The sequence below is a fragment of the Arvicanthis niloticus genome, chromosome 23 (assembly GCF_011762505.2).
Source record: "Arvicanthis niloticus isolate mArvNil1 chromosome 23, mArvNil1.pat.X, whole genome shotgun sequence".
Classification (NCBI taxonomy): Eukaryota; Metazoa; Chordata; class Mammalia; order Rodentia; family Muridae; genus Arvicanthis; species Arvicanthis niloticus.
The window spans coordinates 14,796,332-14,898,512 of NC_133430.1; the positions used below are offsets into that span (position 1 = coordinate 14,796,332).

The following is a 102,181-nucleotide window of genomic DNA, read 5'->3' on the forward strand; positions in this document are numbered from 1 at the left end:
TTCCTAATGAAGCTGTGGGTGTGGTGAGATTTGTGGGGGAGAGGTGAGAGCTGCCAGCCAGCTGCTGAGGCCTGCTGGCTTATAAGGATGAGCTGGAGGACAGGACCCCATCAAGGGGAGGAGGAAAAGGAGGAGGAGCACAGGTTTGAACAAAATCCAGCTGCCTAAGGGCTGAGTGGAACAGGAGCTGAGGTCGCTTTCATTGTCCTACAGGGAAGGCAGGTGAGGTGAACACTCAGACACATTCAATAGCTGTACAACATCTGGGTCTGGTTTCTGTGGTTAGAAGTCAGACAATAAGCTAAAAATGATGACGGTTCAGGGTTAGGGACACTTGTGGATGGACAAGGTGACAGCATAATGAATGAAAGGAGGGAGGTGGTTTTGATTGTGGGTTCGTTCTTATGGCTACTCTCGAGCTTGCTTAAAGCCAATATCCAGGCTGGTGGGGGAGAGAGAGTTTTGAGAACAGAAGATGGAATTGGAGGTTCCAGGATTGTGACAAGGGGGTGGAGAGAAAGCTTCCTCTCCCATAGGAGACTGAAAACAGTCATTGGCTGAGGGTTTATCTATGATGTGAGGTGGGAAGAAAGGCTGGCTGAGGGTAATCACATATGTGTGTGTATGTGTGTGTGTGCGCGTGTGCGTGCGTGCGCGTATGCGAGTAATGGGTAATGGCTGTATGTGTCCTATGTCTGAGTGCAGGTCTATTAAAGAGATGCCTTTCTACAGTCAGTAGGAAAGGGATGACCAGATGACCAGTCAGTTGACCCTGGATGGAGGCAACATCCCCAGGTATGCTGGACAAAGAGGAGGCACATGAATGGGCTCTACCAGGCTGACAGCCCCCAGGCTGGAGCATCTTACACAAGCTGGGTCATCTGGTGGGGAAGGGTCTGGTTGGACGGAATGTTCTGTACCCAAGCAGGGTCAGGAGCTACCTGAGGCTGGGAATTGTGATAGGAGAACAGAGTATCTGGACACCTGCAGGTGAGTGGGCACAGTGGGAAAAGATCTTATATGGCGGGAACTTGGCTGTCGCTCCTGTGCTCCGAGGGGCCTCTGAGGAACTAGGAGTGACATGGCAGCTCTGCATGAGGAAGCTGCCCTGTCAGTAGTGTGACGAGTGACAGGGGAGCAGGCATTTGGGTAATAGCCCTGAGAGACAATAGAGGGAGGGGTAAAAGCCAGGCTAATGGGAGGGATGGGCCCCCACGGGGCAAACCCAGGAAAGACAGGGTCCCTGTCACCCCAACAGGTGGAGCCCACTGGCAGGGTGTGGTGTCCATACACAGCTGTGCTACAACAGGGCAGCGGGGAGGGCTTGGCAGGCTTAGGAGAGAGACAAGAGTTGGGACTGCCCTGGGATGCTGGAGCTGTCCTCTGGATGAGTGAAGAGGAAGTGGGGCTAGATTTGAAAGCTGACAAAATGAGCCTTGGCGGGAGATGTTTTCAGAGACTATGATGCTCCGGGGTCTTGGGGAAATGCCAGGCTTTTCAGGAAGGGCCTCTGACTTCCTTCCTTTGAGCTCCTATACCATGCAGCAGCTTGCCTAAGGGCAGGGGCAGGACAGCCTCGTCCCATGTATACAGTCAATACTCTCTGGTTTTTTTTTTTTTTTTTTAGCTTCATCCCCTCTCCAATGGTTACTAATAGTGAGGGACAGTTGGCACCTTCTTTGTTGCCTCCAAGTACAAAAGCAAGAAGAAGCTACTTCAAGTGCCTGGACCTTACATATCATTGAGTGCTATGCAGACATTATCTCACTTTTCATCAGAGCCACCCTCTGTGTCAGATGGGGGACAGAGGGGTGATGGTGAGGTGAATTGGTATTGCTGGGCAAGGGAATGGCAAGAGGCTAGTGAGAGGTAACTCACAGTAGATGGTGATTACTGTCAAGTTCGGACAAACAGACGGACAGTGCTGAGCATCAGGGTTGAAGGTAGAGGGCAAGGTCAACCATTGGATGGTGTTTGCCTACACTGCCAAGAGGCTCTGAATGCAGCGATGGTCAGGATTCTGGGGATTGTTCCATTGAAGGGCACACAGTCAGAGAGAGAGAGAGAGAGAGACGGAGAGAGAGAGAGAGAGACAGAGAGAGACAGAGAGAGACAGAGAGAGAGTCGGAGAAGGAGGGAGAGAGAGAGAGGGAGAGAGGGAGAAAGAAAGGAAGTCTTCAGGAAAACGCAGGAGAGAACAAGGAGAAGAGAGAAAAGAGTGGACACCGGAGCTCAGTTTTCGGCTTGGCTGGCATCCTGTAGTGTGGTCTCTGGGATGGGAGAGACAAAGCTCTCAGGGCCGTCCTAAGCTCAGCACAGAGCAGACTGATAAGAAAGAAGCCAGGAAGTGAGGCTTAGAGACATCCCAAGTTCCAGAAAGGCCTATGCAAGGCTGCAAAGCCAAATTAGAAGTTTGTAAAAAGAATTCTCCATGTAGGCCTTGTAAGTTTCATCACACCAGATGCTGTGGAAACTGGCTGGCTGTCCCACGAGGCCAGGTATGGCACAGACAAAGGAACTATGAGGATATCTTTGTAACTCTGAGCACAGGGTCCCCTATCGTTTCCCTTCCCCGTTTCTGATGAAACAATTGTTCCACTTGTTGGCTAAATACTTGTTTCATGAGTGAAGTCTTTCCTTGTCAGTCAGAAGTGAAATGTAAAATTGTCCTCATGACAAGAATACGTGGCAGTTGTTCACACTCTAAGTGACCAGAGAGCCAAGCTTGACAGAGAGTGAGAGGTTTGTAGAGGGGTGGCGGAGGGAAGTTATCTAGAGCATAGAAAAGACGTTATGAAATAAGAAGAATGTTCTAGAGAAGTTTTCAAAGCTCATGACTTTCTGGGACACATGCTGTTTTCTTTTTCCTTTTTCCTTGGTCCTGGTCCCTTTCATCCCACTATCTTCACCCTTCACAGAATCTCAGAGTCAGGACACAGAGCCAAAGCACCTCTAGAAAAGTACGTTAAAACAGAAATCTTGCAGATGGTGTAGGGGTGATTTGGGAACTGGACAGGGTTGGGAAGCCTAGAAAAATGGCTGCACAAAACTGTCCTATATCAAATTGTTTATGTCAATTAAAGCAGTAGCAGCAGTGGAAGCCGTGTATTGAGCACCTACTGGACCACTCTCAATTGGTCAACTGTGTAAGCTGGACTCCTGTTTACAAAAACAAAGCTGAGAACTGAGTCCTTGAGGAACAGGTTCCTTGCTCATGATGATTGCCAGAGCTGATGTAGACCCAGCCATGTTCTACTGGAGTTTCCTACTACCGTTCAGCCATGTAGTCTTGTTGAAAGAGAAGATGGCAGCAGATCAAGTTGTTTTTCATATCTCACGTGTGTGTGTGTTTGTGTATGTGCGTGTGTGTGCATGTGCACATGTGTGTGCATGCGAGTATGCATGTGAGCGTGTGCGTGTTTGTGTGTGTGCATGTGTGTGAGTGTGTGTGAGTGTGAGCACATGTGTGCATGTGAGTGTGTGTGTGCACGTGTGTGTGCACATGTGAGTGTCCGTGTGAGTGTCCGTGTGAGTGTGTGTGAGAGTGTGCATGTGTATACATTTGTTTATGTTTGTGTGAGCATGTGAGTGTGCGTGTGAGCGTGTGCGTGTTTGTGTGTGCATGTGTGTGTGTGAGTGTGTGCATGAGTGTGAGCATGTGTGTGCATGTGAGTGTGTGTGCACATATGTGTGCACGTGTGAGTGTGTGTGTGCAAGAGTGTGCATGTGTGTTTGTGTATGTGTGTGTGTTCGTTTATGTTTATGTTTGTGTGTTTATGTGTGTACTTGTGTGTGTGCGTGTGCATGTGTGTGCATGTGTATGTGTATGTTTATGTATGTGTGTGTGTGTATGTGAGCATGTGAGTGTGCATGTGCGTGCGTGCGTGTGTGTGTGTGTGTGTGTGTGTGTGTGTGTGTGTGTTCCCATGCATGGGAAGGTCAGAGGACAATCCTTAATGTCACCACGTGAGTAGTACCATCTACGTTACTTTTGAAACAGTGTCTCTTGCTGGTACTGAGTCCATCAAGAAGGGGAGACTAGCTGACGAGCACATCCCAGGATAGGTCACATGAACATGTCAGGCTTTTTAAGCCTAGGCTCTGGGGATTGAACTCAGCTCCTCCCGTTTGCAAGACAAACAATTTACTGACCAAGCCATAGGTTTGCAGGTCTTTACCTGCTTTATTTATTGTATTGTTTACTTTCTCAGTCTCCCTATGTAGCCAGCCAGGCATGAACTCATGATCCTTAGCACCTCCACCCCACCCCAGTTCTGGGGTACAGGCCCACCCTATCACACGTGCCTGTTCCTTTTTCAGACAGAGTCTAACTATATAGCTTTGGCTGGCCTGGAACTTGATGTGTAGACCAGGTGGTCCTCAACTTCAGAGATTCACTTGCTGCTGCCCAGCTCCTGAGTGCTGAAACTATAAGCTGGCCTTCTGTCTTTTGGGGAAAACCAAGGTGTCATGTAGCCTAGGCTGGATTTGAAACCTTATGAAGTAGAGGATAACCTTGACTTTCTGAGCTTCCTACTACTACCTTCCAGCAATGCTTGGATTGCAGGTATTTGCCCACCACACCCAGCTTAAGTGGTTCTGGGATGGAACCCTAAGGCTTAGTGCAGGCTAGGTAAACATTCCTCGAACTGAACTGCAGCCCCACGCCCTGGTTTCCATGTTTTCAGAGGCATGTATACAATAGAAATGCATGTAACTGGGCATAGATGGGTAGATCTGTGCCATCCCCACGGAAGGTAAAGGAATATTTAGAGTCACCTCTGAAGGGCTGGAAGTCACTTTTGACTTTGAGGATGAGAATTCTGGTCCTCATGATGGCAAGGCAGCACACTTTCACTTTCTCCATAGTTTAAAGCATAAATGGAGGAGATCAGAAATCATAAAATGCCTGGGGGTCAGGACAGAACCCTGACTGGCATCCCAGTTAGCATACAGCCTCACCTGTGACCTGTGCCAAGTTATACAACCACACCCTCGTGAGGGCTTATTGTTCATTGTAGGATCAGAACCTACGCATTATCGACTTTGCAAAGTTTCTGTGAGGCTCAAGGGAGACTCCATAGAAGAATGGGAGATCCCACCTGAGCCCTGAGCTTAACTCCTCACAATGGATCCCTTCTGTTTTACAGACTCCCTTCCTTCCAAATGGGCTCATCCTTTTACCGAGTTCTCCTATTGGTTGGTTTCTGTGCTCCAATGTTCTGCATGTCATCATCCAATCCCTACAACCGTGAGTCCCCCCACCCTCCCTCCATGAAGAGCAACCCAGCCTCCCAGGTGTCTCCTAGCAACACCAAGTTCGCCTTCCTCCTGTACCAGAGGCTGGCTCAGGAAAGCCCAGGTCAGAATATCCTCTTTTCTCCTGTGAGTATCTCCACTTCCCTGGCCATGCTATCCCTGGGGGCCCGCTCAGCCACCAAGACACAGATCCTCCGGAGTCTTGGCTTCAACCTCACGATCATGCGGGAGCCCACCATCCACCTGGGCTTCGAGCACCTGGTCCGCTCGCTGAACGAGTGCCACAAAGGCCGGGAATTGCGGATGGGCAGTGTCCTCTTCATCAAGAAGGAGCTGCAGCTGCAGGCCAAGTTTCTGGACAGAGTCAAGAAGCTTTATGGGACAAAAGTCTTTTCTGAAGACTTCTCAAATGCTGTCGCTGCCCAGGCCCAGATCAACAGTTATGTGGAGAGGGAGACCAAAGGCAAGGTGGTCGGTGTAATCCAAGACCTTGACTCTCAGACAGCCATGGTGCTGGTGAACCACATCTTCTTTAAAGGTGAGGCCGATTTACTCTTTTCTTTTTCTTCATTTCTTTTTTCCTTTCCTTCCCTTTTTATGGACTTGGACGTACGTTTGTTTGTTTGTTTGTTTGTTTGTTTGTTTGTTTGTTGAGTTGGGTCTTATGCATTTCAAGATGGCCTCCATCAAGCTATGTAGCTGAGGATGACCTTGAGCTTCTGATTCTCCTGCCTCCATCTCCTTAGAGCTGGGATTATAAGTGTCTTTACCAAACCCCATTGATGCAGTAGGAACTGAACCCAGGGCTTTGTGCCACACACCTCTACCACCAACAGAGACACGACCCCAGCCCACCCCTGATATACACTTCTTTTCCTTTTGGTGTTGTGTAGTCAAGGAAACACGTGTGTACAACAAGGTCTAGACAGCAAGGTGTGTCTGAGTCTTCATCAGCTTTGCAGGTAGCTACCTGTGCATTCTGTCTTCTGTTCCCTCTCTCTAGCTGCCATTCATTCATTAACATGGGGCCTCGTTTATGTCTGTGTTAGCATGAAATAAGAGGCTGTCCTAAAGAAGCTGTGCTCAGCAACGAGGGCCCCAAAACGTCCTCTGGAACTGTTGAGGGAAAAAGAGCTTGTGTTTTGGCACCAACGACAGTCATAGTACTCCCTGGACACCTCATAGCAGTGACACACTGGTCCCTGTCTGGGGCCAGTTTAAAAACCCAGTGGTGAGAAGAGTTTCAAAGGTTTGGACGTGAAGACAAGCTGGTCTGTCACTCTAGAGCGTCATTGCTTACCAAGCCACTGTCATGAATGACACTGCCCTGAAGCTGAGTGAGCATCAGTTCTGAAGGCACATGACCCTGGGTCTGGGTTCTCCCTCTGTCCCTCTCTTGTTCCACAGTCCTAAGTGTGATTCTGAAAAATATCTGCCGAGGGCTAAGTGCCCACTCTGTACCAGTCTCTGCCTCTTGGCTGGGCGATCACTAAGCACACACAGCCTCACAGGACCATGGCTCAAGTTGAGTGCCTGGGCTTCAGAGCTGTGTGTGCCACTGTGCCATGGTCCCTTCCTTTCCCCCATCCTCTCATTTACCCAACCTCCATTTCCTATTAAGCAATTCAGTCCAGCCATTTGTCTAGCCATCCACCCACGCATCCCCCAAACACAAAAAGAGGGCAAAAAAAAAAAACAAAAAAAACCCTAGCCTGCTTTCCTTCATTGGTGTGATTCCTTCATTTACTATATATTATCTTATTTGATCTGTTTCTAATGAAAGGTCATGTGCACAGTATATGGCCATTTTAAAGTGTCTAAGTCAGGGATTCAGTTGCTGGCATCTTCACCAAGGCTGTGCTGCACTGGAAATATAGACAAGCTGGTGACTGTTACTCATGTCTGTCTAGAGCAGAAGTTCTTAACCTCTGGGTCACTACCTCTTTGGGGGGGGCCAAACGACCCTTTCACGGGAGTTGCGTTTTACATATCCTGTGCATCAGATATCTACACTACACTTCATAACAGTAGCAAAATTGTAGTTATGAAGGAGCAGTGAAATAATTTTATGGTCAGGGATCACCACAACTGAAGAATGGCATTACAGGGTAGCAGAATTAGGAAGGTTGAGAACCACTGGGCTAACCCTTTGCTGTTTACGAGGACAGTGTGTTGAAGGACACTGTTCTGAAGTCGACCGGGCATCCACTTTGAAGACAGATTTCAGTGGCTTTCTGTAATTTCCATAGCTCATTTTCCTCCTCAGAAGGAAGATCCCGTCTCCTCAAGAAAATGAGCTGCCTCCCCCAACTCCTGCTCTTCCCCACTGGAGACCAGTAATCTACTCTGTGCCTCTGCAACCTGCCTATTTTAGACACCTCACATGTCTAAATGACATTTGAAATAGGACTCCAGGCCACGACACCCCCAGCTTTTGTGTGTAGCTGAGGTTCATCCACACTGTCTAACATTTAACAGAAGTCAGTCTTTTTCTAGCCAGTTTCTCTTCCCTGTACTTTCCCTTTCTTTACTATTCTTTGTTCTCTTGGTTGACTGCTAGTTTGACACTGTGAACAGAAGCCGGACATTGCTCCTGCAAGGCTTGGATCCAAACACGTGAGCTAGCTCCCAGCTCTCACTCATAATAGCTGAAAAAATACTGTCATCTGGACTGGCAGCGTTGTCCTGTGTGTCAGATGCTGGGTACGCAGGCAGATCCTATTTCAGGCTACTGTGAATACCTTACTGTGACATTAGTGAACACTCACTCTGTGTGGTGCTGTTTTGAGCCTTTCAAGTGTGCATCCAGGAGAGAGTCCACTTGGTCGTATGGTAGTTCCATTCTCAACTTTAAGAAGCTGGGAACTGTGTCTGCAGAGCCTACACTAACAGTTTCTCAGGGATCCGGTCTTTTTCATAGCCTTGCTACTCTTTGCTCTCTTTTCTAAATTTTAGTTTATTTATTTAGTATGTGCGTGTGCATAAGTGCACATACATGCACCTCACTCGGTGTCTACAATAAGTGCACATACATGCATCTCAGTCGGTGTCTCCAAAGAGCCATCTTTTCTGTTGAAATATTTTTCGAGTTTGCATTTTCCCAGCTTTCAATTCATTTTTCTTTCATTCTCACTTTGCTTTCCTAGGGTTGACCTGGGGAATGCAATTGGCATGTAATTATAATGTAGTCTGTGTTTATAACAATCACCATTCCAACAGTTATAAACATTTTTTTTCTCAGTGCTTATTTTTCCTCCATCCCTTTGATGTCATCTTAAATCCTACTGCTACACATGTGTGCCCACCAATATAGATTTATTATGATCAATTTACTTTGTTTTAAAAGGAATTTGTTTTATGTTATGTGAATAAGTGTCTCTGCATGTGTGCGCACCATATGTGTGTCGTGCCTGCGGAAGACAGAAGGGGGTGCAAGATCCCCCAGAACTGGAGTTATATTCAGTCGTGAGCTGTCATGTAGGTGCTGAAAATGGAACCTGAGTCCTTTGCAAGAGCAATCAGTGTTCTCAACAGCTGAGCCATCTCTCCAGCCTGGTCATCACTTTATGAGCTGCCTTTCTAGAGAGGACAACATAACAGGAAAACCTATGTCTCCTGTTTGTCTAGATTTTTTTTTTCTTTATTTAGGGTCAGCATCTCACTCTATAGTCAAGAATTTGCCTTCTCCATCAAGATGGACTTGAGCTTATAGCAAGCTCTCTGCCTCTGCCCACAAACGCTTGAATTCTAGGTGTGTACCACTACACCCACCTCCAAAGCACTCACACCATCTCCCATGTTTCAGCATAACCTCCTTTGCTGGAGTGGATGCATATCACTGTTCCACCCCAACCGCAGAGGCCTCTAGCACTGACAAAAGCTCGCTTGCTTTTATTCTCTCCTAAAATTGTTCGAGCTTCGTATTTTCTGATAAACCATCTGCTCGAGTTGTTGAGGTCGCCCTGAATGTGGGGTCTCTTCTTTGCCTGCTGACCGACTACAATACATCTCATTAACTGTGTTGGAAGATTTCTATAAACCAAGTTTTGGGAGCTTCTGAATGTTATTTCTTTCCCGTAACCACCCTCTCCCTTTCCTATCTCTCTCCTCCTTTTGGGAGTCCCGTGATGTGTGTATTCCTCTGCTTGAGGGTGTATCCCAGCTTTCTATTTTCCTTTATCTTTACCTCGGTACTCCTCACACTACAGACTGATTGACACATTTTCTAGCTCAGTGTTTACTGTCTCCTGTTAGCTGTCATTTGCTGTAGAGTCTCTCTAGTGAAGCTTTCATTTCCGTCACCGCATCTTTCAACTCTACGCGATGACATCGAATCCTTTTTCTAGTTACAAGCAGATGCTTATTAAATACAGTTTTATAAAAAGCTCTTTGAGCACGTTCAAAATAGCTGCTTTGACACATTTGGTTAATAATAAACATACCTGGTTTCCCTTATGAATGCATGCTCCCCACCTCCTAAAGTTTGGGGCTTATTTCCTTGTTTCTTTTTATATCTCATTTTTTTAAACATCTAAATATTTATTTTAGTTGTGTGTATCCACATGTGTGTCATGTGACGAGTATTTAGACACACGTGTGGTTGCCTACAGAGTCCAGACGAGGACATCAGATCCCCTGGAACTGGAGATACAGGTGGTTGTAATCTGGGAGCTGATGTGGGTCCTCTGTAAGATCAGCGAGCATTCCTAACCTCAGAGCCATCTCTAGCCTCTTTGTATGTTTTCAGCCCAGCAGTGTTAATAATGTAAATCAATTCTAAACATGAACTACTTCCCATCCAGAGGGTTAGTCGTTGTTGTTCATTGTAGCAACCTGTAGCTTCCTGTTTCTTCCGAATGGAGTCTTTAAAGTCACAGCTGTCTTCTTGGCTGGAAGATTTCCCAATCTTTTGGAGGATCACTGTGTGCATACTGCGACTTGATGTGCACACTCGGCTTGGCAGTCTGTAATTCTGACTCACCCTTTATTTTCTGTCTGTGCCTCCCAGGCCCGCTGACAGTGAGAGCTCTGAATCACCCAGATAGTTTCCAAGCTGCCTACAGCTTTACTCATGTCTGGGGCCTCTTCGAGTTTGAGATAGGCAGGAGGTTTCCAAATCTCCTGTAAACACTTGATTCTTTAGACATGTATTTGTTTATCTCTCTGTTCGTCTTATCTCTTATCCATCCTCCAGACAGCCAGGAAGTGAGGACGCTTATCTGTAATTGAATATGAAATGCACTCCCACACCTCTAGGGAGAAGGCAATTAGGCACCGAGGGTGCCTCCATTATTGGTTGTGTGAGTGGAGGCTCCCCACAGCGATTTGGCAATTTGCCTTGAATGACCCCTTCTGGGGTCACCATGGCTGACTGAGACCATGCTTAGGGAAGGGTGGACATGCAGAAGGACTTGCTTTGTCATTTTTGCTGACAGGACCTCCCTCCTCTCTTCTCAGTTTGTCCTCCTAAGCTTTGCGGTTAGTGACTTATTTATCTTGACTGTTATGTATTGCTGGAGATGTTTCAGAGTTCCGCCTGCCACCATCTTGGCAAATGTCCTCGGGGAGATGATACTTGCCTTGGCTGAACTCCAAGTCAGATTAAATACGGGTGGCTTTTATCAGTCATTCTTTTGGTATTGCAGGAGGCAGGTCAGATAAAGACAATTCTTAGACAATGAGTCTAGGGCTGTTTATGTTTTGAGATATGTTTTCTCTGTGTAGTCTGAGATAGCCTCAAACTCACAGTCTTCCAGCCTTGGTCTCCTATGTTCAAGGGTTTGCAAGCGTAAGCCACTATGTACAACTTGAGAATGCGTCTTGAGAGTATTCCAGCCCCATTTTGATTTCACTGTAAATGTGGGCTGTTATTTTTCAAGACCACACAGAATGAAGGATGGGGTGTGGTACTAGAGCCTGTTAGAATGCCACAAACGTTACCACTTCCAACACAACACAGTTTTTTCTCTTTAATATTTTGTTTCTCAGCTATAAGCATCTGAAGATTTTTCAGAGTTCTAAGAAACTGACTTTGATCACTGTTGTAGTATCAGATACTCTGTGTGTGTGTGTGTGTGTGTGTGTGTGTGCTGTAATATTAAATAAGTGGAGTGTATTTATGTGTATGCAGTGTAGTGTATGGTGTGTGTGCATATATGGTGTAATATTGTAGATGTGCAAGTGTATATTGTCTGTGGAGTGTACATAGTGTATGTTATGTGTGTGAAAGTGCATGTAGGAGTGGGTATATATGGCATGTGTGGTATATTTGGGTGGGTATGCAAGTGTATATATGGTATGTGGGGTGTATTTATGTGTTTGTGTGTGCAGGTGGTCTATGTGTGTGGTATGTGTATAATATGTGTGTTGTGTAAATGTGGGGAGTGAATGTGTAGTATATATGATGTACGTGTTTGTCTCTCTATGTGTAGTGTATTGTATGATGTATGAACATGCCTTATGTATACATTTATACATATATACATGTGTGTATTTGTGTATGTGTGTGTGTGTGTCTGTGGTATAGGGTGTGTGTATGGTATGGTGTGTGTGAAGGGTATGTGTGTGGTGTATGTGTATTATATGTATGTGTGTATGTGAGATATATATTGTGTATATAAGTATGTGTTGTGTGGTGTGTGTGTATGGTATGGTATGTGTGGTAAGTGTATGTGTATACATGTGTGTGTTTGGGGTTAAAGTCTGGGCCTTGCAATGCTAGTTATGTTTGTTTTTATTGAAAATTGAGTTTTTAGAGGTCCTCGTCTGCCTGTTTTTACCTGGCAGGTTTCAGGACATAAAGCCTCCTCTTCTTCGCATTGACCTAAGCTCTCCCTTCTTTTGCACTGATGTAAGCCCTCTCTCCTTTTGCACTGATGTGAGCCCTCCCTTCTTTTGCACTGATGTAAGCACTCCCTTCTTTTTCACTGATGTGAGCTCTCTCTCCTTTTGCACTGATGTAAGCGCTCCCTTCTTTTGCACTAATGTAAGCACTCCCTTCTTTTGCACTGATGTGAGCCCTCTCTCCTTTTGCACTGATGTGAGCCCTCTCTCCTTTTGCACTAATGTAAGCGCTCCCTTCTTTTGCACTGATGTGAAGCCCTCTCTCCTTTTGCACTGATGTAAGCCCTCTCTTCTTTTGCACTGATGTGAAGCCCTCTCTCCTTTTGCACTGATGTAAACCCTCTCTTCTTTCACACTGATGTGAGCCCTCTCTTTTTTCTCCACGCTAGCCAACTGGACCCAGCCCTTTAGTGCTGCGAACACAAACAAGAGCTTCCCATTCCTTCTGAGCAAGGGCACCACTGTGCACGTTCCCATGATGCACCAGACCGAGCTGTTTGCTTTTGGAGTGGACAGGGAGCTGGGCTGCTCTGTTCTGCAGATGGACTACAGGGGAGATGCCGTAGCCTTCTTTGTCCTCCCTGGCAAGGGCAAGATGCGGCAGCTAGAGAAGAGTCTGTCCGCAGGGAGGCTGAGAAAGTGGAGCCGCTCACTCCAGAAAAGGTGAGCATGACTGCCAGCTTGTAGGGAGCTGTTCATGGAGAACGTGGTGGTAGCTATCCAGTGATAACTCCTGTGTACCAGGCCTCCTAGGCCTGCCAGACAGTGATGTTGGTACTGTATCCACACAGTACCACATGAACACCACTGTCGCCTGGTACATAAACATTTCCTCATCCTCTCCTTCCATCTTCCCAGATGGAAACAGACTCCTAAGTGGATGTACTGGTTACTTTTCTGTCACTGGAACAAAGCACCATGACCAAAGGCAACTTAAGGAGGAAAAAATTTACTTTGACTTACACATTCAGAGGATGAGAGTCCATCCTGGTGTGGAGTGTAGGATCAAAGTGGTAGGCCATGGTGACAGAAACAAAAAGGGTGCAGTGATGACACCAGGCACAAGCATAGACATAGGAGATGGCTAGAGTCTGAGCTGGGTGTTTCCAGACTCTTGGATTCCTTTTCCAATGGAATACAAGATGACACAGATTTCAAGACATCAAGGAAACTCCCTTCAAAGCAAAATGATAACGCAGGTCAAAGAGAAACGGGGTGGCAAGATTACTAGTGGACCATCAAAGTGAGGCTTCTCAAAGGGCCCAATTATTGTTTGGGGCTCCCTGTGGTGGTAGCACTTCCGATAGAGGCACAGCACTGGCAGAGGCTGAAGGTGAAGAATCAAGAGGCGCTGCAGGCTTGTCAAGTTTCTTCTCTTCACCTGCTGCACTGCTGCTGGGTGGTGGAGAAAGACAAAGCCTCCAGGAGGCCACAGGAAGGTAGAATGCAGAGGGAGCCAGAGAATCCAGAGGGGCCCAGGCCAGCAGAAGGAGTTGTCCATGGTACTAAATGTCAGGGAGGTTTGTCAGATGAGGTATCTCTCCAAGGTCTTGTGCTTTTCTTTCTATAAACAACTAAGCACATAAACATAGGCAAAGCACTGCATTTGAACCTGACCATCTTCTAAAATAAGAGAAATGTTATTGACTGTGCCCAGGAGAGCAGCTTGTGGTAAATGCTCAATGGATGAGTATTGTTTGCTCTGGGCTAGGGCAGAAGAAGAAAACATGCCAAGCTGTAGGTGTGTGCTGTCCAATATGGTAGCCTCTGGCCACAAGTGGTCTCCCATGTTTGAATTTAGTAAAATGGAATAAAATTAAGGATGATGAAATGGCTTAGGGTGTACACATTCTGGCTTCCAAGCCAGACAGCTGAGTTTGAACCCCAGGATCCACAAGTTAGAAGGAAAGGACTGACTTCCAAAGGTTGTCCACATCACACACATATGCATGCACACACACTACACCACACCACACACACTACACACACATACCACACACTACACACACTACACACACACAAACACACACACTATACATACATACATTATACCACACACTACACACACACACACTACACCACACACACACTACACCACACACACACTACACCACACACTACACACACACACACCATTGCACACATGTGACACCAGCCCCATCAATCAATCAATATAACCAATGAATTAATTAAAGTAAGAGTTTAGTTCATTGTTTGCTATAGGCATTCATCAAATTGTTCAGTAGCCACATGTGCCCAGTGGCAAGCATATGGACAGGGCAGGTGTAGGTATATTCCCAGCAGGGTACAACTCTTTGTGGGATTTTGTCACCCTGGGAGATTATCAGGGTGTGCTTGTCTCAGGGAGTCCTGCTGGGCAGGGCAGGTGATGTGGCTGGTACCTAGGCTACCATCACTTCCTGATGTCCCCACTGGTGTCTGCTGTGGTATTTATGCTGACCCACCATCTCACCTCAGGTCCTCACTTGATTATAGGATCCGTATGTTTTATTCTGATCCCCAGAGATGAGTTTGTTCATCGGGAGGCTCAGAGACAGAGCAACCTGGTACTTTGGGACTGGGGTGAGTGGACTTCTCTGGCACTCAGTAACAGCGCTGGAGAGATGGGGATATCCTAACCTCGTCTCTTTCCTTTTTACTCTCCACAGATGGATCAAGGTGTTCATCCCCAAAATTTCCATCTCTGCGTCCTACAACCTGGAAACCATCCTCCCTCAGATGGGAATCCGAGACGCCTTTAATTCAAACGCTGACTTCTCCGGAATTACAAAGACACATTTCCTGCAGGTTTCTAAGGTAAGTTGATGGAAATATGTCCAAGAAAGTCCATGCCAGAAGGGACAGCTAAGAAAGGACCCCCCTCTTACTGTGAAGATCACAGGCTGGAGAGGGCGAGGTGTATATTGGCCAAAGGAAAGGCCAAGTCTTGTGGCTGCCAGGCCTGGGCCTCCATGGCCACACCATAACCTGACTCACAGGTACACATAATCCCTCTTCAAGAAAACAATCTGTGCTTCTTTGAAAATCAGGTCTGTTCCTAGCAAGCAACATGGTTTCCACCTCCCTGCAGTGAAGAACAGATAGGCATCTAGCATTTCTTCCTTTCCCGACTTCACTGAGTTCCCAAGCAGATGTTATGGCAGCTGCTGTCCAGGTGCCCTTTTTACCTGTAGATGTGCCGTTTGTCCTAAAGGGAGAGGGATGGATCTAAAAGGCCAGATTTTTTGGGTCCTCTTGTGAGAAGTTATTGATTTCAATTCGCAAGTGATATAGCAAATGTTGCATCCGAGATCTCTTAGCCTGGCAGTACAATCGGGTGACCCATGTCCTCGTGCCCCACAGAAAATCTCTTCATTTATTAGGTTGTCTGTTTAGTCTCTGTCCACATCCAAGTTGATATTTGTCAGGTTTTTGATCTGGTTAATTCATATCTTTATTTATATGTTAATATGATAATGGATTATATGATAGTCAGATATTGTTCTGAGTTCATTTTTGTCATTGTTCCCCTGGGGGAAAAAAGACTGAGAGGTGCCCCATGGGGCATGATGAGCCCAATAGAGCTTTACCTGAGGGGAACACTCATACGCACCTGAAAAGTGTCCTCACGGGCAGTTCCCAGCCCATGATGTTATCTCGGTCGTTGGTCACAGGTTGAGAACCTCCTCCCTGGAAGAGAAAGAAGCACCAGCCTTTGGTAGCGGGAGGCTCAGGTCACAGCTTCTGTTGGGAACCACTGACACCTGTTCTCCCATTTCCAGGCTGCTCACAAGGCTGTGCTGGATGTCAGCGAGGAGGGGACAGAAGCCGCGGCAACTACCACCACCAAACTTATAGTCCGCTCAAGGGACACCCCGTCTTCCATCATCGCCTTCAATCAGCCCTTCCTCATTCTACTTATAGATAAAATCACAGAATCCATCCTCTTTCTAGGGAAAGTTGAAAATCCCAGGAAGATGTAGGTTGGAGGTGAACTGTTGGCTGGTCTCACACTGGTGATGAGCAAGAAATAGGTGTGTGTGGGAGGACACTTGCGGGGTGATGTCAAGACGCTTCCATGCTTGAGGCCAGCTTGACTCCAACAGTAGCATTATGACCTCAGGAATAGCATGCTGGGGCCCAATCATAGAAGAGACAACAGGGCCTGGTCACCCTGCCGGTGGCCCCTCCCACCTGTTCTTCTACAAATCTTTTTCCTGGAATGTGGCAGAGCAGGCAGGGTTCCATTCCTCCTCAGAGCTCTTGGAAATGATGACACACAGGACTCAGCACCCTTGCTTTTATGGCTGGCTTCCAGCACTGCATTCAATAAACCTGAAATGTTGGCAACAAACCCTCATCTCCCCCATCACCAGGGCCCTAATCTGAAAAGGAGGGATTGCCCACTGCTGAGTGGCTGGATTGCCACTGGTGGCATTGCGGTGGCTGCGTGGATTCATTCTCTCAGTTGAGTTCTTCAATGGCTCCTGACATGCTGGGTCTAAATGGGGGAGACAGAGAGAGAAAGAGAGAGAGAGAGAGAGAGAGAGAGAGAGAGAGAGAGAGAGAGAGAGAGAGAGAGAAGAGAGAAGAGAGAGAGAGCATTCAGTAGCAATGAAAAGAATCTGTGGACAAAGAGGTTGTGACAAATTAGGGTAAGTGTCACAGAGGGTGGGAACACTCACAGGAGAGGCATGAGAGGGGCAGTGGGGAGGCCCTGTGGCTAGAGCATTGTGTGTCATAGGCATGCAGGTAAATGGAGAGGAACACACACACTGCCTGGGAGGGTGACCCAGGCCAGGTAAGGGATGGGAACAGAAAGCTCACTGGGTTTCTTAAGCAGGAACCTGACAAGTGTCAGGGCAGTATGTGTTGTAAAGATCTCTCCAATGTGGCCACCTTTCTGGCCCCAAGACACCCTGACTGTGGCTGTTTATAGTGACAACAGCCTTGTGTATCCTGAAAGCCACACTGAATGCCCTGGGCTTTCTGCCCCACCCCCACTGCCAGGTGTCCTGTGTGGGCTCCTGGCCACTTCATTTCTCAGCACTAGCATGTCCCCTGTAATTTTCAGCACAGCTCAGGTTCTTTTTCTGAAGGCACAGGTGCCCCACCATCCCAAATGCTGGCTTTCCCAGGCTGTTACATAGAAAAAAAATCAGAGAGACTTATGCAGGCTTTCAAAGGAAAGCCAGATGGGGTGCCCTCTGCTGGTCAGCAAGCAAAGTGCAGGTTGGAAGGCTTGAATGTTGAGTATGAGGTGTGTCTAGGAAAACCTTGTCCCCATGGGCTGATCCATGACTCCAAAATCATCAGCAACAGAATGTCAAGAATGACTTAAGCTTGGCATGACTGTCCTACCCAAGATGACCAACAGTATTCTAAAGGCAGATAGAGCTAATAAAAACCAGGGCGACAACATCTCCAAAGGGCATCTAAACAAACAGTCAAACTGTAGATTCCCAGTACTGAACCCAGAGTACCAGGCTCTGGGCTGCTCATATAGTTCCAGAGGTACCTGTACAATGTTTCTAGCTGTGATGCTCAGGATTGACTGTCAGCTCAACAGAGAGAAGCTTCTGGGCATGTCCATGGGGGGTCATGTAGGTGTGGTTCATTGAGATAGGAAGGCTTGATTGTTGAGGGGTAACATTCCTTGGGCTGGATCTCAGACTAAATACAAAGGAGAAATCCAGATGTAAGCATTCATTGCTCTCTTCTTTCTGTCTACGGATGCCGTACGACCAGCTGCCTCAAGCTCCGGCCACAAGACTTCTCTGCACAGTACCCTTGATCCATGAGGCAGAACAAACCTTCCTTTCTTAAGCTGACTTCACCAGGTTGTTTATTGGTCACAACAACAAGACTAATAACTATCACTCTGGCCAAGCTCTGTGTCCTACACATCAGGTGTCTCCTTGATGGGACGTCTTTCTCTGTTTGTTTACACCACTTGCTGTTCTCACTCACTGTGTATTCTGCTTGTGCAGGGTGTGCCGATCATGGGCTCTCCAGTGCTAACCAGCCTTCAGGGTGGATAGCTGAGCTGGATCCATGGCAGCTACCAAAGCACCTTAGGATGGAAATAAAAGCAATGGCTTCCCGTTCCTGTCTGTGCAGGAATGTTTTAAATATTGTAAGCCATGCAGGCATCCAGGCTAGGGCACTGGGCATTTGGAATTTCTAAGTGGCTATCCGTTCTTCATCCCCCAACTCAGTGTATCAGTCTGCAGGCATTGAACTGAACTAAGCACCTACTATTCGGCAGAAGTAGTGCTGAGACCAGGGTGTGGTAAAGAATCACTCCCACATTGTGGAGTTTACAGTGAGGTAGGGGGAGGAGAGGAAGGGTTAACACTTGCTGAGATGGAGGATGTTCACATGGGCTGAAAGTACCAGTATTGGGAAGACCACAGAGGGCACCATTGTTGCCTCAACTTGTGTCTCTGTCCAGCAGGGCACAGATGCAGGTGAGAGCTGCTTCTAGGGTCTAACGTTGGGGACCTCACAACCAAGACAGGCACCCAGCATGCAGGCAAGAGGCAGAAGGGACCAAGCTCAGGAAGGAGGACTACAGAGGAGCTTCAGTTGGGGCTCCTCAACTCAGACAGAATGTAAAGGCAGCCCTGCCCCCAAACCCACTGTGCACCCTTTAGGACTTTGTTTAATCTCCATGTGCTTTGTCCTCGCTCTTAAGAGTCCATGGCCCCCATGTCATCAGGTGGTTCAATAAGCAAGCACACTGAGAGTGCTGAGGAGGACTCATCCCAGATCACCGGAGCTCAGGGAGCACTAGCCATGCACTGGTGCTCCTACAGAGGCAGATATCCAGAAGACGGGGAACAAGGATGGTTCTGATAAGCTGGGAGCTGTGGAGAAAGGTGGGCATTTATGCAGAATGTCTTCTGCCAGCCATCCCACTTCCCCATCCATCCTCAGAGGCATCCATGACACCTGACACCCAGCATCTGCCATCCTTCCTGGAGTTAAGAATCAGCTGTGGAAGAGCCCGCTCCATGGTGCAAGCTTGCCTCTGGGCAATCACACATCTCTTCTCCACAGCCCAAAGGAGCCGACATATAGTGAGTCTGGAGGACAGCGGCAACATCACTTGCTTTGTGAGTTGTGGAGATTAGTGTGATAACACAGACACAGGACCTAATGTGTGGTACAGGCTCTGCTCAGCACAGGGGTGGCCACTGTTCAAAATCATAAGCCATTTGTTCAGAACTGGCCTGTACATCACATATGCCTCTTCACTGTCATGGGTAGTCCATGCCATACTGATGGAGAATGGGAGTCTCTTTTATTATTAATAAAGTTTGTTCTTAGACAACAGTATGCATGTATGCAATTCATTCTGTTTACTCTCTCCTACCGTCTCTCAGCCCCTTTCTTCCTTACAAGTATTTCCCCTTACCTATGAGTTTTTGTTTTGTTTCATGTCCCACAGAGTTGAACTAAGGCCATCTGTGTGACCCTGAGTTTGGAACAAACTCACTACCAGAGCCTGGTACCCTCAACAGTGGGTACTCAGCTGGATCACATGCCACTCCCTCTTCCAGAATCTGTTAGGTGCCAGTTGGTCATCAACGTGATGAAGTGACTTTCTGTGCAACAGACGTGTGCATCTGCAAGCACACACCTGTGCCTTCCCTGTGCCAACACAACAGACACGAGCACCAATTATGTACGGGGTTATTTTCACAAAGATTCCACAGACCAAAGGAAAGTGGAGCATTCTGCAAATTAGCATGAGAAGAGTGTGGTGACACACTGTGTTACAAGCATGCCCAGAAGAAGTGACACAGCCCAGGCAGGGACAGAGGGGGTGGCTTTCTGAGGGAGAGAGCTGAGCTGAGTCCTAAGAATGGCGACAGAATGAGTGGGTGTTGGTGTCTGTCTGAGAAGCAGAAGGCACAAGATCAGCATTCTAAGTAGGAAAGAGGGTGTGCACAAAAGAAACAGGGTTCCTTTGCTTATCAGCGGTGGTTTGGGGTGGAGCAAGAGCAGAGTTTCAAGGGTGGGAGGTGAGGTATGAACTTGTCGAGACAGTGATAGCCTGTGAGCATCTGAGAGAAATGGGCTTTCTGGAGACTGCCTAAGGGGGAAACAAACACATTTCAGAATGGAGACCAGGTGGGCACTGCAGGGCCTGCAGTGAGGAGGCAGAGAAACCACAGGCAACGTAAGAGGGAGACGAGGTTAGTGCAGCCAGGGCTGGGATCCAGCACTCTGGTGCAGGCTTTGTCGAAAGCAGGGATGCGTGATCATCAATGAAAACCCAGGGCTATGCTGGTTCAGCCAGTGTGAGGTGCCTGTGTTGGGGATAGGCCCCACAAGAGTGTAGTGTAGAGAACCAGGCAGCAAAGCAGGACTCAAAGCAGCCGTTGTGAAGGTTGGGAGTTCATACATAGACGTTGGTTCTAGGAAGCGGTTGGTGAGTGGAGGGGAGATTCCTGGAAAACAGAGCAGAGAGGCTCATAGGTGGGCACAGCCAATTCTTCTATCATATCAGCTGCCAGGAGACTTAGAAAGTCAAGCTACCAGGAGGTCACATGCGTTGGGCACCTCTGGCACCCATGTGTCATCTCTACTCACTCTGAGGGCAACTTGCAAATCAAAGGTATTAGGCCCTTACAGAACAGGAAGCTGGGCCTCAAAAAGAGCAAGTGGCCTTTTGAGTTGTCCCATGGCGGTTTAGTCAGGAGCAATGCTTTACTCTCAGAGCATACAGTGCCTGGGCTTGGCTGAAGAAAACAGTACCACAGTCCTCATAAGGAGCTCCGGTGTGGGAACACCAGAGCCTGGTCCCAGATGAGAGAACATGGGCATGTGGCCTCTCCTCCCTGACTCAGGCCTGACTCCATCTCTCCCACGCCGTGTCTCATGCCTTGCATACAGCCACGGTGTGAACAACACAGAGAGCAAGTTTCTAGTCTCAGTTTCCCTGTTCAAATGCAGGTGGCCAGGCTTGGTACAAGCACCTTCACCCACTCAGATGTTTGCAGGTTCTGCATGGCAGGAACTTGAGAGCGTCTCCAGCTCTCTCCCTGAGAGAAAGGCCCTGAAGGGATATTCAAGATGAGGAGAGGAGCCGAAAGTTACCATCTGTCTCCAAATGCTGCTCCAGGGAGAAGCTGTGTCAAGTGGATCGGGGAGAGTGTATGAAAAATGCAGGCTCCCCCTTTCCACCAAGAGCAAGCTCCTGGAATACTTTATGTGTTTGATATGCTCCTTGCTGGTTATATTTGCTTGTAGAATTAAAGACTTCTACTTTTTACTGTTAAGATGGTATTAGTTTTATTGAGATCAAGACACCTGCTTTCAAAGCTTTCAAAGGGGCTTGAGGGGGTAGCCGAGTTGGTCAAGTGTAGTCTTCTAAGCATGAGGTTAGCTTTGCAACATGCATGTACATTGCTAGATGTGGTGTGTGTGCTTGCAATGAATGTCACTGGGGAGGCAGAGATCCCTGGGGTTTTCTGGGCAGCCAGCATAGTCCAATCAGTGAACCCTAAGGCCCAATGTGAGACCCTGCCTCATAAAACAAGGTAGATGACTTCTGAGGAATAACAGCCTCTGGGTATGACCTCTTCTGTCTTCCACGTGAACACAGTGCACGCACACACACACTTACAAACAATACAAAGTCACCTCTGTCCTATCAGGGAGCGACTGTCTCTTAAACAAAATAAATCTCAGCATCAGGTGTGTGTGTGTGTGTGTGTGTGTGTGTGTGTGTGTGTGTGTGTGTGTGTGTGTACGTGAGTACAGGTCCTTTGAGAGTCCAGAGAAGGCTGTCAGATCTCCTGGAGCTGGAGTTACAGGCAATTGTGAACCACCTGATGTGGGTGCTGGGAACCGAAACTCAGTTCCTTTGAAAAAGCAGTACGTGTTTTCTGCCTGTGAGACACAGTTCCAGTGCCCACTACCTAGTCTTTCAACACATACTAACCTCCTCTCCAGCATCTTCTGCACTCCGCACAGATTATGCTTAAAGTGCCCAGAAAATGATGCTTGGTATGATGGCAACGGCTCAGAGTGACTTGTGAGCAAGCCACTTGGTGTCATGCTTCTCTCTGTGAAGTAGGGGTGGCCACACTTCCTCGGGGTCTCGAAGTTAGCATTGCTGGGCCCTACAAAGCTCCCGTACACATGTCAGCATCTCCAACACTCCCCGACCCTCATCACCACTGATGGCACAACACCCTCAGACAGAATGGGGCTCAGAAGCATGAGTCACTTGCTTGTCTGTGGGACCAGCAGCCAGGACATGCACCTTGACAAAATATCCCCCTTTGTCCTATTTACCTTCCTGTCAATTCCAGGAATCGACCTGACCAATATCGACCAGGCTGTTATGGTCTTTCAACACTATTGCTCTGTGGGCAGGAGGCCGTACGGGACTGTGGAGCTGGGCCCACCTGGGTGACTTCTCTGTGAGTATGCCCTGTACCCAAAATGAAGGTGGGCTATCTATCTATCATCTATCTATCTATCTATCTATCTATCTATCTATCTATCTATCTATCTATCTATCTTATCATTGACTTTAGAGGCAGACACAGGGTGATGAGTCCTGCCTCTGAATCTCAAAGCTTCAGGTTTTCAGGCATCTTCTCTGGAAAATTCAGCCATAAGGAATCTTGACACATGAACTGCCGCTACTCCTGGCAGACCATCATAAAATCACCTGGACGCTAAGTGGCAACTTTACTAGGAGCTTGGCTATGGCGACAGGCCTGCGCACAGAAGCCCAGGTCTGGAACCGAGTCTCGCCAATTCTAAGCGGCAGTCTCCCTGGGTACACAGCCGGGTTAAGAGTCTCTGAAACTTGAGGTTCTCAGGAGCACTAGTTTAAACAAAAGACAGCAAACTGTCCCGGCATTTGAGGAAGACTGTGACTCTTGGAGTTTCATTAGCTTCCAGGTGTTTGAGTCACAGGTGGGAAGCTGGGGTAATATAATCATTGATTACCCAGGATGCTCCGCCCATCTATGCCCTCCCCCACGCGTTTGTAAATACCTCCGTCTACAGAGCAGTGATGAAATGTGCCCGATGTACCCGGCAGTTAAACAAACACTTAGAAACCAGAAGGTAATAACTCAGGAACAGAGTTCTACATTTTCTCCGAGAATCTGCACTGGGAGTTAAGTGCACTAGATTTCCAGTGCACCCAGCCTCGATAGAAATGGGACAAAATCTCCTGTGATGTATTTCCCGAGCGCTGGTGCTTTGCAAGTTAGACTTCATAAATCACGAGAGAGGGGTGGCATTGCCATTTGGATTTTGCAAAAGGAGGCCCTGAATTGCAGAGAGAGTATCACTCAGCGAGTAACTGCAGAGCACTAGTTCAAGCCCAGACCCCTTGGCTACAGTTCAGTCTTCCTTGGAAAGCACATCCTTCTGAGTCGCCTTGGGGTGTGGTGTAAGAGGGTCAGGAAGGTGCTGAGAGCAATGGCCACGAGTGTCTCCCTCACATTTTCTGCCCTTACTTTACCAGGGCGGACCAATTATTCAACATCATTATTAAACCAATTATTACACATCTTCCTCTGGTTTTTCCATCTAAGGAAAGTCCCAAGCACACAAAACTGTCCTTAAGCCTCTTACATGGAGCTGGTGCTCAAGGGAGGACATGACTTTGGGAGAAGCCAGCCTAACTTCAGCCAGCTCATAGCACTCACGTTCTAAAAGCAGGTGTCACTTATAATCTGGTTGGGCACCAGGGAGCAGTGTTCCATCTGCCTCTCCCCTTGTTTAGCTCCAGCAGGTGACACTGGGTCAAGAGCACCAGATGACACTGGGACAAAGGCACAGTGTCAAAACACTAGGAAAAATGCACAAGTGTTGATCATGGTGTGGATGCTTTCAGGACAAACTAGAAACAAAAATCATCCCGTAAAAGGTAGAAGGGATGGTTTGAAGGGATGCAGGAAAGTATCAGGGTCCAGAAGACTCTGGGATGAGGGGGGGTGGGGGGGCAGGGGCAAAAGAAAAGAAGGAATTGTAGCAAAGTGGGCTGAGCCTTGCTTTGTCCGCACTGCAAGCTCCACCCCCCACCTCTTCTTGCTCCTACCTCTCCATGAACCCTGTCAAGGTGACCAAAGGTTATTCTGATGCATCTCATAACTTAAATTAGAACATAAGACACTTGGCATTTGCATGAAGGAAGCTGCCTCTGCGCGCAGGAGCAGGGGTTTAATCAGATGGTCTTTGCCTTGAACTTTTGGAAACTGGAAGTCCAAGATTACAATCAAGGTGATGTCTGGGTCCTTCTGAGACTGTGCAGACGAACCTGATCCAGGCCCCTCCCTGACACCTGGTTGCTATAACCTTCAGAATTTTGTGGTTTTCAGTAGGTTCTCATTTCCACCTGCATCTTCCCTAGGATCCTCCCAGATACTTCTCAGAAACCAAAGTCCCTTCTTTCAGGGACACTAGTCAGACGGGTTAAGGCCCACTTTAATGGGCGATTTTATTTACTTATATCTGTAATGTCTTCATTTATAAGCAAGGCAGCATTACGAGATTTGATGTGCTGGGAGCTAGGCATATGAATTTGTAGTAGGTAAAACTCAGTAACAGATGTCTTCAAAGCCCCTGCATCCTTATATGTGGATGTTTCTGTCACTGCACACAGTGTAGGTGGCACCCCTGAATCCTTACACACATGTGTTTCTGTCTCTGCACACAGTAGGTGGTTTTCAGCAGTGGAGCTGTGGAGACAGACAAAGCCCACCCCTCTTTCAGCTCTCCTTCCAGGAACCATCAGTTCTGTTTCTTCCTCCTCTTTCCGAGGTTGCCCTCATCTCTGTGGGCTTGATTGTTGATCTAAGCTAATGTAAGTCTCAGGGTGCTGGACCTTTCCCCCTTGGGGCCAGAATGAGGCATTGTGCACCACCTTCTTTCTTGCAGCAGACCACACTATTCCATAGCCACACTCAAGGGGTTCAACATCATTCAGGATTGTATAAAACATTTGCTCCCTGGCACGCCTCTTAGCTTACAGTCCCATAAGCTCTGCCTACACAAACACTGGATGTTGCCCCAACCATGCCCTAAACCAGTGGTTCTCATTCTATGGGCTACAACCACAGGTTGGGGGGGTCACATATCAGATATCCTGAATACCAAACATGTACAGTACAATTTATAACAGTAGCAAAATTACAGTTATGATGTAGCAATGAAATAATTGTGTGGTTGGGGGTGTTACCACAACATGAACTGTATTAAGGTCACAGCATCAGAAAGGTTGAGAACCACTGCCCTGAACTCTGAGAATCTTGGGATTGTGTTGATTTCTTTTTTTTTTTCTTTTTTAAAAAAATTTTATTGAATATTTTATTTATTTACAATACAGATGTCATCCCCTTTCCCTTTCCCCATTTCCCCTCCCTAGAACCCCCTATCCCATCCCCAGTCCTCCTTTATGCTTTTATACCATTTTAATTACATGCATGTATTAAGGTCAGTTCTAGGTTGAGGGTCTAGCAATACAATAGATGCAAATAGTCAAGGAACACTCAGTGTCTGGCACACCTTTAGACCCAATGGAGCCTTGGATATTACATGTGATTGCAAAAATCAATCCAGAGGTACAGAAGAATGCAGAAAAATAAAAATAAGATGGAAAGAAAGGGGGAGAGAAGAAAGAATGAATGAAAGATGGAGCAAGAGAAGAGAATGACATGGGAAAAGAGAGAGAGGAGAACAGGATAGAGTGGGGGGGAATAAAAGAAAAGAAAGGAAGGGGGATGAAGGGGAAGCAGGGAGGGGAAGGAAAGAGGAGGAAGGGAAGGAGGAGGTAGGAGAAAGAAGGGAGGAAGGCTGGACTGCAGGAGCTATTTTTTCCAGCTGGAACTCCAGTTGCACCCCCTACACACACACACACACACACATACACACACACACACACACACACACACACACTTTCCCTTGTTCTCTGCAGTGAGGGATTAGGTATGGATGGTGGCTGTAATGTAAGATCTGGGGGGTGACGTTGTCATCTACCCAGAAAACAAATGTGTTCCTCATCTTCTTTTCAGACGATGGTGCTGGTGTGGCTGTGGCTGCTGGTAGCCGAGGCCCTGCTACCTGTCCATTGTCAGCCATTTTCTGCCCATGGAGATAAGAGTCTGGGGGCACCTGGACCAGCCAGCCAGCAGCCCCTAGAGCCAGCACCCGCCCACCACAGGGTCACACCCACCATTACTAACTTTGCTTTGCGTCTCTACAAGCAACTAGCAGAGGAAGTCCCAGGGAACATCCTCTTCTCCCCGGTCAGCCTCTCCAGCACTGTGGCTCTGCTCTCCCTTGGGGCACATGTTGACACCCAGGCTCAAATTCTGGAGAGTCTGGGCTTCAACCTCACAGAGACCCCAGCAGCCGACATCCACCGGGGCTTCCAGAGCCTTTTGCACACACTTGACCTGCCTAGCCCCAAACTGGAACTGAAACTGGGACATTCCCTGTTCCTAGACAGACAGCTGAAGCCTCAGCAGCGCTTCCTGGACAGTGCCAAGGAGCTGTATGGAGCTCTGCCCTTTTCTGCCAACTTCACGGAAGCAGCTGCCACAGGGCAGCAGATCAATGACCTAGTGAGGAAGCAGACCTATGGGCAGGTGGCGGGCTGTCTCCCAGAGTTCGGCCATGGCACTCTTATGGTTCTCTTGAACTACATCTTCTTCAAAGGTGAGACATCTCAGAAAGAAATATGCCCATCTCTCTCAGTAAAGGGCCTGCCACATGTGGATAAGACAATTCCCCTACCCTTGTGTAGCTCATGTCCCCTGTGGAAGTAGCAAAAGAGAAAAGACAGTTCAGAGGGATGTAGGTCACAGAACTCTCAACAGAGACCCTGGCCAGAGTGTAAAGGTCAACCTCCCAGAAAGGGGGTGTCTAGTTCAGTGTGGATATGTATCCCTCCACTTCTAGCATTCTGGAGGTTGAGGCAGGAACATTACAAGTTGATATCAGTCTGGATTACATAGAGAGATCCAGACTTGAATGAGTGAATGAATGAATGAATGAATGAAGGCTGAGGAGGCGGCTTCTCTTGCTTCTGCTTCCTGAGTGCTGACATTACAGGTGTGGGCCACATACCAGCTTCAAGCTCTTTGCAGACACGGAGGCATCTGGTCAGAGAGGGTTGGTGTCACATTCCCCTGTAACCTGAGCTATGCCTTCAGAATCAGGCTGCCAGTCCCAGCTCACACTCTTTATGGCTGTGGAAATCGGGGGTGCTTCAATCAATTCGTGCCTACTACCTTACTAAGAATGCATGCTTCTTATTCATTCCTGATGACTTAAGAGACAGTGCTTTGGCGTAGTGGTTAGAACCACTGGTTGCTCTTCCAGAGGACCTGGATTCAATTTGTGACAACTGTGTGTAACTCCATTTCCAAGGGAACTGGTGCCCTCTTCTGGCCTCCATGGGTATTGCACCTACATGGTGCGTAGACTTAACAGGTAAGCAAACATTCATACGTATAAAATAAAAATAAAATTATCTTTAAAAAAATAGAAATCATGCCTTGTACAAGGAAGGCAGGACCACCCTGTGTATGCTTTGTAGATAAATTCTCTCAGTTCAGCAGAACCATAGGTCACTTACCCCCAGAGACTTGCTCTCCTGCCTCCTGGCTCGAGCCCTGCTACCAGAGGACGTCACCATTCTGCGTGATCTTGTGGATGTCTTCCAGAGTTGCTTTCTTGCCCATGTGCTCAAGGTTCTGTGGATTTTGTACCCTCAGCCAAGTGGAAGCATCCCTTTGATCGCTACCAGACTCGAAAGCAGGAGAGCTTCTTCCTGGACCGGAGGACACCGCTCCGCATTCCCATGATGCGGCAGAAGGAAATGCACAGGTTCCTGTATGACCAGGAGTCATCGTGCACTGTCCTTCAGATCGAATACAGCGGCACTGCCTTGCTGCTGTTGGTTCTCCCTGACCCTGGGAAGATGCAGCAAGTAGAAGCTGCCCTCCAGCCAGAAACACTGAGAAGGTGGGGCCAGCGGTTCCTGCCCAGGTAGGTACCCCAAGGTGCTGCCTGTCTTTGTTCAAGAGCTGGGGCAGGTCTCTTCAGCTCTAGCCCCAACATCCCATCTGCTGGGTTTGTACACTATCTCACCTTTGACTTCACAGACGTCTTCCTCATGTCTTTGGACCACAGATTTCTTCAACTGTTAAAGCAAGGATATGTTACCTACAACATGGGGCTGTGGGGGCCGAACAGAGCCAGAACTTAAAGTCCTTAGACGGGTACTAAAATATAAGTGCTTTCTAAAGTGTCTTTGTATCCCTTCTTGGGGTCCTTCCCTCTTACTTCCTTCTTTTTCATATTAATTTAACACTTTGAGGTAGCTAAGTCTGTCAAAAGAAAATAAGACAAAAACAATTATTATAGATGTCCAAGTTTCCTGGAATCTGGAGGCAGGAGCAGACGAAGAGGCCATGGATGGGTGCTGCTTCCTGGGCTTGCTTCCTGTGGCTTGCTCAGTCTCTTTTCTTATAGAACCCAGGACCACCAGCCCAGGGATGGCATCACCAGCAGTAGGCTGGCCATGATAAGCATGATATGAACTGAATGTTCTACAAGTGCGCTGTTCCCCAGAGCGTTGGTTATTAACAGAGCCCTGACAATTAGCAAATAAATAAGGGGAAAACATAGTAATCTCAGTAAAAAGGGTAGATTTACTCTGAGTTAAAAGAAATCTCTGCATTCATAGCAGGGAGCATGACAGTCTGATCGTGAGGATGGGGGAGTCAGGCTTTGGGTTCAGATGCCACAGCTCTCTCTCTGGGTCACTGGTTCTCAACCTTCCTAACACTGCCGCCTTTTGATACAGTTTCTCATGCTGTGGTGATCCCCAACCATAACATTATTTTTGTTGCTACTTCATAACTGTAATTCTGCTACTGTTATGAATTGCAATGTACATATTTAAAGAGATAGAGGTTTGTCAAAGGGATTGCGACCCACAGGTTAATAATCTCGGTTCTAGTTGCTTGCAACAGCAATAAGGTGTGGACATCTCTCTGGGGCATCTCTCTGCCATTTTCCAGAAAAGCTCAGGCAGGTGGAACAGGGTGATGGTGGCTTGCACTGAGACAGTGTCAATGAATGGATTTAAAATACGGTTGGGAAGCTGAACCTGAAGCACCTGCAGATGAATCAGATGTGGAGATGGGATACACAAATGATATTTACTCAACCTGGCATTAGGTGCTTCTGATCAGTGGTGCCTTGCGAAACTCTGGCTAGTGTCTGGCACCTAGAAAGCTCTACACAAACACAGGAAAGATAACGAAGACAGTCTTGTCTGCCAGGAAACCTCTCAGATCCAGCCATGAGTCACTGTCAGGTCTATGTGGAGGGAGATTTGGGTGGGCGTAGGTAGTAGAATATTCGACCATAGCAAATCACGTCACAGGAAGAGTGATCATCCCCCAGGCTGGGATACCCTGCTATCACTCACAGCTCAGGCTGCCGGCCGCCAGGGCACCGGCAACACCCAATGGAGCAACTTCTTTTTCTCTGATTCTCTGTCTAGCCTGTTGGATTTGCACCTGCCAAGGTTTTCAATTTCTGCAACCTACAACCTGGAGAAGATCCTGCCCCTCATTGGTCTCAGCAACTTGTTTGACATGGAAGCTGACCTAGCAGGAATTATGGGGCAACTCAACAAAACTGTCTCCAGGGTAAGGCAGGGGATGTGAACTTGGGGGAGGAGGGGTGTTTTTCTTCCAACGTGAAGTGCACTGCAAAACCAAGGTCTCCAGTCCTTTTCCTAGACTGACTTTTCAACATGCAGTCTTTACAGAGCTTATTCATGGACATCCATCCATCTCCCCTTCCCTAGATCCACATCACTCAGGGCAGGAATGTAGGATTCTGTAGAACACTTGAGGTCATTCACAGAGCCAGAATTATATCAGGTGAGGGCTAGCGGTCTTTTATTCCAAATAATTCCCCCTTCAGGCATCAGGAGCTCTGTCTGTCTTTGTATAGCTATAGAAAATAATAAAGCATGAACAGGCAGGGTAGCTGTCAGTGTTGCTACGGTAACAAACCTCCTCTTCATCCCAGTACATTAGCATGACAGAGAGGCTTATTGTGAGAGTCCCTTCCCAGAAGAGATGGAAATCATGTCTACCTATTCTCCATTAGGTCCTACAGCAAACCAAAGTAAAATTTCATCCGGGGATCCACTGAGTTCTTTAGGCAGGGGTGAAGGGTTACTGACAGGAGACTAGGTGACCCCCAAATCAGCTTACATGGAAAACCTTTATTCAGCATAGATAGAGCTTTTCTTCAGTCAACTCTCTCAGCTATATACTCTTCCAGAGCGCCTGACCCATGTGTAAATAGAGCAGAATTGTGTACAAATGGCTGAGAGGAGCTGCTGGAGTCTCTGATGAAAGGCTTGACGGCTCTCTTCCTCCCTCCATCTGTGAGGGAGTGTCAGCAATCAGCAAACCCAATCCTGACTGACACGTGTAGGCACAAACAAGAGGTCCGATAAAGATGGCTGCAGCTTTGCTCACTGGCTACAGATCTGTTCCTTGTGAATTCTCCCAGGATGGAAGTTAAAGGAAAAGTCCCTCTCTCAGGAGAGAAGAAGAAGACAGGAGAAATGTACAGTGGCTCTTAGCTGTTCCATCCCCCGCAGGTCTACATAATGGCTGCTCTCAGCCACTGCCTAAAAGCAGGTCTCCTGTTCAGGCAATGGGAAGAAGCTGTGTTCGCTCTTGATGGGGGGCAGCACAACTCACGTGGAATGGGCAAGCATTTGTAGCCCTCTAACAGGAATGATAGTCTTTCCCCGGAGGGAAAGTGGTCCAGGCCCTCCCTAGAGCTTAGCTTGACTCTTCTGTTTAGGTTGGAGATGTCCATTGCCATTGGAGTCTTTGTTAGGACCTTATAAAGAAGAGGCTCTGTCTTGTGTTTGGCTCTTAACGCTCCAGCAGAAAGCTAAGTGCACACCCAAGGTAGCAGGGATGTGGACTTGTGTCTGAGCATGAGTGTATAAGATATACCTGTGTGTGCATGGGAGTGTGTATATGGATGAGTGTGAGCCTGTGAGCCTGTGTGGTGCGGGATGATGGATAAGAAGAAAATGACAGATTTCAAAGAACTTTCCCGTGATCTTGCCTGCCTGCCCCTCTTTCATAGACCTTTGTGGATGTAAAAGAACACATCAAGACCATTCTCCTTTTAAAGTCGCAGAGTCCTTTCTTACTAAGCAGCTGTGAAACGAGACCTTTAATATTCTATCCTTAGGGCAACATGGGGCTCAATTCTACCCCATGCATTAGGGGCTGCTTTTGGCCACAAGCCATTTTTAAGATGAGAAGGCAGGGGGGGGGGGGGGTTAGAAAGAGTAGGTGAAGCTCAAAGAAGCCTGTGCCCTGTGTTCCTATGTGCCAAGAAATGCTCCTGGAGGTAGCTTCTGGGTTTGAATCTGCATGGCACTTAGCTCCTCAGTGGGGCTGAGGCCACCTCGTGTCAGAGGACTCAGCTTAGGGAGCTGATATATATATATCAGTATATATATATATATATATATATATATATATATATATATATATGTATGTTGGGGTTGTTTCATAGGCAGGCTGGACCCGAGGGGCCTGAACAGGCTCTGGGACATCGTCCAAGTGTTGGGGAAGATGGCCTCTGCCCTCAGAACCACGAATGAGTGCTGACTCTGTTGTCTTCTCTCCTAGGTGTCACACAAGGCCGTAGTGGACATGAATGAGAAGGGAACTGAGGCTGCCGCTGCCTCTGGCCTCCTCTCCCAGCCCCCAGCCCTGAACACGACATTAGCCCCACACGCCCACTTCAACAGGCCCTTCCTCCTTCTTCTCTGGGAGGTGACCACCCAGAGTCTGCTCTTCTTGGGGAAAGTGGTCAACCCAGCTGCTGGGTAATCGTGGTGGGAGACCACAGGAATGCTAGCCCAACCTGCATGGCAGGACCCCTGTGCTGCAGTTCTAATAAATCTGAATTTAGCTGTGCAAAGTCCCGGGAGCCACACTCGCAGGAGGGCGGGGCGATGTCCAGGGCAGCCTCTAGTCATCTGCTTCACAAGCTTCTCAACCCTGCCTGTTCCATTGCAGACATCTATGGAGTGGCCTTAGGGAAAGGGACATGGGAAACGGCACCAAGGACACACAGGAATGAGCAAGCCAAGGGATGGCCTCCTGCAGTGTCACCTTGAGGGGGCAGGGGGGGGGCTGGATCTGGGACCGGCTGGGGCTTCAAACCATGTGCCATGAAGCAAAAGGGTCTGAGGAGGGACAGATTTCATCATCTATCTAACCAAATAAGATGCCGAATTTGAGAGTCAGAAAAAGAGCCTCAGAAGCAAGGGGTGCTCCAAGGCTGAATAAGGCCAGGAGGATGGGGATGGGATGGATGGGGGGGTGTATTTATGCATACATATATACATACATACATACATACATACATACATACATACATACATACATATGCATATGTGTAGCTTCAAATCTAGGCCTTATGAGTAAGGGAAACATGTGGCGTTTGTCTTTTAGTCTAGATAGTTCTCTCAGTACAACAGTTAATTCCAGTTCCATGTTTTGTTTTTTTTTTTCTGCAAATGCCATGATTTTGTGTTTCTCTACAGCTGCATAGAACTCCATTGAGATATGCTCCATCTTTCGTCCGTCCATCTGTTGATGGGCAGGTGCAGAGCTGCTGGCTCTGCCTCCCAGATGTTGCTTATAGAATAATGATAAACTCAGAGGCACTTACACCTTAGTCTGTGGGTCTGCACCCTCAGACTAACATCCTAAAGTCAAGTTCTCAATCCAGCTCTGGACAGCCAGAGTGGATATCAACAAAAGGCTTGGGTTACTGGGTGTTATGTGATATCTGAGCCACTTGGGCTGGAAGGTGTCTTGACTTCAAATTATCTGCAGTTAGATTAGTGGGCAATATTGTTGGTTCACTTTATATTTAAGGGGAAATGTGTTTCTCATAGTAATTGAAATTTGGTCAGATAAAAAGAATTCCCAAATACCTCTCAGTGCACAGCTTTCATGTCGAGAGAGGCATTGAGAGATCTCAATCTCACACCTACTTGCCCATCAGCAAAGTCTGATACTGCCCCCTGCTGGTTATAGGGGGTCATTGACACAAGCCAGAATGACTATTTAGCTGGTACTCCAACCCCCCAGGTTAGTTGAACAGAGGAATCCTTGTAAGAGGGTAGAGTTGCCAAATATGATACAGATTGCCTTGGTAAATCTGAAATTTAGGCAAGCCAAATAAATATGTTATGTAATTAGTCCCTGTCACATACTGGGCCATATTTATACCCAAAACATTTATTCTTCTTGGGCGCTATTCAAATTAGTAAGATGCCTTGAGTTTGTATGGAGGCATAGAGAATCCTGTGTGGTCAAAACTCTTCAGTGCATCAGGATGAAATTTACACAGGGATGAAGGGCAGGCTGGCCCCCTCATTGGGGCAGAAAAGGAAGTCAATAGCAAAGCAAGTAAACAGCTCCAGTGAGGAAGTTGGGGCATTTCCTAGACACCACTGTCCTCCCTGAGAAATAAATACCCAGAATGCCAAGAAACACTTGCAGCCTCGGCAGAGAACATCTTGGGTTTTCTTGTCAGTAAATTATATTTTCCTTCCCGGCTTCCAAAGTTGGTTGAGACTGTTTTCAACATGAAAGGGCAGGCAGTGCAGGTCACTGCAGGGCAGGGAGGCTCCGAAGCCACCATGCAGGCTGGAGAGTCTCCGAGCTCTGTGGGCAGTTGAAGGTGGTTTGATTGAGTTCGATCCTGCCAATCTTTCAGGAATAATGATGTTTGGGCATTTCAGGACTTGTCCTGATGTTTGTACAGAACGATTATCAATGTGGTAAATCAGAAGATCAGGGCAAACGCCCAAGGTGTGAGGTGGATCTTCGCATGCTTCATCCCAGGCTTGCCCATGTCCACTGCTCCCGCCTTGACAAAATGACTTCCACAGCAGCGGGAGTCATTTCTTCCATGGTGACATAGTTAGCGCACCCACGTGTGTCTGGACCTCTGCGTGTCCGTCAGAGTCTTCCCAGGGACAAACTTCCCCGGATCCTGATGAGGATAAAATCTGGACTCTGCCCTAAAAACGGGAGTCTACAGTGAAGGAGGAGAGGAGGAGGGGGCTCTCATGACAGAGGAGGGTCGTGGCCCTAGGAAAACAAGGCACAGAGAGACATGGGTATCACCCTGATGGTGACAGGGGAGAAGACAGAAAAGAAAAGTGTGAGCTCATGGAAGACCTCCCTTACAGCAACAGTCATATGTGCCACTCCATGTGTAATTCCATTTTATTTCTTGGCATTTTGATGATTTTTTTTCTAGATGCTTTCTTTCACTGACGTAAGTCACATGCATGGCGAATTTCATATAGAAGTATTTTTAGGTGCATCAATTATGTTGATCATCTTCGTTCCCACCCTTTCTCTGTGGCCTTCCTCCACCTACTCCCTCACTAGTCTCCTCTCTCTAACCTCCTTCTGCTTTTGTTACATGTTTGATTTAAACTGAAGGAGCAAAGCCCGGAAGACATTGTGTTAATGATTCCTGAGGAGGAGGTGATCTTAAAGAGAGACTGCACAGTCAAACCTGGACAGATCCCAGGCTGATGGATACAGGGAAGTTGAGAAGAGCAAAAGGAAAGAATGATAGATAGATAGATAGATAGATAGATAGATAGATAGATAGATAGATAGATGTATATATAAAACCTGAAAAATCTAGGGCCCATAAATAAGATATATTTGTCTTTCTGAGTCTGTTTTTTTTCCACTTAAAATATTAATCTCCAGCTGCACCACTTTTCCAGCAAATGACACAATCTCACTGTTCTTTAAAGCTGAATAAAACTCCATCCTCTGTTCAGCACAATGTCCAGTTATCTGTTGACGGGCACCTGGGCTGACCCTATTGCGTGGCTACTGTAAATAGTAAACACAGAGGCACATGCGTCTTGTGGTATGGTGACATTGAGGTTTCAAAGCCACCGTTCAGGATTCTTTTCGCTGGTTTGCTGTATTGTATCCATTATCAGCTTGTGAGTTTCGGAGCGCCTGTGTAGACTTTTGTCTTATTAAAAAGAATGTCTCTGCTGGGCTTACAGGATGCAGTCCGCACCCGCTGAACTCTGTGTGTGTGAGAACACTGTGTGCTTCCTCAGCACTTACTGCAGCGGTGTGTGCTGCTGTGTGTGCTGCGATTGGTGGCTTTTCATATCTGAGCCTTCCGGCTCCTTCTGGGTAGGAAAGACATCCGTATAACTAATTTCTGCCACCCCAGCAGCTAAGATATAGTGGGCACCCGGAGTGACTACAAGGGAAAGAAATGCCTCAAGGTGTGATGAGTTACAAAGTCATTGCAGCTGTGGGTGACAGAAGTCAGGCATGTTTTCACCTTGCACGGAGAAGTTCCTAGCAGGCTGTGCATCTGAGCTTGTCCTGGTTTTGCTACGTAACTACAACTGTTGCAGTAGCAATCAGGGACTAGGCCTGGACGAGCCCAAACCAATGGAAGGAGAAGGAAGCAAAGAGGCAGGAAAGCTGAAGGAGGAAGACCCAGAAGACATTGCGTTAATGATTCCTGGGGGGGGGGGGTGATCTTTTATTTTTATTATTATTACTAATTATTTTTTTTTACACTCTAGATTTTACTCCCACCCACCCCACCCTCATCTACCCTTCAACTGTTCCACATCCCGTACCTCCTCCCCAACCCTTGTCTCCACAAGGATGTCCCCACCCTCCACCCCTCACCCTACCTGACCTTTGAACTCCCTGGGGCCTCCAGTCTCTTGAGGGTTAGGTGCATCATCTCTGATTGAACCCAGACCCTGCAGTCCTCTGCTATATATGCTTTGAGGGTCTCATATCAGCTAGTGTATGCTGCCTGGTTGGCGGTCCAGTGTTTGAGAGATCTCCGTGGTCCAGGTTAATTGAGACTGCTGGTCCTCCTACAGGGTCGCCCTCCTCAGCTTCTTTCTGCCTTTCTCTAATTCAACCACAGGGGTCAGCAGCTTCTGTCCATTGCTTGGGTGCAAATATCAGCATCCGACTCTGTCAGCTGCTTGTTGGGTCTTTCAGAGGACAGTCATGATCGGTCCCTTTTTGTGAGCGCTCCATAGCCTCAGTAATAGTGTCAGGCCATGGGACGTCCCCTTGAGCTTGATCCCACTTTGGGCCTGTCACTGGACCTTCTTTTCCTCAGGCTCCTCTCCACTTCCATCCCTGCAGTTTTTTCAGATAGGAACAACTGTGGGTCAGAGTTTTGACTTTGGGATGGCCACCCAGAGGCGGTGATTTTAAAGAGAGACTGCGCAGTCCAAATCCGGACAGACCCCAGGCAGATGGATACAGGGAAGTTGGGAAGATCCAAGAGGAAGAATGAAATTGCCTGTGGCTGACTAGTTCACAAGTTTCAACAAGTAGCAGATTTGTAGCTGCTGGGACCAAGCATGTGGGGTGAAAACACTCTCTGAAGAGCACTGAAGCTTGTAGCTCCTCTGGAAGAGCACCGAGGCTCCACCAAGCTGCCCCCAGCACTGGAGAGGAAGGCCTGCCGAGAGCCTCTGGCTGCACGGGACTGATGCTGGAGTGTGCGCTCTAGCAACGGGATCTAACAGGGTCCTGCCAGGATGCTGATGGGGACCGGGGATTCACAGTCTAGGGTCTCATGAAGAAAACTCAAATCTGACAGATCAGGATGATGTTTCCTTGGTTCCTGCTGTCAGGTGAATATTTATACCCAGCCAGCAAAGCAAAATGTCCCTAGCATGGTGGCATTAGGAGGTGGGGCTTTGGGAAGTAAGTTGATCAGGAGACTGGAGTTCAGTGTCCATAGACTAAGAGACACAAGAATCTGCTCACTGTATCTACTCTCACTGTGTTGAGGATGCCAGGGTGGGGCACGTCTAGTACCAGATCTACAGGCACCTTTGTCACCAGTTATCTGGCTGGGGTCATTTGGCCCTGCCCCTGAGAGATAGACATTATGGGTAAGCAGCTTTTATTTCCTGCCAGCTTTTCAGGCAACAGTCGCCAGGCAGAGACAGCAGATAATGGCGCCCTCTAGTGTTACAGTCTGCACTAGCCTTGGGGATCAGCGCCCTCAGCTCCAGGCAGAAGGCATGTTTCAGTACTCAACCAACCTTGGGTATGAGATGTTTGCCTGTGAAATCTCAGCAGCTGTATGGATTTCTTCCGGTGACTGTGACCTGCTGAGTGTCTTCATAGCTCTTCATGGCCTTTGTCCTCCGATTCAGTGTCGGTTGGCTCACTCCTGTCATCTGTCTCTAGTTCAGCAATAAAGGAGTGTCACCCGGAATGCTCATAAGTTAGCCCAAGCAGCCTGTGTGTATAGCAGGATGAGCTGTTTGGAGCAGTCAACGCCTTGGCTCTTACAAGAAGTCACAATTGCTGAGAAGTTGTGTCCCAATCCAATCAAAACCCTAAACCCTGAATGCCAGCCATAGTCATCAGAAAATTGATGTTTGGACGGATGGTGATCTTACCTCCTATTACCAGTCACAGAAATCCCAGTGAGGATGGCACAAGCTCTCTGGCTAAGGCAAAAAAAAAATGGTTACAAGAAGAGAGAGAGAGAGAGAGAGAGAGAGAGAGAGAGAGAGAGAGAGAGAACTGTATTTTCAACCAGCCCTAGCTGGCTGGAGCTACATTTTCACAAGTCAAGGAAGTCCGCTTTCTTCTGTATTGGTGGAGCCTTCTCAAGGACTGTCTGGAATGTTCAAGAATGTCAGTACATTTGTCTGGCTAGCTATCAGACTGCCAGTCTTTTGCTCAAGGCAAAGAGGGTGACAAGGAACAGCTCAACAGCTGCCAATTAGGAAACCAGGTTTCCTCATCCCAAAGATGTCTGCTTGTGTCCAGGAGAACGGACATCAAAAGCTTTGCTGACACTGTGCCACCAGAGAACTTGTCATTAGCACTAAGAGTGGTTTTCACAGATTTTAACAGTGCCCAGTGCCCTGGGGAGAAGTGAGCCACTCACCCACTCACTGCCCAACCCCAGAACTCTGAGCAATAAACTGTGGTGTGTCAGCTCAGCCATGAAACCAATCATCCACTAAGGCAGCCTGTCTCTGTCCTATCAGGATTTGAAAACCAATGCCTGTGATTGGCTGTTTCCTAAAACACAGAGACCACTCATAATTCTAAGGTCCAGATTTGGTGACTTGTGAGGTCCCATACCACACAGTGGTCACCTTCTGTGTGTCATCTCATCATTTGAGAGGCAAAGAAAAAGCCACCTTGGTCCTCTTTTGCACAGGTTATAATTCCATCCTGAGGATTTCAGACTTGTGGCTGGTCACTTCTCAATACCATCTCACTGGGATTGGGGTATTAGTGTGATACTGAGCCCACAGCATAGGGTGATTAAGACGTCCCTCCTCGCCGTTTCTCTGCACAAAGACAAGGCTTCTCTATAGACAGACAGACAGACAGACAATATACCTGTCAGAAGATCACTTAGCTTATGATCCACAGTGAATGCCTAAGCCTCATTCGACCTTGAGCTAAGCAGGGCATCAGTTTATTCTACAGTGACTCATTAAAAGCACAGCATTGTGTCAAACACTTGTTTATTATGAAGCAAAAGGCAAAAATTGCCAAATTTTCAAAGAAATCTGCACTGCTCTAGTTCCTGGGAAATGGAACCTGTTGCAGGGGGATTGAATGGAATCAGAACTACATTAGCCCTGAGCGCTCTGAATGGGTGGAAGAGGAGGTCAGAGACTGGTCGAAGATCTTCCTTGAATACCAGGGTCCAGCCTCAACACAGGATCTGGGTTCTCAACTGAAAGTAGGGATATCTGGAAGATGCATAAGAAAGCATGCAGACAACTTTTCGAGAACAAGCTGACAGGCAATTTTCAAGGCTTGAGCTCTCTCCCCTCTCTTTCTTTCTCTTCCTCCTCCTCCCCCCTCCCCCTCCCCTCCCCTCCCCCTTTTCCCCCTTTCGCTCCCCCTCCCCCTCCCCCTCCCCCTCCCCTCCCCCTCCTCCTCCTCCTTCTTCTTCTTTTCCTCTTGCCTTTTTCTTGCTCCAGTCTTTTATTATTACTCTAAAAGCAGGTAGAAAAAAAACATTGTATAATCATTACCAAATGAAATTCAAAAGAATGACCACATCTTACAAAGAATTAAGAACTACGATTTTTCCCCAAAGTTTCAAGCTTCCTCTATTCCCAAGCCTGTGGCCAAAATAATAACAGTTACAAATTTATTATTATTTAAGCTTTAACTTTTGACTTATACTTCAGAGCTCAGAGCTCAGAGCTCCGAGGTCAGCTACTGACATTTTCCTGTGAAGCTCTAATGATAAATGACATTGGCAAAGCTGCCAGGCAGTGGCCAGGAAAAGTCAAGCTAACCCTTACCTCAGCAGTTCCACTAGCTTTCTGCTTCTGCACATTGCACACAATGACTCTCATAAGAGTCCCAGTGTTTTGACTTAGTTTTAGTAATATATAATTTCATGCATTCAATACTTCCTTATCCATCCATATCCAAAGGAGACCAGGAACCACTCTCAAGTGTTGTGCAAAACTCATTTCATAAGTTCAATAGCTTTTTCCTTCTGAATTAAAGTATCCCATGTTTGTGTTCCTCTATTCCATGATTGTGTCTCTTGTACTAATGGTTTTTCATAATTCCAGTAAATTCCTTCACTTTCTGGTATTGGACCCTGTATGACTCTAGCAGTACATGGTTCTGTTTCATTTTCTAATATTTCTAAACATGGTTTCTTTAGACTTTCTTTGAAAGCCAAACACTGCTCTCTTGCTCTCTCTTGCTCTTTCTTGCTCTTGCCTACTTTCTCCTGCTCTGTCCTCTTGCGGTCCCCTCTCTCATGTGCTCATGGCCAGCCTCTCCTCCTCCTCCTCCTCCTCCTCCTCCTCCTCCTCCTCCTCCTCCTCCTCCTCTTCTTCCTCCTCCTCTTCTTCCTCCTTCTCCTTCTCCTCCCCCCCTGCCTTTCTCTGTTTCTACTACCCTCTTAAATCCCCTCCCCATGCCCTAAATAAACTTTATCCTATACTAAAAAACATAATAAAAAGAAAGCCAAACAGTAACCTGGAACTACCATTGTGCAGTATTGCATTGTTTCCAAGATGGGAGCACATGCATGCACCTGGGCCATTAGGACTGTGCTGTGCTGTGCCCTGTGCCTCTGTTTTTTGGTTGTTTAAAGAATCATTGCACCAAGGAAAATCTAGTTTCACAGAATTCACCAGAGCAGAAGGAGAAGGAAATAGGAAAAACATAATAGACATAATAGAATAATTATGCACACCAAGGCCATCTGAAAAGCAGTCACGCACAAATGAAATCTATACAGCCATTGTTTGTCCAGGGCTAAGGTTAAGAGAAACAGTAGCAACTTTTTTACAAATGAGCTCTGCTGGTGGGCTCCTGAGATGACTCTATTCAGGCCTGCTGAGGGTAGTTCCTTATTTCTAAAGGCGGGTTCCCTGGATCGTCTCCTGCGTCTCGGGGTCCCAGGCAGCATCCATGTCATGGTTTGCTGTCCCACGTTATATTTCCACATCATCCACAGATGATAGTGCTCCTGAAACCGTCCACAGCAATTCTGCCTTCTAAGTGTGTGGTGGCCCCTTGCCCGTCCCCGCTTTGTGATGGCTCTCACAAGGCACTAGGCTATAGATGTCAGTGTGTCGGTAGACAAGATCTCTGGCCATTCCACATTCCTCTTGAGTAATTAGGTACTTCATGTTTGACGCGTTCATACATGTAAACCGTGTGCTTTGATCAGACTCAGCCTCTGTTTCCATCTCGTATCCCCTTCCCACTTCCTATGTAACCTTTCTTCCCAATACATCTCCCCCTGCTTTCATACTTTCTCCTGTATGCCCCCACTGGGTTTAGCTGCCTTCGTGAATAAGCACTCTTGGGTGTGGAGCTAGTTACTGGAATGTGAGCAAGTAAACATAGCTACATCCCTGAAGAAAAATGATTCCCCTCCCCCAACTGCCCTCAATTGCCAAAATCTCCTCAGCTAGGGGTGGGGCCTCATGTGCCCCACCCCATCCACTCTAGGGTGATTGACAGCTCAATCTGATACAGATCAGCACAGCATTTCCAGAGAACCCAGGTTTGATTGCCAGTACCTGGTGATTCCAGATCATCTGTAACTCCAGTTCCAGGGAATCTGACGTGCATGGCCTCCTATGGCATCGGGCACACACACATAGAGCACATGGTGGCATACAAGCAGGCAAAACACATATACACATAATTTTGTTTTTAAATTTTAGGGAGAAACATACCACCACCACCACCACCACCACCACCACCACCACCACCCACACTTGCTGGCTGAGTTTTGGTCAAAGACAAGAAAGAAAGACAGCTTTGGTCTTTGGCCAGGTACTTTGATGGGGACTGACTAATGTAAAGTTCTTACTCCTGCCTGGGCAGGGCCAGAAGCCCAGGGGCAAGGCCAGCATTCACTAATGAAAAGACAGCTAGTCAAATAAATAGCAACCTCTAATTGCTGGCCAGGTTATTTGTTTGAACCAACCAGGAAGACTAGAGTTTGAAAAAAAAATCTCAAAATTAATTCTGAAGTCAAAAGCAGAAACCAGATATGTGTGTGTGCTTCAGGGGTGGGGTGAGGGGTGAGGTGGGGGGTTGGGGGGCAGGGAGGGCAGATTTTTCAGCCTTAGTAGCACAGGATCTACCACATAATCAGATCCGGATCAGAGAGGAGGCCTTCTCAGGTGAGAGGACAAGAATCCAGGTGGCCTGCAAGAGGTGTGGTTCACACAAAAGGATGGGATTTGAGAGATCCTTCTCCAGAGCATCCGAGTTCAGTGGCGGGTGACTGGGATGGATGTGTGGTTTCTGTATTTCCTTTGGCTTGTGGAAATCCAGATAGCTTTGTCCTTACTCAGCCAAGCTCTGTCACCGAGTGATTATTCCTGTTCCCGCAGCGCCCCAACTAGGGACACTTGTTCCTATTGGTGTAGACGTGGAGACCAACCGAGGACACAAGCACTTGTAATAAAGTAGAACATGAACCTGGCCTTCCTACTGAAGCTGACTAGTGCTGTCAACTTCACAAGCTCCAGAGTCATCTAGCAGAGAAGCCTCGGAGCATATGCAGTTTCTAGACTAAGCAAGTAGAAAGGCTTATTTTAAACATGGGAGCGATTGCCTTGTTTCAAATTGGGTGTTTTGGTTTGGTTGGTTGGTTTGGGGGGGGGAGATTCTATTTTATTTATATGGATATTTGCCTACAAGTATGTTTGTGTACCAGAGACATATATACATTGTGTGTGTGTGTGTGTGTGTGTGTGTGTGTGTGTGTGTGTGTGTGTGTATGTGTACACATGCAAGTGCTTGCAGAGGCCAGAAGAGGTATCAGATCCCTTGGATCTGGAGTAACAGATGGTTACAAATAGCCATGTGGGCTTTGGGAATTGAACCAGGGACCTCTGGAAAAGCAATGCTTTTAACCATCTCCCCAGCACCATCTGCCTGTTTCCATGAGTATGGAGTATAGCAGGCTGCCTAAGGCGAGAATAAATAGAATATTTATTTACTCTATAGAATAAAAGGTTTATTGAGCTCATAGTTTTGGAGGTCCAAAGTCCTTTGGACAGACGGCATCAGAATAGTGGGGTTACAAGTAAAGTGGGGGGAATCCCATTGCCAGGAAGAAACCCAGAGAAGCCAGAGCTGCCGGCTTGTTCACCTCTACAGAGCTAACTCGGGTCTACCAGAAGAACCCTAATCTTGTCCATGAGCAGGCTCCAGTGACCTGAACGCCTCTCATTAGGCCCTTCCTCTAAGGGTTCCACTAATTCAACAATGACACTCTGAAGACTCAAGACGTCAGACTCGTGAGCCTGGGAGCATGTAATAGCCCTTGCAAGGGTGAGGGTGGCAGAGACCAGAGCGATGGGGAAAGATCATGACGTTCTGCACTTATCCTGCAAGTGAGGCCACTAAGATGTCCTATTGGGACTGAACCAGGGAAGAGGACCTGATATTTTATCTTGAGCAACTGAAGAACCAAGCTGCAGTTATACAGAAGGCCAATTTATAGTCTCCGGGTTCCGTCATTATCACTCGCCCTGAGAAAACAGATCTGAAACCTTCACGTAATTTTTTTTTCTTTTTTGCCATCTAGCTTAATCCCAGATCTGTAACCAAAGAGACCCCAAGAGACATATGGCACCATGGCAGGGGATTTAACTTTCTCAAACTCAGTGAGCTTTCTAATGACAGACTCCTGCAGGTCACCCAGCTTCTCTGCCTGCAGATAGACCGATGGCTGCCACAGTAGGTCCAGCCTGCTGTGTACAGTGGGCATCTAGACCCAATGGCCAGCTGGCTCCCTTAGTCACCCACTTGACCCTAATCTAGCTGCACATACATTACAGCCACTTACACTTGATTTCTTTCTAGAACATAAAAATGCCTCTGTTGGGGCTGGAGAGATGGCTCCGCAGTTCAGAATGCTTGCTCAAGGCTTTCGGTGGTGGGACTGGGGCACCAACCCAGCCACAAAAAAAAAAAACCTTTGATCTATAACCTGCCCTGCCTGCTGGGATGTGCAGGGTCAATGGTGACTCAGATCTTGTGTGAGTGGCCAATCAATGTCTGGTCTACTTGAGGCCTACGCCATGAGAGGGAGCCTATCCTGATACTACCAGGATAGCTAGGAACCAGAAGCTGGATACCCCAGAGACTTAGGATAAAACACACGCGCACACACACACACACACACACACACACACACACACACACACACAACCGGCAAACAAAAAATCAATGAAATTATTCCTAATGATATTCTGCTATGCTCATAGATCAGTGCCTAGACCAGTTGTCACCAGGCCTCCCCCAGCAGTTGTTGGAAACGGATACAGAGACCCAAATCCAAACAGAAACGATTGGAGAACCCTGAGGAAGAGGGGGAGGACTGTAGGCAGGAGAACACAGCCCACAGAATCTACTCAGCAACGTTCACAGGGGCTCACAGAGCCTGAACAGCAACCAGAAAGCCTGCATGGGTCTGTGCCATGTCCTCTGCACACTGGGTTGTTTAGCTTGAGTTTATTGTAGGACTCCTAACTGGGGAAGTAGAGGGTGTCCCTGACTCTTTTGTCTGCCATTTGGACCCCTTTCCTCCTACTGGGTTGCTTCATTGAGCCTTGATATGAGGGTTTCTACCTAGTCTTATTGAATCTTGCTATACAGTGTTCAGCAGATATCCCTGGGATGGCTGTTGTTTTCTGAGGGGCAGTGGACCTGGCAGGGAGGAGAGGTCGGGGCACTGGGAGGAGCAGAGGGAGGGGAGACTGCTGCCAAGATATATAGTATGAGAGAAGAATATTCTTTTTAAAAAGTGCTTGGTGCTCTTGCTGAATGTGGGCCTGGTTCCCAGAACCCAAGCCTGGTGGCTCAGAACCACCTCCAGGGGTGATCGGATGCCTCTGGTCTCTGTGGGCACCTGCACTCACATGCACACACACACACCCAGAGACGCATAATTAAAAATAAAATAAAAAGTGTTACTGTTCTGTCATGTCCCCCGAGACATGATCATTACAGACAGCAAGACAGTTGTCTCCTCCCTTCACATAAAAACCACTGATAAAACCATTTTATGAGGCCCTGACCTGACTCTTCGGTGCATGAGGCCTATATCACCTCTACAGTTTCAACTGAGTCGTTAAGGGTCAGGTTAATGTCGATACCTGTGGAGACAGGCTTTCCGACCATTCCTACTGCATAGGAACTTTACTCTCTGTCTTCTTGTGTTCAAGAGAGTGGATTTTTATCTTCTTGAAACTGCATACCTGATATGGGTGCTATAAAAATACCTTGGAGTGGTGGGGAGGAATACAAGACGAGGCCCACTAGTTCTTGCTTGAGTCACCATCTGATAAACACAGCACCTCCATGATGGTTCAAGAATCACCTAGCACCGCCACGGGACAGACATTGCTTGAAGTCAAAGGCAGGCAGAAAATTAAACCAAATGGATCATTGACTAGTAGAACTGAGTTTAGAGACATCACCATTTTCTCATGTAAGAGCTACAGTAATAGCAATAGTAACACATGGGCTGAATTTTAAAACAGGGGCATGGGCTTGACTAAACTTCTTAAAGTTTTTCATCATAATTTGAAGATACGATAATGACTAAGAGAAGACGTGAGAGGAGACAGAGGTGGGCCTTGGTGGTGGTCATGGCTAACATAGCCAGACATATATGGAGGTCGGGTAGATCCTGGAGATAAACAGGAAAATTTCCTTAGGTGCCCACTATGGGTGGAAGATAAAATCTCCCTGAATTAAGGGCCTGACATCACTAAGGATAGCCTTGGGAAGGGGTGGTGATTGGGGAGCAGGCATGACATCCACTCCGAGGCAAGCTTGTCACATTCTCTGCCACCTCCCCAGTGCAGAAGACTGAGCTCTTACTAGGTTTTCTTTTAAGTCTAAAGAGTCCATACGGCACCTGTGAGGTAAGTAGTGATATTTTGACTTCATTCTATCTAACAAAATCTCCTAATGTTTTCCCACGTGTTTTTTCCCCCCTAGCTACAAGAATCTCCCTTTAGTTCCTGGGGAGATCTCTTCCCTGCCTCAGGGCCTTTATATATGATGTCACCCCTCTACCTGGCATGTTTTCCATTCCAGTGTGAACCTTGGCTCACCCCCTCAGGAATCATTTCCCTAATCATCCTGCCTGGACTGGCTTCCCGGTACTTTCTACCTCAGCTTTTTCTCGAATTCCCCCGTCGCAGACCTTAACCCTTGTGTTATCTGCTTACTGTCCTGGAGGACTTCTCGACTGCTTACTGTTACACTTTACAACATACCTCCTTCCTCAGGATGCCTGTAATTTCCACAGTCACACAAGGAGATCTTTCTAGTCCCTGCCCCTCCCCCTCTGACATTTCTGGAACTTTCCTGCCGACAGGAACTTCTGGGGTTATGCTTCCATTTTTACCCAAGGACCTATCATCAGAATCACTCAACCAAAGACACCTTTCTCTTTTTACCACAAGGGCACAACCGAGCCCTAATTAAGCCCTCTCCCTATATGCTGTCCTCTGTGGGCTCACCACATACCCACAGGAGATGGGCAGCAACAGGGCTCTCATGATTGGTCCCTCTGTCACTTCACAATTACTGAAATCTCAGGAGCAACCTCCGCAGTTCTGGGCCATCATTCCTCACTTCTCTAATCTGTCCCTTTCTCTAGCCTTCTAAGTAACCATTTCTTATGATCTTCTGTTTCCTCCACCAAAGCTGTCTTCTTCCCCCACCCCTGCCCATTCTTATTCTCAGCCTATGTTGTTATTTCTTGCTACACTGTAACCAGAAGGGCACTTCTAAAAGCTCCTTCTCTGTTCTTTGCTACATTCCAACAAAGAAGCCTTGAGCTCTTCCCTCTCTATTTGCAGAGGATGAAGTATCTCTGCCACCAACCACTGCCAATACAAGCAACGGCTCTTGACCACACAGAGACAACGGTGGCAAGTCCCCTCTCCCAATCCCAGCCTCACCACAACTTCTCTCTCCACCTGAACATTTTTTTTCTCTGCTAACAAATACTTTTCCCCTGAAGGGGTTGGTATCAGGTGTCATGGGATGCACAGAGGTTAGCAGAAGAGGCAAAAGTTGCAGCAATGTGTGGAGACTGTCAATCTATAAAGATTAAGGTTTTATAATCCCAGGACGCTGAGGGACCCAGCCCTATAGAGTCCCAGGGCCTCCTAGGCATGTGGGTGCACCACATGCCCAAGTACAGGAAGATGGGCAAACAGTGTCTTTGCTGCTTCATGCATGCATGGCAGTGCGGGACTTATACTCTAATCCCCAGTGACTTTTCTCATTCCTGTAACCGAATAGCTTGTGAAAACAATGGCATGATGTTACAAGTACAGGGCCCCCGCACGTGGCATGGTGCAGCCAGCAGTCAGGCTGGGGATTTCCAGCTATACTAAGCCAATTTAGAAACTCCTCACAGACATGCTCAGAGCTTCAACTACTAGGTAATTCCAGAACCCATCAAACTGACAGGCAATGACAACCATCATAATCTGGGGTCATAATTTGGAGAAACACATCAGGATACTGTTTCAGAACTGTCCTAAGAGAGGGAGGTTTGCAATCCTCAAAGAGACAAGTCACAATATACAAAATGTCCTGCCTTGGGTGTCCTCCTCCAGGTGGCCAATGACCCAAATGCTTAACAGGGAAACAAAGCTTCCAAGCATGGATCTCCAGGCATTGCCTTTGCATCTAAAACATGACTTTAGACATAAAAATACTGCATTCTCCAAGGTCTCTCCACAAGAAGATGGCTAACAGGTTAATTTCCAAAAGCCAAGCCAAGCCGACTCCCAGGCCATGCTGAATGTCCTGGAGATGTTCCTGGTGGGAGCTGCCAGAAGATAAGCAAATTATCCCAAGTTCTCAGACTGGGAAACACCTACACACGATCTAAGCCCAGTGCCAGCAGAGTCTGCTGGGCAGCAGTCCGCTTCCTCGGGCCCAGGTAGGAGTTAGGAGGACCGACCACGGAAAGGCACCATCTGAAAAAAAAAAAAGGCCTTTCTTACAGAGGCATGTTGTTCTTGTGGAAACATAAGCATAAGCAATGCACGAGAAGATAAAGAACAAAGTCTAAGCGGCCCTCTCTGGTAAGTCTGCATTCTGGGATAATCACCCCTTGTCTCCTTATAGAATCTTCTACACACACACACACACACACACACACACACACACACACACACACGTGCACGTATCTATACTTTTACTGTTCACAATGTTAAGAATTTCTGGTTTTTTTCTCATTTTTTTGGTGGTTGATGCTTGAGACAGGGTCTCAATATAGAGACCAGGCTAGCCTAGAATTCAGTATATAGGTCAAGCTGGCTTCAGTTTCGTTCAGATCCATCTGTCTTTGTTTCCTCGGTGTTAAGATGACAGGCATGTGTCACCACACCCATCCTGTTCTTTCATGTCTCCATGTTCAAAGCAAAAGCCCAGAAGCAATGAGAGAGATGTGGAAAGAGAGGCACACTGTAGATACCCCTCCACCTTAGGCAGTCTCTCCCAAGTCCCCCAGTGACTTATATTCACTCATGCTTCTTAAAGACAAACCTTAAAACCTTCTAACTACCATCTTATTCACATATAAATACAACAGAACCACAAAGGGTTAACCAACGTATCCACAGTGAACTGAATTCTGAAGTTTCTGGCTTTGACTGGTCCCCAAAGTCTATATTTTCCAACCTTCGTGGCGTGTCTCCAATGGCCTCATTGTCCCAGAGTATGTGGAGGGAGATGCCAGCGCAAGCACGCAGAGAGTTTGCAGTGGCCTCCTGAGGGAGCCACAGTAGAAAGAGAACTTCTTTCCTGTGTTCTTGGCTGCCTGCATATTGACCCCATAACTTCCATCAGCTGAGTCTGAGTTGCTCAGCAGACCCTCCCCACAACTGCTTTCCAGTGCTAAGACCTGAGGATGGCGGAGATGGTAGGAGGGCACAGATACCGGAAGCACATCTTCTAAATGTTTGCTCTGTACAGACCTTAGTGGCAGCGATAGAGTGACCGACAGTGTTTGCCTCACTTGCCCAATACTCAGTAATTCCAAGCTCCCAGAACAGGTTTACCTTCCCCATCCCAGCAGACAAAAGAGGTTGATTTCCTGGGTCCAGTGTTCAGGGCAGATTTGAACTATATTGTGTCTGTCTGACCATCTCCACTGTCTTCTCAAAAGCCTCATAAGCTTCAGGGGAATAGGGAAGGACAGTTAGACAGTAATGATGCTTAAAAATTGGTGTGCACTATCTCATAGATGGCCATGTCCACACAAAGACTTACACTATATGTAAATACTCTGTGTAGCTACACTTTAAAAACCCCAAATGTGGTGGCATCCACCTGCTATCCCAGCACTTGGGAGGCAGAGGCGGGAGGCCCATTGTAGGCTAGTCATGTTACCGAAAGAGTCAGCAAGAACAGAGGGTAGATGTTACAACTGATGAATCTCTTCATCTTGATGCTAAACTCTAGAAGCCGGATGCAAAACCTCCTAGATGGTATCAAAGTCATACGCTGTTCTAGAAGAGCCAAGTCCAGTCTTCAGAGAGGTGCATAAAAGCAGACTTTACCATCAGGGAGATTGACAGAGGGACGCAAGGGACTCTCTGGATGGATGGATTTCTTTTGTGTTTTGTTCGGAGGAGCAGTTATGTAGTTGTCTGCCGATGTAAAAATCTACTAAAGACTGGACTCGGTGTTTACTGCCCTTCTGCATGTTAAGAATGCCTCAGCAAAGAATACAGCCCTCAGATGTAAAGGCAGGAGAGAGAGAGCATGGCACAGGTCAGCATGCAGCAGTTGAGGGCCTCTCTGAACATCCCCAACAATGCAGGTAAGACAAGCTCCTCTTATAGAGAGAGCCCTTTGGGGGGCGGGGGGAAAGAGCTTCTACATACAAATTGGCTAAGAGGCTAGCCATCAGCCAGAAGTCAGTCAGGGAATAGGACGATTTGCTGGAAATATTCCAGTCAGCTCACCAGCCAGGAGGTCAAGGTGAAAGCCAGGCTGGCTGGCAGAGAGGGATACCCACTCAATGATGCAATCGCCTTTCCTGGCAGTGGCTTCCTTCCTTGTGGCCCAGCTCTCCCTCTGCTCCTCTACCAGGACCTGTTTCCTTTAGAGAAAAGACAACATGGGAAGCAGGTTTGGCTACCTTGTCTGCCACCTCTTTTGCTCTAGTCGTGCCTCGCAGCTCAAAGAACAAGGCATATAGGATTTTGTTTAAATATTACTTTAAAAAACCTTTAATGAAACAAGTTCTTTCTATGTCTCCCTGGCTATCTTAGAGTAACCAAGAGTGTGCTCTGTATCGACATCTAACGTCCCCCACACAAACCAAGACATCAGAGAACATGATCCCCTAACTCTGGCAGCTTATAGTCTAGGGACGCAGCCAAGTGACTCATGCCACCATCTTTCAGTCAAATAAATATCATGTTACACTAGTTTTCTTTTTTTTTCTGTCCCTTACCAGCCTTGTCATAAAGCTACATGCTGGACTCCAGTGAGCCTTTCCTGCCTCGTCTACAAGGTAAAAATCAGAAAGAATAGACCTGAGGGCTCGGTGTGAGGACCAGCATCCATGTGGTACTCAGAAGGACACCTGTCCTGTGCTACATTCTCAGTAGTTGTCAGTCACCATGATTATGCTGTAACAGATATGGACAAAGGCTATGGGCACAGACAAGAGGGAGAAAAAGAAGAAGGGTAGGCATGCACTGGCAGCTGTGTCCACATTTGTCCTGAAGGATATACCATTAAAAAAAAATGGCCACAGAATGGTCAGCCAGTCAGCCAGCCGTTACAGTATGTTCTGGATGTCAGAACAGACAGAGTTGTGAAGACAGAGACATAGCAGTGAGGGTGGATTGCTTCATTCCCTTGACTTACCCTCCCCAACAGGGTTCTGCCCAGCTGCAGAATGGCAAGGCCTCTTGCCATTCTGACTCTACCAGAAGGAACAATTTTCTAAAACTATACCTTGCAAGGTCTGAGAAATACTAGTTTGGCCAGTAAGCCTCGACATCCGGACACTCAATCAGACTGTTCCTGCCCTGTTTACTTATGACCAGCAAGCCCAGCTTGCTGGACTTCCTGCTTCCTGCTTTCCCTGATGAACTCAATTTTCTCTTAGAAAACTGTCCTTTCTTCTTGACCCCAGGGAACAGCAAGCCAGCTTCCACACCCAGCCTGTGACCTCTAACGTGTTCATCTATCCAGCACCCATATGAAACCGTCTGTGTCTTGTTTCGACTGCATTTCTGATTTTTGCTCCTCAAGAGCTAGGAACAGTGTCCACTGCCTGGGACCAAGCCAGTTAACAAGTTTTAGGACAAGGCCTGACGCACAGTGCTCCATAAGTGACAATCATGACTCAATAAGCAATGCCTCATCTTGGAGTCCGTTTGAGGATCTGTGTAGAAAAAGGACAACAGGAAGGGACCTGGTGAAATAGAACAAACAGAAACGTTCAACATCAACACCAGAAAGTCAACAGGGTCAATCAATGGGACCTTTTCAAGCCAAGGACTGAGTTGGGCAAGTTCTAAGAATTGAGGCCTGTGTTGTTTGATCCACCCCCGCAAGGCTTGTGTAGATGCAGAACAAGCTCCAGACACCCACTGGCTGTTCCTTGGCCTCTCTAGAGCAAGTCCTGCATGCCCAGTTCTAGAAGAGGTTTCCCCAAAGATCTCGCTCACACATCGTATTGTTGATACCACAGGGGTATCATCATGCCATGTCTGGAGAAAATGCACATGGGGTTTAAGCCAGTGTCATTGCCATAGTACATGGCATCCAGAATGTAAGCTGGGGTCAAAAAGAACACACACACACCACCTAAAGAGTTTCTACTGGGCAAAACATGACAAATTAACTGCTAAGAAGGAAGCTGGGATAGGCTTGGTCTCTTAAAAACTGTAATCATGTTTTTTAATGTGTTTGAGTATTTTGCCTGCATGTTTGTTTTGAACTGCTTGTATGCCTGCTGCCTTCAGAGGTCAAAAGACGGTGTGGGAATTCTCTGGAACAGACAGTTTTGAGCTGTCACTTGGGTGCTGGGAATTGAACCCGGGCCCTCTGAAAGATCATCCAGTACTCTTAGCAGCTGAGCCATCTCTCCAGTCCTTGAACCAGAACTTCAGATGAACAAAACTGAAGTATGAAAAGGGCTTGCTATAAAAACTAAGCAACACATGATGCCATAAATTTCACCAATTTAAAAAGGAATTGAAGTTTCCGGAGTGTCATCCTCCACTCCCGGGGTTAATGATATCATTATTTATGGTGCAGAGACTGACCTTTCCTTTCCTACTTGAGGAAAAAATGAGAAATAAAATCAGGAAGCTGTGAGTGGCCCACAGATAGTTCCAGAAACAGAGTAACTATCCCTTCATAGGAAGCTTCCAGACTTAACAAAACCAAAACCTAAACAGGGGAAGCTGGGGATTAAGATGTTGGAAGATACCAAGTGGAGGTAGAGACTGAGCTGACTCAGTTTCTCATCAGAAGATAAACCTGGACCACCCAGTTTGCTAAGTCAGATACCGCACGCACTCCGCCAATAGAGTGGCCTCTGTGTGAAATACGTGCTAACACTGCCCCATTCAAGCGTCATGACAACTAAAATGAAAACCTCATCTCACTGAGGCTCCAAGATTATAAGAAGCCCTCCACACAACCATGTCTGCCTGGCTTTAGTCATCCAAATGCTCTGCCCATCACACATGGTTAGAAGACAGATAAGCACAGGGAGCCCTGAGCCTTCAGGGAGAAAGATGGGCACCCGCTGCTCCCTCAGGCCTGGCTCCAAGGCCTGCTGGGTACCTTGAAGCTTGACTGTGAGTTGAATCTGAGAAAAAAGGACTGTCCTCTCAGCTAGGGGCCACACTCAGCAGGTGTTCTGCTCAGACTCCGCAGACCCTGCAACTTGCTCAAAGGCCAAAGGGACATTCTTAGCTCTGCCTCACAGAGGAGGAAACTGAGCCATAAGGCACTTAAGTGGATTTGTCTAAAGTCTGGCAAAAAGGGTGGTGAAGGCAAGGTCAGAGCCCAGTGCTCTGTAGCAAGCACCTAGGAGAGTGTGTGTGTGTGTGTGTGTGTGTGTGTGTGTACACCTATGTGTGTATGCATGTGCACTTGTGCCTGTACAAGTGTCTGTGTGTGAGCTCATATGTTTGTGTGCATGTGTTTGTCTCTGTGTGTTTGTGTGTCTCTGTGTGTATGTCTCTCTGTGTGGGGGGGGGTCAGTGTGTGTCTTTGTCTGTCTCTGTGTGTCTATATGTGTTTGTATTTGTCTGTCTATCTGTCTCTCTGTGTGTATGTGTGTACCTATGTGTGTATGCATACGTTCTTGTACCTGTGCATGTGACTGTGTGTGAGCTCAGTGTCTGTGTCCATGTGTTTGTGTATGTGTGACTGTGTGGGTCAGTCTCTCTCTCTCTGTCTCTCTCTGTCTCTGTCTCTCTCTGTCTCTGTCTCTGTCTCTGTCTCTGTCTCTCTCTCTCTCTCTCTCTCTCTCTCTCTCTCTGTGTGTGTGTGTGTGTGTGTGTGTGTATGTGTCTGTGGCAGGCCATGCTCCTCCCAAAATGCTATTCCCAAGTCTGCTAGCCCTTTCCCTTACATCCTTGATACAATTGACCGGCCTTCCCCCAGCCCAGCCTTCCTCCCCTTTTGCTGCAAACACCAAGCTCAGTGCTCAGCTACTGTCAGCATGTACTCAAGCCCACACATCTAGGCAGAACCGTGTGTAGGGTTACCCTAGCATTATCTTAAGAGCACTTTACTGTGGGGCTGTGTACTGGAGGCTTCCACAGAGATCTCTGACCCAGCCAGGTGTGAGGATTCAGGCCAAGGGGAGAGAGTGCGAGCAGGGAAGGAGAATTGCCTCCACTGGTGCCTCTGCTGCAGCTGCCTCCATCTCTGTCTCCACCACTCCAAGATGCTGCACCCTTCGCTCTGTGCTGAGTCAGGTTTGGCTGAGCTGAGAGGCAGACTAGCCATCTAGCCATCGAGGAGTGCGTGCGCGGGGGTGTTCTGGTGGCATTTCTGGAGAGCAGATCTCTTCCCAAGTGGCAGTTACAGCTCTTATGACAGAAGCTCTCAGACAATGGAGTAGGTCTCGCATACCTCTATTCCTTCTGGAAAGGATTCTTCTATACAATTTAGGGGTGGGTCAGGGTCTGGCAGCAGGTACTTCCTATTGGCTTGGTCTGAGAGCTTGGAGAGACCTTATCTACATGTGGGAGGGCTTAGGGCACTGCTCCTACGTGACTGATGGCCACAGACCTCTCTGCGCTGGGGCTGGGGTGCTATAGTTACGTGGTGAGAGGAGCCAGGTGCCCAGGAGCATGGCAAAACACTGTCTGTCCCTCAGGGTCACTGGGGTTTCAAGCCTGTGCTTGATCAGGAAGCAGGCTGCCTCTCACAGCCCACCAACCCACACTTTACCTCCAAATTAGCTTAGATGTAGCCATAGCCAGTTCTAGAAATAACCAGTGGACAAGACTTTCCCAACTGTAGCCTGGGCTCCCCCGCACCCCCAGGAATTCTGCCCTCCTTTCTATACTGGTCCTGAAGAGAAGCGGGGACTGGGCATAGGGTTCTTGACCAAAATTGGTAGGTTCTCCACCCGAAGCCCCCGCTTGCCTCAAAGGCTTCCATTTTAGCCTTCTTTGTTTCTTTTTCAGATGGCCTGGGCCACCTACTGTCCCTTCTGACTCAGGATATGAACATACACCCGCATCATGCAGCATGCTCACATGCATACATGCTCACACATGCAGCCTGCACACACATACATGCACACACACAGCACAAATATATGCACACATGCATACATGTCATATACATAACATGAACAAACACACACATGCATACATGCACATACTTAATGCATACATACACAGCACACACAATACATGCACACAGACAACATGAACACACACATGCATACATACACACACAACAAACACACACACAGACACATACACACATACATGCACACATACACAGCACGAACACACAGACACACACACAGACACATACACGCACATACATGCACACCTCTGCCCCAACCTCGGGGGCTCAGCTGGGCACAGAAGTGTGTTGCAGCCCCTTGTTACTGCAGTCTGAGGAAACCCAGAAAGATGTTGGGCCTGGGCTCTATGCCAGGAGAGTGAAATCCTTAAGCCAGGGCCATTGTTCCTCTTAGAGAGGGGACCAGTCCTTTTACAAGCCAGTGTGGATGAGCCCATGCTGGGTCATACTTCATGGACACAGCCAGTACAGTAGGTGGCACCCAGTATTGCTTGGGCCAGGAAGGGCTAGTCTATTGTGCTCCTGGCACAGGGCGAGGCCCCTTCCTGCCCAGCTTCCGCCCCTCCCAGATCTACTGCTGCCACCCAAAGCTGCTCTCCTCCCTGGCAGACAGACACTGGAAACACTTGGCCGACTGGCTCTCTGACACCTTGGGAGCCAAGAATCTGAACCTGAGGAAGAGTGGGAAACAGCAGCCACCAGAGGTGCAAGAGGGGTGGCTGCCTGAAATCTGGCCAAGATTCTCAGGTAGAGTGCTGGGACCTCCCACTTGCCTGCAGGCTGCTACCTGCCTGAGGGGGCAGTGTTTGGGGGAAGGGGTGCAGTAAAGATCAACTTCACCAGGTGCAGTTCATCTAGTGAGACAGCTGTGAGGGATAGCTGGGTCACAAGAATGGCCATTGTACAGATGGGGAAACAGAGGCTCAGAGATGGGAACATATGCTCTGCTCGTGCAGATAGCATTGCACCACAACCACAGTCTGGTTCTCTAAACTCTGGGTAAATGTAAAATAGATATACACACACACAAGGGACCAGAAGAAAGGCAGGTGCTGGGGGAAGGGAACAAGGGGTGTATGTATACAGGAGGGAGAGCTGAGCTGTTTCCTGCGAGAGGTATACCAGCACTGGCTCCCCAGATCTGGAGAGTGTACTAAATGACATAATGCCTGGAGGGAAGCCCACAGAATGCAACTCACCCTATACCTCCACCCCCACCCAGTGACACCAAGGAGACCCACTGACGAGGACATCATCCCAAACAGTTGTCCAGATACCTTGAGCACTAGGCTCAGAGTTTCTCTTGAACTACTGTATGTAGTTCTTGCAGCAGCTTCATGTCATCATGGTCCCCATCTTAAAGAGATGAGGCACGGGAGGTGAAAGAATTTGTCTGATGGGTTGAGGTCTGAACTCAGGTGCTGTAGAATCCTGTGGAACACCCGTTAGGCAGAGTTCTAAGGTAGATCACAGGGCAGCCATCGAGTGGCAGTAGGTGGGAACGTGACCATCATTTATCCACCTGAAACCTGCTGTGCCCGGCCAAGAGACAGGAGAGCTGGGACCACGGGGACGGGGTGGGGCGGTGAGCCCACCACCCATGCCCATCACAGAGCTGATGGGATATGATTGAGGCTTTGAAAAAGATCAGAGTACAGAGTCCATTAGCCTCAACTCTGACCTCGTCCAAACCAGACAGACATTCAAGAGCTGCGACCATCTTCTCCTTGCCCCAAAGCAGAGACTGCTCCTTCATAGTCTCCTCATCCCTAAGGAAAGTCTCCATCCCTAAGAAAAGTCCCCATCTAGAAGGAAAGTCCCCATACTAGCATCTTGGAATCACCGTGGAAACAGGCACAGCTCAGAGGAGGGGAGGGTGGGGGACGGGAAGGCTGGAAAGGATTCTTAGACTTGGACAAAGGGCTTGCTTGCTATGTGCACTCTTTACTCAAGCTTCGTGTACCCTAGGCAACCATGCTGGCATCCAATCTGCCATTCTGGAAATGCCTCTGGTTTGGAGAGGTAAATTAACCTGTCTGGTGGCAGCACAGGTCTTCCTTATAGAGCTATTCTCTGTCTCCTAGCCTGTGCCCTGGGCACTGAACTCCAGCTTGTCAGGAGTGTCCAGTCAATCACAGCCCATTTTCCCACAAAGGAAACAAAGAGTTTATATCTACACTTGGAAAGAGCAATCTCTCTGCTCTGGGCCCATGTCTCCATTTGTCAGGTGGGCACATAACCTACTCTGAGCCCCGGGCGGAGGCAGTGAATCTTCAGCCCCAGGCATCAGGAAGCAGATGACTCAGTAAATATTGATTTTGCTTGCATGGAAGCAATCCAAGAATTCCCCAGACGAGTCCAGGACCAGCCATGTGATGTCTTCCTGGAGGCTGTGTGACTCAGGACACCAGACGCACCTTGGACACGGGATGTTGTGTTTGTGAGAGATGGATGTTCTAACTGCTTTGCTTAGGGCTCCTTTGATTTAGGAGCAGAGAGAGATGAGCTCTTTCCCGAACAGTGTGGGTGGTACCTCAGTGCCCAATCAATGGACTTAGCCCCTCTCTGTTTGCTCCGCCGATAACTGTGGTGACATTGGTTAATAATCACTAGCAAGATCCCACCACCCCCCTTGGCACCCACTGTTTAAATTCAGGCTAGAACAGAGCTCTGTCTCGCCAGCCTCAGTCACCACCCAGCTCTGGGACAACGAATTGTGAGTATATTTTTCCCTGGGGAAATATTGGAGGGGCTCCTGAGTCCCTGCCTCTCCCAAGCAGGCAGCAGATCTGGGACCAGGGCAATACAGGGAAGATAATGTTAATCACACCTGTGGCACCTGGGCCTCCTGTTCCCATAGCAACATCAGTCCCTAGGGTCCCTTCTTGAACCATGCTGCCCAGTAGATAGCTAGTATCTTCAGATGAGAGGAGACAAAGACGTGGAGGGGCCAAGGTGCAGACACGGCCATTTCCATGCAGACAGTGCCTGTCCTTCGCTGGCCTTTCCTGTGTGACCTTTCCCAGCCCCTCCCCCCTCATTGTGGATAAGCAAGGTAAGGCTAGAAGGACAGTGGGAGCTACGGCTCTCCACCTGGCCTCTCCAGGTACACCCAAGATGCACATACCGGGGCCTCAGCCTATAAGTCGGGGTGGTTGTCCCAAGCATAGAGGCCTGAGAGCGCTCTCTCTCTCTCTCTCTCTCTCTCTCTCTCTCTCTCTCTCTCTCTGTGTGTGTGTGTGTGTGTGTGTGTGTGTGTGTGTGTGTGTGCATGCACATGCATGCTCAAGCACATCACTGCCTTTGGTGGCTTGAGCCAACTTCTTGAGTGAGCATGTGAAGGTGTCCCATCTCTAAACAAAGCACTCGTGTAACTCATTTCAGCCCCACAGCCCCTCATGGAGGAGGCTATTGTGTTTATCCCCATTTTACTCATAAGAAAACAGGGAACAGAGAGGGTAATAGTTTGTCCCAATCATATGTAGCCTACCATTCAAACTGAGGCAGCTGCTCCAAACTCCAGGCTCCTGACCTTGCTGATTGAGACATCTTCCCCTCTAGGCTGCATGTAAGCTTGGATAGCTGCTAACCTCTCTGCTGTTAGCCAAGCTCCGCCCCTCCCCCAGCCAGCCTTACTCTATGGAGAGTTGGGGTTGGGGGGTGGGGGAGGTTGGTTTATCATCATGGTGTTTTGTAATGTAAGCAAGAGCGAGGTGGCCAGATTCCCAGGATACCACTGGAAAAGCCAGAGTAGGCTAATAAGGGGTGCTTCTGGGAGCTCTGTACACACATTTGCACACTGGTTCTCTGAACCAATCCTCTGGTAACTGATGTTCCAAAAGTAAGTGGTGTAAGGTCACATAGACAGCAGCAATCGGGCCTCAAACCTGCTGTTTTAGCATTAATGATTTTGTCATTTAAACAAGCAGCCCTCTGATGTCTATTTCAAGTCTTCTGGCTTCAATTTTGTACATAGAAAAGGGCTCTAACCTAGAACTAAACTGTATGGAATTGAATACCAGCTCTTTTCCCCAGCTGGTTCTGTGGGGTTGAGAATGTGGCTTAGCCTGCCTGGACCTCAGTTTTTCTCCCCATAAAATAGAACTAATGTTAAGGGAAATTTAGATGAGCTGGGTATAAAACACATTTTGTGAGCATGTCCAAAAGGACTGCAGTTAATACTTCTGTTTGCGTAGTGCATGGCTGCTAATAGACAGTGCACTTGGGTGTGATGGGACATGCACTTGACCCAGGGCTAGCATGACCTAGCAGGAGCCCTTCTGTCTGTGCTATTTAATCGTGACTTTGTTCCTGCCATACCCCATTCTTCAGAAGACTCTTCTGTGCAAACAGGATGCTTAAAGAGATGAGGTCATTTGCTCCAGGCCACTGGCAGTAAATGGCAGAGCTGGGCTCCCACAGACTGTGGCCTGCTATGGTTGATTTTCTGGATCTGCTTGGGCTACTCTTAGTGGATTGTTCATTTTCTGCTCCTAGCTGTGATGGTACAGAATGAAGCAAGGGGAGGCATCACCTCTCTCTTGCCTCCCAGAGGCCATGCCCACCAGCCTCTGAAGTCAGAATGTCACCATGTATGACTTCCAGCTTTTTGGCTTCTGTCCCTACACCACAAGATCTTAAGCTTCTTCCTCCTCTTCAGTTGTCTGTCTTCCCTGGCTCAGAGACCTGGAGGTTGGTAAGGGGGTCAGCAGGGAGAAAGCATGGCTCAGGACCCCAATGTTTGAAGAAACAGGGTGGGATGCAAAACATACCTGACTGGAGACTTGAGACCAGAGTCAGGGCCTGTGACAGTGTACATCCATTACCATAGTGATCATATTAAGAAATGCCTAGGGCAGTAGCCGAACACTAAAGGCCTTTCCAAAGAAGATTAACTGAGAGTGTAAACCTGTCCCAAATGTGGGTGCTCCATCCCATGGGTGGGAGTCCCAGACCAAATGAAAAGGAGACAGTGAGCTGAGCTCTGACCTTCCCTACCCTGTTTCTTCACCCTCCGAGGTGAGAGCCAGCAGCCACGTTTGGCTGCTGCCACCAGCACACCTTTTCCCCATGAAGCACCGTATCCCCTCAAACTGTGCCCAAAACAAACCTCTACCCACTTAAGTTATTTCTTCTCAACTATTTGGCCCAGTCCTGGTCTGAAACCCAAGCATATTGCTGTGTCAGCCAGGGATAGGGAGGAGGGTATCTCTCCAGGCCTCAGTCCCTTCACCATCAAAGAAGGAAAAGGGAAAGATGGAAGAGTGTGATCACCCTAGCAGGGCCCGTCTCCTTCCCCATGCTGGCCTTCCCTCCTCAAAGCTTAGCAGGCCCCAAACAGAACACGTCATCTCATCCCCTGCTAAACAGAGACCCTTGGAACTAAGTCCAATGTCTGGGATGAGGAGATAGTTCAATCAGTACAATGCTTACCACACAATTATGAGAACCAGAGTTTGCTCCTTAGAATCCAAGTAACAAGCCCAGTGAGGAGCCATGCGTTTGTACCCAATCCCAGCCCTGGGGTGATGGACACAGGCAGATCTCAGCCTTGCAGACCAGCTAGCCTGAGATCAACCTCCACACCAATGAGACACTTTTTCATAAGAAAAGTTGGATGGCACCTAAGGAGCCACACCTGAGGAAAACCTCTGGCCTCTACATGTATGTGCACACGTGTGTATCAGCACCGGCACAAACATGTGCAGGGCACATCCTCCTTTTAGTTCACCCAGACCCATTCCGTATAACTGAGGCCCCACTCCATATAACTGAGGCTGCACAATCTAGGCGGTGCTTCCCAAATACTGTTGCATGCCTAGTGAATAGTGATGGTCATGTCAGGAGTTGAATTGTCAGCCTCTGGCCTGAGGTCACTTGGAATGTTTTCTTGCCACCCTGTGAAGGCCCAGTCTCTTCATGAAGGTGGGGAATTTCCACAGGGTTCGCCAAAATCCAAACAAGAAGTAACAAAAACACCACACCGGGAATGGAAATATACAGAACTAAATTCAGTGTGGTCTCCAGCCCTAACACAGCAGCCTGTTTAAGAAAACATCAACATGTACTATGTAACCCATGTTCAGCTCTCCAGATTATTTACAGTGAAGGGCAGAAAGCCTGGTGGTAACTAGAGACGTCTGTGCTTCGTTGTGTTATATAGTTGGAAAGATACTTTTTACAGGTCAAGGGCAGGCAAAATTCAATATTTCTTGTCTTCAACTTTCTCCCTTCAGGTTTGCAGATCCCAAACTTGAGGGTTTCATTATATTAAGATGATAACTCTAGCTGTGGGTCTAGGGAGCATGACTCTCTCGGTAGAGTGTTCACATAGCACACATGAAGCCCAGAGCTACATAAAGAGGTCATGGTGGTACACACCTGTCATCCCAGCATTGTAGAAGTAGAAGTAGGAGGATCAGGTGTTCCGGGCTGTCCTCAGCTAGATAGTGAATTTAAGGCTAGCCTGGGACACATGAGATTATCTCAAAAGCATACAATAAAAAGGATGGCGTTTTCATTATTGAATTAATAGCTAACTATGTGGTATGGCTGCCTGACCATTCTTCATAGATGTGGCCTCAGTTTCTCCAACTATGAAGAGAGCATGGGGTTGCAGACTGGTAGCCTGTGGCACATAGAGTAGAGAGAATTCTGTAGAGCCAGGGAGGTGGGGGACTGGGGGTGTGATCTTGACTTTGGCTGTCTCCAGTCAGAGTTTGCCCTCTCTGGTGCAACCCAAGCCTTGCTTCACTTCAGCTATGCAACACATTGCCCTCCCCTGCCCTCTTTCCAGCCTTTGAGCTTGCAGCATCTGTCACCCTTTCGTCCCCAAGACTGCCCTTTGAGAGCTTGTCCATGGAAGGTCTGATGCGGAGATTTGGTTCCCTGAGTTCTCCCAGCCCCACCTTGTAGGAGAGGCAGAACAAGGTGAAATGATTTGTCCTGGCTCACAGCACTGGGGAGTGACAGAGCCTGGGTTAGAACTTGGAGCTGTCATGGATAGATCACCCCACCACACACATATCCCATATTAAAGCAAAAACACTAACTTCTGCTCTTCCAGAACTGAGAAAGGAGTAGTGGCAAGATGGCAGATGGGCTACCAGAGATGAGGCCAGCCCAGCCTGGAGCTGGGGTTACAGAGAAGAGCAGAGACAGTCCCTCTTTCAGAGTAAGCCACTGGGGTCTGAGGTGCATTGTGGAGACTGAGTGTGAACAACCTCTGCATTCCTCCTCCATCTCCTCTATGCATTTATGGATGCGCATGCACACATGTGTGTGTGGTGCATGTGTGTGTGCATGTGTGTGTGTGCCTGTGTATAGTGCCCGAGGAGGCCAGAGGAAGGCTGTAGATGCCCTGAAACTAGTTCCAGGTGGTTGTAACCTGTCATCGGAGGTCCTGGGACTCAACTGCAAGCCCTCTTCTAGAGCACCAAGTGTTCCTACCTGCTGAGCCATCTCTCCAGCCCACCTGGTTATTTCATTACAAACCTTAGACTTCCCTGTGTGCCCAGGTCACCAACATTCATCTCCTCTCCTATAAGGATCACCACAGCATCAACATGCTCTCCCTGGGGATCAGAGGTAGCACCCACATGTGGATTCTTGAATGCGCCCATGGATTTTTCTAGCATCAAATGATCATTAGTTCAGACCACAGTGTTCCTCTTGTAATTACTGACAAGGCCACTTCTCGCTCTGTGCCTTGATTTCTTCCCTACAAAATGTGGTGGGTACCTGTGGCTCAAGGTCACTTCAGATGGAAACCTAACTGTTGAGTGTATTGGTGAGGAACCGGACCACTCATCGGTGCAGCATCCATCTGCCGTGCTGTCACTTGTTAACTCTGAGTGCATAACTTAACATCTCCCTTCCCAGCATGCTGAAGGCAGGAATGGCTTCCCTGCCAGGACCCTGGGAGTTCACACGTGAGGGCTCAGGACAGCATTGGGCAGATGGAGAGCATCCTATCTGATCTTGTTTACTTTAGTTTTCACACATGCTTGTGTGTGAAGTGTGAACATGCATGTGGAGACATACCTGTGCATGTGTGTATGGAGGCCTCAGGTTGATGTTGGATAGTTTCCTCGGCCACTTTCCCCCCCTCATTCATCAAAGTGGTGTCTTTCATTGAACTTCTCACAGAGCTTCTCTGAGATTCTGGCTAGCAAAGCCAACCAGCTTGCTTTATGGATGCCCTGTCCCCCCACAGATCCCCACCCACCCCTGTGCTGGGTATTGTATCTGTATTTTGTGTTGGTTCTCGACAGCTAAACTCCTGTTCTCATACTTGCCTTTGATAAGTGCTTTATCCACAGAACTGCCTTTATTTTCTTCAAAGATAGCCATTCAGAACAGTGCTTAATCTAGGCTGGGCACGGCGCCTGTTACAGACCATGGTTACTTTTATATTGTGTCAAATGGTCGCAGATGGGAGTCATCACAGCCCTGACCTTGCATCTCTTTCTGTGTCTTGCAGGAAAATGACACCTTCCATCTCATGGGGGCTCCTGCTTCTGGCAGGCCTGTGTTGCCTGGTCCCCAGCTTCCTGGCTGAGGATGCCCCGGAGACAGACACCTCCCAGCCAGAAGAAAACCCAGCCTCCCATATGATCGCTCCAAACCTGGCAGACTTTGCCTTCAGCCTATACCGGGAGCTGGTCCATCAGTCCAATACTTCCAACATCTTCTTCTCTCCCGTGGGCATTGCCACAGCCTTTGCTATGCTCTCCCTGGGGAGCAAGGGTGACACTCACTCGCAGATTCTAGAGGGCCTGGAGTTCAACCTCACACAAATATCCGAGGCTGCCATCCACAAGGCCTTCCACCACCTCCTCCAAACCCTCAACAGGCCAGACAATGAGCTGCAGCTCAACACAGGCAATGGCCTCTTCGTCGACAGCAATCTGAAGCTGGTGGAGAAGTTTCTGGAAGAGGTCAAGAACCATTACCACTCAGAAGCCTTCTCCGTCAACTTTGCAGACTCAGAAGAGGCCAAGAAAGTGATTAACGATTTTGTGGAGAAGGGAACCCAAGGAAAGATAGCTGATTTGGTGAAAGACCTGGACAAAGACACAGTTTTCGCCCTGGTGAATTACATTTTCTTTAGAGGTAAGATGGCATAATCAGCTTGAGCTGGTGTCCATGGAGACACCCATACATATTCTCAAGGACCAGTTTCTGAGCTCTCACTCCTGGCTGTGGCACTGTCACATCACCATTCTCTACTCTCTGATGGATAACACTGACATCTTTCAAATCATCAGTTAAGTTTAGAAATTAGCTTCAAGCAATGAAATCCACTGACTTCTTTGAAGGACTGATCAGAGACTTTTTTGTCCTAACACTCACCTCCCCTACAAAGGAGAGTCATAGAATGTACAATCCTTCCTCAGCTTCAGAACCAACCATCTTGGTTGTGATGGTCTGAAGAGAGTGCGACTCCATGGAGTGTACTTGGGCAGCTCTTCTTCTGTTGGATACCAGTAGTGTCCGGCCACTACTGTCTGTTAGCTTTGATAGTGGACAAGCCATTTTACCTGTTTGGGGTGTGACTATCCATATTACCAGGGACAAAGCTAGCTGACTGCTGTGTGGAGATGAGAGAATTAGTGAGGTTACCTAAGTTCCCGATCAACTAACATCTTAAGCATGGCCTCCAGTCTGGAAGTAGTTAGGTCAAGACTCTCCAGAGAAATCACCTGAGTGGGGTCTTGGAGTCAAAACCAGGAGCTGCTCTGGCCTTCATGACTCCCTTGTACCCCAGCAGAGTGCTGTGGAACAGAATATCAGGCCAGCATAGTTTAAGTCCCAGTACTTTTGTGACAAGGGCAGGTGTCAACTTCTTCCCAACTCCTTCACCTCTTCCTATCCAAAAGAAAGGTGACACTTGGGTTCCTGATGCCCTTCTCATGCTGACAGCCTTGGTCTTGGGTCCCTGAGATCCTCAGCCCACTCTGACAGCTTCAGTGATGGGTCCCTGAAGGTCTTGCCCACTCCAGTGGCCTTGTTGATGTGTCTCTCAGACTCTGACCCATTCTGAGGGGTTCATGTTGGTGGTTCCTCCAAGTCCCCACCCATCCCAGTAATCTTGATGATAGAGGACTTATGCTGCAGACAGACATCTGCACTGAACCCTTGGATGTAGAAAGGGACTTGAGGTGACCAAAACATTTGTCCTGAGAGATAACTGAACACCTAGTTGCCAATGGCCGTGCCATTCCTGATAAAAAGCTATCATATAGAATTGTCAGGAGTTCCATTTATAACCCCAAGTCACCTTTATATAACAATTATGTAAGATATTTTCACAAGGAGGATGGTAGCTGTCAGCTTCTGTAATCTGGAAGGTCTGAGTTCTCGAGTCTTGAATTACCCTTACCAAACTTCCTGGGCAGTCTAGAAGGCTAGTAGTGACACCTCTGTGCACATGAAAAGCCATGGGCATGTGTCACCACCTCACTGGCTAAGGTCTCCTCTCATTCTCCCCTCTGCAGGCAAGTGGGAGAAGCCATTTGATCCAAAGCACACTACAGAAGCTGACTTCCATGTAGACGAGTCCACCACAGTGAAGGTGCCTATGATGAACCGCCTGGGCATGTTTGACGTGCATCACTGCAGCACGCTCTCCAGCTGGGTGCTGTTGATGGATTACCTGGGCAACGCCACTGCCATCTTCCTCCTGCCTGATGAGGGCAAGATGCAGCATCTGGAGCAAACTCTCACCCTGGAGCACATCTGTCAGATCCTGCTAAACAGGCACACAAGGTGACGACTCCCTTAGGACATCAGCAACCTTCCCTGAGTGTCCCAAAGGACAGAAAGTGCTTGCAGAGGGTGGACTCTAACCCAAGGCCACAGTTAAGTGTATAGGCCAGAAATAAAGATCTCTGGGCAAGTTTGCAGAGCAATGTTCTGTTCCTGTCAGACCTCAATGGGGCTGACAGGTCTCTAGGACCCAGTGGTCCTAGAGCGTGCTCCATAGGTCAGAGGACCTGTGCACTCTGAGTCCAGGCTCTGCTGTCTTTGAGAAACCATGAGCTACACGGAACTTCTGGCAGCCCTGAGGTTAAGTGTGGGCAAAGGTTGTGTCCTTGCTTCTTGGCTAGGTCTCTGCTTAGGTCTAATACCCCAAAAGTGCAGAGAACCAGATAAGGCTGAAGCCAGAAGGGGTAAGAGGTCCTGAGGGCCAGTAAGACCCTATTGAGCCCTTTTCTTGCCCTGTAAAACCTGAGAGTTTAGCCTTCAGCTCTGTGAGAGTGAGGGGAATGTCACTCAGCTGCATTGACCCTCACTCCCCTGAGAATCAGAGAGGAGGGATTGACCAAACGCAGCAGGGCATAGTGAGGCATGGCTCCCTGTAAACACCCTGAATCTGCCTGAAGGGCTTCTCAGAGGAAGGTGGCATTTCAGGGGCTTCCAGGAGCTTGAACTTTGAAATCCCACTGGTTCCAACTTCTCTGCTAGAAGGGGGCCATGTAAAAGGGAAGTGCATGAAGGTGAAGGCACTCTTATGTCCTGCTGGGAGTAGTAGCATGTTCAGTGTGAGAACCAGCAGGAAACAATTCCAAAACTGGGCAGGTCTCAGCAGAACCCAGAAAGTCCCATGAAACTCCTATAACTTTAACTCTTACCTGCCTACCAGGTCAGCCAGTCTCCACTTTCCCAAACTGTCCATCTCTGGAACCTATAACTTGAAGACACTCTTGGGCCCACTGGGCATCACCCAGGTCTTCAACAATGGGGCTGACCTCTCCGGAATCACAGAAGATGCTCCCTTGAAGCTCGGCAAGGTAAAGTTACCCAACCACAGTGATGTCCTGATGTCCCCGGTGTCTGTAGGGCAATGCAGGGTGTGGGGGTAGCTCAGAAGAGGAAAGGGAAACAGACAGAGTTCAGGCTGAGATTTTTCTGAGGACTGTCAGGACACACTTAGACAGGGTGTGGTCAGATGTCAGCTGGGAGGGTCTTCTTATGCAGATTGAATTATGGACCCTTCCCTGAGGTGCTGCCCCAATCCTTTCTTTCATCATTGTCTGAGGAATTTGACTATTGCACTCAGTTTATATATATTCACACAAAGGCTTAGGCTTGGCGACCTCAGAGAGTGCTCTGGAATCATCCATCACTGATATTTAAAGCTATTAGTGAAACATCCGTTTGAAAGTACGAATTCAACCAAGCTGGTTCAGAGGAATTAAAGGCAGTTCAGAATGGGTAGAATATTGAAGAGTCTGGACTTCAGAGGTCATTTTCATAACCCTTGTCACAATGTGCTCACAACTACACACTGGACAGGGACACTCGTGTAGAGGGCATGAATTTCCTCTTCCCGGAGCTATGAGCTACATCCAAGGCCATGAGAGATGGAATCAGGAAGGGAGGGCGGAGGGAGTGGACCAAGGCAGTCGAAGAGTGGGAGAGGAGGAGAGGCCTCTTAGGTGGTCACATGAAAGGGGGTGGGGGAGGAGCAAGAAGAGACAGAGGGAGACACAATCCCTAGTGAAGTCCTCCCTGGGTGGACTTCATGTGAGATCTAGCTCCAGCCAGGAATGGCAATCGCCCCACCTCCAACTGGCCTCTGCTTCTCTCTCCACAGGCTGTGCATAAGGCTGTGCTGACCATCGATGAGAGAGGAACAGAAGCTGCAGGAGCCACAGTCTTGGAAGCCATCCCCATGTCTGTGCCCCCTGACGTGAACTTCAACAAACCTTTCGTTATCATAATATTTGACACGATCACTCAGAGCCCCCTCTTTGTGGGAAAAGTGATGAATCCCACACACTAATTACCATTCTCAGAAGTCATCCTCCCTTCTGGGTTGGGTCCCCTTCCCAGTGACATTAAATGCAGGCTGGCCTGGCCCATGCCTGATGCTACTGCAAGTCCTCGACTCTGTGGGGTATTTGTGTGTGTGTGTGTGTGTGTGTGTGTGTGTGTGTCTTTATGCCCTGAGTTCATGTTGTGGACTTGAGGTCGGCGTGTGTCTTCATGTCTCCTCCGTCCATGCAAACAGGTTGTGGGCAGAGGACTGTGGCTGAGACCACAGACTCTGGTCCTGGAACCATCTGCTCTAAAAAAGTTTCTATCATAGCTGGAAAATGGAGGGGACCAAGAGGTTCATGTTCAAAGACCCAGGGTCCAGCAAGTGTCCATATCCTCTAGTGACTTCTCATCCTCTGTCCTCTGCCCCAGGCTGTAGTCCCTCCCTCTGCCAGTGGGGCCACAGCCCATGGTGACCCCCACAGGCTCCTAGAGCTGCCAGTTCAGGGGCCAGCTTTGTCATCTCCATATTCCATCAAGGCAGGATCATGTCCTATTCCAGCTTGTCACCTCACCACGGCTGGCCCCTCCATCTTACCTGCGATTTCCTGAGAATGGTTAAGGGGAGGTTATTGGTGAAGGCTGCCGTACAACTTTTCCCACGGAGGTATGAACAAATGTCTATTCGCCCCAGACAGGGTACCAACAGTATCACTGCACTCAAGTCTAGTTTGGTGAACCAGTGAATTTATTTACAGAGTCTAGATGGCTCAAGTGCAGCTGCATCACTGAAAAGCCCACCCCTGGTGTGAGTGACAGGTCATGATAGCTGCATCCCGGGAGCACCCTTGGAGGCAACCCTACAGAAGACGTTTCTTTTCTTATCTATCGCTTATTGCTTTCATATGATCAGGGAGGGGCTTGGAGGTCAGGGAGGAGCTTATACATCTCATACCTTTCATAGGCTTCCTGAGCCTTCTTCTCTGTTGTCCTATATAAGCCTCCCAATCCTCCAGAGGTAAATGTTTCAGGACAAAGCAAGTAGCTATACAACTTAGCCCTTCCTCCATGGAGTGGGAGCAGGACCCCAACCTGCTTCTTCTTGGTTTTGTCCTGTCCAGGTGTTTAAGAGAGGGGCTCACACATCTCCTAGAAGCAGCCCCTCTCCCAGTGAGCAGGGTGGGTATCTCTGGGTCTCAAGTGCACAGGCATAGCAGGCCTGATTCTATTTATTCCATGTCCCTCAACTTCATCTTCAGTTACAGGACTGTAGTCTGTGCATGGCTCCCAATGATCATCGTGGGGGCTCCTAGGCTGTGGGACAGAACATCCTTCTTATGGAACCGGGGGTTTCTCCATGGTCACTTCTATCTGACTCTCAATGGTGTCCATGCTCCAGTTCTTCCCTCCTCTGTCCTCCTCAGTGCCTCCCAGGGATAGTCACATCTCCAGAGCTGCAGCAAGAGGCTGTCTTGAAAGCACCCTGGTCACCAGGCTAGACAGCCCCAATGACTGCAACATCCACAAGTCCATTGGATGAAGCAAATGGACCTGCTGCCCGACTCTCCCAGGATGCCTACTCCTATTATGGGAGTATCCTGCCCACCCTAAGCTGATCTAGGGATCCTGTCAGCTACTCTCAGATCAAGAATAGACAGAAAAGCACAAGACTGAGTCTCAGAGCTTCCTGTGAGTGTGAGAGGTCACATCTGTGTAGTTTCGTATGGTTTAGCCTATTGCTGGGTCCTGACTGTTGTCTGAGCAAATGGCATACTCACCTCCAGGGCTCCAACCTCCTTAGTTGCTTCTGATGACACAAACTCAATCCATCTCCAGGAAGGATTTAAACCCTGAGGGTCTGGTGATCTTTATTCTGCTGGTCCCCTGCTGTGTGTCCTGACTGAAGTTGGCAAATGTCTCTGAACCCTGTGCTTCATCACTGACAACCAGAATTTGAACTGACAAGAGGCTTTGGTTCAGAAACTACTCTCCTAAAACCATGAGATGAGGCTGGGGGTTGGGGGGATTGGCTTTGATGCTCACCTTTCTGAGCTACTGCAAATCAGGCTGACACCCCAGCTTTTTTGGCATGTAGTCCTATGGCCACACCACAATGCTGGCTGCAAATGGGATGTGCTCCCATTCGCCCAATCTGCAGATGAGAAAAGTGAGGTTCTAGGAGGCTGTTTCCCTCCTCCTAAGTCATGTAGCTAGTAAGGAGCAAAACCAGTTTCCTGGGAGGCACTGGTTCCTAGAAACCTCAACACCTCTGTCCACTGCTGGCTGCCCATGGATCTAGTCCCACCGCACCCTTAGAGCCATGCCAGGGCGTCTTCCTGCAATCCCCACCCCAACCTCCAGTGGAAACAGCCCAGCTCCTACCTCCTATCAAGCTATTCTGAACCTCAGTGTAGCAGGTTAACTGAGCTGCTCTGTGTAGCCCAGGATACAAGTCTTCTAGTCCCAGGTCTGGCTGCCCACTGTCCTTATACCCCATTCACCCAGCATCAGACCTACCAAGTGCATGTCAGTCCAACTACCTCAATTTCTCTGGTCCAATTGAAGTACCAGCAAGGTTATTGAGGGGACTAGGTACTCCAGGCTTGTTCCTCCACAGGCAGCGACACCCTCGACTCTGGGACAGGTGAGAAGGAAGTATAGAAGCAGACTCAGTGTGTGGTGACACAGTAATGGCCTTACATGCTCTACCTCGGTGTGGTTGGTGTAGCTCTGTCTGTCAGGCTGCTTCAGGATATCTTGAGGTCAGGGGGGAGGGGAACATTGTTCCTAACTAAACCAGAGGGCATGTCTTACCATCCTGATCCAGATGAACTGGAATTTCTAGTTTTCAGGAGAAACTAGTGGGCTTTGAAAACCCTCCCATGGGTTTAGTTTTACCCAGATTATTTTATTTATGGTAACCAATGTTATTTTGGTCTGCTCCCCTGTGCCAGAGTTTATTGTAGGAGCTCAGGCCAAACCTATAATTTTTCATTAATAATGTACAAAACCAGTGGTAGACATTTCCCAAAAATAAGCAGAGACATATGATCCATCCTGGGGTCAGGAGACTGAGGATCAGCTTGTTAGTATTCTGTCTAAGCTCCACCTCCACAGGTATGCTCCTCCCCACAGTTACCTGGCAACAGCCAGGTAGGCCTGGCCCACTATAAAAGGGGCTGCTGCCCCCTCCTCTCTCTCTCTCTTACTCTCCTAATCTCTTTGCTCTCTTCCCTCTAGCTTCTCTGTCCCCTCGCCCCTCCCCCTTCCCTTCTGTCTCTCTCCAGGTGGTCATGGCCAGCGTCTACTTCTCTCTCTCTCTCTCTCTCTCTCTCTCTCTCTCTCTCTCTCTGCCTCTACTACCCTCCTGGCCCCCCTCCCCATGCCTTGAATAAACTCTATTCTATACTATACCGGTGTGTGGCTGGTTCCTCAGGGGGAAGAGATGCCTTTGCATGGACCGGCTGAGACATCCCCTTTCCCTTCCCTCATACCTCTCCACACACCCACAGAACATACTCTCTTTATCTCTTTGTCTGTTTATAAACACTTCACAGCTCACCCTAAAGGATGCCGTGCTATGGCCGTGGTGTCAGTCAGTACAGAACCTGGCATGGAATCTGCATGCAACTCACACTCCTTTGAGAGCCCCGAGAAATAAGCCACAGCAAACACCCACCACCAACACTCGGGTGCACCCTGCAGGCATTGCTGTTCTTGTCTGGTTTACCAGAAGTGCAGTAAACACCTCCTTGCCAACAGCTCCTGTTAGTAATAGCTACATCTTGGAGGCCACTTGGTACAGGACTCAGGGAAAGGTCCTGTCTCCAGGGCAAGCTACCTCACCACCAAGGACACTGAAACAGCCAGGTTATAAGACACACTATAACATTAGGATGCTTGTGTTACCCGGGGCAGGCTTCTCATCTTCTCTGTTGATGTGTTTATAAAAAGAGAAAAAGTATGTTCTGTGGAGATGTGTGCTGAGGTATGGAGGAAGGTGATGTCGGGTATACTGAGGCATCTCTTTTCCCTGAGGGACCAGCCACATGAGATGGTATAATATAGAATAGAGTTTACTCAGGACATGGGAAGGGGGATTAAGAGGGTAGTAGAGGCAGACAGAGAGAGAGAGTAGAGACTGGCCATGAGCATGTGGAGAGAGGGGAAGGGGGAGGGGGAGAGATGGGGAAGGGGTGAGAGGACAGAGTGGTAGAAAGAAGGCAAGAGCAAGAGAGAGCAGAGGGGCAAGCAGCCCCTTTTATAGTGAGTCAGGTATACTTGGCCATTACCAGGTAACTGTGGGGCAGAGCTTAGACAAAATGCTAACAATATTAATATCTACTCTTTGGTGCTTCCATGAGGCTCAGAATCTCTCTGGATTCTGGTGCAGCGGGGAGGTGGTCTTGTCTCACCCGAAGTGAGTGCATGCCATAGCTCAGCCAGCCTGGGTCTAGAAGCTCCACTTTTTGCAGGTGTAAACTAGTCGTTCTAATGTCAGTTAGATTACAAACGAGACTCAGTGGTACCCGTTTTATACTTTGTCTCTAGTGACTGGTACTGGCCAAGGCCAAGAGACACCAGAAGCAGAGAAGGTCCTTGGAGAGGCACTGTTGGTATTACATGTCACTGATAGTATGTCACACTGTCACCTGAAGAGCCATTAGCCGAACTGCCTGGAGATATTCTAAGGCAGGAGTGGAGGGAAAGGAGACCTCCCTCTGCCCATCTCTATGTCACCAGGATGGCATAGCACTTTGGCCCCTCCTACATGGGGCAAGTAAAGTAATAAAGAATTCGGCCTCAGCTGGATTTAATCACAGAGGTCCAGGCTTCTCGTGGCTGAAACACAATCCAGCCCATGATGACTGTGCCACCAGGTTTCATTAGAGCGACTCAAGGGCATCTACACCTACTAACCAAACCCCAAGTGATGACAGGGATCTGAGAATGATGCTGAGAGGGACCAGGAAGACAGTGAGACACTCTGCATAAGATGGTGAGGGCCTGAGCTTCCAGCACCAGTCAGTATACAAGCTGGGTGTGGTATAATCCCAGCACTATGGAAGTAGACATATCCCTGGGGCTTGCTGGCCAGCCAGCCTGGTTTAATTAGTGAGCTTCGGGTTCAGGGAGAGACCATCTCAACAAAATAAGACAGACAGGAATAGAGGACAACACTTAATAGTGGCCTCTGTGCTCAAGCATACTCACATAAACAAGGGCAGGTGAGGACAGCCTATCATAAGGGTTTTCTTAGAACAGCCTGGCAGTGCAGAGTTCCAGGCAGGGACCACAGAGTTTACACTGAGGGAGGGCAGGTGTCCTGATCCCTAGCTACCCATATGTCTTTGCTAGGAGCAGTCAAAGGCACTCTACCAGAGCCAATGTGCTGATTGCAGATTATCTGAGAACAGAAGGGTCTGAACTCGTGAAACATTTAGAGATGAGATCTAAATTCCATCATGCTACTTACAAGGAGAGCACACAGAACAAACAAAATTAGACATCCAATAAGGAAAACCACTTTGCCTCTTCCCTCAGCTAGGACACTCAGAATAAGTGCTAGGATTTAGTAATATAGTTGCATTTGTTTCTGTTGTGTGACAGGTTTATTTTGTCGACTTGACAGGATCTAGAGTCACCTTGGAGTGATCCTGAGCCTGTCAATCAGGGAGATCCTAGATTAGGTTAGCTGAGATTCAAAGTCCTACCTAAAAGGGTGAAGGTGGTCGCCTAGGAGACTGCAGAGCTCAGTCCCCGCAGTGAAAACGGAATTGAACCACTAGGGAAGACAGAAGACCAAGCCACAGAGAAAGGGAAACAACAGCCATGAATATATTTGGGGTGGGAGAAACCTAAGCCAGGAGGTCCACTAAACAGACATTGGTTTGGGGACTTCATAGTGCCCCTGGGTCCTCCCTTCCCCTCTACTGCTCCTGATTAGATTTTTGCTCCCGTATCTCCTTCCAGTTCTCCTCAAAATATTTTTTGACAAGAGGCAGCCATCTTAGGAAGTTCACCTTTCCTTTCCTTGTCTATGTATGTCTCTCTAACTCTCCTTTAACTCTGTGGGACCCTGGACTGTGTAAAAGGAGAGAGTAACCCCAGTACCAGTAGACATAGCTCTCTGCATCCTAATTATGTATGCAATGTGACCAGGCACCTCAGGGTCCTGCAGTCAGACTATCCACACCAAGTTGGGATGCATCTCCTTAAACTGAGCCAAAGTAAAGGCCTGTCACCCTCCTTTCCTCCCCCCCCTCTCTCTCTCCCACTTCCCTTCCTCCATCCCTACCTTGCTCTCTCCTTCGAGTATCTTTTGTCAGATTTTTTTTCAACAACAAAGGAGAAACTGATACGTAAGGGAACTTCCTGTATCAATCTTCCTGTATCAATCGACAGCATGAACACAAGAGACGTGTAAGAACACAGGATCTCAACAAATGTGCCTCCCGCTCAGCCACCAAGTTCATAGACACTTGGGACAGTCACCTGAATCCACTGAGGTAGGATCTGAAGCAATGGCTCCATTTCTAGGTGTCAGTCTAGAGTGACGTGTGATTGTCACATCTCCCTTGGACTTAGTTCCATCACTGGCAAAATGAGAAGACTAACCCTGGGCTGCCCCATACCCCAAGAAGAATGCATAATCTTGCCAGCCCTTACCCCACCCCCAAGTTGGCACTTTGGCTACACAGCGCACCCATAGTCAATGCTAAGATGGCCAGTGGACTTAGACTGCACTTCTTAATCACAACCCTACTAAGCAGAGGGTCAGGCAGTCTAGGTTCTGTGACCCACTTGACCATAGCATGGACCCCTCCTACAGTCTTGGTGTCCTCACTGGCAAATGTCAGCACAAAGGTCTCTGATGTCATGGTATTCTGTGGGATGGCACTGTGTTGGGGTGGTCTGGACCACCTTTGTTTTCACTGTGCACACTGGGTTGAATCCAGGGATGCACAGGACAATTACTCACCAAGCTGGATCAACACACGGAGATGGTGGTAGAAATGGGGCCATGCTGAGGGCCCTGCCCCAGAGCCCTTGGGCTACTGTCCCAGATGACACAAACTTGGTGGCTTTGAATGGAAACTTACTCTGCCATAGTTCTCAAGACACATACCAGAAATTATTATTGGGTCCAAGTCAAAATATATAATGACTCTGGCCCTCAGAGTCATTAAGGAACAGAGTCATTCCGTCCACTGTCATCTTCAGGCAGGTGCCATCATTTTCTTCCTGGTGGCCCTGTCACTCTCTGTGGGTCCACAGTTTCCTCTTGATCTATGAAACATCTGGTCACCAGTTCAGCAACCTTCCCATGGTAAGACTCAAACAGTTAATCTTTTCTTTTCAAAGGCCTTTTCCCCACACACAGAGGCATTGTGTCTTCAAGGAAGGAAGACACAGACCACTGGGGCTCTTGTTTGAAAGTGACAGAGCTCTTCTTTACCTCTGAGGAAATGACGCCAAGGCTGGGAGTGAAGCAGTGAATTGGTGTTTAAAAAAATAATAAAAAAATAAAAATAAAAAGGGATGAAGAGTCAGAGAGGCCCCTCCAACAAAAGCAAGTCCAGAAGATCAAGAAGGAAAACAGGAGACAACTCCCCTGCCATCCACCCCAGAGCCATATTCAGAAACCAGACCAAAATGCGAAGCTGATGAAGTCATCTGCATGGGGGAGGGGGAGGTCAGGGCCTGAGCCTGGGGCTCAAGTTCATTCTCTTGGGAAGTGCAGACTCCTGATGTAACTGTGTCCTTAGAGGTCTGCCAGAGTCCTACATAGTCAGAGGCGGATGCTCACAGCTAACCACTGATCTGATCAAGGGGTTCCCAATGGAGGAGTTAGAGAGAAGACTGAAGGAGCTTAAAGGGTTTGTCGCCCCATGAGGAGAGCAACAATACCAACCAACCAGAGCTCCCCAGGGTCTAAACCACCAGCCTGGGAGCACATAGGGAGGGACCCAAGACTCCATCTGTACATGCAGGGGAGGATGGCCTTGTCGGGCATAGGTGGGAGAGGAGATCCTTGGTCCCATGGAGGCTGAACACCAAGTGGGGGGGGGGAATTCAACGGTGGGGAGGGGTGGGAGGTATGTGGGAGCACATCCTCATAGAAGCATGAGGAGGGGGGATGGGATAGGAGGTTCCTGGGTGGAGGAAGGAATGGGGTAAGGGGATAAACTCTGAAATGTAAATATAATATCCAATAAAAAAAAATACAGAAGAAAAAAAACCAAAACAACAACAAAAAAAGTGCAGACTGTAGCAGGGGTTTCTAAGGTGGGTGCTACAGCATACCTGGTCCTCCTCCTGCCAGGAGGGAGATCTGTAGCTGTGGCCTGTGCACATCTCAGAGACATGTTTAGACACTTCCTAATGGTATCTACGTCATATGTTTCAAGCAGACGGAGCATCCTACCCCTATCCCACATGTACCCCAAATAGGAATCTTAGAAAGAAGACAAAGAAAGCATATGAAGGAGAAGGGGGGGACAAGAATTGATGGAAACAGATGATGAAGAGGGAGACGAGGGAGGAGGGTCCTCCCTGGGTCTCGGTTGCTTTGCTAGGTAGACTACTGGCTTCTCCCTGCCTCTCCACTCTCCCATAGCCTACTCTTCTTCCTGCTCAAAGCACTTCAGAAACAAGGCCCAATGGACTCCTCCCAAGGGACACAGGGCTGCCCTGTTCTCCCTGTTCTTTCCAGTTGACAATCTTTCAGGAATAATAATTCTCCAAACGGGAAGCCAGGCAGCCATTTTCATTTTGATTGCCGGTGGGATGTTAGGGGAGAGAAAAAATAGTTGATGAGAGGACAAGCTTTAAAGAATACCATTCTTAGGAGGCATTGGTGTCTGTCACCACGAAGAGCCTGCCATGATCTGAGTGCAGGGCCTCTGGTGTGGCCTTGTGTCCTGGTGGCTTTTGCCAATTTGACACAAGTTAGCCATATGTGAGAGGAGGAGTCTTAACTGAGAAAGAGACTCTGTCAGATTGGACTGTGGGTGGTGCCACCCTTGGGCAGTTGGTCCTGGGTGCTATGATATAACTGAGCAAGCCATGTGGAGCAAGCCAGTAGGTAGCAGCCCTCTGCATCAGCTCCTGCTTTCAGATTCCTAGCTTGAGTTCCTGCCTTGAGTTCCCTCAATGATGAACAGTGATGTGGAACTGTAAGCTGAGTAAACCCTTTCCTTCTGGGAAGGTTTGAATGAAAATGGTCCTCATAGACCCATAGGGAGTGGCTCTTCAAGAAGGCGTGTCCTTATTGGGGTAGCTGTGACCTTGTTGGAGGAAATGTGTCCTTGTCACTTCCTGCTGTTTGTGGATCCAGATGTAGAACTCTCAGAGTCTTCCCTGGCACCATGTCTGCTGGCACTCTTCCACGGTTCTTGCCATAATGATAATGGACTAAACACCTGAAACTGTAAGCCAGCTCCAACTAAATTTTTTAATAAGTGCCCCAGCCCTCTGCGGAATTTGATGAGACCCTAGGAAAGGGAGCAAAAGAGTGAAGGGACAAGAGGCACAAAGGAGGAGAGCAAGTTGAGGGTTCTGATCAAGCTATCTAACTTTAATTTCAGGTGGCAGGTTATAAAGACACAGCAAAACGGGAAGCTTAGGCAAGGGTCATTGCTTAAGGCTATCCCACTATGGAATCCTCACTGTCTAAGAGCATCCCACTATCGTATCTGGCTCCCAGGAAATGCCAGACGGTTCTTTGAGTTTCTGGGATCTGAGACAGTGAACATCCTTTCTTAACCTTGTCTGACTAGGCTTTCCAGAACAGAAGGTAATTTCATGGGTTTGGCTCCTGGCAAATAAGAGTTGTCATGGTCATGGTGTCTCTTCACAACAATAAAAATCCTAACTAAGACACCTCCCCAAGATGCTTTTATTCATGGTGTTTTATCACAGCAATAGAAACCCTCAGTAAAATACTTCGTGGAATGGTGGACAAGATGTGAGTCATTCCCGAGCCTCCCTGCCCTCACAGCAAAAACCAAAATGTGAACAAGAACAACAACGAAAAACTTAAACCCTTCATTCTGTGGGTACAGAGCAGGGACTACCAAGTGCCAGCTTTGGTAGATTTTAATCTACTCAGTCAGGCAAGAAAATACTCCAAAGAGACTTTGGTGTCTCTTCTGTGCTCAGAAGAGGCAGAAACTTTTGAAAGAATGGATCCAGGAAACTGGAATTTCACCTGCTAGAGGAAAGAAAAGGTCACATCTGTCCTGGGAATAGCTAGATGGGGAATGGAGGTGACCTGTCTCCCAGGAAGAGACTTTCTACAGTTCTAAAAACTTATCACATCACTCAATAGGAGGAAGCTGAGACAAGGATAATGGGTGTGGCCATAGGGATAATGGGTGGGGCTAGAGGGATAATGGGTGGAGCCATAGGTTGACCTGGGCTTCTTTGCTTGCATCCTCACTTCAGGACCCTGGTGAGGTAAGGTCAGGGAAACTGTCTCTGGGTTCCTGTTCCCTCTTCCAGTGTAGATACCAAAGGAGTAAATCTCTTGGCTTTTCACTAGTACCCAACTGTTTAATTGGCCTATGGGGGATGTGCAGCCACACCTAGCTTGTTAGGATTGACAGGGTCCCAGCTCTAAAGCTAAGGATCCCCAAGCTAATCAGGAAAAAGCACATATTTGGGATTTCAGCAACTCACAGGATGGAGAGGTTAAGACCGGGAAGGTGCCATGCAGCTGCTGATGTGACAGCATCTGAGGGGATCTTTCTTGACTTTTCACTCCAGCAGGCTTCCACAGCTTTTCCACCTCCACCCAGGAAAGCCAAGAAGTAAGAATTTAAGCTTTGTTCTAGACTCTCAAGAAAGTTTGACCTTCGGTAAGTTTCTTCCTACTTCAGGCACCTTGGATTTGCCTTCCTTTGGTTTGGAGACTCCTTTGAGCTACGTGAGTTATTTTTAAACTATTTTGAAGACTTGTCAGAGTTCTCCTAAGCCACTTCCCTTTTGTTGAACCCCTAAGCTACATGGCAGCTCTTAGCTGTCTCCAGCCCCTTGAGCAAGGTTGGTTTTCTGTTGGATAGCTTGGGCATCTGCTACCTACTGAGGAAGGTTGATACACATTGGTCTTTGGGGAATGGGGCTTTATGAAGCCATTTAGGGTTCTGTAGGGGACATTTGAGACAGAGACAAGGGTTTCCAGGGGCTCTCTACTGTGATCTGTGAAACCATGGAAAATATCAAGTCTGTCCTGATGTCATCTGGGATGATGGCATGGGATCATTTTCTCAGTTGATTAAATAATTAAAAGACAGAAAAGGGAGTCTGAGAAGTTTCTTGTTTCCTTTTGTATTGCCAAGGCAACCCATAAAAGAAAGCATTTAACTGTGGGCTTGCTCACAGTTTTAGAGAGTGAATGGATGACCATTATTATTATAGGCAGCATGGCAGCAGGCTAGAAGCATGCATGCACAGCACTGGACCAGTAGCTGAGAGCTTACATCTGATGCACAAAATGAAGGCAGAGGTGAGGGTGGGGGTGGGGAGTGAGCTGCAAAGGCTTGGGCTTTTGACACCTCAAAGCCCACCTCCAGTGACACTTCTTCTCCAATGAGGTTACATCTCCTAATCCTTCCCAACCACTTTCACCAACTGGGAGCCAGCGCACTCAAATATTTTATTCGAGGTAAAAGTAAGGGAAAGTAGGCTCCTTTGGAAACAAGGGGTCCAAAATGAGAATGCACCTTTTGTCCCAGCCAGGGAATCAGTTTAGTTATGGGTTCCCTTCTGACTGGCTCTGTTACAGTTGTTATGTGGCTGGCGCCGAGGCTTCGATCTTTCCCTTTACCCAACATGGAATTCCTGGGACATTAATTATTTGGGGTTTATTGTTTCAATAATTTAATAACAGAAGTCTTTTTCTTTGAAATTTCTTGTCTACTGTCAGGTTGGGTACAGTGTGCACCTACTGCCTGCTCTGAGCTGCACTTTCCATGGCCATATCTTTCACTTCATTTTCAGGTCATGTGGATTTAATTGGTTGACTGAAATGACAGCCAGGCCCTCTGGTTAGAACAGTGCATGGCACAGTCCCATGGCTGGCCTCACAATCAGCCCCAGGCTCTCCCCAGGAGTCCCTACTACCTCCCCTCCCCTGAAATCAGCTTAGAAGTGTCCAGGAAAAGACTTTGAGGAACAGCCCATGTTACACACTCAGCCTGTAACCTTCCTGCTGGCCTCAGCTGACTCTACACAGTAAGTCCTTCACCCTCCTCCTCTTGAGTCCTCAGGGTGGGCATTGAAAGCCTCCATCCCCTAGGCTCAAGATCCCATTCATACATGGGGAGCCAAGGGACCCAGCTCAGCTATTATGAACAAAGTCAAGAGAACAAAGGCCTTGCTTTGTGTCTTAACACACAGTAGGCCCACAGTGTGTGCTGGGAAGGACTGGGATGATCTTGGATCTCTTGCCTTTTTCTGTTCTCTGCTTACAGAGAGGGAAAAATCTACCTTGGGCAAGCTTACCCCTGCCGGGCATATGATCTGCCCTGGGGAATCCTCCTTGTGGTTATCCACTCTGAGCCAGAGACCCAGCCATGGGCTTGGTGACTCTATGAACATTTACTCCTCCAACTATCTTACAGGAGAAAAGTCTTTCAGCTCTGGATTTTCAGAGCTAAATTACAGAGGACAGTCTGGGTCCTTGTCCCTCTGCCTTTAAGCTCACCTTCCTCCACAGGAAAATGACCTTTATCTCCTAGTGAGAACTTCTGAACCTCAAGGGAGCACTAACTCCTGGGATAGCTGCCCTCTCTGTCCCCTCTTTTTCTTTTGGGTTCATGGACCCTGGCTAGTCCTAACTGTTGGCAGTTTGCTAAATCCACAACCCCACTTCCCCCATGAACTGCCCTAAGGTTGTATCTGAGTGTTCTCCATGACATGCTTGCGTTTGTTACATTTATACTACCAGGACGATGGGCCTGCTGTCCTCTTTGCCCGGCTGCGGGCAGCAGTCCAGGTCCTGGGCTCAGAAGAGGCAACTGGGGAGGCGGGGGACAGAGGGAGCTGAATGAGACTGTGGCCCAGAGTTTCCAGATTCTGGTCTCTATCAAAGAAAGGATTCAGAGATGAGACAAAGTAGGGAGGAAAGAAAGATTGGAGGAAGTTCATTAGATTTCACTCAAACATTCAGGAGCAGCATGGGCTTCTCAGGAAAGTCGCATCTCCTCATGAGCCCTTTAGAGAGCTGGTTTGATGGATACCTCAGCGAAGGGTAGGATTGTTCAAGGGCGAGATGCAGAAGAGGCAAGTTCTATGAATAGCTCTGAATTTTCCTAGAAAAAGTTTACTCTCCATTCCTGTCCTTATTTGGAAGCTACAGATGTGGCATGGCACCAGATGCATTGGGGGGGCGGGGGCGTGCAATCTTGCAAAGCTAATGACACGGAGACATTGTTAAAATAAATAAGGATCACCTTGTGGGTCCACTTGGGTCCGGTGGTGTCCTGTTATAATATGGCTTTGCAATCTCCTCAGCTCTCAGCCACTGTGGGATTTGTCCCCTTTGGTTTATCATACATGTCAAGCCTACCTTGTTGGTACATGTGGTCCATGTCAGTACCACAGGGGACTGCTCTAGCAGCACACAGAGCACATGATCAGGAGCTACAGGCCTGTCTGGCTCTGGTTCATTCTAATCTGCTTTGTGCCCTTAAGCAAGTAACTCACTTGTTCTGAACCATTTTAAAGCCATTTCAAAATAAAGAGAGCAGGATGACCCAGAGGTAATGGATGTGAATGACTAAAGTCCCAGGGCTATGTCACAGGCTCATGATCAGAAGTAATCCCCAGATAGCATTAAATGAAGAAAGGAAGGGAAGGAGGGAGAGAGGGAAGGAGGGAGGGAGGAAGAGGGAGGGAGGGAAGGGGGAGGGAGGAAGAGGGAGGGAGGGAAGGAAGGAAAGAATGAGGGAGGGAGGGAGGGAGGGAGGGAAGGAAGGAAGGAAGGAAGGAAGGAAGGAAGGAAGGAAGAAGGAAGGAAGGAAAGAAGGAAGGCAGATCTATGTTCAAGTGGTCTACCATATGATAATTGGGAGAAAAGGAAGATGTCAGAAATACATGCCATCTGAGAAGCCTGGCAGAGACTTTGATTAGGTTTTTATCACAGCTGCTCTGAGTTCTGGCTGTGTGTTGTGGGAAAAATCTATCCTCTTTGGCCAATAGCTTTTCTGCAAATTACATAATAAGAACAAGTAGAAGCCACCTTTGACTGCTATGAAGCCTAGTGAGTGACTGTGATGGTTTGTGCTAACTGTCAACTTGTGAAAACAACCTAAAAATCACTTGGCACAGCAGTTTCAGTTGAGTAATTATCTAGATTGGGTTGACCCATGAACTTGCCTGTGGAGATTATTTTGATTACGTTAACTGAGGCCATCCATTGTGGGTAGCACCATTCCATGATGAGCTTGTCTGTGAGTATTGTCTTGATTGTGTTCATTGAGGTCATCTACTGTGGGTAGCACCATTCCCTAGGCCAGGAATTCTGGTCTGGACAGTGGTGCTTGGGGGGGTGGGGGGGGGAACAGGAGCACTAACATGTACACATTCATTGGTCCTTCCTTCTGATGGTGCATGCAATGTGACCAGCCCTTTCAAGTTCCCACCGCCTTGACTTCCCCATCATGATGGACTGTACGTTGAACTGTCATCTACAATAAACCTTTACAACATTAAGCTGCTTTTTTCAGAGTATTTTATCACAGTAACAGAAAAGTAACTAAGACATTGATCTTGAACATGAACCTAAATCTCTTTGGGCCTTGGATTCCTCATCAGTAAATGGAGGGTAGTAGTCATTGCCCCACAGAACAATAACAAGAAGGCAGAGTTCAGACCCATGACAGTTCTAGACAGTACAAATTGGGAGGGACATTTTCTCTTAACAATTAGATAAACTAGGAAAGGGATCATAATAGAGATTAATATTGTCCTACAATTCTGCTTCATGGTCAGGTGTCCTTGCAGGCATTCTTGTGGTGCAAGTCATCAAACAGCAAGAGATAAGAAATGTACCTGTGTCCCCTCTGCCTTGCTTCTTTCACTACACAGTCACTAGTATTCAATAATGGTATTGCCCTGATGATGTTATCTAATCCCAATATCCCTTCAGGCCCCCATTCTAAACACAATAATTAGATTAAGCCTGTCTCCCTCCCAAGAATTCATACTACAGATTAGACTCTAGGGGTTTTTGAAGGAGAAAAACACATTCATTAACACATCCATTAAAGCAAATGGTGTTGGATAGAATAATTGGAACAGCTGAGCACAAGGATGTCACTGCTTTTATGTGTAGAAACTATCATGGGCCCTGACTTAGGACTTGTGTCCCCATCTCTGTCATGCAGGACAATGCCATCCTCTGTCTCACAGGGAGTCCTTTTGCTAGCAAGCCTGTGTTGCCTTTTCTCTGGCTCCCAGCCTCAAGACCCCCTGGAGATGGACGTGAATGAACACGACCATGAACATAAGGAGCATCTGCCCTGCTACCGTGTCTCCTACATCATCATCCAGGTAGCCTTCAGCTTGTATCATAAGTCTGATAACTGGACAAAACATACCAACATCTTATTCTCCCCGCTGAGTATTTTTACTTCCTCTTTAATGCTCTCCCTGGGGGCAAAGAAGAAAACCCATGACCAGATCCTGGAGGGACTGAACTTCAACCTGACAGAAACACCCGAGAATTTCATCCATGAATGCTTTCAGCAACTTACATTTATCCTCCATCAGCCAGACCACAAAGAGCAGCTCACACTGAACAGCAGCCTATTCATTGACAAGAACCTGAAGCTTAAAGACAGGTTTGTGGAGGATGTCAACAGGCTGTACCACTCAAAGGTCGTTGCTCTCAACTTCAATGACACCCAAAGAGCCCAAAACCAGATCAATGAGCATGTAGAGACGGAAACCCATGGGAAAATAGCAGGATTGGTCAAGGAGATGGAGGCAGATACAGCTTTTGCCTTGATGAATTACATCTTCTTCCGAGGTAAGGTGGGACCACCAGGCTTAGTGGGCCTCAAGGAAGCCACCTGAATGTGTGTTCATGCCCCAGTACTAAATCCTTCCTTGACATACCAGATTGTATCAGGGTAGGGCATCCCATGGTTTTCAATTCCTCACTCAGAAATAATTCAGTAGCATCTATAAACCTATAAGGTGGGGATGATGGGGTAAAGCCAGCCAGAACATCATCTTCTCTGAGTTAGAATCTTCATCGTTCTAATGGTACTGTGATCCACCACTCACAACTTTACTGGAAAATTAAGAGATGGGAATTGATAAAGAGAATTTTCTGAAAAAAAAAAAAAAACAGTTTGGATTAGAACTAGGGGGAGAAAAACTTCTCTCTCTGCTTTGCCTGTAACAGTGTTATGATTCATAGAAAGGATGATACCGAAGCCCCAAACTACTAACGTGTAGAGTTAGCTGTGAGGTCACTGTCAGAACTGTGACAATGACCTTTTCCTAGAGCATGGCTTCTTCCTTAGCCACCAGGGCTATGAGTTTGTCTCCCTCCCAGCACGGGGTGTCCTAGAGATATTTTAATTGCTTAGGGTCCCAGTTTCATGACAACAATTCTTTCTTCCCTCGGTCTTAAGGATCTTGGGATGTTATCCCATCTGTTGTTGAACCTGTGTGGAAATTCTCTTGATAGATACGCCTGTACTTTAAAACAGCCTTTAGCAGGCTGCTAGAAACCAAGGTCCTAACATCTTTCAGAGGATTCTTTTCCTTAGACTCACTTATTACACAAGTGATTCCATTGTATATGTTAGATTGGTTTTTTTTTTTTCTCGTTTGGTTTGGTTTATGTTTAAACAGGGTCTCACTGTATCATCCAGACTAACTTGAAACCCATGATCATCTGGGTTGGTGTACCATGAGGTCTGTCATGACTGCATTTTTCTTCTAACAGTTTCTTTCCCTTTGTCTCCAAACTATTTTCTCTGAGCACATGGCTGGTTGATCATACTATGGTTTGACTTCAGTTGTCTTAGCTGTCACTACCAAGGTGAGATCTGTCCTGGTTGGTCTGATCTGATCCTGCAGTGGGAAGGACGTAGAAGGAAATCAAGGAGTCAATTCCAGGTGACATTTTTGGCTAGAAGGAAGAGCGCTTGGGCTGAATTTTCCAGAAGTCCATTTTTAATTTAATTTGGTTTTATTGATCATTGAATTCATCATTCATCTGTGCCAGCCTCTCAGAGTGCCTCCTGTTTAGGGTATTTTAATTACAAACTATTCTCCCACAAAAATATCCACAGATTTCTAAGGACTTACAAAGTAACTCTAAAGAAAGTTTAGCAATTTCCAAAACAAACTATTTTTTATTGCATACAGTATTACATTAAGACTTCAGAAGTAACCAGTGTCCAGTGGCTTTAATTACTAGTGTGGCTGATGGGAATACAGTTCTCAGGTGCAGCTGCTTGTCTGTGATCCAAACAATGATCAGAGAAGAACCAAACTCATGTGTAAGACTGAAAAGTCTCATTAGAACAAGTTTAGTTTAGATGATAGTAGATTGGGCAAGTGTTTTCCTAAACTTTGAGTCCTTGGAGCCTTTCATGTTAGTAGAACAGAAATGCACACAAATAATTAGTGCACAGTAATCATTGGTGATTTTTTGATACTAATTTATATTTTATTATTTAGGTGAAATTTAATAACTTGCAAGTTTCAGACTCTGGACAGGATTAAGATTCTGGACAGGATTAACAGTATGCGTGGCCTTGAATAGATTTTTCTGTCTGAAGTAGGAGAACATGTCTCATATAAACAATGGAAAACTTGCTGGCTGAGTTGAAGCAAATTGATCAGAAAAGGGTTTAAACAACAAACCTCTCAAATTATGGGGCCTTCTATAGGAATGGTATTGAGTTCAGATGGAAGAAATAACCAAGAACTTCATTGACCATCTTGTGAAACTAAGATACAGGGGCAACACTGATTTATTATCTTATGTGTATTAACCTATGAACCTTGATGAATTTTGCATAATATTTAGACAAAGCTTATATACATAACATATTAAGTGTTAGACACAGATAGATAAATGGATGGATAGATAGGTGATGATAGATGATAGATAGATGATAGGTAGATGATAGATAGATTAGAAATATCTGATTACATCTACCTCTAAGCCAAACATAACACAGTAACCTAAATAATAGGTGTTAATTTAACCAGCATTATAAGGTGGACATTTAAAAGACACTAAAACAGACACATTATTTTTTTGGTCAGTAATGTTTTTCTCAATAATGAAAATCCAATATATCACAGGAGCCATGGCTCAGTGGGCGAAATGCCGCAGCGTGGATCTGAGTTTATATCCTTAGCACTCGTGTAAACATTAGGCATCACTGTACCCAACTGACCATAACCCCAGCAATGGGGGACGGAGATAAAAGAATGTAGGGGGCCTGCTTAGTTCTTGCAGAGAAGCGAAGTTAGGGTCCCAGCTTTCACACTGGGCAGCTCACAGTCACTTGTCACTATCCCCTCAGCAGATCTGACACCTTCTTTGGCCCTCCATTGACACATGCACTCATATGCAGAGATGAGCAAACATACATATGCCAGCACAGACACAGACACAGACACATAAGTGTAAAAATAAGTAAATACGATTTTACAATTTAAATCAGGGCGGAGGGCAATAGAAGACATCCTGAAATCAACCTTTGGCCTCCGCCTGTACCTGTGGGCAAGTGCATCTGAACACAGCCACGCACATGCACAAACAGAGCCATGCGTGCCCGTGGGAGGCAAGGCCAGTGAGTCGTTATGAGTTGGAGGCCAGCCTAGCTACATAGTAAACTTCAGGCTGGGCAGGGCCACATAATGAACTTCAGGCCAGCCTGAGCTACATAGTGAGACTCTGTTTTAACAAACACACACCTGTACATGAAAATCCCTATATCTTTTCTCTTATGTGACTCATTTTTCCTTCTTTTTTCTTGCTTTTTAATAATTTGAGACAATTCTCATAAAAATTTTTTAGTTTGTTTTTTATAGCAAAATAAAACATTTTCCATTAATCTACAATGAATTCATTAACTGATCTGTCAAAAAATTTACCTCAGTCATGTGGAGTAGAAGGCTTCTGGGAGACCTTAACAGCTTTATTTAATGTGAGACCTCACCTAACCACAGGCTTCTCTAGTACCGTGGAAACAGTATACAAACAGGCACATGTATGTAGATGATTATGTAAATGCACACAAATCTAGTCAAACATCCATGAAAATAGAACACCCCAGATTCAAACACCATTTTGTTTAATTGGATATATATATATATATATATATATATATATATATATATATATATATATAAAAATTATGGCCTCCCTGTTGGGCAGGCCTGTCTAGGGAGGTCCTTGATGTAACTTGATTCTCCTTCAGACCAACTCCTTCAACAAATAAAGCAATGAGTGTTTTCTGTGGCTGTTCAGCCTGAGAAAGCCCCCATCCCTATCCCCACCATCAGAGAAGATAGTCTAAAGACTGTGAGAGACCCAAAGGTCAAGTGAGACTTTACAAATCAAGGAGCCCTCCAAGCATGACATGGAAGGAATTTCCCCAGCCTTGGCATCAACACAGACAGTTAACCCACAGATGTCGCCACCCCACCCCCCACAAGGATGTACCTTTGCTTCTTCTTTTTTATTCTAGTTAAAACTCAGGACTCTAGAATATGAAAACGGACGCTGTCCAGACCACAAGGGATGAAGTAAAAGGAGAAAAAGTTCTCAAAAAAACAAAAAACACTGAATTAGGACGAATATGGTGATAAACCTAAGTCAGGATGTGCAGACGATGGTAAGAGGCTGTAAGGAGGAACCGGGGAGCAGAAAACAAATGTTCTCCAACCCAGGCAGCACTCCAGGATAGTATTCACAGGGCCACCAACTCCCAAGTCCCTACTAGGAGTCACAAGTTGTGACAGATATCACTCTCAGCCTGGCAGAAACTACCCCCCATGGACTGAGTGGTCCTCAAAACAGTGCACCCTGCCACCCTCCTAGAAGTAAGCATTCACCCTGACAGTCCTTTACAACAGATATCCCTCAACCTCCCAGAAGTGAAGTGCCCTAACAAGGGTCTCGTTTTCATCACAGTCTATGTCTTCGGAGGTAAGCACCTTTACCATATTTAGTGTGGATACCAGAAAAAAAAAAAAAAAAAAAAAAAAAAAAAAAAAAAAAAAAAAAAAAAACAGCAACTCCTTTGCCTTTATCAATGTGACGAGGTTTATTTATACACAGCCAATGTTATAAATGAGGAATGGGGAAAATCCCTGTATGTAAGACATGACTCAAGCGGCTGAAAGGTCCCCCATTATCCTAAATACAGGGCTAGCTTACCATGAACACTAAATCTCTTCCTCTGGAGCACTTTCTTCTGGCTGGTCTGCCTCAAATGTTATCTGAAAAGAATCTGAAAGTGATTGAACATCACTTTGCCAGGAAAAAGAGAGCGTCTCACAAGACTTAGTCTCACAAGACTTGACGCCACCACCGGCTGATATGCCCCTCCCTTCTTTTCTCTCCAGGCAAATGGTATAACGATTTCGAGGTTGAATACATTGCAGAACAGGACTTCTATGTGAACTCGGACATGACCGTGAAAGTGCCCATGACCCATCGGAGGGGTCAATTTTTCTTGTATCGAGAGTTGGCTCTGTCCAGCTGGGTGATGGTACAGCATTATATGGGCGATGCTACTGCCTTCTTCATGTTGCCTGACCAAGGGAAGATGTGGGAGCTGGAGGAAACCTTGAATCAAAGACACTTTGAAAATATTTTACAGCTCATTGACTTAAGGTGATTTCCCCACCCCAGGAAGCCAGACACTGCCTCTGAGCCATGACATGACTGGGGTCCTTCAAGACTGGCCCCCATCCATCAACTAGAGCTTATAGAGAGGCACAACACTCATTCCTGCAGTGTAGGACAGGCTCAGAGATCAAACGATGCCCAGCATAACATCTTCTCCTTGGCACGGACACACTCTCTCCTCAGCATCCAGAGCCAGCACAGGGTTTTCAACGACCGCATATGTAATGGCTGAACCAAAACCAAAGAGACAGGTCTCAGTCCTCAACCTCAGTCAGGAGTGGAGGTCAAGGTGAAGAGTTTATAGGTGACAAGAGAGGAAGGGCCTAGACCAGGAAAGAGCCAGCCACAGGGAGCATGAGTATAGAAGGCTCTGCTCCCATCAGTCTCCAGTGAGGTTTTCTGGGTCCTAGAAAGCCAACAATATCCCTCTCCTGCTCCAGATCACTAAGCCTGTGCATTAGTCAGGAGCTCCATGTCCTGCTCTTCCATGGCTGGGCCTGAGGTAAACTGTTGACAGGGGTTCTGTCTTACCTCTCGGCCAACATCTGCTGAGGCCCAGCACCCAGCAGAAATCTGAGTCAAGCAAGGAGGGGATGGCCTGTAACAAGCCTGGACCTGGTCTGTTCCCTTAGCATAGACCCTCCATGTTCTTTGCCTTGCCTATGGAAACTGGACACTGAGCGGCAGCCCAGGGAGTCACACACAAGTCTGCAGGACTTCCTGGGTGAGGTTGGGGAACAGCTGCCAGGACAAAACAATATACTTGTTGATGCCATCACAGCAGTAACTCCTTCATATTTTCCTACACATCAGGACTGCAGATTTGTACTTTCCCAGATTGTCTATAACCACAACGTATGATCTGAAGACCATCCTGAGCACCCTGGGCATCACCGAGATCTCCAGCAAGGAGGCTGACCTCTCAGGGGTCACACAGGATGCTCCCCTGAAGCTCGACAAGGTGAGATTACATTGCAATGGCAGTATCGCAGCTGTCAGGAGGGTCGGACAGAATGTGAGGACAGATGAGACGTGAGGCTGAGGAACCGAGACACGGTTGTTCTCACAGACTCTACAGATGCATCTTGGAGAATGCAGAGAGCAAACACTGGATAAGGAATCTAAGCTCCCATAAGGATCGCCTTGAATGGGACATGGTGACTCTTAATTTTATATTTGTCCAGGGCTGTTAATTCCCTGGGACTCGACTTACCTACATTCATATAGAAAGGCATTGGTTCAGATCACCTTCGAAACTTTTGTCCCAGCACACACAGGAAAGGGAACATATTTATAGGGCCCCTCTGAAGCTGACAGCCACACCTATAGCTATAAGAGGTGTGGTTCAGGAAAGGAGCCGAGGCGAAAGGAGAACAGTCTTACTGTGATGGGGAGGAACACAGAGGGAAAGGCTTCTACTGACCACTGGGGTTGAGGTTGAGGGGATCACGGGTAGGGGATAACCATAGTGAGGCTTTCCATGGATGAGGCTTACACATGGGGCCTGGCTTCAGGCTGGGTTGGGTACAACGCTCCTCCAACCTACCTCGGCTTCTCCCTCTAGGCTGTGCACAAGGCTGTACTGACCTTCAGAGATGAAGTGACGGAACCTGCATGGAACACCAGCTGGAGTAAGAGGGACTCGCCTCAAAACTTATCTATCCACTTCAACAGGCCCTTCATATTTGTCATTAAGGATGAATACACCAATTGCCCCCTCTTTGTGGGAAAAGTGATCAATCCCACAACAAATGATTGATTTCAAGTTCCAGTCACCCTCACCACCCTGTTCCAGCCGTGTCCCCTTCTTGCTGACATTAAACACAACCATGCCTGACAAGCATATCCCTCTTCTTGGGGTGTCTGTGTCTTCCTCTGTCCCCTGAGGTATGTGGGGTCTTCAGGTCACAGTGCATCGCAGTGTCTCCTGCATCTGTGTTTAGGAGATCCCCATGATGTCCCATCTCCAGCCCTGAAGGGAGAGGGCCATGTCCCCTTCTGGTTGCACTGTGTCACCTCACTGGGCCTGGCCTCCCCATCTCACCAGGACCTTCCTGAGAATGGCTGGAGGAAATAGTTGGTAGAACTCTTTCTCTTCAGGCCTGGAGCAGGGCTCCAGCCTCTGTCACTGTCATTTCTTCTGTGCCAAAAGGGACTCACAAATCCTCTAATGAACAGAAAGGTCTCTGGGTCTTAGCCTTTTTCTCCTTCTCAAGTCAATCAGACCACTGGGCAACAAAGCCATTTCCTCTGTCTTCTCTAGTCACGTATCTTTTGTGTATGGATGAATCTAGAAGGTCCTTAGAAAGGGTAGGAAAAGCAGGTCCTCCCATGTTCCAGAATCACCTTGTCCCACCTCTCACCTGGACACTGCAGAAGAGTTGGCCCTGCTGGCTTGGGTGCTGGAGAGCTGGCTCTACACCTCTCTGGCTGTACAGTGATTGGGGCTCCGAAGAACTGTCCCCGCCCCTTACTGGCTGTGGCACTAGGGAGAGCAGGTCCCATACCTCACCTAGGCAGTACCGTAGAGCTAGCCCTGTTGGCTTTGGCACAGGAGAGCCAGACCCGAGGATGTGAGACCAGGAGAGTGGGCCTACATGGGCATTGCAGTAGAGCTGGTCATGGTGGAGTGGGCATGGAAGAGCTGGCCAGGGTGGGGGCATAAGAACAGGAGACCTGGCCCTGCCCCTTGCTGTCTCTGGCACTTTGGTGAGCTGGTCTCACCCTCACCTGGGCATAATAGGAGAGCTGGCCCGGGTGGTGCAGATGGAGAAGAGCTGGTGGACTGACTGATGCAGAGGCCACCCAGGCCCAGATCCAGGGCTTGGAGTTGACCCACCCCAACATCCACCCCATCTGTGAACTGCGGGAGTGTGTGAAGGGGCGAGTCCTGCAGAATCAAAGCTGCAGAATCTCTGTGACACATGAGTCTTGATGAGGATTCAGTATTGATAGTGTAGCAGAAGCCAGAGGCCTCAAACCAGACCAGTGATTCACTGCAATAAACATTTATAGGTAAAGTTGTTGGGGCAAAAATGTACACTGTGGGACACACTGTGACATACTACAGCTTGTTTTGATTTTTTTTCTTTTTTTGCAGGGGAAGGGTGTAAGGGTGGAGGACGGATATGGAGGGACAGGGAGATGAGTGGGATTAAGGTGTATGTTATGAAATTCACAAAGAATAAATAAAAAGCTAAAACTGAAATAAAATCCACACAAGTCTTAAAAAATTATAAAAGAATTGGATAATAAACTACAACTAACAACTCTAAACAACATATCTCCTCTTCTTCCTCATATTTCTCTTCCTTCTCCTTCTCCTTCTTCTTATTTGGGAAGAAACAGAGTCTCACAAAAGCAGAGAAAATAATTTACCTCTTTGTTGTACCCAGGCCCTCTGGTGGTGTATACAAATAAAATTATCTTCAACCAAAAAAGAAAAAAAAATCCAAAACACAACAAAAACAAACAAACAGAACAACAACAACAAAAAAACACTATTTGCTTGACAGATAACTGATGCTTGGGGCCTTAGATTGCCTCTTGATAGACCTAATTTTCATGACTATTCTAACTTTACTCCTTGGTCCCCACCCTTTAAGCTGGCTCATGAGGTTTCTCTGGCAAAGACTACAAGCTTTCACTTCCCAGAGTGCCACTGAATTTTTTTATGGCTGAAAAGTACCAGCCCCCATCCCACCTTGACATGCTCCTTCCAAGCAGAGACTGCACTCTCTCCCTTCCCTTGGAAGAAACCTCCCCCTAAACGATCTCCTCTCTCTTCTCTTTACCCTTCCAAAGTTGGGAAAGTTTGGTAGTAGCCTCAGGTCATGAGGAGTCAAGTCAGGGTATACAGGACAATAGTCCCTAGCCATAAAAAGTGGCGCAGCCTCTGAGTGACCATTCAGAGCCACCTACTTTGAGGTTTCAAAAGCCCATGCCAGGCCCTGTATCTCTTCTGCTCATAGATCAGGATGTAGCATCCAGCTATTTTCTCTAGTTCCATGTCTGTCTCCTGCCATGCTCTGGCCACGATGATAGCAAGCTAACCTCTGAAACTGTAAGCAAGCTCCAAGGAAATGCTTCCTTTTTATAAGAGTTATCTTGGTTATAGTCTTCATATGATAGAATGGTAACCTAAGACAGTCAGGACTGGATGTAGCACTCACCAAATGCTTTTTCTGTATATACCAAGATGGTTATATAATTTCGATCCTTACATTCAGTGATAGGTGTATATTGAGCAATCCTTGAAGAGCTTATTAAAGTCCCTTGTGGTCATGTTACCCATCATTCCTTACCCATCATTCCTTTTCAAGATAACTTGAATCTGATTTGCTAATATTTTGTTGAGAATTTTTTTTTTACTGTTTTGTTAGGGTACAGGGGGTTAACCCTCATACATGAGACTTTCTAGGGAGTAGCCAGGGTCCCAAGTTGTCCTTTAAACATCATGACAATGATAGAAAAGAAGAAAAACGGTAGCTTTTGACAGTCATTGGTAGGGACTGGGTGAGGATTTACAAGCACAGATTGTTCTAACCACTAACACAGTAGCACAGCTCTCGCTTCAGTGGGAACAGGAGTTTATTCTGGAGTCAAGTGTGAGTGCCTGGGAACACAGGTTAACTTACCCCAAAGACATTTCAATATGAAAACAGTTTCATGTTCTCTCTCTCTCTCTCTCTCTCTCTCTCTCTCTCTCTCTCTCTCTCTCTCTCGCTCTCGCTCTCTCTCTGTGTATGTGTGTGTGTATTAACCTATTTGTCACAAGAACACTAGGCCCAGCAAAGAGGTGTGCAAGAAATGTTAGCCTAAAAAGGCTAACAATAACCCAAAGTAATTTACCTCCAGATCTGTAACAGCCACAAAACTCTAATCAGGCAATCAGTCTTGCGGAATCTCTAACACGGGTACTTTCCCCTCTCTGGGAATTTTAATTCACAGTTTTCTTGTTAATCAAGTTTTAACAGGCCACCTAGGGTGACCTGTGTTTTAAATCAGATTTAAGCACCCATCATGAGTAGATCATAAACAGTAAGACTCTTAAGGCAGGGTCTACCCACTGTGTCTCAGGCTGGTCCTGAATCTGTGTGGGACCGTGAGTAGCCTCAAGGCACCCAGCAATCAAACCATTATGTGTTTGTACTCAATAAAGTTCTTTCAGACTCAGGAATGGGGTATGCTTTGTCTGGTAACCTTATAAGGTGGTTTTACATCACGGGGTGTTCCTCCTGACACCTCCATGGAACAAGTGTCTTTCTGACAAGGCACCCCTGGAATCCCTAAACTAAGGGCGGTGAGGTTGTAATGAGGACGTGAGACCACACAAAATCATGGCATTAGGTAGGTTTGCTTGTCTAAGGACTTCATTTCTGACTGCAGTCTTTGAAGAGGATACAATGTTCTCTCTCAGGTGTCTGGAGGTTTTTGGTTGCTTACTTCCCTTTAGCGGTCTGAAAATGTCTTTTCATCCTCTGGGGACCAGCAAACAAGGTTCCCACTGAGACTTCTGCTATTAGTCTGAGGAAGACTCCCTTACAGGAAACATCCCCACTTGTTTTCTTGCTGCTTTTATGACTCTTCACCTCTGACCTTTAACAACTTGTTTTGAACGTGCTTGTGGGTGCAGCTGTGAGTCTATGAGGTCCTTAGAGCTGGAGTCTATGTTTCTTTCCCAGGCTTCAGGAGGTTTGCACTATCTCATTAATTACGTTTTCTTCTCTTTTTTAAAGATTTGTTTTATGTATTTTATGAGTACACTATAGCTGTCTTCAGACACACCAGAAGAGGGCATCAGATCTCATTACAGATGGTTGTGAGCCACCATGTGGTTGCTGGGAATTGAACTCAGGACCTCTGGAAGAGCAGTCAGTGCTCTTAACCGCTGAGCCATCTCTCCAGCCCTTGATTATGTTTTCTATCCGTCTCTTCTCTCACTTGTATCACCATAATGAGAATATATATTTCTATATCAGAGTATCAAAAGTCTTGTCAGATAAACCTATTTTTGATTCTCTCACTCCACAATCCCTAACTGGCTTATGTTGTGCTAAATCTCCGACCCAAACAAGTCCAGTCAAGGAAAACACAACTCAATATTTATGATTATAAACTGCAAGCCTAGATTGGGCAGATTTACCATTGCACTACTCTATTCCCCAGCTATGAGATCCCTTAAAACCTGCGGTTTTCTAAGCCACGTTCTTCTCCTCCTTCTTGTCCTTCCACCAACGGCTCCAACGGCTCCGGCTCCTCCGGCTCTCTGTACCTACCTAGCCTCTCTCCAGGCAACTTCCTCTTCCGATACCTCCCCTAAGCCTTTTTCCTCACCTCCCCTTCTACTGCCCAATCACTGGCTCTAGCCTTTATTTTACAAATTCAATTGGACAGAAGGTTCACAGGATTCACTCCTCCTCTGCAGCCCCTCCCAGGAGTGGAACTACCATGAAAACAAGAGGCTGGGGCTACCCACAACACTTCCCCTTTCTGTCCAATTAAAAGACTCTTTTCTCTCAGATATAAATTGAACACAAACTGTATTACCGTGTTGTAATTGTTAAAGTACAAGATAGGCCTGATACCCAGTCCATCATTTTTGTTAACTAAATAGAACCTCTGCCATCTCTCTCAACTAAAAGACTTAGTTCTGAACCTGGCTTATGTCCTGTCTTCAGAATGAATGTCAGCTGAAAACCATCCACTCAGATCTTTTCTCTCAAAGTAAATAGCCAGGATTGGCTATGAGACTATAGGTTTTCAACCCTGTCAGGCTTATGTGCCTAAGACAGGTCTTAGGAAGTGCATCTCAAGGGTAGAGCACATGCCCACCATGTGGAAAGATCTACCTTCAATTTTTGACACTAAAAAATTATAATATATGTGTTCAGGCATTCTTTTTTCTGCTTGATTTAGATGGCTGTTATTACTCTCAATAATATTTTTAAAAATACATACATTGGCATCTTCCTCTACAAAACCTGTTGCTTTCTCTGTGATATCTATGACTTCTGTAGTTTCTCATTCAGAGCTTAACAATTTCTTTATGTCACTGAACTGTTCATCCGGATTCTCATCTGTATCCCCAGATTCTCTTGTGTATCATGAGAACATTATTTTGAATTCCATTTTCAAGAGATCGCCTAAATTCCTCTGAGATGAGGAATCTGGGGTAGGGAAATTCCTTCATCCCATTGAAAATACCATGCTCTCTAGCCTTTCCTTCCTTGTATCTTTGTGTGTCTGCCCGCTTCTAAACAGCATCTGTCTTCTCCAATTCTGTTGGGCTTTGATTAATGGCAAGACATTTCCTATGGGTCAGGCTGGGTATCCATGAGGCGTGATGTGTTAATTTGAATCCTGGATGCACTCATCAGTGTGGTTTCTGTGAAGCTCATCTATAATTCTGTCAGCAGTGTTTATGGCTGCACATAAGAAGACCTTGGCTGTAAGTGTTTTTTGTTTGGTTGGTTGAGTTTTTTCGGGGGGGTTTCTGTTTTGTTTTACTATGGTGGTGTTAACACCAATGAGATGTTCTGGGTCTCTTTTGTCCCATCCAGAAAGAGATGATGGGTATACAGGGAGAACTTCTGCAAGTGGTGGTCTCTAAAGGACTTGTGTTTTTGTCAGTGTCTGGAAGTGACAGTGATAGGCAGAAGGGAGCCATTGCACATGACGCCCTCTAGTGGTACAATTCGAAGCATGCCTTGGGTACTAGAATTCCTTAGGAGATAGTTACTGCAAGGCTCATCTCCAAATAATAAAGGCCCAAGCATCTCCCACCCTCCTGAATTCTGGTGACTAAATGTTATAAGGCTTTATTAGTACACTGTGCAAGGGTTTACTCTCATCAAATAAAAGAAGGTTTTCATGGCCCACTGGCTGACACCAACCAAACCATTCACAGTCAAGAACGCCATGGCTGGTCTCCTGGAAATTACATACGAGGGTCACTGTCTTTTGACCTCGGTAGAAATAAGCCTGCCAGTTTCTTCTCACTGCCCGTCCTGCAGCTAAAACTAAGAGCATAAAAGTATGGGTTCACATTTGACACTAGAAATATACACTCATTAACCATAAAGATGAGGTTAGGCATGCAAAGTCTTCAAAGAAGAAGACAGGCTTGTAGGACATAGGTCATATAATACTGAGATGTAATTGTCAACTTGACACAACCTACAATCATCCCTGAAAGGAGTCCCACTGAGGAAGGCCCAGGGGAATGTCTGTAGTGGATTTTCTTATTTTAATAAAGGCGGGAAGACATGGTCCACTGTGAGCAGCACCATTCCCTATGCACAGGGCCCTCAACTATTTCAGAGTGGAGAAACCCAGCTGAGCACAAGCAAGCAGGTAAGCATGCATCCACTTCTCTCTGCTCTTGACTGTGGTTGGAAGCACCTGCCTTTACTTCCCCACAGTTATGGACAGCAGTCTGAAACTGTGAGGTAAAACAATCTCTTTCTCCCTTAAATTGCTTTCTGTCTGGGTATTTTATCACAGCAAAGGGAGTGAAACTCGTAACCAGCATAGAGCCAATCACAAAGTCTGTCGCTTTGATGACTCTTTCTACTTAGCAGCTCCTACATTTCCAGCCTTTCTAACACTCTTCATTTCCTCACAGGGTGACAGTCTGTGAAAGACATTACCAAAGATTCACAGTGTAGGAGAAAATCAAAATAATTAGGTGTGTGGGGGTTATGCCAAGCTGGCCCAAACAAGCATGCAAACGAGACAAGGAACACTCCTGCTAAGTCCAAGTCCTTTAGGTGTTTGCAGTAACTACAACCACAAAAATCTCTCTATAGTCTTAGGTTTCTTTCGTTGCAAAAATATGTGAGATCAATAACTTGTAGAAACGAAATGTGGGATCAGGTTCGTGGCTGCACACCCCATATTTGAAAGCCTTGACCCACAGTAACCACTAGGTGGTGCTCTTCTCCATCCCTGAAGGTTAAGGAGACCAGGCCTACATGATTTGGGACTTTGCTAGTAAAAGAGTCTCTCTCTCTCTCTCTCTCTCTCTCTCTCTCTCTCTCTCTCTCTCCTTCTCAATAGGTTTCTCTTGCAGCTTTCCAGAATGGTGTCCTTAATCAGGTGTCACATGCCTTTACCAAAGCTTTCTTTCCTAAGCACGCTGAGGTTCCAAGCAGCTGGATGATGGTAGTAACAGAACACTGGATATATGAAATTTAAAGACAGCTGGGAAAGGTGGACAGGGTACATCTGTCTGTAACCCTAGCACTTGGGAGGTAGAGGCCAGAGGATTAGGAATTCAAGGATATCCTCAGCTACATAGTGGGTTGGAAATCAGCAGAGTTACATGAGACTGCCAAAAAGAAAAAAAAAAAAACGAGAAAGAAAAATGTTGGAATTTGTAGCCAATCAGACAATGCACTTCATGGGGCTGCACATGGTACTGAATAAAAGCAAATACTGCTGTGTTCCCCGGTGGTGACACCCTGGAGAGCCCAACCCATGTTGACTAGTGCTTCCATCTCATGGACATAAGATACATGAAGCCTATTGCTCAAAGGCTGGGACATGTGTAGTCAGCCTGACGTCTTCTGTCCTCGGTTATATTTCTTCAAATCTCTCCCCTCACAGTACAGGAAAACCATGCTGGCTCTAAGGCTTTCTTACGTCTGATGGCATGGCACAGTGCTGTGCTCACTCAAAAATGTGTGACCTCCATAGGTAGGACACATGGCTCAGCAGGTAACAGTAAAACCTGATGGGTGACCTAAGTGCTATTCCTGGAATCTGTATAAAGGTAGGAGAGACCCACTCCATAAAGTTGTCCTCTGACACCATACCTAGAGACATACACAAGCACACACATGCACACACATGCAACATATGCTAATAATAATAATAATAATTTTAGTAAATTTATAGTATTCCACCATTGTCATCTGTATATCAAATGATCTCAATGTCACGGCAACAGCAAAAACATAAAAATAAGTGTCATCGTCTAACTAACTTGGCACCATGAAGTCATGAATACTATCCTAATAATCAGCAGAATCTTGGGATGGCTGCAGAAAATGGTGGTCCAGCCCATGACCACAGTGGTGACCCTTCACGATGTTCTTGGGCATTTTGCTGGAAGAATAGAAGGTAAAAGTGCTTGAATGAATTCACTTTGGCTCAAAAGTGACTAGCATACTTAGATGGTATGTGTGGTTCAGATTGACCTTGCTATAAAAAAAACTAGAACCTACCTCAGTAAACACATATGAGACCCTAGTAAAGTTGTGACAGCCTCAGCCTATCACAGCAGCTGGATAGTAACCAATTCTAGGCAGAAATCTACCAAACTGTGTCCATACAAGGTAAGATGTGAGTGCCTGATGTCATTTCTTCCTCCAGTTATAAATACAGCTCACCTCACGGAGGGAGTGGCCTTAACCTTCTTCGGTTGCCACGATGCCCAGCTCTTTCATGCTCAGATATCTCTGCTAAATTTTACCAATTGTTGGGAGCCGACTTTTAGCAGAAAGTGGCTATCAGCTTTGCAGCCATCTTGAGCCATATACCCTGACATGTGACTTGGATTACAAGAGCCTACAACAGCTGAGCACACTCTGATAATCTTGGTTTAGATACCTTGAGTGTGTGAGATTAAAGGTGTGTAACGTAAGAGTGTGATTTAGAAGTGTAGAGATCAGATTTAGAGACAAGACCTAAGGGCATGATTAAAGGTGCAACTTACAAGCATGGCTTAAAAGTGAGACATATAAAAGAGAGAACAATTTGGAGTAACAAAGATTCAGACACTAGGAATAGGAGTAGACATTAGACACTCGGAAGAGAAGAGATTGAGTACAACTAGGAACAAGATTGAGTACAACTAGGAACTAGGAACTCAAGACTTGAGACTTGGACTAGGAAGAGAGACTGAAGAATAAACGGGATTGAATCACACTCTGTCTGGTCTCTATTCTTCGAGTCCGTCTCTTGCTGAACCCCGACCTGGGGACTGGAGCGGTAGCTTGGGCCAGGATACAGTGGCCGCCAAGCGCGGAGTGGAGAGGGCCTCAACATTTTAGGCCGCCCAAAGTGGGGCAGCCTAGGCCTCAACAACCAATCACAGGACACTTGCCCAGCCATGTAGCTGAATGTAGCCAGAGGACTTTGATAAGGAATTTGTAAGCAGGGTTTGTAGCTGTGTGATTCACAGAAAGTGTCCATCTGCACATGAAGGAAAAGCAAAAGGCACCCGAATTCCCCTTCAAGTGACCGAAATACATTCCTGAAGCAGCCAAGTTTATAGAGTGATGGAATTTATTTTTGCTCACAGTTGTGACGGTTTACATCCAAGATCAAGCAGCCTTATCTGTCTAGTCTCTAGTAAAGACAGTGGGAACAGACAGAGATATGGCAAACCAGAGAGAGTGGTTTGTCCCACAATCCCCTTGATAAACCTTCTTCCAAAGACTTAAGGACTTCCCACTATGTTCCACCACAGGCTGTGAGATGTTACTATAGATGCTTTGGGGGGGGGGGGGCTGTCAACATTCAGACCACCAAGGTCTCTGCTCCTAGCCACATAGGTCTCTGTATTTCAAAAACCAAAACATGCTTCTTCTACGCCCCCAAGAGCCACAAAGTCTTAACTGTAGCAGGATTGCTCAAAGCCTAAGCGCCATCTCACCCAAGACCCAAGGTAAACTGAGCCGGTGCCTTGAAAAAGGCCCAAATGAACAACATGTTTCCAAGATACAATGGTGGAGCCGGCACCAGGAGAAGAGTCCTGTCTCTGACGGGATAAAGAGAGAGAAAGGAAGTAAGATTTCCTCCGAAGCACAGCTGAAAGCCAGTAGAGCAAGCACTGAATCTTAGGAAGTCTGGCTTCCGGGTCGGGTCGCACTGGGTGGGATGTGGCTCAAGGGCTTGGGCCATCCTGCCCCTGTGTCCTTGCTGCTTGAAGACCACATGGTTTCTCCCTGGGGCAGGTTTTGTATGCTGCCTCCAGCTTTCAGTAGTGGGCACCCACTGTGCTGGAGCATCGGCTTTCCTTGAGTTCCCAGGGTTCTTTGATCACACAGCACCACTATCGCTTTCCTACCGAGGGCACCCTGCTTTTTCAGCATGTAACCTGTTTCCGGTTTTTTTTTTTTTTTTCTTCTGGAATCGGGATGAAAGCTCATGATCTTAACTCTTGCTTGTCTGTAAAACCAGCTCCATTCAGATGACATGATCTATGGCCATGGAGTTGATTTTTTTCCCCCAGTTTAATATGAATAAAGGAAGTCTGGGGGCAGCCTTGGGTATACAGATTGCCCTTGGTCCCCTTTCCACAGTGTGCCCAAGGCTGGTCATATGCTTCATCATTGTAGCTGTGTGCACACAACCTCAACTGTTCTGTTCTAAGACAAACTACCTGCGACATTGCAGGACTGCTGGGTGCCCCCAGTGATGGTCCCCCTGGGGCCAAGTTCCTGCTTTCATTGCTCTGAGACAGAGAGATCAAAGTAGGATACAAAGAAAACTCTGAGCTTGGTGAAGGATGAAGTAGCTATGTCCTCATGTTCCCTCCCCCGTGTTAAGGAAACAGCATGGGAACCAGAGGTGAACCTGAGAACTGGGAGTTGGGCTGACAGTGTGGATCCCACTGAGACTTGCTGTGAAGTAGGGACAGAAGACCTTCTGAGATGCTAGATAGAAACTCAATCACTCAATCAAAAATGGGAGGTGCAGCTTACACATCAAGTCCCCTCCCAGAAGCCTACTAAATTCTCTCTGCATACCCAAAGGTGGACCTTGGCCGACAACAAACACGTAGACATCCTCATGACAAGAATGAGGGAGGCCCAGGTACCATCTGGAGGGGAGCTGCTCCATGGTGGGGGAGAGGGATCAGTCAGTCAGTATCAGGCCACGGGGTCAGCATGGAGTTTAAAGCCTTTCCAGAATCCTGAGAAAGGCCTAATAGCAGCCACAGGTTACCCCTGTGTAACCTGCACGCTGAGCAAGACTTCTGAGGTCTTAGGAAGTTCCCTAGGGTGCAAGAGACAGCACAGAGCCTCCTCAGAGCTCAGTGCCAGTCTGAGACGAAGCCACATCCTAGAGCCCATGTGGTGGCTCCTGGTACAGGAATTAGGGAAATGTGCTCTTCCTGAAGCAAGCTCCACTCTCGAGCAAGAACAAAATTTCCATCCAGGAGATACCAGGTTGCAATGTGAAAGAGTAGGCTGTACAGCCTGACTTATGCTCCTCAGCCGCTCTGTGCCTTGGGGTCTTTGCCCTCAGGGTCCTCCTCTGAGGACGTATCATTAGCCATGAGCAATGTTTCCATGAAGACACTAACGTGACTCATTTCTCAGAGGTCCCCCTGATGCTGGTTACACTCTGTAAGGAATAGTCCTGTCCTTGCCTCCTCTATCTCTGGTTATTTTCTTAGCCACTCTTCAATGATGCTCCTTGGAATGACAAATCCAAAGACTTCCCCTGTGTGAGCATGCCTATCCAGATTATAACGCCAAATGCCTTTTTCCATGTCATGAACACTGCAAACTTGGGGCTGAGCCAAGATCCCAGCAGGGAGACAACCTTCTCAGAGAGGGGACACGTGGGCCACAGAGGGCAGAAGAGAAGTAAGTGATGTTAAGCATTAGCCTCCAAGATGGCCCTGAGTCTCATCTCCAGCACATGGAAAGACTGCAAGAATGTGTGGTGTATAGAAAGAAGGGAGAAGGCCAAGCTACACAGAGGCCATCACTGCTGTGTGCAGGGGACTTTCCTGGATGACTCACAGCCTCCTTCAGTAGCTTTCTGAGGTAGGCTACAATGGCCACGGGGCTCCTCACCTTTCTCTTTCCAGATGGGTAGCTCTGGCTGGTTATGCTGGACTAAGTCAGCTCAAAGAAGAACAACCAGGCCCTCAAGTCACATCATCACCTGAACGGGCTCACAT

General features: G+C 47.3%; 4 protein-coding genes and 1 long non-coding RNA gene across 9 annotated transcripts; 4 read left to right on the forward strand and 1 right to left on the reverse strand.

Annotated features, from left to right (window-relative positions):
- Window positions 1–53: 53 nt before the first annotated feature.
- On the forward strand, window positions 54–16,598 carry Serpina9 (serpin family A member 9). Of its 2 annotated transcripts, none has more exons than XM_076921296.1 (5): window positions 54–222; window positions 5,151–5,797; window positions 12,492–12,765; window positions 14,772–14,919; window positions 15,885–16,598. In XM_076921296.1, exons 2-5 carry the CDS (start codon window positions 5,167–5,169, stop codon window positions 16,083–16,085), a joined length of 1,254 nt encoding a protein of 417 aa, XP_076777411.1. In that variant the 5' UTR covers window positions 54–222; window positions 5,151–5,166; the 3' UTR covers window positions 16,086–16,598. The 2 variants fall into 2 exon arrangements, with proteins under 2 accessions (XP_076777411.1, XP_076777410.1); XM_076921295.1 differs by lacking the exon at window positions 54–222 and adding an exon at window positions 730–795.
- A 5,829-nt stretch (window positions 16,599–22,427) lies between these two features.
- Serpina11 (serpin family A member 11) lies at window positions 22,428–32,130 on the forward strand. Of its 3 annotated transcripts, none has more exons than XM_076921298.1 (6): window positions 22,428–22,541; window positions 26,154–26,799; window positions 27,514–27,576; window positions 27,861–28,134; window positions 29,660–29,807; window positions 31,836–32,130. In XM_076921298.1, the coding sequence occupies exons 2-6, from the start codon at window positions 26,157–26,159 to the stop codon at window positions 32,037–32,039; spliced, it is 1,332 nt and encodes a 443-aa protein (XP_076777413.1). In that variant the 5' UTR covers window positions 22,428–22,541; window positions 26,154–26,156; the 3' UTR covers window positions 32,040–32,130. The 3 variants fall into 3 exon arrangements, with proteins under 3 accessions (XP_076777413.1, XP_076777412.1, XP_076777414.1); XM_076921297.1 differs by having other exon boundaries at window positions 22,493–22,569; XM_076921299.1 differs by lacking the exon at window positions 27,514–27,576 and having other exon boundaries at window positions 22,497–22,569.
- Window positions 32,131–47,458: 15,328 nt separating this feature from the next.
- LOC143436833 (uncharacterized) lies at window positions 47,459–62,808 on the reverse strand. Its single transcript, XR_013106636.1, has 2 exons — window positions 58,084–62,808; window positions 47,459–47,758 (listed from the first exon to the last, which is right to left on the reverse strand). It is a non-coding gene; the product is annotated as an uncharacterized LOC143436833 (long non-coding RNA).
- On the forward strand, window positions 55,177–67,480 carry LOC143436832 (alpha-1-antiproteinase-like). Of its 2 annotated transcripts, none has more exons than XM_076921301.1 (5): window positions 55,177–55,340; window positions 63,076–63,707; window positions 65,093–65,363; window positions 66,241–66,388; window positions 67,195–67,480. In XM_076921301.1, the coding sequence occupies exons 2-5, from the start codon at window positions 63,080–63,082 to the stop codon at window positions 67,381–67,383; spliced, it is 1,236 nt and encodes a 411-aa protein (XP_076777416.1). In that variant the 5' UTR covers window positions 55,177–55,340; window positions 63,076–63,079; the 3' UTR covers window positions 67,384–67,480. The 2 variants fall into 2 exon arrangements, with proteins under 2 accessions (XP_076777416.1, XP_076777415.1); XM_076921300.1 differs by lacking the exon at window positions 55,177–55,340 and adding an exon at window positions 56,045–57,309.
- A 20,407-nt stretch (window positions 67,481–87,887) lies between these two features.
- Window positions 87,888–89,347, forward strand: LOC143436625 (alpha-1-antitrypsin-related protein-like). The gene is made up of 2 exons (XM_076920893.1): window positions 87,888–88,242; window positions 89,071–89,347. Exons 1-2 carry the CDS (start codon window positions 88,037–88,039, stop codon window positions 89,291–89,293), a joined length of 429 nt encoding a protein of 142 aa, XP_076777008.1. The 5' UTR covers window positions 87,888–88,036; the 3' UTR covers window positions 89,294–89,347.
- The last annotated feature ends 12,834 nt before the right edge of the window (window positions 89,348–102,181 follow it).

What these genes read in the sequence shown, in the direction of transcription:
- Serpina9 (XM_076921295.1), top strand. Translation starts at nt 755, where the DNA reads ATGACCAGTCAGTTGACCCTGGATGGAGGCAACATCCCCAG. An exon ending in GATGGAGGCAACATCCCCAG is followed by an intron (nt 796 to 5,150) that starts GTATGCTGGACA and finishes TCTGTTTTACAG; the next exon opens with ACTCCCTTCCTTCCAAATGG. An exon ending in AGCCGCTCACTCCAGAAAAG is followed by an intron (nt 12,766 to 14,771) that starts GTGAGCATGACT and finishes TACTCTCCACAG; the next exon opens with ATGGATCAAGGTGTTCATCC.
- Serpina11 (XM_076921297.1), top strand. An exon ending in GAACTACATCTTCTTCAAAG is followed by an intron (nt 26,800 to 27,513) that starts GTGAGACATCTC and finishes TCCATTTCCAAG; the next exon opens with GGAACTGGTGCCCTCTTCTG. An exon ending in GGCCAGCGGTTCCTGCCCAG is followed by an intron (nt 28,135 to 29,659) that starts GTAGGTACCCCA and finishes TTCTCTGTCTAG; the next exon opens with CCTGTTGGATTTGCACCTGC.
- LOC143436625 (XM_076920893.1), top strand. Translation starts at nt 88,037, where the DNA reads ATGACCGTGAAAGTGCCCATGACCCATCGGAGGGGTCAATTTTTCTTG. An exon ending in TTACAGCTCATTGACTTAAG is followed by an intron (nt 88,243 to 89,070) that starts GTGATTTCCCCA and finishes CCTACACATCAG; the next exon opens with GACTGCAGATTTGTACTTTC.
- LOC143436832 (XM_076921301.1), top strand. Translation starts at nt 63,080, where the DNA reads ATGACACCTTCCATCTCATGGGGGCTCCTGCTTCTGGCAGGCCTGTGT. An exon ending in GAATTACATTTTCTTTAGAG is followed by an intron (nt 63,708 to 65,092) that starts GTAAGATGGCAT and finishes TCCCCTCTGCAG; the next exon opens with GCAAGTGGGAGAAGCCATTT. An exon ending in CTCCCTTGAAGCTCGGCAAG is followed by an intron (nt 66,389 to 67,194) that starts GTAAAGTTACCC and finishes CTCTCTCCACAG; the next exon opens with GCTGTGCATAAGGCTGTGCT.